At 53.1% G+C, this 142,340-nt stretch overlaps 2 protein-coding genes across 6 annotated transcripts; one reads left to right on the forward strand and one right to left on the reverse strand.

Annotated features, from left to right (window-relative positions):
* Positions 1-33,788: 33,788 nt before the first annotated feature.
* On the forward strand, positions 33,789-85,919 carry LOC140732884 (potassium-transporting ATPase alpha chain 1-like). Its single transcript, XM_073055545.1, is given in 24 exon segments — positions 33,789-33,920; positions 41,750-41,863; positions 42,652-42,711; positions 45,879-46,082; positions 49,371-49,484; positions 50,604-50,738; positions 51,569-51,686; positions 52,092-52,360; positions 60,922-61,120; positions 61,671-61,780; positions 62,812-62,946; positions 63,072-63,264; positions 64,154-64,194; positions 64,196-64,330; positions 64,897-65,033; positions 65,637-65,787; positions 66,652-66,820; positions 70,842-70,996; positions 71,704-71,827; positions 78,055-78,200; positions 80,255-80,388; positions 80,643-80,744; positions 84,319-84,410; positions 85,656-85,919. Coding segments are annotated over 24 exon segments (3,078 nt in total). The 5' UTR covers positions 33,789-33,908; the 3' UTR covers positions 85,685-85,919.
* A 739-nt stretch (positions 85,920-86,658) lies between these two features.
* On the reverse strand, positions 86,659-108,958 carry tmem147 (transmembrane protein 147). Of its 5 annotated transcripts, none has more exons than XM_073055566.1 (7): positions 108,692-108,890; positions 107,840-107,909; positions 106,190-106,255; positions 98,580-98,716; positions 95,973-96,057; positions 87,579-87,700; positions 86,659-87,469 (listed from the first exon to the last, which is right to left on the reverse strand). In XM_073055566.1, the coding sequence occupies exons 1-7, from the start codon at positions 108,766-108,768 to the stop codon at positions 87,349-87,351; spliced, it is 678 nt and encodes a 225-aa protein (XP_072911667.1). In that variant the 5' UTR covers positions 108,769-108,890; the 3' UTR covers positions 86,659-87,348. The 5 variants fall into 5 exon arrangements, with proteins under 5 accessions (XP_072911667.1, XP_072911692.1, XP_072911684.1 ...); XM_073055591.1 differs by having other exon boundaries at positions 108,688-108,730; XM_073055583.1 differs by lacking the exon at positions 108,692-108,890 and adding an exon at positions 108,333-108,541.
* Positions 108,959-142,340: the final 33,382 nt, after the last annotated feature.

The following is a 142,340-nucleotide window of genomic DNA, read 5'->3' on the forward strand; positions in this document are numbered from 1 at the left end:
ATCAGTACCTCAAAGTTGTTCCCAGGCATCAGTACCTCAAAGCTGTTCCCTGGCATCAGTACCTCAAAGTTGTTCCCAGGCATCAGTACTTCAAAGCTGTTCCCTGGCATCAGTACTTCAAAGCTGTTCCCTGACATCAGTACTTCAAAGCTGTTCCCTGGTATCAAAGCTGTTCCCTGGCATCAGTACTTCAAAGCTGTTCCCTGGCATCAGTACTTCAAAGCTGTTCCCTGGCATCAGTACTTCAAAGCTGTTCCCTGGTATCAAAGCTGTTCCCTGGCATCAGTACCTCAAAGTTGTTCCCAGGCATCAGTACCTCAAAGTTGTTCCCTGACATCAGTACCTCAAAGCTGTTCCCTGCCATCAGTACTTCAAAGCTGTTCCCTGGCATCAGTACCTCAAAGTTGTTCCCTTGCATCAGTACTTCAAAGCTGTTCCCTGGCATCAGTACCTCAAAGTTGTTCCCTGACATCAGTACTTCAAAGCTGTTCCCTGGCATCAAAGCTGTTCCCTGGCATCAGTACCTCAAAGCTGTTCCCTGGCATCAGTACTTCAAAGCTGTTCCCTGACATCAGAACCTCAAAGTTGTTCCCTGACATCAGTACTTCAAAGCTGTTCCCTGGCATCAGTATTTCAAAGCTGTTCCCTGGCATCAGTACCTCAAAGTTGTTCCCTGGCATCAGTACTTCAAAGCTGTTCCCTGGCATCAGTACCTCAAAGCTGTTCCCTGGCATCAGTACTTCAAAGCTGTTCCCTGGTATCAGTACCTCAAAGCTGTTCCCTGGTATCAAAGCTGTTCCCTGGCATCAGTACTTCAAAGCTGTTCCCTGGCATCAGTACCTCAAAGCTGTTCCCTGGCATCAGTACCTCAAAGTTGTTCCCTGACATCAGTACTTCAAAGCTGTTCCCTGGCATCAAAGCTGTTCCCTGGCATCAGTACCTCAAAGCTGTTCCCTGGCATCAGTACCTCAAAGCTGTTCCCTGCCATCAGTACTTCAAAGCTGTTCCCTGGCATCAGTACCTCAAAGTTGTTCCCAGGCATCAGTACCTCAAAGCTGTTCCCTGGCATCAGTACTTCAAAGCTGTTCCCTGGCATCAGTACCTCAAAGTTGTTCCCTGGCATCAGTACCTCAAAGTTGTTCCCTGGCATCAGTACCTCAAAGCTGTTCCCTGGCATCAGTACTTCAAAGCTGTTCCCTGGCATCAGTACCTCAAAGTTGTTCCCTGGCATCAGTACCTCAAAGTTGTTCCCTGGCATCAGTACCTCAAAGCTGTTCCCTGGCATCAGTACTTCAAAGCTGTTCCCTGGCATCAGTACCTCAAAGCTGTTCCCTGGCATCAGTACCTCAAAGTTGTTCCCTGACATCAGTACTTCAAAGCTGTTCCCTGGCATCAAAGCTGTTCCCTGGCATCAGTACCTCAAAGTTGTTCCCTGGCATCAGTACCTCAAAGCTGTTCCCTGGCATCAGTACCTCAAAGCAGTTCCCTGGCATCAGTACTTCAAAGCTGTTCCCTGGCATCAGTACCTCAAAGTTGTTCCCTGGCATCAGTACCTCAAAGCTGTTCCCTGGCATCAGTACCTCAAAGTTGTTCCCTGGCATCAGTACCTCAAAGCTGTTCCCTGGCATCAGTACCTCAAAGCTGTTCCCTGGCATCAGTACTTCAAAGCTGTTCCCTGGCATCAGTACCTCAAAGCTGTTCCCTGGCATCAGTACCTCAAAGCTGTTCCCTGGCATCAGTACTTCAAAGCTGTTCCCTGGCATCAGTACCTCAAAGCTGTTCCCTGGTATCAGTACCTCAAAGCTGTTCCCTGGCATCAGTACTTCAAAGCTGTTCCCTGGCATCAGTACCTCAAAGCTGTTCCCTGTTATCAGTACCTCAAAGCTGTTCCCTGGCATCAGTACCTCAAAGCTGTTCCCTGGCATCAGTACTTCAAAGCTGTTCCCTGGCATCAGTACCTCAAAGCTGTTCCCTGGCATCAGTACCTCAAAGCTGTTCCCTGGCATCAGTACCTCAAAGCTGTTCCCTGGTATCAGTACCTCAAAGCTGTTCCATGGCATCAGTACTTCAAAGCTGTTCCCTGGTATCAAAGCTGTTCCCTGGCATCAGTACCTCAAAGCTGTTCCCTGGCATCAGTACCTCAAAGCTGTTCCCTGGCATCAGTACTTCAAAGCTGTTCCCTGGTATCAAAGCTGTTCCCTGGCACCAGTACCTCAAAGCTGTTCCCTGGTATCAGTACTTCAAAGCTGTTCCCTGGTATCAAAGCTGTTCCCTGGCACCAGTACCTCAAAGCTGTTCCCTGGTATCAGTACCTCAAAGCTGTTCCCTGGCATCAGTACCTCAAAGCTGTTCCCTGGCATCAGTACTTCAAAGCTGTTCCCTGGTATCAAAGCTGTTCCCTGGCATCAGTACTTCAAAGCTGTTCCCTGGTATCAGTACCTCAAAGCTGTTCTCTGGCATCAGTACTTCAAAGCTGTTCCCTGGCATCAGTTCTTCAAAGCTGTTCCCTGGCATCAGTACTTCAAAGCTGTTCCCTGGCATCAGTACCTCAAAGCTGTTCCCTGACATCAGTACCTCAAAGCTGTTCCCTGGCATCAGTACCTCAAAGCTGTTCCCTGGTATCAGTACCTCAAAGCTGTTCCCTGGTATCAGTACCTCAAAGCTGTTCCCTGGCATCAGTACCTCAAAGCTGTTCCCTGGCATCAGTACTTCAAAGCTGTTCCCTGGTATCAAAGCTGTTCCCTGGCATCAGTACTTCAAAGCTGTTCCCTGGTATCAGTACTTCAAAGCTGTTCCCTGGCATCAGTACTTCAAAGCTGTTCCCTGGCATCAGTACTTCAAAGCTGTTCCCTGGCATCAGTACCTCAAAGCTGTTCCCTGGCATCAGTACTTCAAAGCTGTTCCCTGGCATCAAAGCAGTTCCCTGGCATCAGTACCTCAAAGCAGTTCCCTGGCATCAGTACCTCAAAGCTGTTCCCTGACATCAGTACCTCAAAGCTGTTCCCTGGCATCAGTACCTCAAAGCTGTTCCCTGGCATCAGTACCTCAAAGCTGTTCCCTGGCATCAGTACTTCAAAGCTGTTCCCTGGCATCAAAGCAGTTCCCTGGCATCAGTACCTCAAAGCTGTTCCCTGGCATCAGTACTTCAAAGCTGTTCCCTGGCATCAGTACTTCAAAGCTGTTCCCTGGCATCAGTACTTCAAAGCAGTTCCCTGGCATCAGTACCTCAAAGCAGTTCCCTGGCATCAGTACTTCAAAGCTGTTCCCTGGCATCAGTACTTCAAAGCGGTTCCCTGGCATCAAAGCAGTTCCCTGGCATCAGTACTTCAAAGCTGTTCCCTGGCATCAGTACTTCAAAGCTGTTCCCTGGCATCAGTACTTCAAAGCTGTTCCCTGGCATCAAAGCAGTTCCCTGGCATCAGTACTTCAAAGCTGTTCCCTGGCATCAAAGCAGTTCCCTGGCATCAGTACTTCAAAGCTGTTCCCTGGCATCAGTACTTCAAAGCTGTTCCCTGACATCAGTACTTCAAAGCTGTTCCCTGGCATCAGTACTTCAAAGCAGTTCCCTGGCATCAGTACCTCAAAGCAGTTCCCTGGCATCAGTACCTCAAAGCTATTCCCTGACATCAGTACCTCAAAGCTGTTCCCTGGCATCAAAGCAGTTCCCTGGCATCAGTACTTCAAAGCTGTTCCCTGGCATCAGTACCTCAAAGCTGTTCCCTGGCATCAGTACATCAAAGCTGTTCCCTGGCATCAGTACCTCAAAGCTGTTCCCTGGCATCAGTACATCAAAGCTGTTCCCTGGCATCAGTACCTCAAAACTGTTCCCTGGCATCAGTACCTCAAAGCTGTTCCCTGGCATCAAAGCAGTTCCCTGGCATCAGTACTTCAAAGCTGTTCCCTGGCATCAGTACATCAAAGCTGTTCCCTGGCATCAGTACCTCAAAGCTGTTCCCTGGCATCAGTACCTCAAAGCTGTTCCCTGGCATCAGTACTTCAAAGATGTTCCCTGGCATCAAAGCAGTTCCCTGGCATCAGTACCTCAAAGCAGTTCCCTGGCATCAGTACCTCAAAGCTGTTCCCTGGCATCAGTACATCAAAGCTGTTCCCTGGCATCAGTACCTCAAAGCTGTTCCCTGGCATCAGTACCTCATAGCAGTTCCCTGGCATCAGTACCTCAAAGCTGTTCCCTGGCATCAGTACATCAAAGCTGTTCCCTGGCATCAGTACCTCAAAGCTGTTCCCTGGCATCAGTACCTCAAAGCTGTTCCCTGGCATCAGTACTTCAAAGCTGTTCCCTGACATCAGTACCTCAAAGCTGTTCCCTGGCATCAGTACCTCAAAGCTGTTCCCTGGCATCAGTACTTCAAAGCTGTTCCCTGACATCAGTACTTCAAAGCTGTTCCCTGGCATCAGTACCTCAAAGTTGTTCCCTGACATCAGTACCTCAAAGCTGTACCCTGGCATCAGTACTTCAAAGAAGGTTCCCTGACATCAGTACCTCAAAGCTGTTCCCTGGCATCAGTACTTCAAAGAAGGTTCCCTGGCATCAGTACCTCAAAGCTGTTCCCTGGCATCAGTACTTCAAAGCTGTTCCCTGACATCAGTACCTCAAAGCTGTTCCCTGGCATCAGTACTTCAAAGCTGTTCCCTGGCATCAGTACTTCAAAGCTGTTCCCTGGCATCAGTACCTCAAAGCTGTTCCCTGGCATCAGTACTTCAAAGCTGTTCCCTGGCATCAGTACCTCAAAGCTGTTCCCTGGCATCAGTACCTCAAAGTTGTTCCCTGACATCAGTACTTCAAAGCTGTTCCCTGGCATCAAAGCTGTTCCCTGGCATCAGTACCTCAAAGTTGTTCCCTGGCATCAGTACCTCAAAGCTGTTCCCTGGCATCAGTACCTCAAAGCAGTTCCCTGGCATCAGTACTTCAAAGCTGTTCCCTGGCATCAGTACCTCAAAGTTGTTCCCTGGCATCAGTACCTCAAAGCTGTTCCCTGGCATCAGTACCTCAAAGTTATTCCCTGGCATCAGTACCTCAAAGCTGTTCCCTGGCATCAGTACCTCAAAGCTGTTCCCTGGCATCAGTACTTCAAAGCTGTTCCCTGGCATCAGTACCTCAAAGCTGTTCCCTGGCATCAGTACTTCAAAGCTGTTCCCTGGCATCAGTACCTCAAAGCTGTTCCCTGGTATCAGTACCTCAAAGCTGTTCCCTGGCATCAGTACTTCAAAGCTGTTCCCTGGCATCAGTACCTCAAAGCTGTTCCCTGTTATCAGTACCTCAAAGCTGTTCCCTGGCATCAGTACCTCAAAGCTGTTCCCTGGCATCAGTACTTCAAAGCTGTTCCCTGGCATCAGTACCTCAAAGCTGTTCCCTGGCATCAGTACCTCAAAGCTGTTCCCTGGCATCAGTACCTCAAAGCTGTTCCCTGGTATCAGTACCTCAAAGCTGTTCCCTGGCATCAGTACTTCAAAGCTGTTCCCTGGCATCAGTACCTCAAAGCTGTTCCCTGGCATCAGTACCTCAAAGCTGTTCCCTGGCATCAGTACTTCAAAGCTGTTCCCTGGTATCAAAGCTGTTCCCTGGCACCAGTACCTCAAAGCTGTTCCCTGGTATCAGTACTTCAAAGCTGTTCCCTGGTATCAAAGCTGTTCCCTGGCACCAGTACCTCAAAGCTGTTCCCTGGTATCAGTACCTCAAAGCTGTTCCCTGGCATCAGTACCTCAAAGCTGTTCCCTGGCATCAGTACTTCAAAGCTGTTCCCTGGTATCAAAGCTGTTCCCTGGCATCAGTACTTCAAAGCTGTTCCCTGGTATCAGTACTTCAAAGCTGTTCCCTGGCATCAGTACTTCAAAGCTGTTCCCTGGCATCAGTTCTTCAAAGCTGTTCCCTGGCATCAGTACTTCAAAGCTGTTCCCTGGCATCAGTACCTCAAAGCTGTTCCCTGACATCAGTACCTCAAAGCTGTTCCCTGGCATCAGTACCTCAAAGCTGTTCCCTGGTATCAGTACCTCAAAGCTGTTCCCTGGTATCAGTACCTCAAAGCTGTTCCCTGGCATCAGTACCTCAAAGCTGTTCCCTGGCATCAGTACTTCAAAGCTGTTCCCTGGTATCAAAGCTGTTCCCTGGCATCAGTACTTCAAAGCTGTTCCCTGGTATCAGTACTTCAAAGCTGTTCCCTGGCATCAGTACTTCAAAGCTGTTCCCTGGCATCAGTACTTCAAAGCTGTTCCCTGGCATCAGTACCTCAAAGCTGTTCCCTGGCATCAGTACTTCAAAGCTGTTCCCTGGCATCAAAGCAGTTCCCTGGCATCAGTACCTCAAAGCAGTTCCCTGGCATCAGTACCTCAAAGCTGTTCCCTGACATCAGTACCTCAAAGCTGTTCCCTGGCATCAGTACCTCAAAGCTGTTCCCTGGCATCAGTACCTCAAAGCTGTTCCCTGGCATCAGTACTTCAAAGCTGTTCCCTGGCATCAAAGCAGTTCCCTGGCATCAGTACCTCAAAGCTGTTCCCTGGCATCAGTACTTCAAAGCTGTTCCCTGGCATCAGTACTTCAAAGCTGTTCCCTGGCATCAGTACTTCAAAGCAGTTCCCTGGCATCAGTACCTCAAAGCAGTTCCCTGGCATCAGTACTTCAAAGCTGTTCCCTGGCATCAGTACTTCAAAGCTGTTCCCTGGCATCAAAGCAGTTCCCTGGCATCAGTACTTCAAAGCTGTTCCCTGGCATCAGTACTTCAAAGCTGTTCCCTGGCATCAGTACTTCAAAGCTGTTCCCTGGCATCAAAGCAGTTCCCTGGCATCAGTACTTCAAAGCTGTTCCCTGGCATCAAAGCAGTTCCCTGGCATCAGTACTTCAAAGCTGTTCCCTGGCATCAGTACTTCAAAGCTGTTCCCTGGCATCAGTACTTCAAAGCTGTTCCCTGGCATCAGTACTTCAAAGCAGTTCCCTGGCATCAGTACCTCAAAGCAGTTCCCTGGCATCAGTACCTCAAAGCTGTTCCCTGACATCTGTACCTCAAAGCTGTTCCCTGGCATCAAAGCAGTTCCCTGGCATCAGTACTTCAAAGCTGTTCCCTGGCATCAGTACCTCAAAGCTGTTCCCTGGCATCAGTACATCAAAGCTGTTCCCTGGCATCAGTACCTCAAAGCTGTTCCCTGGCATCAGTACATCAAAGCTGTTCCCTGGCATCAGTACCTCAAAGCTGTTCCCTGGCATCAGTACCTCAAAGCTGTTCCCTGGCATCAAAGCAGTTCCCTGGCATCAGTACTTCAAAGCTGTTCCCTGGCATCAGTACATCAAAGCTGTTCCCTGGCATCAGTACCTCAAAGCTGTTCCCTGGCATCAGTACCTCAAAGCTGTTCCCTGGCATCAGTACTTCAAAGCTGTTCCCTGGCATCAAAGCAGTTCCCTGGCATCAGTACCTCAAAGCAGTTCCCTGGCATCAGTACCTCAAAGCTGTTCCCTGGCATCAGTACATCAAAGCTGTTCCCTGGCATCAGTACCTCAAAGCTGTTCCCTGGCATCAGTACCTCAAAGCAGTTCCCTGGCATCAGTACCTCAAAGCTGTTCCCTGGCATCAGTACATCAAAGCTGTTCCCTGGCATCAGTACCTCAAAGCTGTTCCCTGGCATCAGTACTTCAAAGCTGTTCCCTGACATCAGTACCTCAAAGCTGTTCCCTGGCATCAGTACCTCAAAGCTGTTCCCTGGCATCAGTACTTCAAAGCTGTTCCCTGACATCAGTACTTCAAAGCTGTTCCCTGGCATCAGTACCTCAATGTTGTTCCCTGACATCAGTACCTCAAAGCTGTACCCTGGCATCAGTACTTCAAAGAAGGTTCCCTGACATCAGTACCTCAAAGCTGTTCCCTGGCATCAGTACTTCAAAGAAGGTTCCCTGGCATCAGTACCTCAAAGCTGTTCCCTGGCATCAGTACTTCAAAGCTGTTCCCTGACATCAGTACCTCAAAGCTGTTCCCTGGCATCAGTACTTCAAAGCTGTTCCCTGGCATCAGTACTTCAAAGCTGTTCCCTGGCATCAGTACCTCAAAGCTGTTCCCTGGCATCAGTACTTCAAAGCTGTTCCCTGACATCAGTACTTCAAAGCTGTTCCCTGGCATCAGTACCTCAAAGTTGTTCCCTGACATCAGTACCTCAAAGCTGTACCCTGGCATCAGTACTTCAAAGAAGGTTCCCTGACATCAGTACCTCAAAGCTGTTCCCTGGCATCAGTACTTCAAAGAAGGTTCCCTGGCATCAGTACCTCAAAGCTGTTCCCTGGCATCAGTACTTAAAGCTGTTCCCTGACATCAGTACTTCAAAGAAGGTTCCCTGGCATCAGTACCTCAAAGCTGTTCCCTGGCATCAGTACTTAAAGCTGTTCCCTGGCATCAGTACTTCAAAGAAGGTTCCCTGGCATCAGTACCTCAAAGCTGTTCCCTGGCATCAGTACTTCAAAGCTGTTCCCTGACATCAGTACCTCAAAGCAGTTTTCTGGCATCAGTACTTCAAAGCTGTTCCCTGGCATCAGTACCTCAAAGCTGTTCCCTGGCATCAGTACTTCAAAGCTGTTCCCTGACATCAGTACTTCAAAGCTGTTCCCTGACATCAGTACCTCAAAGCAGTTTTCTGGCATCAGTACTTCAAAGCTGTTCCCTGGCATCAGTACCTCAAAGCTGTTCCCTGGCATCAGTACTTCAAAGCTGTTCCCTGACATCAGTACTTCAAAGCTGTTCCCTGGCATCAGTACCTCAAAGTTGTTCCCTGACATCAGTACTTCAAAGCTGTTCCCTGGCATCAGTACTTCAAAGCTGTTCCCTGACATCAGTACTTCAAAGCTGTTCCCTGACATCAGTACCTCAAAGTTGTTCCCTGACATCAGTACCTCAAAGCTGTTCCCTGGCATCAGTACTTCAAAGCTGTTCCCTGGCATCAGTACTTCAAAGCTGTTCCCTGGCATCAGTACCTCAAAGCTGTTCCCTGGCATCAGTACCTCAAAGCTGTTCCCTGGCATCAGTACCTCAAAGCTGTTCCCTGGCATCAGTACTTCAAAGCTGTTCCCTGGTATCAGTACCTCAAAGCTGTTCCCTGGCATCAGTACCTCAAAGTTGTTCCCTGACATCAGTACCTCAAAGCTGTTCCCTGGCATCAGTACTTCAAAGCTGTTCCCTGGCATCAGTACCTCAAAGCTGTTCCCTGGCATCAGTACCTCAAAGCTGTTCCCTGGCATCAGTACTTCAAAGCTGTTCCCTGGCATCAGTACTTCAAAGCTGTTCCCTGGCATCAGTACTTCAAAGCTGTTCCCTGGCATCAGTACCTCAAAGCTGTTCCCTGGCATCAAAGCTGTTCCCTGGCATCAGTACCTCAAAGCTGTTCCCTGGCATCAGTACATCAAAGCTGTTCCCTGGCATCAGTACCTCAAAGCTGTTCCCTGGCATCAGTACCTCAAAGCAGTTCCCTGGCATCAGTACCTCAAAGCTGTTCCCTGGCATCAGTACCTCAAAGCTGTTCCCTGGCATCAGTACTTCAAAGCTGTTCCCTGACATCAGTACCTCAAAGCTGTTCCCTGGCATCAGTACCTCAAAGCTGTTCCCTGGCATCAGTACCTCAAAGCTGTTCCCTGGCATCAGTACCTCAAAGCTGTTCCCTGACATCAGTACTTCAAAGCTGTTCCCTGACATCAGTACCTCAAAGCTGTTCCCTGGCATCAGTACTTCAAAGCTGTTCCCTGACATCAGTACCTCAAAGCTGTTCCCTGGCATCAGTACCTCAAAGCTGTTCCCTGGCATCAGTACCTCAAAGCTGTTCCCTGGCATCAGTACCTCAAAGCTGTTCCCTGACATCAGTACTTCAAAGCTGTTCCCTGACATCAGTACTTCAAAGCTGTTCCCTGACATCAGTACTTCAAAGCTGTTCCCTGGCATCAGTACCTCAAAGTTGTTCCCTGACATCAGTACCTCAAAGCTGTACCCTGGCATCAGTACTTCAAAGAAGGTTCCCTGACATCAGTACCTCAAAGCTGTTCCCTGGCATCAGTACTTCAAAGAAGGTTCCCTGGCATCAGTACCTCAAAGCTGTTCCCTGGCATCAGTACTTCAAAGCTGTTCCCTGACATCAGTACCTCAAAGCTGTTCCCTGGCATCAGTACTTCAAAGCTGTTCCCTGGCATCAGTACCTCAAAGCTGTTCCCTGGCATCAGTACTTCAAAGCTGTTCCCTGACATCAGTACTTCAAAGCTGTTCCCTGGCATCAGTACCTCAAAGTTGTTCCCTGACATCAGTACCTCAAAGCTGTACCCTGGCATCAGTACTTCAAAGAAGGTTCCCTGACATCAGTACCTCAAAGCTGTTCCCTGGCATCAGTACTTCAAAGAAGGTTCCCTGGCATCAGTACCTCAAAGCTGTTCCCTGGCATCAGTACCTCAAAGCAGTTCCCTGGCATCAGTACCTCAAAGCTGTTCCCTGGCATCAGTACATCAAAGCTGTTCCCTGGCATCAGTACCTCAAAGCTGTTCCCTGGCATCAGTACCTCAAAGCAGTTCCCTGGCATCAGTACCTCAAAGCTGTTCCCTGGCATCAGTACATCAAAGCTGTTCCCTGGCATCAGTACCTCAAAGCTGTTCCCTGGCATCAGTACCTCAAAGCTGTTCCCTGGCATCAGTACTTCAAAGCTGTTCCCTGACATCAGTACCTCAAAGCTGTTCCCTGGCATCAGTACCTCAAAGCTGTTCCCTGGCATCAGTACTTCAAAGCTGTTCCCTGACATCAGTACTTCAAAGCTGTTCCCTGGCATCAGTACCTCAAAGTTGTTCCCTGACATCAGTACCTCAAAGCTGTACCCTGGCATCAGTACTTCCAAGAATGTTCCCTGACATCAGTACCTCAAAGCTGTTCCCTGGCATCAGTACTTCAAAGAAGGTTCCCTGGCATCAGTACCTCAAAGCTGTTCCCTGGCATCTGTACTTCAAAGCTGTTCCCTGACATCAGTACCTCAAAGCTGTTCCCTGGCATCAGTACTTCAAAGCTGTTCCCTGGCATCAGTACTTCAAAGCTGTTCCCTGGCATCAGTACCTCAAAGCTGTTCCCTGGCATCAGTACTTCAAAGCTGTTCCCTGACATCAGTACTTCAAAGCTGTTCCCTGGCATCAGTACCTCAAAGTTGTTCCCTGACATCAGTACCTCAAAGCTGTACCCTGGCATCAGTACTTCAAAGAAGGTTCCCTGACATCAGTACCTCAAAGCTGTTCCCTGGCATCAGTACTTCAAAGAAGGTTCCCTGGCATCAGTACCTCAAAGCTGTTCCCTGGCATCAGTACTTAAAGCTGTTCCCTGGCATCAGTACTTCAAAGAAGGTTCCCTGGCATCAGTACCTCAAAGCTGTTCCCTGGCATCAGTACTTAAAGCTGTTCCCTGGCATCAGTACTTCAAAGAAGGTTCCCTGGCATCAGTACCTCAAAGCTGTTCCCTGGCATCAGTACCTCAAAGCTGTTCCCTGGCATCAGTACTTCAAAGCTGTTCCCTGACATCAGTACTTCAAAGCTGTTCCCTGGCATCAGTACTTCAAAGCTGTTCCCTGACATCAGTACTTCAAAGCTGTACCCTGGCATCAGTACTTCAAAGAAGGTTCCCTGACATCAGTACCTCAAAGCTGTTCCCTGGCATCAGTACTTCAAAGAAGGTTCCCTGGCATCAGTACCTCAAAGCTGTTCCCTGGCATCAGTACTTAAAGCTGTTCCCTGGCATCAGTACTTCAAAGCTGTTCCCTGCCATCAGTACCTCAAAGCTGTTCCCTGGCATCAGTACCTCAAAGCTGTTCCCTGGCATCAGTACCTCAAAGCTGTTCCCTGGCATCAGTACTTCAAAGCTGTTCCCTGGCATCAGTACTTCAAAGCTGTTCCCTGGCATCAGTACTTCAAAGCTGTTCCCTGGCATCAGTACCTCAAAGTTGTTCCCTGACATCAGTACCTCAAAGCTGTTCCCTGGCATCAGTACCTCAAAGTTGTTCCCTGGCATCAGTACTTCAAAGCAGTTCCCTGGCATCAGTACTTCAAAGCTGTTCCCTGACATCAGTACCTCAAAGCTGTTCCCTGGCATCAGTACCTCAAAGTTGTTCCCTGGCATCAGTACCTCAAAGCTGTTCCCTGGCATCAGTACTTCAAAGCTGTTCCCTGGCATCAGTACCTCAAAGCTGTTCCCTGGCATCAGTACCTCAAAGCTGTTCCCTGGCATCAGTACTTCAAAGCTGTTCCCTGGCATCAGTACTTCAAAGCTGTTCCCTGGCATCAGTACTTCAAAGCTGTTCCCTGGCATCAGTACCTCAAAGCTGTTCCCTGGCATCAGTACTTCAAAGCTGTTCCCTGGCATCAGTACTTCAAAGCTGTTCCCTGGCATCAGTACCTCAAAGCTGTTCCCTGGCATCAGTACCTCAAAGTTGTTCCCTGACATCAGTACCTCAAAGCTGTTCCCTGGCATCAGTACTTCAAAGCTGTTCCCTGGCATCAGTACCTCAAAGCTGTTCCCTGGCATCAGTACTTCAAAGCTGTTCCCTGGTATCAGTACCTCAAAGCTGTTCCCTGGCATCAGTACCTCAAAGTTGTTCCCTGACATCAGTACCTCAAAGCTGTTCCCTGGCATCAGTACCTCAAAGCTGTTCCCTGGCATCAGTACCTCAAAGCTGTTCCCTGGCATCAGTACCTCAAAGCTGTTCCCTGGCATCAGTACCTCAAAGCTGTTCCCTGGCATCAGTACTTCAAAGCTGTTCCCTGGCATCAGTACTTCAAAGCTGTTCCCTGGCATCAGTACTTCAAAGCTGTTCCCTGGCATCAGTACCTCAAAGCTGTTCCCTGGCATCAAAGCTGTTCCCTGGCATCAGTACCTCAAAGCTGTTCCCTGGCATCAGTACATCAAAGCTGTTCCCTGGCATCAGTACCTCAAAGCTGTTCCCTGGCATCAGTACCTCAAAGCAGTTCCCTGGCATCAGTACCTCAAAGCTGTTCCCTGGCATCAGTACATCAAAGCTGTTCCCTGGCATCAGTACCTCAAAGCTGTTCCCTGGCATCAGTACCTCAAAGCTGTTCCCTGGCATCAGTACTTCAAAGCTGTTCCCTGGCATCAGTACCTCAAAGCTGTTCCCTGGCATCAGTACTTCAAAGCTGTTCCCTGACATCAGTACTTCAAAGCTGTTCCCTGGCATCAGTACCTCAAAGTTGTTCCCTGACATCAGTACCTCAAAGCTGTACCCTGGCATCAGTACTTCAAAGAAGGTTCCCTGACATCAGTACCTCAAAGCTGTTCCCTGGCATCAGTACTTCAAAGAAGGTTCCCTGGCATCAGTACCTCAAAGCTGTTCCCTGGCATCAGTACTTCAAAGCTGTTCCCTGACATCAGTACCTCAAAGCTGTTCCCTGGCATCAGTACTTCAAAGCTGTTCCCTGGCATCAGTACTTCAAAGCTGTTCCCTGGCATCAGTACCTCAAAGCTGTTCCCTGGCATCAGTACTTCAAAGCTGTTCCCTGGCATCAGTACCTCAAAGTTGTTCCCTGACATCAGTACCTCAAAGCTGTACCCTGGCATCAGTACTTCAAAGAAGGTTCCCTGACATCAGTACCTCAAAGCTGTTCCCTGGCATCAGTACTTCAAAGAAGGTTCCCTGGCATCAGTACCTCAAAGCTGTTCCCTGGCATCAGTACTTAAAGCTGTTCCCTGGCATCAGTACTTCAAAGAAGGTTCCCTGGCATCAGTACCTCAAAGCTGTTCCCTGGCATCAGTACTTAAAGCTGTTCCCTGGCATCAGTACTTCAAAGAAGGTTCCCTGGCATCAGTACCTCAAAGCTGTTCCCTGGCATCAGTACTTCAAAGCTGTTCCCTGACATCAGTACCTCAAAGCTGTTCCCTGGCATCAGTACTTCAAAGCTGTTCCCTGGCATCAGTACCTCAAAGCTGTTCCCTGGCATCAGTACTTCAAAGCTGTTCCCTGACATCAGTACTTCAAAGCTGTTCCCTGGCATCAGTACCTCAAAGTTGTTCCCTGACATCAGTACCTCAAAGCTGTACCCTGGCATCAGTACTTCAAAGAAGGTTCCCTGACATCAGTACCTCAAAGCTGTTCCCTGGCATCAGTACTTCAAAGAAGGTTCCCTGGCATCAGTACCTCAAAGCTGTTCCCTGGCATCAGTACTTAAAGCTGTTCCCTGGCATCAGTACTTCAAAGCTGTTCCCTGCCATCAGTACCTCAAAGCTGTTCCCTGACATCAGTACCTCAAAGCTGTTCCCTGGCATCAGTACTTCAAAGCTGTTCCCTGGCATCAGTACTTCAAAGCTGTTCCCTGGCATCAGTACTTCAAAGCTGTTCCCTGGCATCAGTACTTCAAAGCTGTTCCCTGGCATCAGTACCTCAAAGCTGTTCCCTGGCATCAGTACTTCAAAGCTGTTCCCTGACATCAGTACCTCAAAGCTGTTCCCTGGCATCAGTACTTCAAAGCTGTTCCCTGGCATCAGTACTTCAAAGCTGTTCCCTGGCATCAGTACTTCAAAGCTGTTCCCTGGCATCAGTACTTCAAAGCTGTTCCCTGGCATCAGTACCTCAAAGCTGTTCCCTGGCATCAGTACTTCAAAGCTGTTCCCTGACATCAGTACCTCAAAGCTGTTCCCTGGCATCAGTACTTCAAAGCTGTTCCCTGGCATCAGTACCTCAAAGTTGTTCCCTGGCATCAGTACCTCAAAGCTGTTCCCTGGCATCAGTACTTCAAAGCTGTTCCCTGGCATCAGTACCTCAAAGCTGTTCCCTGGCATCAGTACCTCAAAGCTGTTCCCTGGCATCAGTACTTCAAAGCTGTTCCCTGGTATCAGTACTTCAAAGCTGTTCCCTGGCATCAGTACTTAAAGCTGTTCCCTGGCATCAGTACCTCAAAGCTGTTCCCTGGCATCAGTACCTCAAAGTTGTTCCCTGACATCAGTACCTCAAAGTTGTTCCCTGACATCAGTACTTCAAAGCTGTTCCCTGGCATCAGTACTTCAAAGCTGTTCCCTGACATCAGTACTTCAAAGCTGTTCCCTGGCATCAGTACTTCAAAGCTGTTCCCTGGCATCAGTACTTCAAAGCTGTTCCCTGGCATCAGTACTTCAAAGCTGTTCCCTGGCATCAGTACCTCAAAGCTGTTCCCTGGCATCAGTACCTCAAAGCTGTTCCCTGGCATCAGTACTTCAAAGCTGTTCCCTGGTATCAGTACCTCAAAGCTGTTCCCTGGCATCAGTACCTCAAAGTTGTTCCCTGACATCAGTACCTCAAAGCTGTTCCCTGGCATCAGTACTTCAAAGCTGTTCCCTGGCATCAGTACCTCAAAGCTGTTCCCTGGCATCAGTACCTCAAAGCTGTTCCCTGGCATCAGTACTTCAAAGCTGTTCCCTGGCATCAGTACTTCAAAGCTGTTCCCTGGCATCAGTACTTCAAAGCTGTTCCCTGGCATCAGTACCTCAAAGCTGTTCCCTGGCATCAAAGCTGTTCCCTGGCATCAGTACCTCAAAGCTGTTCCCTGGCATCAGTACTTCAAAGCTGTTCCCTGACATCAGTACCTCAAAGCTGTTCCCTGGCACCAGTACCTCAAAGCTGTTCCCTGGCATCAAAGCTGTTCCCTGACATCAGTAACTCAAAGCTGTTCCCTGGCATCAGTACTTCAAAGCTGTTCCCTGACATCAGTACCTCAAAGCTGTTCCCTGGCATCAGTACTTCAAAGCTGTTCCCTGGCATCAGTACTTAAAGCTGTTCCCTGGCATCAGTACCTCAAAGCTGTTCCCTGGCATCAAAGCTGTTCCCTGGCATCAGTACTTCAAAGCTGTTCCCTGACATCAGTACCTCAAAGCTGTTCCCTGGCATCAGTACTTCAAAGCTGTTCCCTGGCATCAGTACTTAAAGCTGTTCCCTGGCATCAGTACCTCAAAGCTGTTCCCTGGCATCAGTACTTCAAAGCTGTTCCCTGGCATCAAAGCTGTTCCCTGGCATCAGTACCTCAAAGCTGTTCCCTGGCATCAGTACCTCAAAGCTGTTCCCTGGTATCAGTACTTCAAAGCTGTTCCCTGGCATCAGTACCTCAAAGCTGTTCCCTGGCATCAGTACCTCAAAGCTGTTCCCTGGCATCAAAGCTGTTCCCTGGCATCAGTACCTCAAAGCTGTTCCCTGGCATCAGTACCTCAAAGCTGTTCCCTGGCATCAGTACCTCAAAGCTGTTCCCTGGCATCAGTACTTCAAAGCTGTTCCCTGGCATCAGTACTTCAAAGCTGTTCCCTGGTATCAGTACTTCAAAGCTGTTCCCTGGCATCAGTACCTCAAAGCTGTTCCCTGGCATCAGTACCTCAAAGCTGTTCCCTGGCATCAAAGCTGTTCCCTGGCATCAGTACCTCAAAGCAGTTCCCTGGCATCAGTACTTCAAAGCTGTTCCCTGGCATCAGTACTTCAAAGCTGTTCCCTGGTATCAGTACCTCAAAGCTGTTCCCTGGCATCAGTACCTCAAAGCTGTTCCCTGGCATCAGTACCTCAAAGCTGTTCCCTGGTATCAGTACCTCAAAGCTGTTCCCTGGCATCAGTACCTCAAAGCTGTTCCCTGGCATCAAAGCTGTTCCCTGGCATCAGTACCTCAAAGCAGTTCCCTGGCATCAGTACTTCAAAGCTGTTCCCTGGCATCAGTACTTCAAAGCTGTTCCCTGGCATCAGTACCTCAAAGCTGTTCCCTGGCATCAGTACCTCAAAGCTGTTCCCTGGCATCAGTACTTCAAAGCTGTTCCCTGGCATCAGTACCTCAAAGCTGTTCCCTGGCATCAGTACCTCAAAGCTGTTCCCTGGCATCAGTACCTCAAAGCTGTTCCCTGGCATCAGTACCTCAAAGCTGTTCCCTGGCATCAGTACTTCAAAGCTGTTCCCTGGCATCAGTACCTCAAAGCTGTTCCCTGGCATCAGTACCTCAAAGCTGTTCCCTGGCATCAGTACCTCAAAGCTGTTCCCTCGCATCAGTACCTCAAAGCTGTTCCCTGGCATCAAAGCTGGTCCTGTTTCTGCCTCTCTCACCTCCTCTGGTCGGTCATTCCTCGCTCTGTGTTAAAAACACACTCCAGTTTGCGTCAGCATTGCTGAGGTCGAGAGGGTTGATAGCTTCAAGTTTCCAGGTGACCATCACCAGTCACCTGTCCTGGTCCAACCATACAGACGTTGCGGCAAAAAAACCTCACCAACACCTCCACCTTCTCAGGAGGCTGAAGCAACGTGGCACGTTGCCATCGACACTCACCCATCTTCACTGAAGCACCATCCTGTCCAGATGCATCACCGCCTGGCACGGCAACTGCTCTACCCACCACCGCAAGGAACTACAGAGAGCACGATACGGAAACCAGTCTCCCCTCCACGGACTCTTTCTACACTCCCCACTGCCTCAGCAACAGCACCTTTATTTCCCGAGGAGCATCAAGAAAGCTCACCTCTGTCCCAGGATACTGACGGACGTTTACCGCTGTACCATTGAGAGCATACTCACCAACTGCATCTCAGTGCGGTATGGCAATTGTCCCACATCGGACCGCAAAACACTCCAGCGTGTGGTGAAAACTGCCCAGCGGATTATCAGCACCCAATTACCCACCATTGAGAACATCTACCATAAACACTGCCTGGGCAGGGCGAAGGGCATTATCAAGGATGCATCTCACCCTAACCATGGACTTTTTACTCTCCTCCCATCCAGTAGGTGCTACAGGAGCCTCCGCTCCCACACCAGCAGGATCAGGAAGAGCATCTTCCCTGAGGCTGTGACCCTGCTGAACCTCACATCACAGCGCTAAGCAGTATTGCACCCATATTGTACTGTCTCAGTACTTTTATATTTGTGTGCTGTAGCACTTACTTTTTATTCACAGTTATTTTGTAAATAACTCTATTCATTGCATTTCTGGTTAAATGCTAACTGCATTTCATTTGGCTTTGTATCTGTACTCAGCACAATGACGACAAAGTTGAATCTAATCTGATTTAATCTAATACAACATAATCAAAGACCCCTCCCCCCCACTCACCTGGACATTCTCTCTTTACCCCCACCCTCCCATCGGGCAGAAGATACAAAACCCTGAAAGCACATAGCCCCGGGCTCAAGGAGAGCTTCCGTATGAATGGCCACCTAGTACAATAAGTTGGACTCTTCACCTCACAATCTACCTTACCGTGACCTCGCCTGCCCCTCCTCTGTAGCTGTTACACTTCGTCCTGCATTGTCGTTGTTCTACCTCTGATCTGATCTGAATGAACAGTGAGCAAGACAAACTTTTCACTGCACGTGACAATAATAAACCAGTTTACTGCTCGGGTCCTATTTAAGTCTCCTCGCTTGCACCTTCTGTTCTAAATCACCAGGAACTACACTCCATCTCCCGCATGTCTCCCATGATCTTATTAACCTCCATAAGGTCACCTCTCAGCCTCACGCATTCCTGGGAAAACATTCCCAGTCTATCCAGGCTCACTAACTTCTGGAAGGAGGCCAGCGCACATCCTCCTGTGTACACCGAAGGTGCTGAATCCAGGGAGGGCCCCTGTCCTGGTCCAACCATGGGTACGTCACAAGCAAGGACGCACACCGGTTCCTCTGCTTCCTCAGGAGGAGAAAGAAATTCGCCACAACCCCTTTACCGATGCACCGGGGATGCATATCGGCTTAAAATGGCAACCGCTCTGTCGGTGACCACAGGAGACTGCAGAGTAACGCACACCAAGTGCTGCAGGAGCTCAGCAGGTCAGGCAGCACCTACGGAAATGAATGAGCAGTTGACATTTCAAGCTGAGACTCTTCATCAGGATTGGAAAGGAAGGGAGAAGACAACAGGATTAAAAAGGGGAAAGAGGATAGCTGGAAGGTGATAGGTGAAGACGGGTGGGTGGGAAAGGTAAAGGGCTGGAGAAGAAGGAATCTGATAGGAGAGGAGGGTGGACTGTGGGAGAAAGAGAAGAAGGAAGGGCATCAGGCAGATGAGGAGGAGAGGTAAGAAATCAGAGTGAGGCATAGAAGAAGAGGGAAGGGAGAGCGAAGAGGAAAAACATGACCTGAAGGAGAAATTGGTGTTCATGATGTCAGGTTGGAAGCTTCCTAGAGATTGTGAGGTTGCTTCTCCACCCCGAAAACGGCTTCATCACGGCAAAAGAGGAAGCCATGGAATGACATGTTGGAAGGGGAATGACCACCAGGAAATTCTGCTTTTGGATCGTGGAGCGGAGGTGCTTAATAAATGGGTTCCCTTCGATTTGCCTCGAGCGTCAACGATGTAGAGGAGGTCGCATCTGGAGCACCGGATAACCCCAACAGATTTGTAGGCGAAGGGTTGCCTCACCTGGAAGGACTGAGTGGAGGTGAGTGGGCAGGGGTAGCATTTCTATCACTTGCGGGGATACGTGTCAGGAGGGAGATTAGTGAGGAGGGACGGGTAGACAAGTGAGTCACGGATGGAGCGAACCCTATGGAAAGTTGGAGTGTGGATGGCGGGGAGGAGGTAAAGATGTGTTTGGTGGTACTATCCCATTGAAGATGGCAGAAGTTGCGAAGAATGATGTTTTAGACGCAAAAGGGAGGACAAGAGGAACTCTATCCCCGTTAAGGCGGCGGGAAGAAGGTGTGAGCGTGGATGTCTGGGAAACAGAGGAATACAGGTGAGGGCACCATCACTGGTGGAGGAGGGGAAAAAACTTTGTGCTTTGAAGGATGATTCTTTGATGTCCTGAATAGGAAGGCCTCATCCTGGGATCTTAGCAGAGATGAAGGAACGATGAAAAGGGGGAAGTATTTTTACGGGAGACAGGGTGGCAAGAGGTAGAATCAAGATGGCCATGGGAATCAGTAGGTTTATAAAAGATGTAAGTAGACAGCTTGTCTCCAGAGACGGAGACAGAGAACCTACAGAAACTATAGAGAGCTGTCGACAGAGCTCAGCAAATCAGAATCATTATCACTGACGTAATCCTGAAATGTGCTCTTGTGTGGCAGCTGTAAGGTGCAAAAGACTAAAAAATAACTGCAAGTTATAACAAAATAAATTAGTGGTACAAAATGAGAGTGAGGTGGTGTTCATGGACCAATGAACCATTGGATAGTGGAGGGGAAGAGGCTGTTCCTAGTAGTGAGTGTGGGTTTGCAGGCTCCCCCTGGTGGTAGTAATGAGAAGAGGGCATGTTTCAGACGGTAAGAGTCCTGAGGGAGAGAAGCCACCTTCTTGAGGGAAAGCGTTTTGAAGATGTCTTCGGTGGTGGGAAGGGTCGTTCCATGATGAACTAGCTGAGTCTACTCTGCAGCCTCTATCAAGTTCGAGTTCGAGTTCGGTTTATTATCATTCAACCACACACACGCACACTGCCAAATGAAACAGTGTTCTTCCAGACAAAGCTGAACAACAGAGAACACACACGTCACGCGTAAAGTAAAGTTACCACAAGTAAATTAACAAATGATAAGCCACATTTACGACACAAGTTAAAAAGTAAACAGTATAACACTACTGGCATTCCATCTGTGATGAGAGCTGGGCGGCAGCAGGCAGTTCAGTAGTCTCCCAACCCGGGGGAAAGAGGCTGTTTTCCATCTGAAAAGGTCTTGTCCTGATGCGTGGGCCCACAGTCCCCTTGGTTAATGGTACGGCCCCATGGCATAACACAGGTTCAAAGGTTCAATAGGTACATTTAACGTCGGGAAATGTATACAATGTACATCCTGAAATTCCTTTTCTTCACAAACATCCACAAAAACAGAGGAGTTCCCCGAAGAATGGATGACAGTAAAATGTTGGAACCCCAAAGCCCCCTCCCCCAGCTCCCCCTCCCACACGTAAGCAGCAACAAAAAAATCATTGGCGCCACCCCCCCCCCCCCACTGAGCATTCAAGCGTGCAGCAAAACATCAATAAAAACACGGACTTGCAGTACCTCAAAGACTACTCGTTCATTCTCTCTCCCTAATAAGGGAAAAGAGGTGTCCCCATTTCACAGAGAGAGGGGAGACACAACAAAGATCTCGGTGATCTACGATGTTAAAAGTCTGTTGTGTCACTTTTCCGAGTTCTGTGCCCAAAGAACTCGGGTCTCTGCGCGCACAGCCAGCAGTCAGCTCGCCGCTTTCGATCTTCCATCTCCCACGATGCATCAGGCAGCGGCACTGGCCTCGAATCCGCCCGACTCCGGAGCAACGAAATCCCAGTCTTCTCAGCCGCCTCCTTGGCTTATCTAACAGCGGCCAGTGGTGAGACCCCGAGAGTGGGTCCTGTTTCCGCAAGTCAGTTTGTAACTCCAGGTCAGGAGCTTCAAAAGAACCCTGAAAGGGAAAGGTAGAGATATTCAAGATGGAAATAGAGCTGTTTCCGAAGATGTAAGCAAAGGAGGCACTGTCGTCTCCTAAGCTCCAGCCCTGGGAACCCCTGTCCTGATGATACGGTGCTTCCTGTCTGATGGTGTGAGGTCAGCCTTATGCATTGGAGCCTCAATACCGGGCAAAATGCTCCCCTCTGTGCACCTGTGTAAGTTTGCAAATCTCTAGAAACCCCTGGAGGAGTGTCACTGCTGGCGTGCCTCACGATGCACCAATATAGGTCCAGGATCGATCCTCTGAGACATTGAGACACAGGAACAAAGCAACTCCCCCTTTAGCCCTTCGATAAGAACTGGAGAGTGTTACCAGCGTACATCGGTGAGATTGGTCGCCGAGCGCCTGCCTCCAGTCTCCCTGAATCACCTGGTTGCCAGCCATTTTAATTCCCCCTCTCCATTCCCACACTGACCTGTCTGTCTTCAGCCCCCTCCACTGCCAACCTCATACTCTGCCTCTACAACTCACAGTGACTAGCACTGAAGGCGGATGGCACAGGTGGTTGAGTACAGAAGTCAGGAAGTCACCTTGCAGCTGAATAAAACTTTGGTTTGTCCACATTAGGAGTACAGTGTCCTATTCACTCGGAAGACCGTGTTTGGTCTGGTTGTCCACACTAGGAGTACAGTGTCCTATTCACTCAGAAGACCGTGTTTGGTCTGGTTGTCCACACTAGGAGTACAGTGCCCTATTCACTCGGAAGACGGTGTTTGGTCTGGTTGTCCACACTAGGAGTGCAGTGTCCTATTCACTCGGAAGACGGTGTTTGGTCTGGTTGTCCACACTGAGAGTACAGTGTCCTATTCACTCGGAAGACCGTGTTTGGTCTGGTTGTCCACACTAGGAGTACAATGTCCTATTCACTCGGAAGACCGTATTTAGTCTGGTTGTCCACACTAGGAGTACAGTGTCCTATTCATTCGGAAGACCGTGTTTAGTCTGGTTGTCCACACTAGGAGTACAGTGTCCTATTCATTCGGAAGACTGTGTTTGGTCTGGTTGTCCACACTAGGAGTACAGTGTCCTATTCACTCGGAAGACCGTGTTTGGTCTGGTTGTCCACACTAGGAGTACAGTATCCCATTCACTCGGAAGACCGTGTTTAGTCTGGTTGTCCCATCACAGGAAGAATGTGCCAGTTTTGGAGAGGGTACAGAAGAGGTTCACCAGGATGCTGCCCGGATTAGAGGGCATGAGCTGCAAGGAGAGGTTGGACAGACTTGGGGTGCATTCTCTGAGAGGGTATCTGATGGAAGTTTATAAAATTATGAGAAGCACGGACAGAGCAGACAGCCGGTATCTGGAATTGTCTAATACCTGTACGTGCATTCAACAGGAGAGGGAGGAAGGTTAAAGGAGATGTGCTGGGCAAGTCTTCTTTTCACACCGGTTCTGAACAGCGGCCAATCAGCGACTGGGATTGTGAGAAGATGTGGCTCACTCAGGCTCGCTGAATGAGTACATAAAGCATCGAATCATGGGGACTTGGCATTCGAACAGTGGCCAATCAGTGATCCGGATCGATTGGCAGGAACGAATTAAAATAAGGCAGGGCCAAGTGGAACGGTCATTGTTGGAGTGGACGGTGTTAGAGTGGTAATTCGAGGCTTGAGTGAGAGAAGGCATCAAATCTAGAGGTAGACTCCCCCCCCCCCCCCCACCCAGTTTATTTATTGTGTTTCCTTCTTTATATTTGCACAGTTAGAGCCGTAGGGAAGCCAGGCAGGATAGTTGAATGCCCCTCTTGTGGGATGTGGGAAGGCTGGGAGATCTCCAGTATTCCTGAAAACTACACCGGCAAGAAGTCCATCCCACTGCAGCTTCTGACGGGCTGTTACGGAGTTGGAGCTGGAAGACCATTCGGCAGGATGAGCCGGAGATGGATAGGACATAGAAAGAGGTCATTGCACCCGAGGTACAGGGCACAGATGACTGGAAGACAGTCAGGAAGGGGAAAGGGATCAAGGAGCCAGTGAAGAGCTCCCCTGTGGCCATCCCCCTCAACAACAGCTGTACTACGTTGGATGCTGTTGAGGAGGATGACCCAGCTTGACCAAGTCTCTGTGACTCAGGTGGGAAAGGCGGAGAAGAGATGAGCTATGGTGACAGAGGATTCATTAATCAGGGGGACAGAAAGGAACTTCTACGGATGAGAAGGAGGTTCCTGAGCGGTATGTTGTCTCCAGGGTGCCAGGGCCTGGGACATCTTGGATCAAGTCCTTAGCATTCTTAAGTGAGCAGCCAGAGGTCGTGGTCCAGATAGGTACCGGCGACATACTGTAGGTAGGAAGAGTGTTGGGGTTCTGCAAAGTGAGTTCGGGGAGTTAGGTGCCAAGTTAAAGGACAGGACCTCCAGGATTGTGATCTCAGGATTGCTACCCGTGCCATGCGCTAGTGAGGCCAGAAACAGGAAGATCATACAGTTTAACACGTGGTTAAGAATTCGGTGTTGAAGGGAGATCGTTGGGCTCTCTTCCAGGGAAGATGGGGCCTGTACAGAAGAGATGGTTTGCACCTGAACTGGAGGGGGAATAATATCCTAGTGGGAAGGTTTGCTAATACCGCACAGGGATGGGGGGTGTGCTAAACTAGTTTGCAGGGTGACGGGAACCGGAGTGTCCTAACGGATATTGGAGAGGTGGTGTTTTTAAGACCTCAAGGTCAGAGATCTCGACAAAATCAAAAAGCTGAGCATTGTGCGGCCAACGTTCTGAGCTGCTTATCTTTCCAGGCAAGAAGTATTGTAGGAAAGGCAGATGAACTCAGCACGTGAATCAACACATGGAACTACGGTAGTGAGACTCGGCTGCAAGGGGGGCAGGACGGGCAGCTCGGTGTTTCGCTGTTCTCCGCGACGAGCACTATCAGAGTTTGCAGCAGGTTCTGGACCGGCTGGAAAATGAGGACAAGTGCAAAGTTTTACACTTTGGTAGAACCATCCAGGGTAGTTCTTACACAGAGAATGTGCGACAACAAAGGGATCTGGGAATACAGGTTCATAATTCCTTGAAAGTGGCATCACACATCCTTCCCTCTAATGTTTTCACTTCTTGACCAGTTTAGCCAGATCTCTGGCTATAAACTTAATTTACATAAGAGTGAACTTTTCCCAATTAATAAAGAAGCACAAGAACTAACATTTCATGATCTCCCTTTTAAAGTAGTCCATAATCAATTTACTTATCTTGGAATTACAGTCACAAGGAAGTTTAAAGATCTCTTTCGTGAAAACTTTGCCAATCTTTCATATGCTACAAAACAGAATCTGGTACAATGGTCACCTCTATCTATGTCCTTGGTAGGTCGTATCAATGTTGTCAAAATGTATGTTCTCCCCAAATTCTTATACTTATTTCAATCTATCCCAATTTTTATTCCTAAATCTTTTTTTGATTCCTTAGACTCTATTATTTTGTCATATCCGTGGCAGAATAAGCACTCTAGAATTAATAAAATCCACCTCCAAAAATCTAAAAAAGAGGGTGGCATGGCTTTACCTAACTTTCACTTATATTATTGGGCAGCTAATATACATTGTGCTACCTTTTGATCTTTCTTCCACGGCCAACCCGAGTGCCCTAACTGGGTGGCAATGGAGTTGAGCTCCACTAAAGAATTATCTATCTCTGCACTTCTTGGCTCTGCACTCCCTAGTAGTCTGTCCAGATTAATAGCTAATCCTCTTGTTAGACACACTTTGCGTAGATGGGCTCAGTTTAGGAAATGCTATGGTTTCCATGGTTTTTCCGTTTCCAGCCCTGTCGCACATAATCACCTTTTTTTACCTACTACGTACGATTCAGCATTCCATGTTTGGTATAGGAAGGGCATTAGACATTTTGAAGATCTTTTTATTGATAATCGCTTCGCTTCTTTTCAACAGCTCTCTGTTAAATTCAATCTGCCCAATGCTCATTTTTTTAGATATCTTCAAATCAGACACTTTATTGCTCCTTTAATTCCTAACTTTCCTGAAATGCCTGCGAAAAATGCTATGGACTTATTTCTTTCCATTAATCCACTAGGTAAAGGTTTAATATCAATTATTCGAGATAAATTAGCAGCCTTACGACAGGCCCCTGTGGATAAAATTAAAATGGCCTGGGAGCAGGATTTAAATATCTCCTTATCCGAGGAGAGCTGGGACTCAGTTCTCAAATCGGTTAACTCAACCTCTCTTTGTGCTCGCCATTGCCTTTTACAGTTTAAGATTGTTCATAGAGCCCATATGTCTAAATCTAAACTATCTCGATTCTACCCTGGCATTAGTCCGCTCTGTGATAAATGCAAGAGGGGCGTGGCCTCTCTCATCCATATGTACTGGCTCTGTCCTAGCTTGGAGAAATTCTGGAAAGATGTCTTCACTACATTATCGGGTATTCTGAATCAGCACCTAGAACCAAACCCCTTAATTGCTTTGTTCGGTTTTTGGGGCGAGACAGATTTACGTCTGAGTCCGACCAAATGCCGAATACTATCCTTTGCCTCTCTCCTGGCTAGACGCTTGATCCTCCTTAGATGGAGAGATGTTGCCCCGCCCACTCATGCGCAATGGCTTAACGACATTATGGCCTGCTTGGACCTCGAAAAAATTCATTATTCAGTTCTTAAGTCGGATCTAAAGTTCCATAAGGTCTGGGGACCTTTTATCGAGTACTTTCATAACCTTCCTCTTGACTAGGGTTTTTTTTTCTTTTCGGTCCCTTGCTTTCAGCTCCCTTTTTTTTTCTTTTTTTTCTGGTAGTAGGCATTATTATCCTCTGTTGCTAAGTGTATTCACAGTCTGGGAGTTTGACTGTCCTGATTTATATTCTCTATATTGTGTTGTGGTCGGTCTGGAGTTGTTGTTGTTTTTTTCTTGTGTTGTGGGGCTTGGGGAGGATACTAAGTTTACTTGTCTTTAATTTAGGTGCTTTTTTGTTAAATTCTCTTCCTTTGTAGCATATTGTCATTGTATGCTTAATTTTGCACTGTATTAATGTTCCTTATTGTGATTTGGGGGTTTTTAATTTGTAAAATGTACAGAAAAAACTAATAAAAAAAAAGAAATAAAAGAAAGTGGCATCACAGGTGGATAGGGTCATGAAGAAAGATTTTGGCACGTTGGCCTTCAAAATCAATGTACTGAGTGCAGGAGATGGGATGTCATGTTGAAGTTGTACAAGACGTTGCTGAGGCCCAATATGGAGTGTTATACGTGTGGCGTTTTGGTCACCTACCTACAGGAAAGAGTTTGAATAAGTTTGAAATAAGTTTGAAGGAGGACAGAGAAAATTTACAAGGATGTTGCCGGGTCTGGAGGACCAGAGTTATGAGGAAAGATTGAATACGTTAGGTCCTTAATTCTTGGAAAGTAGAAGATTGAAGGGAGATTTGATAGAGGTATACAAAATTATGAGGGGTATAGATAGGGTAAATGCAAGCGGGCTTTTACTGCTGAGGTTGGGTGGGATTATAACCAGAGGTCATGGGTTAAGGGTGAAAGTTAAAGTGTTTAAGGGGAATGTGAGGGGGAACTTCTTCACCCTGAGGGTCAGAAGATGGGAATGAACTGTCAGTGCAAGAGGTGCATGTGAGCTGGATTTCAATGTTCAGGAGAAGCTCAGATGGGTAGATGGATAGTAGGGGTATGGTCTGGGTGTAAGTCAAAGGGACCAGGCAGTTTGGATGGTTCAGCAAGGACTAGATGGGCCAAAGGGCCTGTTTCTGTGCTGTACTCTCCTAAGACTGTACGACTCTGGAGAATGATGCATGTGTGTGGGACCTGTCCCACAGTGAGCGTCAGTCTTTGTGTGTGTGTGGCTGCTCTCCCTGCAGGCTTCAGGTGAGAGGGGGAATAGTTGGAAGGAGATGTGAGGGGCAAGTTCTTTTACACGGAGAGTGGGGGGCAGCCTGGAGTGTGCTGGCAGGGTTGCTGTTGGAGACAGATATAACAGAGTTCTTTAACAGGCTCTTTGTTACATGGACGTGCAGAGAAGGGAGGGACATGGACCATTCGCAGGGAGATGCGATCAGTGAGGTTGACATTGCGGTCAGCACAGACATGATAGGCTGAAGGGCCTGTCACTGGACTCGTGTTGTGATCATCCGACGAGTGAGAAACCAGCAATGTGTAAGTCACTGGGTCACCTTGGGCACCCTGCCGATTAGTGAATGAACGAGGGATTGGATCAGATAAGGTATCGGCCTGATATAGTTCGGGTTCCTGACTACTCGATTAAGGCAGAGAGCAAACAGAATCTGAGCAATACTTATCAGGAACATGCCAGCCGGAGATGCACGTGACGGGCCCAGGAGGTTGGTGCCAGAGGTAGTGACCTCCAGGAGGAGGCAGGGACACCAATTCCCTGGGACAGGGCCTTGTTTGTCAGCAAAGGAGGTCCCTAACTGTCAAACTCTAGACCATACACCCTCCCTGTCCCTGTGACCCCCTCTGGACCATACACCCTCCCCATCTCTGTGACCCCCTCTGGACCATACACCCTCCCTGTATCTGTGATCCCCTCTGGACCATACACCCTCCCTGTATCTGTGACCCCCTCTGGACCATACACCCTCCCTGTATCTGTGATCCCCTCTGGACCATACACCCTCCCCGTCTCTGAAACCCCCTCTGGACCATACACCCTCCCCATCTCTGAAACCCCCTCTGGACCATACACCCTCCCCGTCTCTGAAACCCTCTCTGGACCATACACCCTCCCCGTCTCTGAGACCCCCTCTGGACCATACACCCTCCCTGTATCTGTGATCCCCTCTGGACCATACACCCTCCCCGTCTCTGTGACCCCCTCTGGACCATACACCCTCCCCATCTCTGTGACCCCCTCTGGACCATACACCCCTCCCCGTCTCTGAAACCCCCTCTGAACCATACACCCTCCCCGTCTCTGAGACCCCCTCTGGACCATACACCCTCCCTGTATCTGTGACCCCCTCTGGACCATACACCCTCCCCATCTCTGTGACCCCCTCTGGACCATACACCCCTCCCCGTCTCTGAAACCCCCTCTGAACCATACACCCTCCCCGTCTCTGAGACCCCCTCTGGACCATACACCCTCCCTGTATCTGTGATTCCCTCTGGACCATACACCCTCCCTGTATCTGTGATCCCCTCTGGACCATACACCCTCCCCGTCTCTGAAACCCCCTCTGGACCATACACCCTCCCCATCTCTGAAACCCTCTCTGGACCATACACCCTCCCCGTCCCTGTGACCCCCTCTGGACGATACACCCTCCCCGTCTCTGAAACCCTCTCTGGACCATACACCCTCCCCGTCTCTGAGACCCCCTCTGGACCATACACCCTCCCTGTATCTGTGATCCCCTCTGGACCATACACCCTCCCCGTCTCTGTGACCCCCTCTGGACCATACACCCTCCCCGTCTCTGAAACCCCCTCTGGACCATACACCCTCCCCATCTCTGAAACCCTCTCTGGACCATACACCCTCCCCGTCCCTGTGACCCCCTCTGGACCATACACCCTCCCCGTCTCTGAAACCCTCTCTGGACCATACACCCTCCCCGTCTCTGAGACCCCCTCTGGACCATACACCCTCCCTGTATCTGTGATCCCCTCTGGACCATACACCCTCCCCGTCTCTGTGACCCCCTCTGGACCATACACCCCTCCCCGTCTCTGAGACCCCCTATGGACCATACACCCTCCCCGTCTCTGTGACCCCCTCTGGACCATACACCCTCCCCATCTCTGTGACCCCCTCTGGACCATACACCCCTCCCCGTCTCTGAGACCCCCTCTGAACCATACACCCTCCCCGTCTCTGAGACCCCCTCTGGACCATACACCCTCCCTGTATCTGTGATCCCCTCTGGACCATACACCCTCCCCGTCTCTGAAACCCCCTCTGGACCATACACCCTCCCCGTGTCTGTGACCCCCTCTGGACCATACACCCCTCCCCGTCTCTGAGACCCCCTCTGGACCATACACCCTCCCCGTCTCTGTGACCCCCTCTGGACCATACACCCCTCCCCGTCTCTGTGACCCCCTCTGGACCATACACCCTCCCAGTCTCTGTGACCCCCTCTGGACCATACACCCCTCCCAGTCTCTGTGACCCCCTCTGGAGCATACACCCCTCCCCGTCTCTGCGACCCCCTCTGGACCATACACCCTCCCAGTCTCTGTGACCCCCTCTGGACCATACACCCTCCCAGTCTCTGTGACCCCCTCTGGACCATACACCCTCCCAGTCTCTGTGACCCCCTCTGGACCATACACCCTCCCAGTCTCTGTGACCCCCTCTGGACCATACACCCTCCCAGTCTCTGTGACCCCCTCTGGACCATACACCCTCCCCGTCCTTGTGACCCCCTCTGGACCATACACCCTCTCTGTCTCTGTGACCCCCTCTGGACCATACACCCTCCCCGTCTCTGTGACCCCCTCTGGACCATACACCCTCCCTGTATCTGTGACCCCCTCTGGACCGTACACCCCTCCCCGTCTCTGTGACCCCCTCTGGACCATACACCCTCCCTGTATCTGTGACCCCCTCTGGACCATACACCCTCCCCGTCTCTGTGACCCCCTCTGGACCATACACCCTCCCAGTCTCTGTGACCCCCTCTGGACCATACACCCTCCCAGTCCCTGTGACCCCCTCTGGACCATACACCCTCCCAGTCTCTGTGATCCCCTCTGGACCATACACCCTCCTTGTATCGGTGATCCCCTCTGGACCATACACCCCTCCCTGTATCTGTGACCCCCTCTGGACCATACACCCTCCCCGTCTCTGTGACCCCCTCTGAACCATACACCCCTCTCTGTCTCTGTGACCCCCTCTGGACCATACATCCCTCTCTGTGACCCCCTCTGGACCATACACCCTCCCCATCTCTGTGACCCCCACTGGACCATACACCCCTCCCTGTATCAGTGACCCCCTCTGGACCATACACCCTCCCAGTCTCTGTGACCCCCTCTGGACCATACACCCTCCCAGTCTCTGTGACCCCCTCTGGACCATACACCCTCCCCGTCCTTGTGACCCCCTCTGGACCATACACCCTCTCTGTCTTTGTGACCCCCTCTGGACCATACACCCTCCCTGTCTCTGAGACCCCCTCTGGACCATACACCCTCCCCGTGTCTGTGACCCCCTCTGGACCATACACCCCTCCCCATCTCTGAGACCCCCTCTGGACCATACACCCTCCCTGTCCCTGTGACCCCCTCTGGACCATACACACTCCCCGTCTCTGCGACCTCCTCTGGACCATACACCCCTCCCCGTCTCTGTGACCCCCTCTGGACCATACACCCTCCCCGTCTCTGTGACCCCCTCTGGACCATACACCCCACTCTGTCTCTGTGAACCCCTCTGGACCATACACCCTCCCCGTCTCTGTGACCCCCGCTGGACCATACACCCTCCCCGTCTCTGCGACCCCCTCTGGACCATACACCCTCCCTGTCTCTGTGACCCCCTCTGGACCATACACCCTCCCCGTCTCTGTGACCCCCTCTGAACCATACACCCCTCTCTGTCTCTGTGACCCCCTCTGGACCATACACCCTCCCCGTCTCTGTGACCCCCTCTGGACCATACACCCTCCCTGTCTCTGTGACCCCCTCTGGACCATACACCCTCCCCGTCTCTGTGACCCCCTCTGAACCATACACCCCTCTCTGTCTCTGTGACCCCCTCTGGACCATACACCCTCCCCGTCTCTGTGACCCCCCTCTGGACCATACACCCTCCCCGTCTCTGTGACCCCTCTGGACCATACACCCTCCCCGTCTCTGTGACCCCCTCAGGACCATACACCCCTCTCTGTCTCTGTGACCCCCTCTGGACCATACACCCCTCCCTGTCTCTGTGACCCCCTCTGGACCATACACCCCTCTCTGTCTCTGTGACCCCCTCTGGACCATACACCCTTCTCTGTCTCTGTGACCTCCTCTGGACCATACACCCTTCCCTGTATCTGTGATCCCCTCTAGTCCCTACCCCACCCCGTCTCTCTGACACTGTCTGTCTCCTAGAACCCACCCCGTCTCCGTGACCCCCTCTGGACCATACTCCCCTCTCTGTCTCTGTGACCCCCTCTGGACCATACACCCCTCTCTGTCTCTGTGATCCCCTCTGGACCGTACACCCCTCCCCGTCTCTGTGACCCCCTCTGGACCATACACCCCTCTCTGTCTCTGTGATCCCCTCTAGTCCCTACCCCACCCCGTCTCTCTGACACTGTCTGTCCCCTAGAACCCACCCCATCTCTGTGACCCCCTCTGGACCATACACCCCTCTCTGTCTCTGTGACCCCCTCTGGACCATACACCCCTCTCTGTCTCTGTGATCCCCTCTGGACCATACACCCCTCTCTGTCTCTGTGACCCCCTCTGGACCATACACCCCTCTCTGTCTCTGTGACCCCGTCTAGTCCCTACCCCACCCCGTCTCTCTGACACTGTCTGTCCCCTAGAACCCTCCCCGTCTCTGTGACCCCCTCTGGACCATACACCCTTCTCTGTCTCTGTGACCCCCCTCTGGACCATACACCCTTCTCTGTCTCTGTGACCCCCTCTGGACCATACACCCTCTCTGTCTCTGTGACCCCCTCTGGACCGTACACGCTCCCCGTCTCTGTGACCCCCCTCTGGACCATACACCCCTCTCTGTCTCTGTGACCCCCTCTGGACCATACACCCTCCCCGTCTCTGTGACCCCTCTGGACCATACACCCCTCCCTGTATCTGTGATCCCCTCTAGTCCCTACCCCACCCCGTCTCTCTGACACCGTCTGTCCCCTAGAACCCTCCCCATCTCTGTGACCCCTCTGGAGCATACAGCCCTCCCTGAATCTGTGACGTATCTGTCTCCTAGAACCCTCTCCATCTCTGACCTTTGGCCTAAGCTCTACGGTCTGTGGTCTACAGTCTTTGCCCTATGCCCTACAGCCTGTGCTCCTGTCTGTGCTCTACACCCCTCTGGAGCGTACACCCCTGTCCCTCTCTGTGACCCCCTTCAGACGCTGAACCCCTCCCTGTGACACCGTCCTGCCCTGACACTTCTCTACAGCTTTATGATCCATCTGGCCCCCTCATCCCCTCCCTGTCTCTCTAAACCCCTCTGGCCCCTACGAACTCTCCCAGGGATGTTAGGCTACACTCACATATAGAATTAGATGTGTATTTGATAGAAGATTGTCTGACTGGCAAGAATCATTCATGTTGGGAATAAAGGGGGGCCTTTTCTGGTTTGCTTCCTGTTGGGGCCGCTTTGTTTTGTGTTACGATGATGGCTTTGCAGACGACGCAGTGATGGGCGGAGGGCTCGGTGGAAGCACGGAATCTACAGAAGGAGTTAGACAGATTAGGAGAACAGGCAAAGTAGCAAATGGAATACAGAGTTGGGAAGGGTGTGTGGTCACACACTTTGGAAGAAGGAATAAAGGCATAGACTGTTTCCTAGGGACTTGGGTGTCCACTAAAGGTTTATTTACCAGCTGAGTCAGTGGTTAAGAAGGCAAATGCAATGTTAGCACTCATTTTAAGATGATTCAAGTATAAAAGCCAGGATGTAAAGCTGAGGATCTAACAGCCACTGGTCAGACTGCACTTGGAACATTGCGACATTGTGAGTGTTGGACTCTTAAGCATTGGAGAGGGTCATGAGGATGATTCGGGAATGAAAGGGTTAACGCATGAGGAGCGTTTGATGGCTCTGGGCCTGTACTTGCTGGAGTTTAGAAGAATGAGGGGGATCTCACTGAAATGTGTTGAATATTGAAAGGCCTAGGTAGAGTGGATGTTTCACATAGTGGAAGAGTCTGGGACCAGGGGGCACAGACTCAGAATGGAGGGACGACCATTGAGGACAGAGACGAGGAGGAATTTCTTTAGCCAGAGGGTGGCGAATCTGTGGAATTCATTGCCACAGGTGGCTGTGGAGACCAAGTCATTTGATATATTTAAAGTGGGAGGTAATACGTTCTTAATTCGTAAGGCTTCAAGGTAGTGGGGAGAAGGCAGGAGAATGGGGCTGACTGGGATAATGTCAGGCCATGGAGAGGACTCGATGGGCTGAATGGCCTGATTCTGCTCCTATGTCTAATGTTTTCATATAAACCCCCAAACCCTTGGATTAGATCCCATACTGTAACCCATCTCTGGGGATCTGCTATTCTATATGTGAACCCCCGAACCCCTGGATTAAATCCCGGCCAGGAACCTACTCCTGGCGGTGAAGGGGTTAAGGCGCTGACCTTGTTCGGCGGCGGTGAAGGTGAGCTGCCCGGAGCCGTGCGTCCGTGGGGAGGCTCCGATAAGCCGCTATCAGACCTTCGTCACGGCCGGGTGACACTGGTTCCTGCACCGATCAACACACCCCTCCCCTCCGGCGAGCTCCCCTCGGGGGCAGGTAGAAAGGGAGGTGATAAAGGGAGCCGCCGGCGCCTCGGGTTTGCTCTTGGCTCAAGTCTCCCGCTACGGCTGGAAAGGGATTTACCTGGAAACCGAACACCACGACATCCCACCAGCGCAACCATGGTTAAATCGGTAAGTGTGGGGTTAACCAGCTCGGGACTCCGTCAAATCTTTCCGATTTAAAACTCGCCCTGGAGATTTCCATTCCGACCAAGAACTCACTGTCCTTCCCCCCACCCCCCGCCCCAAACTCCGTCCCTTTAGTCAAACAGCGAGGAATCCGATCCTTCGGCCCATTGGGTCTGTGCTAACCCTCTCCCTTTGAGGTAGAGCCACACCAGGGGTTGAGAGGTGAAAATGTTGGAGGCAGGATCCTCAGGAGCTCTGACCCCGGGGTCCAAGAGCACCGCTCCCTGAACGCGGTCACACAGGTAGTCGAGACGGTAAAGAGGGACGTTTGGATGTAAAAGTCAGCAGGTCCACGTTGCATCTGTGATAAACAGCGGCAATGTGGGGTCCTGTGGCCACCCCATTACAGGAAGGGTGTGGAGAGGGTACAGAAGGGTGTGGGGAGGGTGCAGAAGGGCGTGGAGAGGGTGCAGAAGGGTGTGGGGAGGGTGCAGAAGGGTGTGGGGAGGGTGCAGAAGGGCGTGGAGAGGGTGCAGAAGGGTGTGGGGAGGGTGCAGAAGGGTGTGGAGAGGGTGCAGAAGGGTGTGGGGAGGGTGCAGAAGGGCGTGGAGAGGGTGCAGAAGGGTGTGGAGAGGGTACAGAAGGGTGTGGGGAGGGTGCAGAAGGGCGTGGAGAGGGTGCAGAAGGGTGTGGAGAGGGTGCAGAAGGGTGTGGGGAGGGTGCAGAAGGGCGTGGAGAGGGTGCAGAAGGGTGTGGAGAGGGTACAGAAGGGTGTGGAGAGGGTACAGAAGGGTGTGGAGAGTGCGCAGAAGGGTGTGGGGAGGGTGCAGAAGGGTGTGGAGAGTGCGCAGAAGGGTGTGGGGAGGGTGCAGAAGGGCGTGGAGAGGGTGCAGAAGGGTGTGGAGAGGGTGCAGAAGGGTGTGGGGAGGGTGCAGAAGGGTGTGGAGAGTGCGCAGAAGGGTGTGGAGAGGGTGCAGAAGGGTGTGGAGAGGGTGCAGAAGGGTGTGGAGAGGGTGCAGAAGGGTGTGGAGAGGGTGCAGAAGGGCGTGGAGAGGGTGCAGAAGGGCGTGGAGAGGGTGCAGAAGGGTGTAGAGAGGGTACAGAAGGGCGTGGGGAGGGTGCAGAAGGGCGTGGAGAGGGTGCAGAAGGGCGTGGGGAGGGCGCAGAAGGGTGTGGAGAGGGCGCAGAAGGGTGTGGAGAGGGTGCAGAAGGGTGTGGGGAGGGCACAGAAGGGTGTGGAGAGGGCGCAGAAGGGTGTGGGGAGGGTGCAGAAGGGCGTGGAGAGGGTGCAGAAGGGTGTGGAGAGGGTGCAGAAGGGCGTGGAGAGGGTGCAGAAGGGCGTGGAGAGGGTGCAGGAAGGGTGTGGAGAGTGCGCAGAAGGGTGTGGAGAGGGTACAGAAGGGTGTGGAGAGGGCGCAGAAGGGTGTGGGGAGGGTGCAGAAGGGTGTGGAGAGGGTGCAGAAGGGCGTGGAGAGGGTGCAGAAGGGTGTGGAGAGGGTACAGAAGGGTGTGGGGAGGGTGCAGAAGGGCGTGGAGAGGGTGCAGAAGGGTGTGGGGAGGGTGCAGAAGGGTGTGGAGAGGGCACAGAAGGGTGTGGAGAGGGTACAGGAAGGGTGTGGAGAGGGCGCAGAAGGGTGTGGAGAGGGTACAGGAAGGGTGTGGAGAGGGCGCAGAAGGGCGTGGAGAGGGTACAGAAGGGCGTGGAGAGGGCGCAGAAGGGCGTGGAGAGGGTGCAGAAGGGTGTGGAGAGGGCGCAGAAGGGCTCTCCAGGATGCTGCCCGGATTAGAGGGTATGAGCTACAAGGAGAGGTTGGACAGACTTGGGTTGTTTTCTCTGGAGTGGCGGGGGCCGAGGGGAGGTTTATAGGGTTATGAGAGGCACAGGGAGGGTAGACAGGATCGGAATGTCTAAGACCAGAGGGCGTGCTGGCTGAGAGGGACGGAGATGGGCAGGACAAGTTCTTTTTACGCAGAGGGTGGTGGGCGCCAGCGGTGGCGGTGGAGGCAGATACGCTCGAGGTGTTTATGGGAATACGCAGCGAGTGGAGGATGTGGGCACTGTGTCGGCTGAAGGGACCGGTTTTATTTGGCATTGAACTTGGCACCGACGGTGTTCTTGGGAGACGTGGAGGAGGGAGAGGCTGGGATGGGGAGGGGGGCGGGGGAGGGAGAGTTTGGGGCGGGGAGGGAGTGGGGAACGAGAGGCTGGGTCGGGGAGAGGGTGGTGGGGAGAGAGAGGCTGGGTCGGGGAGGGGGTGGAGAAGGGTGTGGAGAGGGTGCAGAAGGGTGTGGAGAGTGCGCAGAAGGGTGTGGGGAGGGTACAGAAGGGTGTGGGGAGGGTGCAGAAGGGCGTGGAGAGGGTGCAGAAGGGTGTGGGGAGGGTGCAGAAGGGTGTGGGGAGGGTACAGAAGGGTGTGGAGAGGGCGCAGAAGGGTGTGGGGAGGGTGCAGAAGGGCGTGGAGAGGGTGCAGAAGGGTGTGGGGAGGGTGCAGAAGGGTGTGGGGAGGGTACAGAAGGGTGTGGAGAGGGCGCAGAAGGGTGTGGGGAGGGTGCAGAAGGGCGTGGAGAGGGTGCAGGAAGGGTGTGGAGAGTGCGCAGAAGGGTGTGGAGAGGGTGCAGGAAGGGTGTGGAGAGTGCGCAGAAGGGTGTGGAGAGGGTACAGAAGGGTGTGGAGAGGGTACAGAAGGGTGTGGGGAGGGTGCAGAAGGGTGTGGAGAGGGTGCAGAAGGGCGTGGAGAGGGTGCAGAAGGGTGTGGAGAGGGTACAGAAGGGTGTGGGGAGGGTGCAGAAGGGCGTGGAGAGGGTGCAGAAGGGTGTGGGGAGGGTGCAGAAGGGTGTGGAGAGGGCACAGAAGGGTGTGGAGAGGGTACAGAAGGGTGTGGAGAGGGCGCAGAAGGGTGTGGGGAGGGTGCAGAAGGGTGTGGAGAGGGTGCAGAAGGGCGTGGAGAGGGTGCAGAAGGGTGTGGAGAGGGTACAGAAGGGTGTGGGGAGGGTGCAGAAGGGCGTGGAGAGGGTGCAGAAGGGTGTGGGGAGGGTGCAGAAGGGTGTGGAGAGGGCACAGAAGGGTGTGGAGAGGGTACAGGAAGGGTGTGGAGAGGGCGCAGAAGGGTGTGGAGAGGGTACAGGAAGGGTGTGGAGAGGGCGCAGAAGGGCGTGGAGAGGGTACAGAAGGGCGTGGAGAGGGCGCAGAAGGGTGTGGAGAGGGCGCAGAAGGGCTCTCCAGGATGCTGCCCGGATTAGAGGGTATGAGCTACAAGGAGAGGTTGGACAGACTTGGGTTGTTTTCTCTGGAGTGGCGGGGGCCGAGGGGAGGTTTATAGGGTTATGAGAGGCACAGGGAGGGTAGACAGGATCGGAATGTCTAAGACCAGAGGGCGTGCTGGCTGAGAGGGACGGAGATGGGCAGGACAAGTTCTTTTTACGCAGAGGGTGGTGGGCGCCAGCGGTGGCGGTGGAGGCAGATACGCTCGAGGTGTTTATGGGAATACGCAGCGAGTGGAGGATGTGGGCACTGTGTCGGCTGAAGGGACCGGTTTTATTTGGCATTGAACTTGGCACCGACGGTGTTCTTGGGAGACGTGGAGGAGGGAGAGGCTGGGATGGGGAGGGGGCGGGGGAGGGAGAGTTTGGGGCGGGGAGGGAGTGGGGAACGAGAGGCTGGGTCGGGGAGAGGGTGGTGGGGAGAGAGAGGCTGGGTCGGGGAGGGGGTGGAGAGAGAACGTAGAAAAAGGAGAGGAAGAGAGACTGTGGGGGAAAGAGACCGTGTTAGAGAGGGGACTGACGGAGGTTGGAGACAGACTGTGTTGGAGAGGGGGAGAGAGGCACTGCGTTAGAGGAGGAGGGAAGAAGAGGGTGATTGCGTTAGAGAGTGTAACCCACGGACATCATCAGCCGAAAGCCCTGATTCTGTCCTGTACTGTTCCATCTACTGTGATCAGAACCAGGCTTCTGATAGGCTGCGTTGGAGTCAGGAGCGTCCAATGGGCGGAACCGTTGATTTGCAACTCTTTTCTGAAGACTGGGGTTCGATCCCGGCCTCGGGCGTCTGCGGGAGGGATCCATCCTCAGTCTCAGGATGCTGTGCGGATCACACCCCACCTTCTACAACCGGGAAGGAATAATTCAAATGTTAGTCAGTGGCAGGCCACAGTCACTTCGGCCCGACTTGCTTGTGCTATCAATCCCAGCAATAGCCACAGTCATGGAGTTTGTTTGCGATGCGCTCAGCGGGACTGTGGTCGGGGCACACACCTCTCTCTCTGGGTGAAAAAAAAAACCTCTCCAGTCGAGCCCCTCTTTGCCCTCTTGGTGGCACAGTAGCTCGCCTAATTCTTTACTGTGCCAGCAATTAGGGTTCAATACCACCCGCTGCCTGTACGTTCTCCCCGTGACCGTGTGGGTTTCCTTCGGGTGCTTCAGTGTCCTTCCAAAGTCCACCCTTCGGCCCAGGGAAACAGCCCCAGCCTGTCCAGTCTCTCCTTATACTCAAGCCCCTCACCCCCTAGTCCCGGTGACATCCTTCATTGGAGACCATTAACTGCATACAGTACCTCCAAGTACGGTCTCGCTAATGTCTTGTACAGTTGTAACATAACGTCCCAACCCCTGTATTCAGTGTCCTGACTTGGGATGGCCAGGCCAGGGAGTCGCCTGTATCACCACGTTCAGTGAATTACTCTTCTCTGCCGCTAGGCGTCTCTGTTCCACAACTATCCATAAAGTCCCGATCTGGTTTGTGGGACTTTAAACTTTATTCTTAGTAAAATACGTATGTGTAAAGATAAACACAGTGCTAAGTTTTTGCATCCTTCATGTCATTTGAGCAATCCAGTAGTTTGAACCATACATTGCCACTAACGTAGCTGCCGGGATGATAAACCCTTTCATCGCTGGAGGGGATTGTTGGTGGTGAGATCTGGCGATCTGACCGTTTGCTCAGGGAACCAACCCACGGTCTCCCGCCGGGTCTACAAAACTTCCGCGCTGATCACTGCCTGATGGGCTCGTCTTCGGAGATGTTTGCTTGGATGATGCAGGCCAGTGTGACAGCGGACTCTTTGATACGCTTTACACCGCCAGTGGTCGGGGTTTCAGACCATTAGTACAGCGCGACAGTGCAACGCGTTTCACCGACAGTGTGCAGCTATCACCCACCGCCAGTGGTCGGGGTTTAATAGGTGCCATGGATTGTACATCCTCCCCTGTCACTGTTTGGGTTTCCCCGGGTGCTCCAGTTTCCTCCGAGAGTGCAAAGGCGTAGGGCTAGGGTTAGTAAGTTGTGGGGCGTGCAATGCTGACACCGTAAATCTGGTGGCATTTGTGGGCTGCCCCACGACACATCCTCCGACTGTGTTGGTCGTTCATGCAAACACCGTCTTTCCCTGAATGGGGGGGGGGGGGGTGAGGGAGCGCTGTGGGAGAGGGTGATGAGGAGGGAGCGCTGTGGGACGGGGGGTGTGAGGAGGGAGCGCTGTGGGACGGGGGGGTGAGGAGGGAGCGCTGTGGGAGGGGGGGGGGTGAGGAGGGAGCCCTGTGGGAGAGGGTGATGAGGAGGGAGCGCTGTGGGAGGGGAGGTGAGGAGGGAGCACTGTGGGAGGGGGTGGTGAGGAAGGAGCACTGTGGGAGGGATGAGGAGGGAGCGCTGTGGGAGGGGGTGGTGAGGAGGGAGCGCTGTGGGAGGGGGTGGTGAGGAGGGAGCGCTGTGGGAGGGGGTGAGGAGGGAGCGCTGTGGGAGGTGGTGAGGAGGGAGCGCTGTGGGAGGGGTGGTGAGGAGGGATCGCTGTGGGAGGGGGGTGGTGAGGAAGGATCGCTGTGGGAGGGATGAGGAGGGAGCGCTGTGGGAGGGGGTGGTGAGGAGGGAGCGCTGTGGGAGGGGGTGGTGAGGAGGGAGCGCTGTGGGAGGGGGGTGAGGAGGGAGCGCTGTGGGAGGTGGGTGAGGAGGGAGCACTGTGGGAGGTGGTGAGGAGGGAGCACTGTGGGAGCTGTAGGAGGGGGGTGAGGAGGGAGCACTGTGGGTGAGGGTGTTGAGGAGGGAGCACTGTGGGAGGGGCTGGTGAGGAGGGAGCGCTGTGGGAGGGGATGGGAGGAGGGAGCGCTGTGGGAGGGGGTGAGGAGGGAGCGCTGTGGGAGGGGAGGTGAGGAGGGAGCGCTGTGGGAGGGGGTGAGGAGGGAGCGCTGTGGGAGTAGGTGAGGAGGGAGTGCTGTGGGGGGTGGTGAGGAGGGAGCGCTGTGGGAGGGGGTGAGGAGGGAGCGCTGTGGGAGGAGGTGAGGAGGGAGTGCTGTGGGGGGTGGTGAGGAGGGAGCACTGTGGGAGGGGGTGAGGAGGGAGCGCTGTGGGAGGAGGTGAGGAGGGAGTGCTGTGGGGGGTGGTGAGGAGGGAGCGCTGTGGGAGGGGGTGAGGAGGGAGTGCTGTGGGGGGTGGTGAGGAGGGAGCGCTGTGGGGGGGTGAGGAGGGAGCGCTGTGGGAGGGGGAGAGGAGGGAGCGCTGTGGGAGGGGGGTGGTGAGGAGGGAGCGCTGTGGGAGAGGGTGGTGAGGAGGGAGCGCTGTGGGAGAGGGGGGTGAGGAGGGAGCGCTGTGGGAGAGGGGGTGAGGAGAGAGCGCTGTGGGACGGGGTGAGGAGGGAGCGCTGTGGGGGGGTGAGGAGGAGCGCTGTGGGAGGGGGAGAGGAGGGAGCGCTGTGGGAGGGGGTGGTGAGGAGGGAGTGCTGTGGGAGAGGGGTGGAGGAGGGAGCGCTGTGGGAGAGGGTGGTGAGGAGGGAGCGCTGTGGGAGAGGGGGGTGAGGAGGGAGCGCTGTGTGAGAGGGGGTGAGGAGAGAGCGCTGTGGGACGGGGTGAGGAGGGAGCGCTGTGGGAGAGAGGGTGGTGAGGAGGGAGCGCTGTGGGAGGGGGTGGTGAGGAGGGAGCACTGTGGGAGAGGGTGGTGAGGAGGGAGCGCTGTGGGAGAGGGTGGTGAGGAGGGAGCACTGTGGGAGAGGGGGGGGTGAGGAGGGAGCGCTGTGGGAGAGGGTGATGAGGAGGGAGCGCTGTGGGAGAGGAGGTGAGGAGGGAGCGCTGTGGGACGGGGGGTGAGGAGGGATCGCTGTGGGAGAGGGTGATGAGGAGGGAGCTCTGTGGGAGGGGTGGTGAGGAGGGAGCACTGTGGGAGAGGGTGGTGAGGAGGGAGCGCTGTGGGAGAGGGTGGTGAGGAGGGAGCGCTGTGGGACAGGGGGGGGTGAGGAGGGAGCGCTGTGGGAGAGGGTGATGAGGAGGGAGCGCTGTGGGAGAGGAGGTGAGGAGGGAGCGCTGTGGGACGGGGGTGAGGAGGGAGCGCTGTGGGAGCTGTAGGAGGGGGTGAGGAGGGAGGACTGTGGGTGAGGGAGCACTGTAGGAGGGGGTGGTGAGGAGGGAGCACTGTGGGAGAGGGTGGCGAGGAGGGAGCGCTGTGGGACGGGGGGTGAGGAGGGAGCGCTGTGGGAGCTGTAGGAGGGGGTGAGGAGGGAGGACTGTGGGTGAGGGGGGGTGAGGGAGCACTGTAGGAGGGGGTGGTGAGGAGGTAGCACTGTGGGAGAGGGTGGCGAGGAGGGAGCACTGTGGGAGCTGTAGGAGGGGGGTGAGGAGGGAGCACTGTGGGTGAGGGGGTTGAGGAGGGAGCACTGTGGGAGGGGAGGTGAGGAGGGAGCGCTGTGGGAGGGGAGGTGAGGAGGGAGCGCTGTGGGAGGGGATGGTGAGGAGGGAGCACTGTGGGAGGTGGGTGAGGAGGGAGCACTGTGGGAGGGGGTGAGGAGGGAGCGCACTGTGTGCTGGTAGAGGCATTGGATGGGTGTTGGCCTGTGTATTCTCCCGTGTTCCTGCAGGAGAAGATGGAGATGTACCAGGTGCAGGGGAAGGAGGGCCCCGGAGGCAATGGGAAGAAGAAGAAGATGAAGAAAAAGGAACGGTTGGAAAGCATGAAGAAGGAGATGGACATCGTGAGTCTGACCCTCTGATCCCACTGTCACCTCACCATGACCTCTCGCCCCTGACGTCAGCTGAGTCCCAGCCACCTCATGACCTCTGACCTCCCCCATAAGCCCCTGATAGTTGGTGGGTATGCTATGTTTCACCCTGACATTTGACCTCAGGCATCACCACTGAGCTTGCCGCCCTGACCCCTGAACCTAAGATTGTCCTGGTCTTCTCCAGTGAGGACTGACCTCATGGAAGCCTCTGACCTCAACGTGAAGATTCACCACCTCACGTCTCCTGACATCATGATGGACCTGAACTCCTCCATTATACCTGATCCTCTCGTGACTCCTGGACTCTTCACACTGGTCAACTCCAGTCCCATTACCACCCTTGATCTTGTCATAGTCTCTGACCCCATGGTGATATCCCAATAATTCCTAACTTCATGACTTCTCTATCCCACACAGCACCACCTCTGCCATGAAAACCCTCACTTATGTTCCTCCAACTTGAGACCTGACCCTCATCTCATCATCTACCTCATATCTTCCCTCACACCTTCCTGCCTTCTCTTATTCACTCCTTCCCTCCTCCTCCATCCCTTACTCACTCCGTTCTCTCTTACCCTTCCCCTTCTGAAACTTTTAGCTGGTTGTTCATTCCCTCCTTTCCTCATTCCTTCTCTCAATCCCCCAGCACTGCCCTTGTATCCTTCCTCCCCTCATTCCTCCCCGCTCGCTACCTCCCTCCTCCACTCTCCCTCATGCCCGTTTCCCTTTCCTCACTCACGATTGCCTCCTCCCTCCAGGATGACCACGAGATCAGTATCGAGGAGCTGGAAGAGAAGTACGACACCAGCATCGAGCGGGTGAGTCAGCTCCTGCCGAGGGCGAGGGTCCAACTCCCTGTCATACAGGGGTGGGTGTGGGGGTGGGGGGGTGTCTCGGCTCTGCAGGAGGTGGAAGAGGGTGGGAGTCTCTCTCACCTTCTCTCTGTCTCTGACCCTCAATGGGGGACAAGTCTCCCACTCACCCATTCTCTTTGAGCTTTATCCCTCTCTTCTCAAATGCTCCCCTTCTTAAGATTGGGCATTTCCGCTCCGGGGGGAAATGACCCCCAATCTTACAGACCTCCATCAGATCTCCCCTCAGTCTCCGTCGCACTCCAGAGGGGAAAAAAGCAAGTGAGACCAGCCTCTCCTTACAGCTCATGCCCTCTAATCCAGGCAACACCCTGGTGAACCTCCTCTACACTCCCCTCCAAAGCCTCCACGTCCTTCCTGTATTGGGGCTATCAGAACTGTGTTCAATACTCCAGCTGCAGCCCAACTAGAGTTTTATAAAGTTACAATTTGTTAGCCCGACTCTTGAACCCGATGCCTCAACGAATTGACAAAGCAGCCAAACGTCTTCACCGCCCTGTCAATCCTGTGTTCTGACTAAAACTGAGTCACACTGCAACCGGAAAATATAAATCTTTATTCACACAGTTAACCTCCAGGAGAGAGCGAATCCAGGAGAATCTCACCCTCCTGACACGATGGTTTATACTTGTTCAACAGAAAGATAACAGTGAACAATGAACCTCCGGTTCAATTGCTATCATCACCTCCTTAACTTGAACATTTGTAATGTAGCCACGTACGTGTACTGAATTGCTTACGTACAATGGTAGCACATCCCAACTGGCAGAACCCCTTCGGATATCCAATACCGGTTCTGTTCCGAAAGTCACGAGACCCAGAGTACTCCCCTGTTGTTACAGAGTTGGAGGGTGGTTCCTCGAGTGAACCACTCACCAGAAGGCTAATTGGCCACACGGATCTGCCCTGCACCGCGCATTTCTGGCTGAGACCCTTCATCAAAGGGAGAGGAAGTCAGAATGAGAAGGTGGGGAGAGGGAAAAGAGGACAAGCTGGGCGGGTGATAGGAGAGACCAGGTCTTCCTCCCCACTGGCCAACTCTCCCCATTCCATAAGGATTGTTCTCTGTGCAGCTGCCTTATTGTTCCCCACCCTCACTGATTGGGACAAGTGCCCTTTCACCTCCTCCCTCACCACCATTCAGGGCTCCTAACAGTCCTTCCAGGTGAGGCGACACTTCACCTGCTGGTTTGTCAGGATCATCTGCAGCATCGGTGAGCCCCGACGTAGATTGCGGATCCGCTCCGTCCACCACAACAGGCAGAATCACCCGGTGGCTACCCAACTTCCCATTCCCGTTCCGAAATATCTGCCCACGGTCACCCCTACTGCCACAACCAGGCCAAACTCAGTTTGGAGGAGCAACACCTCATATTCCATCCGGGTAGGCTCCACTGTTCCCTGTGAGCTGTGCGAGTGCGGGGCCGCGCAGTGACAGGAACGCTCCCGCGGTGCGGGGCCGCGCAGTGACAGGAACGCTCCCGCGGTGCGGGGCCGCGCGGTGACAGAAACGCTCCCGCGGTGCGTGGCCGCGCGGTGACAGAAACGCTCCCGCGGTGCGTGGGCCGCGCGGTGACAGAAACGCTCCCGCGGTGCGTGGCCGCGCGGTGACAGAAACGCTCCCGCGGTGCGGGGCCGCGCAGTGACTGAAACGCTCCCGCGGTGACAGAAACGCTCCCGCGGTGCGTGGCCGCGCGGTGACAGAAACGCTCCCGCGGTGCGGGGCCGCGCGGTGACAGAAACGCTCCCGCGGTGCGGGGCCGCGCGGTGACAGAAACGCTCCCGCGGTGCGTGGCCGCGCGGTGACAGAAACGCTCCCGCGGTGCGGGGCCGCGCGGTGACAGAAACGCTCCCGCGGTGCGGGGCCGCGCAGTGACTGAAACGCTCCCGCGGTGACAGAAACGCTCCCGCGGTGCGGGGCCGCGCGGTGACAGAAACGCTCCCGCGGTGGACAGAAACGCTCCCGCGGTGCGGGGCCGCGCGGTGACAGAAACGCTCCCGCGGTGCGTGGCCGCGCGGTGACAGAAACGCTCCCGCGGTGCGGGGCCGCGCAGTGACTGAAACGCTCCCGCGGTGACAGAAACGCTCCCGCGGTGACAGAAACGCTCCCGCGGTGCGGGGCCGCGCGGTGACAGAAACGCTCCCGCGGTGCGGGGCCGCGCGGTGACAGAAACGCTCCCGCGGTGCGGGGGCCGCGCGGTGACAGAAACGCTCCCGCGGTGCGGGGCCGCGCGGTGACTGAAACGCTCCCGTGCACGTAGCCTTTATTGTCACGCAGCTGGGATTGGATGCAGCTAGATAAAGTTTATGAAACATGAAAGATATTCTTCGTTGTACTGTATTTCATTATATCCTTCAATTAAATAAATATAATGAAAGGTATGTGATTTTTCAATTTTCATTCTGAATATTCATACTATGCATATGATTTTAAAAAAAGCCGTTTAAAGTGCCGCTCAGTTTTCAGGCCGTGTTAAATAACGAGATAGATTATTTCCTGCTCAGACCAGTGGTCGGGCTGCAGGACTGTAAAAGCCTTCAACATGAGTGCATGAGCTTTGATTTCTCTAACCTCTGGTTAATGTCTTCCACTCCCCATTCCGGTTCCCCTCTCCTCCCTCTAACTCCCCTTCTCCCTCCCTCCCGTGGTCCGCTGTCCTCTCTGTCAGGTTCCTTGACTTCTCCCACCTCTCACCTCCCAGCTTCTTTACTTCACTCCCCCTCTCCCTCGCCTATAACTGCCAGCTCGTGCTCTTTCCCCTCTACCCACCTTCTCAGTCTGGCTTCTTCCCTCTCTCTTGCCGGTCCTGGCCTGGACCGTCCACTCTTTATTCCCCTCCGTAGATCTGCCTGACCTTCAGCATTCTGCGTCTGCTGCTCAACATCTCAGCTGCTGCCGTGTTCCTCAGCTGGAAGTTAACTTTTATTCCATTTTTATTCCATTAAGACTGGATCTTATTTAGTTAATCCGTAACTTTCCTACCCGTAGTGTCATAACTCCGGAATGATCCCTTTCAGAGTGCAGAGGGGCAGTAGCTGGCGGTGAGGGGATGTGGGGCAGATCATCTGCTGGGAGACAGGACGAGCGCCTGACCGGTCTGTTCCTCCCCCAGGGGCTGAGCAACGCCAAGGCGGAGGAGGTGCTGTTGCGTGACGGGCTGAACGAGTTGAAGCCGCCCAAGGGCACCCCGGAGTACGTGAAGTTCGCCCGGCAGCTGGCCGGCGGGCTCCAGTGCCTGATGTGGGTCGCCTCCGTCATCTGCTTCATCGCCTTCGGCATCGAGACGGGCAGGGGCAACCTCTCCGGATACGACGACGTGAGTGGGAGGGAGAGGGGCAGTGAGGGAATGATCAGGGACGGAGGGAGGAAGTGAAGGTGGTGGGGAAAGAGAGAGGAGAGAGGGAGAGGAGGAAGTAAGCAAGGGAGGTAGGGAGCAAGGTGAGAGGGAAAGAATGTTGAAGGGAGAGCAAGAGAGAGGGAAGGGAGGTATGAAGGTGGACAGAGGGAGGGAGGGGTGAGGGAAGGGTTGATAGAGGGTGAAGGAGGTAGAAGGGGAGTGAGGGTGGCTGAGGGAGGAGGGACTGAGGGATGGAAATGTGCAGGAAGGAGGCAGAGGAAAAGTGAGGGTTGGGCACTGCGAGAAAGGGTGAGGCTCAACCACAAAGTGCAAGTGGAGTTTATTGTCAGACGCACAAGTCCGTGCGTGCGCTGGTGGAGTGAAAAACTTGCAGCGGCATCACAGGCGCAGGGCATCAGATACCCAGCATCCACGAGATAGGTCAAATCGATTTGTGGTGGATTGGTTTCTTGACAGAGACAGTGAACATCTTGTGTTTGCGCGCTGTCCATACAGATCAGACCGTTACACAGCGCATTGGGGCAGAACAAGGGAAAACAATAACAGAATGCAGAATAAAGTGTAGCAGCTACAGAGAAAGTGCAGTGCAGGCAGACAACAAGGTGAATGGTCACAACGAGGCAGATCAACTTCTCGTACCAGCAGGCCATTCAACAGTCCGATAACAGCGGGGTAGAAGCTGTCCTTGAGCCTGAATTTTCTGCCCGATGGGGGAGAGACTGCCCAGGCTGGGTGGAGATTCTGATTGTGCTGGCTGCTTCACCGAGACAGGAGGAAGTGTAGACAGAGTCTGTGGGGACGGGCTGGTTTCTGTAATGTGCTGAGCTGTGACCACAACTCTACAATCTCTTGGTGTCAGATGAATTAAACATTAATCATGCCCCAATTTTACAAGAAAGGACACAATTAGAACCAAAGTCGAAGTCCATTCCAGTGCAAAGTGGTCTCGTGCTGTTTACTGAGGAAGCGATTCGGGCTGTGCCGGGTGGTTCAGGAACCACACAGATGAAGGGAGGTAGCTGTTCCTGAACCTGGAGGTGTTGGACTTCAGGCTTCTGTACCTCCTGCCTGATGGGGGCTGTCAGAAGATGGCGTGGTTTTTGATGATGAATGTTCCCCCCTTGAACCGTGTCTCCTGCAGGTGCTACCGATGGTGGGGAGGGATGTACCCGTGGTGTTGGGCTGAGTGCGAGGGGAGGGATGTACCCGTGGTGATGGGCTGAGTGCGAGGGGAGGGATGTACCCGTGGTGATGGGCTGAGTGCGAGGGGAGGGATGTACCCGTGGTGTTGGGCTGAGTGCGAGGGGAGGGATGTACCCGTGGTGATGGGCTGAGTGCGAGGGGAGGGATGTACCCGTGGTGTTGGGCTGAGTGCGAGGGGAGGGATGTACCCGTGGTGTTGGGCTGAGTGCGAGGGGAGGGATGTACCCGTGGTGATGGGCTGAGTGCGAGGGGAGGGATGTACCCGTGGTGTTGGGCTGAGTGCGAGGGGAGGGATGTACCCGTGGTGTTGGGCTGAGTGCGAGGGGAGGGATGTACCCGTGGTGTTGGGCTGAGTGCGAGGGGAGGGATGTACCCGTGGTGTTGGGCTGAGTGCGAGGGGAGGGATGTACCCGTGGTGTTGGGCTGAGTGCACAGTGCGAGGGGAGGGATGTACCCGTGGTGATGGGCTGAGTGCGAGGGGAGGGATGTACCCGTGGTGTTGGGCTGAGTGCGAGGGGAGGGATGTACCCGTGGTGATGGGCTGAGTGCGAGGGGAGGGATGTACCCGTGGTGATGGGCTGAGTGCGAGGGGAGGGATGTACCCGTGGTGTTGGGCTGAGTGCGAGGGGAGGGATGTACCCGTGGTGTTGGGCTGAGTGCGAGGGGAGGGATGTACCCGTGGTGATGGGCTGAGTGCGAGGGGAGGGATGTACCCGTGGTGTTGGGCTGAGTGCGAGGGGAGGGATGTACCCGTGGTGTTGGGCTGAGTGCGAGGGGAGGGATGTACCCGTGGTGTTGGGCTGAGTGCGAGGGGAGGGATGTACCCGTGGTGATGGGCTGAGTGCGAGGGGAGGGATGTACCCGTGGTGATGGGCTGAGTGCACAGTGCGAGGGGAGGGATGTACCCGTGGTGTTGGGCTGATTGCGAGGGGAGGGATGTACCCGTGGTGTTGGGCTGAGTGCGAGAGGAGGGATGTACCCGTGGTGTTGGGCTGAGTGCGAGGGGATGGATGTACCCGTGGTGTTGGGCTGAGTGCACAGTGCGAGGGGAGGGATGTACCCGTGGTGTTGGGCTGAGTGCGAGGGGAGGGATGTACCCGTGGTGATGGGCTGAGTGCGAGGGGAGGGATGTACCCGTGGTGTTGGGCTGATTGCGAGGGGAGGGATGTACCCGTGGTGATGGGCTGAGTGCGAGAGGAGGGATGTACCCGTGGTGTTGGGCTGAGTGCACAGTGCGAGGGGAGGGATGTACCCGTGGTGTTGGGCTGAGTGCGAGGGGAGGGATGTACCCGTGGTGTTGGGCTGAGTGCGAGGGGAGGGATGTACCCGTGGTGTTGGGCTGAGTGCGAGGGGAGGGATGTACCCGTGGTGTTGGGCTGAGTGCGAGGGGAGGGATGTACCCGTGGTGTTGGGCTGAGTGCACAGTGCGAGGGGAGGGATGTACCCGTGGTGATGGGCTGAGTGCACAGTGCGAGAGGAGGGATGCACCCGTGGTGTTGGGCTGAGTGCACAGTGCGAGGGGAGGGATGTACCCGTGGTGTTGGGCTGAGTGCGAGAGGAGGGATGTACCCGTGGTGATGGGCTGAGTGCGAGGGGAGGGATGTACCCGTGGTGTTGGGCTGAGTGCGAGGGGAGGGATGTACCCGTGGTGATGGGCTGAGTGCGAGGGGAGGGATGTACCCGTGGTGTTGGGCTGAGTGCGAGAGGAGGGATGTACCCGTGGTGATGGGCTGAGTGCGAGGGGAGGGATGTACCCGTGGTGTTGGGCTGAGTGCACCGCTCTCTGCAGCTTCTCGCATTCCTGTACACTTGAATTGTCACATCAGACTGAGATGTAACCAGTCCGGACACTTTCGACAGCACGCCTGTACAGTCATTAAGTGTTGGGTGACAAGCTGAACTTCCTGAACCAATAATGGGCTTGGGGAGAAGTGAGGGAGGCCCAAGCCAGTCAGCGTGGGATGAGTGAGGAAGGAGAGAGGGCTGGTGTTGGGTAGGAGGGAGAGCAGCCATGCTGACGGAATCTGCCCTCCTCTGTGACAGCTGTACCTGGCCGTGACCCTCATCGCCGTGGTGGTGGTGACGGGCTGCTTCGGTTATTACCAGGAGTTCAAGAGCACCAACATCATCGCCAGCTTCAAGAACCTCGTGCCCCAGGTATGGGAAGAGCAGAGATCACCGGATGAGGAGACAGTTGCCCGTCGCTCCCCCTGTCCCTCTCCGTTCCTCTGTGACCTCTTTCCCCTCTCTCCTCTCTCCATCTCCTTCTTCTGCAGGGCCTCAAACATTTCTCCTCTGCACCAATAATGTCAGAGACACACTGACCCTCGTTGAGGGACACACACACACATACCTTCTTGTGTTGTCCATTGAAATGATGGCGACGTCCACTCCTTTAATGGTGCATCTACAAAGCAAACAGCATTACGAAGGACCCCACGCACCCCTCATACAAACTCTTCTCCCTCCTGCCGTCTGTGAAAAGGCTCCGAAGCATTCGGGCTCTCACGACCAGACTATGTAACAGTTTCTTCCCCCAAGCTATCAGACCCCTCAATACCCAGAGCCTGGACTGACACCTTACTGCCCTATTGTCCTGTTTATTATTTATTGTAATGCCTGCACTGTTTTGTGCACTTTATGCAGTCCTGGGTAGCTCTGTAGTTTTTCTGTGTTGTTTTTTACGTAGTTCAGTCTAGTTTTTGTACTGTGTCATGCAACACCATGGTCCTGAAAAACGTTGTCTCATTTTTACTATGCACTGTACCAGCAGTTATGGTCGAAATGACAATAAAAGTTGACTTGAGATCTTTGACTATACAGTCCTATCTTGGACCCACAAGCTCTATTTCGGGTGGGACGTGTATATGTGGTAGTGATGGCAACCATGGCGGCATTTCTCCCGGCTCTCTTCCGCTGTCTTCTGGTTGGTCCTTCCATCCCCAGAGTACGAACCCCGTCCCTACACAACTGTCGCCAAGTGTCACGGTCAGCAGCAACATCCTCCAGGTCCTCGGGTCTGATCTTGCACTTCCTTATAGCTCCCTCTTCCTCTCCCTCGTGGGAGGACCCAGACACACACACTCACTCCCTCCCTCACTGGGGGACAGGTCTCTGACTTTGCCCATTCCTGTCGGTTGAGCCCCCGCCACCCCTCCCCTCTCTGCTGCAGGTGAGCTGGACCCCTGTTCCACGGTTACCGCTCCCGGGGCTGGGGGAGGGACATAAGCCGGCCAGGGTGAACCGAACCTCCGCTGTGTCTTCTCCCCTGCTCAGCAAGCGACAGTGATTCGGAACGGGGAGAAGTTCCAGATGAACGCCAACCTGCTCGTGGTGGGAGACCTCGTGGAGATCAAGGGGGGCGACCGAGTTCCCGCCGACATCAGGGTCATAACCGCCATGGGCTGCAAGGTGGGTGGGGCGATGAGAGGTGGCGGGCCGGGCTGGCAGTGGTCGGCGAGGGCCGAGATGGGGGTGGAGAACGAGGGTTTGGTGTCAGTCAAGGACCCAGGGGTTGTGGTTTGGAGATCAGGGCTTGTTTGAGGGTCAGAGGTCAGGGTTGTGGGGGTGTGGTCAGTGATCAGGCGTGGTAGGTCAACGCCTGGGGAAAGGCCCAAGGGATGGGAGTTCAGCACCATGGTTTAATTGGGGTGAGGTCAGATTGTGAGGGAAATTTGGGATCAGTGTTTGTAAATGGGAGGTTAGTATTTGGGCCTGGGTTGGGGGAAGGGTCAGAGATCCACAGGCAGTGGTTTAAATAGCGCTCAAAGTTTGGGGCTTGGAGGTTGGGGGTCAGAGTTCATGCTTAGTAGGTCACAGTTCAGAGGTCAGGGCTCGGGAAAGAGTTTGGGACTAACACTTGGACGGCAGGGGCAGGAGATTAGGCCTCGGGGAAGTGGTGTCAGAATACGTAGGCTGGCTATCAAAGGTCAGGGGTTGGGGAATCAGGGTTCAGAGTTCAGGCTTTGGTTGGGTTAGAGCCCAGTGGATGGGCGTTGGAGATTGGAGGTCAGGATTTGGAAGTTGGGGAGATATTGAGAGAGTAAGGGTCAGAGATCTGGGACTGGGGACCAGGGGTCAGGGTGGAGTAAGGTCCCAAAGGTTGGGAGCTTGGGGACCAGAGTTTGGAGATTGGGTGTCAAAGGTCAGTGTCCAGATTGGGGTCAGGGTTCAGGGGTTGGAAGGGATTTGGAAGTTCGGGAACAAAAGTAGCATCTCTCTGCAACCCCTTCCGTCCACAGGTGGACAACTCCTCGCTGACCGGGGAGTCGGAGCCGGTGACCAAGGGACCAGAATGCACCCATAGTAACCCGCTGGAGACCAAAAACATCGCCTTCTTCTCCACCACCTGTCTGGAAGGTAGAGCCACCCCAACCCTACCCCTCCCTCCTCCACCCTGCCATCTCCCTCCCCAAGAGATCTACGGCCCTTTTTCTCTCCATACCACTGCACTCAGTCTGTCCCACTCTCCTTCATCAATCTCTCCATCACTCCTTCTCCCTCTATACCCTCCGTCCTTCCCTCACCACCTCGCCCTCCCCGTCCGCACATGTTTCCTCATCTCCATCCTCCTACCCCTTCATCATCCCCATACCTTCACAAAATCCCCTCCTTCTGCTTATCACTTGCCCCTGCTTCTCCCGCCCTCATGCTTTTGCACTCTCACCCTCACCCTCCCCTATATCTCTCCATCCCTCCCTGCCTCTCCCCTTCTGTTCCAACTCTTCCCCTCCCCCCTCTAACCTCTCCTCCGTGCTCCCTCAGGAGTCGGCACGGGCATCGTCATTAACACAGGGGACCGCACCATCATCGGCCGCATCGCCAGCCTGGCCTCGGGCGTTGGGAACGAGAAGACCCCCATCGCCATCGAGATCGAGCACTTTGTCGACATCATCGCCGGCCTGGCCATTTTCTTCGGCGCCACGTTCTTCTGTGTTGCCATGGTCATCGGCTACCAGTTCCTGGAGGCCATGATCTTCTTCATGGCCATTGTGGTGGCCTACGTCCCCGAGGGGCTCCTGGCAACCGTCACGGTGAGGCCTGACCAGGTCCCGGAAGTGTGTGATGGGACGGTGTGGAGGGAGCTTCACTCTGTGTCTGACCCCGGGAGTGTGTGATGGGACGGTGTGGAGGGAGTTTCACTCTGTGCCTGACCCCGGGACTGTGTGACGGGACGGTGTGGAGGGAGGTTCACTCTGTGTCTGACCCCGGGAGTGTGTGATGGGACGGTGTGGAGGGAGCTTCACTCTGTGTCTGACCCCGGGAGTGTGTGATGGGACGGTGTGCAGGGAGTTTCACTCTGTGTCTGACCCCGGGAGTGTGTGATGGGACGGTGTGGAGGGAGCTTCACTCTGTGTCTGACCCCGGGAGTGTGTGATGGGACGGTGTGGAGGGAGTTTCACTCTGTGTCTGACCCCGGGAGTGTGTGATGGGATGGTGTGGAGGGAGTTTCACTCTGTGTCTGACCCCGGGAGTGTGTGATGGGACGGTGTGGAGGGAGATTCACTCTGTGTCTGACCCCGGGAGTGTGTGATGGGACGGTGTGGAGGGAGCTTCACTCTGTGTCTGACCCCGGGAGTGTGTGATGGGACGGTGTGGAGGGAGTTTCACTCTGTGACTGACCCTGGGAGTGTGTGATGGGACGGTGTGGAGGGAGCTTCACTCTGTGTCTGACCCCGGGAGTGTGTGATGGGACGGAGTGGAGGGAGCTTCACTCTGTGCCTGACCCCGGGAGTGTGTGATGGGACGGAGTGGAGGGAGCTTCACTCTGTGCCTGACCCCGGGAGTGTGTGATGGGACGGAGTGGAGGGAGCTTCACTCTGTGTCTGACCCCGGGAGTGTGTGATGGGACGGAGTGGAGGGAGCTTCACTCTGTGCCTGACCCCGGGAGTGTGTGATGGGACGGTGTGGAGGGAGCTTCACTCTGTGTCTGACCCCGGGAGTGTGTGATGGGACGGTGTGGAGGGAGATTCACTCTGTGTCTGACCCCGGGAGTGTGTGATGGGACGGTGTGGAGGGAGCTTCACTCTGTGCCTGACCCCGGGAGTGTGTGATGGGACGGTGTGGAGGGAGCTTCACTCTGTGTCTGACCCCGGGAGTGTGTGATGGGACGGTGTGGAGGGAGATTCACTCTGTGTCTGACCCCGGGAGTGTGTGATGGGACGGTGTGGAGGGAGCTTCACTCTGTGTCTGACCCCGGGAGTGTGTGATGGGACGGTGTGGAGGGAGCTTCACTCTGTGTCTGACCCCGGGAGTGTGTGATGGGACAGTGTGGAGGGAGCTTCACTCTGTGTCTGACCCCGGGAGTGTGTGATGGGACGGTGTGGAGGGAGCTTCACTCTGTGTCTGACCCCGGGAGTGTGTGATGGGACGGAGTGGAGGGAGCTTCACTCTGTGCCTGACCCCGGGAGTGTGTGATGGGACGGTGTGGAGGGAGCTTCACTCTGTGTCTGACCCCGGGAGTGTGTGATGGGACGGTGTGGAGGGAGCTTCACTCTGTGTCTGACCCCTTTTTCTTTTAATTTACAAAATCCTTTATTACAAATATCGGTGCTATACAAAATATACAAAACAGTGGCAAACACAATTACTTCACTACAACTAGACAACAGACATTAAACCAAAATGTTGCCATCTCTATCCACGATGGCATTTACACCCCGCGGAGCCCAACGGTCTCGAAACTCCTCTAAGGTCGCCGTGGACTGCGCGTGTTCCTTTTCAATATTTACCCGGGCACGAACATTGCCAGCGTGTCTGCCCGGGGAGATCCTCCCGCCACCCGTTTCCAAGACCCTCGGATGGCGGATTTCGCCAGCCCCAGGAGCAAGTTGACTAGGACATCCTCATCCCTCCATGCCCCCTTCCTTACTGGATGACCATATATAAACAGGGTGGGGCTAAAATGCAGCCAGAAGGCGAGAAGCAGCCCACGCAAATACGCAAAAAGAGGCTGCAGCCTCACACACTCCATGTACATGTGGTACACGGTCTCCTCCAGCCCGCAGAAGTGGCATGCGGGTGGGAGATCCATGTACAAACTAAAAAACTTATTGCAGGGCACCGCTCTATGCAGCACCCTCCAGCCGAGATCCCCAGGTGCATGGGAAGAACCCCCTCCTAAAGGGACTTCCAGTGGGGACCCGCCTCACCTCCGGGTGGAAAGACCGACCGCCATGGCGTGTCGGGACGGTGGACAAGGGCAAGGAAGTGGAGGGTGTGGAGCAGCAGCCCATACAAATACCTCCTACTTGCATCCCTGAATGGGACTGTGGGTATCGATGAGAGACGGCTCAAGTTGTGTGGACACGGCTCCCGGAGAAGATTGCGGGGTCTGGGCCCGACAAGCAGCTCGGCCTGAGTCGGTCCACACAACTGAGCCGTACTGACATCCACTGAGGTAGGGCAAGGGTCGGCCAGGACCCCGCCCTCCGCCTGAGGAGGGGATTCCCGGCCTGAGGCGACCATGTTCCAGACTCTCAGTAGGTCCTGATAGAAGCCGGGCAGACTCCGCAAAGCAGTACGGCTGACGCCCGCCGGTGGTAGCCGCATGTCTTCGTGAAGACAGCAGCCCCTCCGGAGGAAGAAAGTCGCCAACACGTGCCACCTGGGAGGGTGCTCGGCGTCCAGGAATCTCTGCAGAGTCCTGAGGCGGAGAGCCGCCAGTCGCGTTCGAACGCACACAAGCGACTGTCCGCCCTCTCCCACTGGGAGACTCAAGACCGCTGCAGAGACCCAGTGTTTCCTGTTGCCCCAGAAGAAGTCCACTAACTTCCTCTGCATTCTCGCAACAAACGGGGCAGGAGGGGCCAAGGTGACCATCCGATACCACAACATGGAGGCCACCAGCTGGTTTATGACCACCACCCTGCCTCGATAGGAAAGTACCCTGAGAAGGCCTGACCAGCGCCCCAGCCGGGCCATGACTTTCGTCTCCAGGTCCTGCCAGTTCGCCAGCCAGGTCTCCCCAGAAGGACTCAGGTAGACTCCCAGATAGAGGAGACGTCTAGTGCTCCACTCAAAAGCTCTCATCTCCTCCGGCAGGGAGTCCACCTGCCACTGACCCACTAGGAGTCCGGAACATTTCGCCCAGTTTATCCTAGCGGAGGATGCTGCCGAGAAAACTTCTTGGCACTCGCGCATCCTCCGCAGGTCATTGGGATCTGTCATCATGAGGAGTACATCATCGGCGTAGGCCGACAGGACGACCTCCATGTCCGGTTCACGCAGAACCAAACCTGTCAGCCTTCGCCGTAGGAGGCTCAGGAATGGCTCGACACAGATCGCGTACAATTGACCGGACATGGGGCATCCCTGACGTACTCCTCTCCTGAAGGGAATGGGCGCTGCCAGTGATCCATTGACCTTAACAAGGCACTCCACGGCAGAGTATAGGAGCCGAACTCGGGCCACAAAATGTGGTCCGAGCCCAAAGGCCTGCAGAGCGCCCACCAGGAAACTGTGGTCTACCCGGTCAAACGCCTTCTCCTGGTCAAGAGAAAGAAACGCTGCCCAGGACCCAGTCTCCTGCTGCAGGTGGATCAGGTCCCGTACTAGGTGGACATTGTCCTGGATGGAGCGGCCCGGGACCGTGTAAGATTGGTCAGGGTGAGTCACCTGTCTCAGTACTGAACCAAGACGGTTGGCCATTGCCCGGGCGAAGATCTTGTAGTCCGCGCACAAGAGGGAGACCGGACGCCAGTTCTTTAGCAGGCGGAGATCTCCCTTCTTGGGCAGCAGGACCACAACAGCTCTCCGCCATGAGAGGGGCATTTCCCCGGTGGCTAGGCTCTCCCCTAGAACAAGGCTGTAATCGACCCCCAGGACATCCCAAAAAGCCTGATAAAACTCTACACTCAGACCATCTAAGCCAGGGGATTTACCCCTCCGGAGTTGCCGAAGGGCAGTAGACAGCTCCTCCCGAGTCAGGGGAGCGTCCAGACGCGCTGCGTCTTCTGGGCTGACCTTTGCTAAATCCTCCCAGACCTCACTGCACGCCCCTGCATTTGACGGATCTGGTGAGAATAAGGACCGATAGAAAGTGCGGACTTCTTTGATAATTTCGTCAGGATCCGTGATGGAGGAGCCATCAGCAGCCAGTAGCTCCACCAGCTGCTTCTGAACTTCCCGCCACTTCTCCAACGAGTAGAAGAAGGGTGAGCCGCGGTCCAAATCTTGCAGCATTTGGATCCGCGACCTCACATATGCACCTCGGGACTGCTGAAGCTGCAGATGCCTGAGTGCGTCCTTCTTCTCCTGGTATTCCTGCCACATTTGATGGTCTCCACCGGTCGGACCAAGACGGAACTCAAGGTCAAGCAACGCTCTCTCAAGCCGCTCAATCTCAGAGCCCCGCCTCTTTGTCGACCCCCTAGTGTACTCCCGACATAAAAACCGGATCTGGGCCTTGCCCACATCCCACCACAGCCGTAGGGAGCTGAACTCTCTCCGTCTCTCTCTCCAGGTGGCCCAGAACGCTCGGAATGAATCCCAGAATCGGCTCTCCTCCAGCAGCCGGTTGTTAAAGTGCCAATACCCGGATCCCACCCGAGGGTGCAGAGGAGTAAATTCCATCCACACAAGGTGATGATCCGAGCACGACACCGGCCGCATGGAGGACGCCGACACGCGGGAGACATAAGCCCGAGAGATATACAGGCGGTCTATCCGGGAACCCCCCTCTCTAGATCTTCTGGAGAAGGCGCTAGAGTCGGGGTGAAGATTCCGCCAGCTGTCCACCAAGTCAAAGGAGCCGACTAGCTCCTTTAACCTTTTCGCCGATGCTGGGTCGCGTTGGAGGCCCGAGCGGTCCTCCACCTCGAGGGTACAGTTGAAGTCTCCCCCGAGGATGACGCAGTCCCCAGGATCGATGGAACTCAGCAAGGTGGACAGCTGACAGAATAGGCGCGTCTGCATCACCCCGCGCCTCGGAGCATGCACGTTGATAAAATGCAGCGGTACTCCATCGAGGCGCACAGCCAGGTGGAGCAGACGGCCGGGCACAACATCTTGGACTCCTACGATTTCTGGCCGGAAGGTTGGGGCCAACAGGATCGCCACCCCGCTAGAGTTGGAGCTGAGGTGACTCATGTAGACCCCGCCCTGCCACTCCAGGAGCCAAGCGGACTCGTCCCCCGGGGTGGTATGGGTTTCCTGCAGGAAACTCACCGCGTATCTCCCATCCCTGAGGACTGAGAGATTGTTATATCTGCGGAGAGAGCCCCTGCTACCGTTTACATTTAGACTAGCTATGGTAAGTTTTATGTCGGGAGCACACTAGGCCTCAGCACCGGTCCCCTTCCCACTGAGAGCGGTGGCGCCCTCAGCCGCACTATCCCGAAGAAAACCAAGAGCATTCTTTGCCTTCCGGGCCCGACTGCTACCATCGCTACCCTGTGATCCACCATCTCCCGAAGGAGCGAGGCTGCTTTTCACCCTGATGTCCATCACCAGGTCATCCAGGAAGGATTTCAGCTGCCGTCTGTCATTCCCTGACACAGCATTCTTCCTCCCCTTCCCTTTCCCCTTCCCCTTCCGTCCGAGGATGACTCGCAGGGACTTCACCAGCCTCGGCACACTAGGCCAGCGAAGCGAGGCGAGTTTAGGCCGATGCTTTGCACCCACAGAGGAGTGAATAAACTCTCTGATCTCCTCCACAGATATCAATGGGGTTTTTTCCGGAGGGGTGAGGATGTCCATTGTCTCACTATCAATAGAATCTCCCTCCAACCCCTCACTGCAGACAGATTCCCCATCTTCCTCCTCATGTGGTGTATAAGGTGGCTGCCCCTGTAACCCACACTGCACAGCGGGTACCTCCCTCAAACCTTCCCGCTCCACCGTCGCATCAGTCTTACCCACAGTTGCGACGATGGAGGGAAAGTCCCCAGGGACTCCCTGCAGGCCATTAGTTGATGGGGTCGGCATGCAGGTTATATCACCCTCCCCAGGAGACAGGCATGAAGGGGACCCCAGCAGCTCTGGTCCAATGGATTCACCGGCAGCCTGATGCTGACAGTGAGAGAGCTTGGTCTCCTCTCCGCTCATACTGTTTAATACACTTGCCTCCAGGGAGGCGCTTACTGCTAAGTCCTGGGTGGAGGGCTCCAGGTCTGTTTTAGTTGTGCAAACAGGCCCAGCACTAGCTTCCTGCACAACCACACCACCTACCACAGGACTGGTGGCTACATCTGGGGATTCAGGGTTAGACACAACTTCCACCCGGATTCCCACCCCTTTCTGGGATTTCCCCGCATCTACATTCCCTGCCCTCTTGGGGGAACAATCCCTTCTCCTCTTCAAGCCGGAGGAGCACACAGGTGCGGGATTCACCGATGGAGCGTTACTCTCCGCTTCCATCACCCCGTCCGACTGTGCACTTCCCCGAGCCTCCCGCTCCACTTCAGGGCAAATGGGCGTGAGCTCTGCGGTCTCGGGGGCCGACTTCTTCATGTGTTTGGATTTCTTCCTCCCTTTCCTTCCCCGCACAGACTCCACCCCGTCCCTTGCCTGAACCTCCCTGCACGTAGCCTCAGGACCAGTCCCCTGAACCACAGGGGTAGGAGCAGTGACTGGAACAGACGTAGGAACAGGGACAGGGTTAGAGACAGGGTCAGGGGCAGGAGCAGGGGCTGGCACAGGTGTAGGAGCAGGAATGGGATCAGGGGCAGAGGTAGCTGGGGCACTAGTTCCTGAAGTGGACTCCCTGGGTTTTCGGGTGTTCGGACAATCCCTCCGAAAGTGCCCCACCTCCCCGCACGCATGGCACCGTGGGCGCTCAGAGCTCCAATACACCTGATAATCTACCCCCTCGTGCCGGACAGTAAACCGTCCCTCAACTTCGTCCTCCTTTTCCAGCTGCATGAATACCTGTCGCCGGAAAGAGATTACGGTACGGAGGGTGCGCCTCCTGAACTTGTGCCTGATGGCAGTTATTTCTGACCGTACTTGCCCCAAACGGGCTAGTGCGGGAAGCAGGTCCTCGTTGGGGATGAAAGGCTTTACGTGGCCGAGGACGATGCGTTGTGTGGGAGCTGTCACTAGCTCCATCTGTAAAAAGATGTTCTCCACCGTGATCCCTCTACTGAGGGCCCGATGCACCAACTCATCATTCCTCAGGTAAAACACTGCCTTCCCGAACTCTTTCTCGGTGGCCAAAACACCATCTTTCCCCAACAAGTCCTCCATAGCCTCCGCGCACTTTTCCAGGGTAGTTCCAGTTCGCAAAATACATTGCACCCCGCGTTCAACTTTCACCGTCCGAAACAGGGCTTTGTCCGAGGCTGGAGAGGCAGCCGCCTTGGCATAACTCCCCGCAGGCCTGCGACTCCCTGTAGACTGGTCCGGCAAGTTACTTCTGTGTCCGAATCGAGAATGATACGGTGGTGCTGGTTATAAAGTCTTGGAGCGAGTTGAGTAACTGGCTGGAAAAGTTTGTACTCGACAGTACCTTGCTGGCTCAGTGCCAGAAATTCCAACGCCGGGAAAGGCTCCGTTAGTCCTGCAGAACTTCCAGGCCGTGAGAGGTCGAGACGGCTCAAACGATGTTTCGGCTCCTACACCGAACGAGAATCCCGACGATAAAGATGGAAGGAGGTTGTCCCGATGTCAGTGGGGGAACAACGGCGTTTGTCTCCGGTTTTTAGAGCGACCCGGATTCCCGGCGAGTTGCCAGCGGCCACAGCTGGGAGCTACGCAGTTCGCAGCCGTCAACGAACCCCGTCCAAACTGGCAGAAAAACTCCAAACGAAGCTTCCACACTAAACCAGCCGCTCACTTAGATGTTCAAGAGACGCTTCAAACCAATTTCCAAGTAAATCACGACCTTCATAAAGCAGTTTTTCCTCGATTTCTCCCAGCGCAATCAGAACAGCTCCTCTCTGTGTCTGACCCTGGGAGTGTGTGATGGGACGGTGTGGAGTGAGCTTCACTCTGTGTCTGACCCCGGGAGTGTGTGATGGGACGGTGAGAAGGGAGTTTCACTCTGTGTCTGACCCCGGGAGTGTGTGATGGGACGGTGTGGAGGGAGCTTCACTCTGTGTCTGACCCCGGGAGTGTGTGATGGGACGGTGTGAAGGGAGCTTCACTCTGTGTCTGACCCCGGGACTGTGTGATGGGACGGTGTGAAGGGAGTTTCACTCTGTGTCTGACCCCGGGAGTGTGTAATGGGACGGTGTGGAGGGAGCTTCACTCTGTGTCTGACCCCGGGAGTGTGTGATGGGACGGTGTGAAGGGAGTTTCACTCTGTGTCTGACCCCGGGAGTGTGTGATGGGACAGTGTGAAGGGAGTTTCACTCTGTGTCTGACCCCGGGAGTGTGTGATGGGACAGTGTGGAGGGAGCCTCACTCTGTGTCTGACCCCGGGAGTGTGTGGTGGGACGGTGTGGAGGGAGCCTCACTCCGTGTCTGACCCCGGGAGTGTGTGATGGAAAGGTGTGGAGGGAGCTTCACTCTGTGTCTGACCCCGGGAGTGTGTGATGGGACGGTGTGGAGGGAGATTCACTCTGTGTCTGACCCCGGGAGTGTGTGATGGGACGGTGTGGAGGGAGCTTCACTCTGTGTCTGACCCCGGATTCTGCAATTGGCCTTTCCGCAGGTGTGCCTTTCGCTGACCGCCAAGCGATTAGCCCGTAAGAACTGTGTGGTGAAGAACCTGGAGGCAGTGGAGACACTGGGATCGACCTCTGTAATCTGCTCAGACAAAACAGGGACGCTGACACAGAACCGGATGACAGTTTCTCACCTGTGGTTTGACAATCACATCCACTCTGCTGACACCACAGAGGATCAGTCAGGTGAGGAGGGAGGGAGAGCTGTGGGGAGGGATCACTGTGGGAGGGGCGGTGAGGAGGGAGCGCTGTAGGAGGGCGGTGAGGAGGGAGCGCTGTGGGAGGGGCGGTTAGGAGGGAGCGCTGTGGGAGGGGCGGTGAGGAGGGAGCGCTGTGGGAGGGGCGGTTAGGAGGGATCGCTGTGGGAGGGGCGGTGAGGAGGGAGCGCTGTGGGGAGGGCGGTGAGGAGGGAGCGCTGTGGGAGGGGTGGTGAGGAGGGAGCGCTGTGGGAGGGGCGGTGAGGAGGGAGCGCTGTAGGAGGGGTGGTGAGGAGGGAGCGCTGTAGGAGGGGTGGTGAGGAGGGAGCGCTGTGGGAGGGGCGGTGAGGAGGGAGCGCTGTTGGAGGAACGTTGAGGAGGGAGAGCTGTGGGCGGGGTGGTGAGGAGGGAGCTCTGTGGGAGAGACGGTGAGGAGGGAGCGCTGTGGGAGGGGCGGTGAGGAGGGAGCGCTGTGGGAGGAAGCATTGGAGAGGGTCCCTGGGGTCGGTGTACTCTCTTTTACAGTTGTTATCCCGCAGGTCAGAGCTTTGACCAGACTTCGGAAACGTGGAGATCCCTGTCACGCGTGGCCACTCTCTGCAACCGCGCCATCTTCCGCCCCAACCAAGAAGGCATCCCCATCCCCAAGGTGAGGGGGTGTGTGTGGGAGGGAGACAGACACATGCATCTGATCTTCGGGCATTCGCCCACTCACACTCTCTGCTCATTCACAAAATTACTATCACTGGGGGCAATTCCACGCACACACCGAAAATGTCCCACGCACTCATTATCTCGAACTCTCTTAACTTGCACCTTGGTCACTCCCTCTCTGCCCACTCCGACCACTGATCCACGACCCTCCTCTTACCCTGTTCTCCCCCTTTCACACTCTCTAGTTCTTGCTCTCCCTCTGCTAACTTCCTCCCTCCCCCCCCGCGCTCTCTGCCCCGCATCCCCCCCCCCGCGCTCTCTGCCCCGCGCCCCCTCGCGCTCTCTGCCCCGCGCCCCCCCCGCACTCTCTGCCCCGCGCCCCCCCCGCACTCTCTGCCCCGCGCCCCCCCCCGCACTCTCTGCCCCGTGCCCCCCCGCACTCTCTGCCCCGCGCCCCCCCCGCACTCTCTGCCCCGTGCCCCCCCGCACTCTCTGCCCCGCGCCCCCCCCGCACTCTCTGCCCCGCGCCCCCCCCCGCACTCTCTGCCCCGTGCCCCCCCCGCACTCTCTGCCCCGCGCCCCCCCCGCACTCTCTGCCCCGTGCCCCCCCCCGCACTCTCTGCCCTGCGCCCCCCCGCACTCTCTGCCCCGTGCCCCCCCCCCGCACTCTCTGCCCCGTGCCTCCCCGCACTCTCTGCCCCGCGCCCCCCCCGCGCTCTCTGCCCCGCGCCCCCCCCGTGCCCCCCCGCACTCTCTGCCCCGCGCCCCCCCCGCGCTCTCTGCCCCGCGCCCCCCCCGTGCCCCCCCGCACTCTCTGCCCCGTGCCCCCCCCGCGCTCTCTGCCCCGTGCCCCCCCCCCCCGCACTCTCTGCGGAGACCTTTGGTCACTCTCCTTCACACCCGTTTGCGACCCTCTGTCACGCTGGTGTTTGCCGCCTGTCCCGTTAATGCTGACAGTCGCAATCAGACACCCCCACACGGACCTTTGGACTGACCCCCCCTCTCTCGCCACCTCCCCCGGTGCAGAGGGTCGTGATCGGTGACGCCTCGGAGACGGCGCTGCTCAAGTTTACCGAGCTCACCATCGGCAACGTGAGCGACTACCGCAACCGGTTCCGCAAGGTCAACGAGATCCCCTTCAACTCCACCAACAAGTTCCAGGTGAGTTCACAGCGGGGGTGGAGGGCAGGTCAGAGGTCGTGCGCGAGTCCACTGGGTGCTCTGTCAGCACACTTCCCCCTTGGGGCAGCGGCAGGGGCTGTAACGAGCTGCCTTTGCCTCCCCAGCTGTCGATCCACGAGATGGAGGACCCGCTGGACTTGCGCTACCTGCTGGTGATGAAGGGGGCACCGGAGCGGATCCTGGAGCGCTGCAGCACCATCATGATCAAAGGGCAAGAGCTGCCCCTCGATGGGCAATGGAGGGAGGCCTTCCAGACCGCCTACCTCGACCTGGGGGGGCTGGGCGAGCGGGTGCTCGGTAATCACACTGGAGGGGTGGAAGAGTGTGTATGTGGGGGGGGGGGGGGGGGGAGTTAGGCATCACCCATTGCGTGAGGGGTGCTGTGGAGAGAGGGTGCTAGGTGACCACCCCAGGGTGGGGGCAAGTGGGAAAGGTAGGGGGTGGTGTCATGGGAAGAGGGTGGGGGGGGGGGAGAGAGAAAGAGGCAGAAAGTGTGTGGGGGGTGTGAAAGAGAGGGCAGCGGGGCGATCTGATAATATTCCTGTAATATAGGAATGGCGAAGGGAGGTGTGTGAGTGTGTGAGAGAGAGAGTGTGAAGGAGATGGGGGGAGAGAGAAGGAAAGAAAAAGGGAGCGAGAGCAAGAGAATATGTGTGTGTGTGGGGGGGGGGGTAAATGTGACCAATGATTCACTGTGTCAATTTTCCTGTAATATAGTACTTCTGCTTGCACCCCCTCTATGAAAGGGGAAGGGGGGAGAGAGAGAATGAATGAGAGGGCTAAACAGTGAAGCAGGAGGAGGGAAAGACAAAAACACGGGTTAAATAAGAGAGAGGTGGTAAGATAGGTAATCAGAGAGAAAGGGAGATAGTGAGAGAGGGATAGGAGAGAAGGGGATGAGGCAGGAATAGAGAGAATGAGGCAGGGAGCGAGAAAAAGAGGGAGAATATGGCAGAGAAACTCGGTGAGAGGGAAATAAGCAGAGAAAAGAGAGTGGGAGTGGAGGGGAGAGGGAGAGGGAGTGGGAGGAGGGAGAGGGACCATGTTAACTTTCCTGTCATACTTTGAGAGGGGGAATGGAAGAGGAGCAGAATGAGGCGGGAAGCCTTCGGGGTGAAACCCCAGGGGCAGGGAGGCCCGTGTTCTCACCCATGTGCGCCGTGTTCCTGCCCCCCCCCCCCCCCAGGGTTCTGCCATATTTACCTGCCGGAGAAGGAGTACCCCCCGTGACTACACCTTCGACACGGACGAGATGAACTTCCCCACCAGCGGGCTCTGCTTCGACGGCCTGATATCGATGATTGACCCCCCCAGAGCCACCGTCCCAGATGCCGTGATGAAATGCCGTACCGCGGGGATCCGAGTGAGTGGGGAGGAAAGCCCGGGGGGGGGGGGGTCGGGGGCTGTCAGGGGAGGTGGTTATATATCGAGTAGCAGACAACCAGCAGTTGGTTGCAAGCTAGGGTCTAATCCAGGGGTTTATATTGTAGAATAACAGAGCTCTGGAAGTGGGTTACAGGCTGGGGCCTAATCCAGGGGTTTATATATAGAATAACATATCCCCAGATGTGGGTTACAGGCTGGGATCTAATCCAGGGGGTTTATATATAGAATAACAGATCCCTGGAGTGGGTTATGGACTGGGATCTAATCCAGAGGGGTTTATATATAGAACAACATATCCCCAGATGTGGGTTACAGGCTGGGATCTAATCCAGGGGTTCAGGGGGTTTATTTAAAGAACAATATTTCTCCAGGTGTGTGTACAGACTGGGATCTAATCCAGGAGTTCAGGGGGTTTATATATAAAATAACAGATCCCCGGATGTGGGTTACAGGCTGGGATCTAATCCAGGGGCTCAGACTTTGCTGACAGTGGGTGGGAGTGAAGAGCCTGTGAGAAGGTTTCCATCGCTCTGTCCTGTGCAGGTGATCATGGTGACCGGTGACCACCCCATCACCGCCAAGGCCATCGCCTGCAGTGTGGGCATCATCTCCGAAGGCAGTGAGACCGTGGAGGACATCGCAGCTCGCAGACGGATCCCTGTGGAGCAGGTCGACCAGAGGTAACCCCGCCCCCCCATCTGTGACCCCAAAATCCATTAAGTGAAACGTATACGTCTATTGTAGTGCAAAGTGGTCTCGTTATTTTTATACTGAGGTGGAGATCAGGGTTGTGCCGGGAGGTTCAGGAACCGAACGGTTGAAGGGAAGTAACTTCCTGAACCTGGTGGTGTGGGACTTCAGGCGTCTGTACCTCCTGCCCGATGGGATCTGTGAGAAGATGGCGTGGCCCAGATGGTGGGGTCGTTGATGCCTTCTCGAGGCAGCGCCTCCTGTAGATAATACCGATGGTGGGGAGGGATGTGTCTGGGATGTATGGGGCCGAGCCCACCGCTCTCTGCACCTTATGTCCTTGTGTGTTTGAATTGCCGCACCAGACCGTCTGTGACCAGTCAGGACACTTTCAGCAGGACATCTGCTGGAGCTGGTGTTCGGTAACAAGCTGAACCTCCTTAACCTTTTTACTGAAATAGAGCTGTTGTGTTGCGTATTCCAAAGGTGGTCTGAGTGCGAAATTATCCCGTACGGTAACAGAAATAGGTGGAGATGGGCAGAACGGCCATATTGTCAGCGTGAGGTAAGAGTGTCTGTCTCTGTGGCTGCAGGGAGGCACGAGCGGCGGTAATCAATGGCGGTCAGCTGAAAGACATGACCTCGGACGAATTGGTGGACATCCTGCGGACTCACCCTGAGATGGTGTTCGCTCGAACCTCACCCCAGCAGAAACTGATTATCGTGGAGAGCTGTCAGAAACTGGTCAGTGACCCCTCCCCCGCCCCGCCCCCCCAGGACCCTACAGCCCTCCCTGTCTCTGTGACCCTCCCCTCCTTCGGTCCCTACATCCCTCCTTGTATCTGTGAGCCCCCATCCCCCCTCTGGTCCCTACACTCCTCCCTGTCTTGTAACCCCACCCCCGACTCCTACACGGCTCCCCGTCTCTATGACCCCCTCTGGTCCCTACACCCCTCCCTGTACCTGTGACCAGCTTCGATCCCTACACCCATCCCTGTCTATGTGACAACCCCCCATTCCAATTCCTCTTCCTCACATCCTCCTTCCCTCTCGTACCTCTTTAACTCCTTCCCCCCGTCTCTGCCCCACCCCCTCCTCTCCCCACTCGTTACTCCCCCTCATCCCCATCTCCCCCCACTCACTCAAACCCCCCAACAATGTTCCCTCTAATTTGAAATGACCAGAGTGCACAAACATCTTGTGCTGTGCAATCTTTTTGCCCAGTGACAACAATTTGTGCGCACTGAATAATTTCTTCAATAAAAACAGTATAAATAGGCCAGGTCTAAAATCTGCAGAAAAATAATTGTCAACACCATCTGCGTCAGAAACAGGAAAAGGAAATGTGATTGCGTACGATCGTGAAATATACTTTACATGCCAACGATGTAGAGGGTGCGCAGTTTAAATTCCTTGGTGCGCTAGCAGCAAAAGATGTGTGCGCATGCACAATTCGGGGAACCATGGCCCACCCTCTCCCTCTGTTTCCCCCTTCACGTTTGCCCGTATTTGGCTCTCTGTCTCTCCCCCCCCCCCAGGGGGTGGGGGAACCAACTGGGCTGAGCCTCCCCTCGCAACTCAAACCCTTTTGGTCCATCTGGTACGCAGGGATTCATCGTGGCCGTCACCGGGGACGGGGTGAACGACTCTCCTGCGCTGAAGAAAGCAGATATCGGGATTGCAATGGGAATCGCCGGCTCGGACGCAGCCAAAAATGCTGCTGACATGATCCTCCTGGATGACAACTTCGCCTCCATCGTCACGGGTGTGGAGCAAGGTGGGAGAGCAAACTCTGTCCCATCACACACTCCCGGGGTCAGGCACAGAGTGAAGCTCCCTCCACACCGTCCCATCACACACTCCCGGGGTCAGACACAGAGTGAAGCTCCCTCCACACCGTCCCATCACACACTCCCAGGGTCAGACACAGAGTGAAGCTCCCTCCACACCGTCCCATCACACACTCCCGGGGTCAGACACAGAGTGAAGCTCCCTCCACACCGTCCCCTCACACACTCCCGGGGTCAGACACAGAGTGAAGCTCCCTCCACACCGTCCCCTCACACACTCCCGGGGTCAGACACAGAGTGAAGCTCCCTCCACACCGTCCCATCACACACTCCCGGGATCAGACACAGAGTGAAGCTCCCTCCACACCGTCCCATCACACACTCCCGGGGTCAGACACAGAGTGAAGCTCCCTCCACACCGTCCCCTCACACACTCCCGGGGTCAGACACAGAGTGAAGCTCCCTCCACACCGTCCCATCACACACTCCCGGGGTCAGACACAGAGTGAAGCTCCCTCCACACCGTCCCATCACACACTCCCGGGGTCAGACACAGAGTGAAGCTCCCTCCACACCGTCCCCTCACACACTCCCAGGGTCAGACACAGAGTGAAGCTCCCTCCACACCATCACATCACACACTCCCGGGGTCAGACACAGAGTGAAGCTCCCTCCACACCGTCACATCACACACTCCCGGGGTCAGACACAGAGTGAATCTCCCTCCACACCGTCCCATCACACTCTCCCGGGGTCAGACACAGAGTGAATCTCCCTCCACACCGTCCCATCACACACTCCCGGGGTCAGACACAGAGTGAAGCTCCCTCCACACCGTCCCCTCACACACTCCCGGGGTCAGACACAGAGTGAAGCTCCCTCCACACCGTCCCATCACACACTCCCGGGATCAGACACAGAGTGAAGCTCCCTCCACACCGTCCCATCACACACTCCCGGGGTCAGACACAGAGTGAAGCTCCCTCCACACCGTCCCCTCACACACTCCCGGGGTCAGACACAGAGTGAAGCTCCCTCCACACCGTCCCATCACACACTCCCGGGGTCAGACACAGAGTGAAGCTCCCTCCACACCGTCCCATCACACACTCCCGGGGTCAGACACAGAGTGAAGCTCCCTCCACACCGTCCCCTCACACACTCCCAGGGTCAGACACAGAGTGAAGCTCCCTCCACACCATCACATCACACACTCCCGGGGTCAGACACAGAGTGAAGCTCCCTCCACACCATCACATCACACACTCCCGGGGTCAGACACAGAGTGAATCTCCCTCCACACCGTCCCATTACACTCTCCCGGGGTCAGACACAGAGTGAATCTCCCTCCACACCGTCCCATCACACACTCCCGGGGTCAGACACAGAGTGAAGCTCCCTCCACACCGTCCCCTCACACACTCCCGGGGTCAGACACAGAGTGAAGCTCCCTCCACACCGTCCCATCACACACTCCCGGGATCAGACACAGAGTGAAGCTCCCTCCACACCGTCCCATCACACACTCCCGGGGTCAGACACAGAGTGAAGCTCCCTCCACACCGTCCCCTCACACACTCCCGGGGTCAGACACAGAGTGAAGCTCCCTCCACACTGTCCCCTCACACACTCCCGGGGTCAGACACAGAGTGAAGCTCCCTCCACACCGTCCCATCACACACTCCCGGGGTCAGACACAGAGTGAAGCTCCCTCCACACCGTCCCCTCACACACTCCCGGGGTCAGACACAGAGTGAAGCTCCCTCCACACCATCACATCACACACTCCCGGGGTCAGACACAGAGTGAAGCTCCCTCCACACCATCACATCACACACTCCCGGGGTCAGACACAGAGTGAATCTCCCTCCACACCGTCCCATCACACTCTCCCGGGGTCAGACACAGAGTGAATCTCCCTCCACACCGTCCCATCACACACTCCCGGGGTCAGACACAGAGTGAATCTCCCTCCACACCGTCCCATCACACTCTCCCGGGGTCAGACACAGAGTGAATCTCCCTCCACACCGTCCCATCACACACTCCCGGGGTCAGACACAGAGTGAGGCTCCCTCTACACCGTCCCATCACACACTCCCTGGGTCAGACACAGAGTGAATCTCCCTCCACACCGTCCCATCACACACTCCCGGGGTCAGACACAGAGTGAAGCTCCCTCCACACCGTCCCATCACACTCTCCCGGGGTCAGACACAGAGTGAATCTCCCTCCACACCGTCCCATCACACACTCCCGGGGTCAGACACAGAGTGAATCTCCCTCCACACCGTCCCATCACACTCTCCCGGGGTCAGACACAGAGTGAATCTCCCTCCACACCGTCCCATCACACACTCCCGGGGTCAGACACAGAGTGAGGCTCCCTCTACACCGTCCCATCACACACTCCCTGGGTCAGACACAGAGTGAATCTCCCTCCACACCGTCCCATCACACACTCCCGGGGTCAGACACAGAGTGAAGCTCCCTCCACACCGTCCCATCACACACTCCCGGGGTCAGACACAGAGTGAAGCTCCCTCCACACCGTCCCATCACACACTCCCGGGGTCAGACACAGAGTGAGGCTCCCTCCACACCGTCCCATCACACACTCCCGGGGTCAGACACAGAGTGAATCTCCCTCCACACCGTCCCATCACACACTCCCGGGGTCAGACACAGAGTGAATCTCCCTCCACACCGTCCCATCACACACTCCCGGGGTCAGACACAGAGTGAATCTCCCTCCACACCGTCCCATCACACACTCCCGGGGTCAGACACAGAGTGAATCTCCCTCCACACCGTCCCATCACACACTCCCGGGGTCAGACACAGAGTGAGGCTCCCTCCACACCGTCCCATCACACACTCCCGGGGTCAGACACAGAGTGAAGCTCCCTCCACACCGTCCCATCACACACTCCCGGGATCAGACACAGAGTGAAGTTCCCTCCACACCGTCCCATCACACACTCCCGGGGTCAGACACAGAGTGAAGCTCCCTCCACACCGTCCCCTCACACACTCCCGGGGTCAGACACAGAGTGAAGCTCCCTCCACACCGTCCCATCACACACTCCCGGGGTCAGACACAGAGTGAAGCTCCCTCCACACCGTCCCCTCACACACTCCCGGGGTCAGACACAGAGTGAAGCTCCCTCCACACCATCACATCACACACTCCCTGGGTCAGACACAGAGTGAAGCTCCCTCCACACCATCACATCACACACTCCCGGGGTCAGACACAGAGTGAAGCTCCCTCCACACCATCACATCACACACTCCCGGGGTCAGACACAGAGTGAATCTCCCTCCACACTGTCCCATCACACTCTCCCGGGGTCAGACACAGAGTGAATCTCCCTCCACACCGTCCCATCACACACTCCCGGGGTCAGACACAGAGTGAGGCTCCCTCTACACCGTCCCATCACACACACCCTGGGTCAGACACAGAGTGAATCTCCCTCCACACCGTCCCATCACACACTCCCGGGGTCAGACACAGAGTGAAGCTCCCTCCACACCGTCCCATCACACACTCCCGGGGTCAGACACAGAGTGAAGCTCCCTCCACACCGTCCCATCACACACTCCCGGGGTCAGACACAGAGTGAGGCTCCCTCCACACCGTCCCATCACACACTCCCGGGGTCAGACACAGAGTGAATCTCCCTCCACACCGTCCCATCACACACTCCCGGGGTCAGACACAGAGTGAATCTCCCTCCACACCGTCCCATCACACACTCCCGGGGTCAGACACAGAGTGAATCTCCCTCCACACCGTCCCATCACACACTCCCGGGGTCAGACACAGAGTGAAGCTCCCTCCACACCGTCCCATCACACACTCCCGGGGTCAGACACAGAGTGAGGCTCCCTCCACACCGTCCCATCACACACTCCCGGGGTCAGACACAGAGTGAAGCTCCCTCCACACCGTCCCATCACACAACAGACTAAATCTCTCTGTCTTTCCTCCCCAATGCTCAGGTCGACTCATCTTCGACAATCTGAAGAAGTCCATTGCATACACGCTGACGAAGAACATTCCGGAACTGGCGCCGTACCTGATCTACATCACGATGAGTGTTCCCCTTCCTCTGGGGTGCATCACCATCCTCTTCATTGAGCTGGCCACCGATATCGTGAGTGTGTGAGCAGCCGTGTGGGTGGGGTCCTCCCGATACCCACTGTCCCAGAAGAACCCAGCGCACTCCCGCTCTGACCCAGTACGCACCCGCTCTGTACCAGCAGAGGCTAGTAAACCCCTCCTCCGATCCCAGCACAATCCCGCACATCTCAGCAAAGACAGCACGCTCCCACCCCATCCCATCCCATCCCATCCCAGCACACTCTTCCATCCCAGCACACTTCCGCAATGTACCAGCAGAGACTTGTCACCCCCATCCAAGCACAACCTCACACATCCCAGCAGAGACCAACTCACTGCTGCTCCATCCCGACACTCTCCCACTCTGTCCAAGCCAAGACCAGCACACTCCTTTCCTAACCCAATACACTCTGGATCCATCCCAGCAGAGACCAGCACCTTTCCAGTTCACCCCATTGCACATTATCCATCCCAGTGGACTTTTTTCCAAGCTGCATACTCCCAGCAGGCTCTCCAGCACACACCCCAGTACCGAACTACTCCAACCCAACAGACACGCATCGTGTCTCAACAAACACGCGATCTGTCCCAGCACAAGCCCACACCGTCCCGTGGCAGACCAGCACACACCCATTCGTTCCCGGTGCAGTCCCTAGGACCGTTCTCTCCCCACCCCTCACACCCGGCTCCCTCTGCTCCCGCTCCTGGGCTGATATCTCCCTTCTTCTCTCCCCGGAACAGTACCCGTCTGTCTCCCTGGCTTACGAGAAGGCGGAGAGTGACATCATGCACCTGAGGCCGCGGAACCCTCGCAAGGACCGGCTGGTCAACGAGCAGCTCGCTGTCTACTCCTATTTCCAAATCGGTAGGTGCACCCCCCCCCCGTCCCCTGTCCCGTCCTCCCTCCCTCCCTCCCCGAGGTGTCAGGGCTCTGGGACGCTGAGTCATAAAGCACTTTGGCACTGAAGGATCCCCTGTACCATTTGTGTTTGAGACTCGCTGGACAATAATTTCCTGTCCTGAACAAGACCGACTACTCTCCACTCATCCTAGACCTTGTCTGTGGCCAGAGAGGACACTAAGATCTCCGTCAAAAGCCCCAGCGATTTCCTCTGTGTCCTCTCACAGTAAGATCCCATCAGATCCTGGGGATCCATCCACCTCAACGTTCTTTGAGGGATCTACCACCTCCTCCTCCCTGATCACAGCCCACACAGACCTCTCTATCCTTACCCTGGACGTCACAAACTCGGAGACCCAATGGTATGTGGGATCTCCAACGTGGAGCATTACGGTATTGAAACGGGCCCTTTGTTCTGTCTTGTCCGTGTTGGCCTGCCCTTCTGTCTAATCTCACCTGTCTGCTCAGTTGAGTCTCTGCCAGCTCACCACCCTCTGAGGGAAGAAGATCCCCTTAAATATCTTACCTTTGACCTCAACATGAGGGGATAACTTTTACACCAATGTCAAATCCCTCATTCTCCTACGCTCCAGGGAATGGAGTCCGAACCTATTTAAACTCTCCCTGAAACTCAAGTCCTGGCAACATCCTTGTAAATTTTCTCTGCACTCTTTCAATCTTACTGATAACTTTCCTGCTCACCATGCTGCAAATTAGACTTCACCAACTTCTTGTACAACTTGAACATAACATCCCAACTCCTGTACTCAGTATTTTGACTTCTGAGTCTCTCTTTATGACCTGACGATAGAACGATATGAGACAGGGATAAGGTGAAGGGTCAGCCTATTCCCCAGGGAAGGGGAGTCCAAATCTAGGGCCATAGGCTCAGGGTGAGAGGAGACAGATTTAAAAAATACCTAATGGAGAACATTCTGACCCATCGGGTGGTGAGTGTATGGAACAAGCTGCCAGAGGAAGTGGGTTTGCCAGCTACAATAGTATCACTGAAGGAGTCGGACGGGCACCAGGATCAGCTTGGGCCAAAGGGCCCGTATCTGTGCCGTGTCACTCTGACTCAGCAGCAGAGATTCGCATCCCACTCGGAATATCGGCCTCCCACCTCACCGGCTCTCCTGCAGCTACATTGCAACTTCAGTGAGGCCACGTCTGTGGTACTGTTTACATCTCTGGTCACCCCGTTACTGGAAGAGTGGAACGGGCCCTGGAAGGCTTGTGAAGGCAGAGGGTCAAATGAATGCAGGGAAATCTGGAGGAAAACCTGGTGTAGTCTGCAAGAGAACTGTGACTTAGGAGATTTGTTTTCCACCAAGACAATGACTCAAAGCATAAAGACAAAGCTACATAGGAATAGTTAAAAACAACAAAGTTAATATCCTGGAGCGGCCAAGTCAGAGTCCAGACCTCAATCCCATTGGGAATTTATGGCTGGACTTGAAAAAGGCTGTTAACTCACGAAACCAAATTAAATCTACTGTGATTCAATGTAAAACATAAAACATGAAAACTCCCAAGGAGGGGGAATATTTTTTTAAGGCACTGTTTCAGAGTGTTGAGTACAGTAGATGGGATGTAATTTGGAGTATTGTGTGGGATTCTGATCACCTACCTACAACCTCAGTTTACAAGGGTTCTGCCGGGACTGGAGGAGCTGAGATAGAGGGAAAGGTTGAATAGGTTATTCCCTGGAGCAGAGGAGACTGACAAGCGATTTGACAGAGGTACACAAGATGCAGTGCTTTTCCACTGATGTTGGGTGAGACTAGAACTAGAGGTCATAGGTTTAGGATGAAAGGTGAAATAGTTAAGGGGAACTTGACGGAGAATTTCTTTCACTCAAAGGGTGGAACAAACTGCCAACACAATTGTCAGCATTTCTGAAAAGTTTGGATAAGTACATAGATTCGAGAGGTGTGGAGGGGATGGTTCAGATGCAGATCGATGGGAGGTATGGGGGGTCTCTGGTTCAGATGCAGGTCGATGGGAGGTATGGGGGGGGTCTCTGGTTCAGATGCAGGTCGATGGGGGAGGTATGGGGGGGGTCTCTGGTTCAGATGCAGGTCGATGGGGGAGGTATGGGGGGTCTCTGGTTCAGATGCAGGTCGATGGGAGGTATGGGGGGGGTCTCTGGTTCAGATGCAGATCGATGGGAGGTATGGGGGGGGTCTCTGGTTCAGATGCAGGTCGATGGGGGAGGTATAGGGGGGTCTCCGGTTCAGATGCAGGTCGATGGGAGGTATGGGGGGTCTCCGGTTCAGATGCAGGTCGATGGGGGAGGTATGGGGGGTCTCCGGTTCAGATGCAGGTCGATGGGAGGTATGGGGGGTCTCTGGTTCAGATGCAGGTCGATGGGAGAGGTATGGGGGGGTCTCTGGTTCAGATGCAGGTCGATGGGAGAGGTATGGGGGGTCTCTGGTTCAGATGCAGGTCGATGGGGGAGGTATGGGGGGTCTCTGGTTCAGATGCAGGTCGATGGGGGAGGTATGGGGGGTCTCTGGTTCAGATGCAGGTCGATGGGGGAGGTATGGGGGGTCTCTGGTTCAGATGCAGGTCGATGGGGGAGGTATGGGGGGTCTCTGGTTCAGATGCAGGTCGATGGGGGAGGTATGGGGGGTCTCTGGTTCAGATGCAGGTCGATGGGGGAGGTATGGGGGGGTCTCTGGTTCAGATACAGGTCGATGGGACGTATGGGGGGTCTCTGGTTCAGATGCAGGTCAATGGGGGAGGTATGGGGGGTCTCTGGTTCAGATGCAGATCGATGGGAGGTATGGGGGGTCTCTGGTTCAGATGCAGGTCGATGGGAGAGGTTTGGGGGGGTCTCTGGTTCAGATGCAGGTTGATGGGGGAGGTATGGGGGGTCTCTGGTTCAGATGCAGGTCGATGGGAGGTATGGGGGGTCTCTGGTTCAGATGCAGGTCGATGGGGGAGGTATGGGGGGGTCTCTGGTTCAGATGCAGGTCGATGGGGGAGGTATGGGGGGGTCTCTGGTTCAGATACAGGTCGATGGGACGTATGGGGGGTCTCTGGTTCAGATGCAGGTCGATGGGGGAGGTATGGGGGGTCTCTGGTTCAGATGCAGATCGATGGGAGGTATGGGGGGTCTCTGGTTCAGATGCAGGTCGATGGGAGAGGTTTGGGGGGGGTCTCTGGTTCAGATGCAGGTCGATGGGGGAGGTATGGGGGGTCTCTGGTTCAGATGCAGGTCGATGGGGGAGGTATAGGGGGGGTCTCTGGTTCAGATGCAGGTCGATGGGGGAGGTATGGGGGGGTCTCCGGTTCAGATGCAGATCGATGGGAGGTATGGGGGGTCTCCGATTCAGAGGCAGGTCGATGGGAGGTATGGGGGGTCTCCGGTTCAGATGCAGGTCGATGGGGGAGGTATGGGGTGGTCTCCGGTTCAGATGCAGATCGATGGGAGGTATGGGGGGGTCTCCGGTTCAGATGCAGATCGATGGGAGGTATGGGGGGTCTCTGGTTCAGATGCAGGTCGATGGGAGGTATGGGGGGGTCTCCGGTTCAGATGCAGATCGATGGGAGGTATGGGGGGTCTCTGGTTCAGATGCAGGTCGATGGGAGGTATGGGGGGGTCTCTGGTTCAGATGCAGATCGATGGGAGGTATGGGGGGTCTCTGGTTCAGATGCAGGTCGATGGGAGTTATGGGGGGTCTCCGATTCAGAGGCAGGTCGATGGGAGGTATGGGGGGTCTCCGGTTCAGATGCAGGTCGATGGGGGAGGTATGGGGGGTGTCTCCGGTTCAGATGCAGGTCGATGGGAGGTATGGGGGGTCTCCAGTTCAGATGCAGGTCGATGGGGGAGGTATGGGGGGGTCTCCGGTTCAGATGCAGGTCGATGGGGGAGGTATGGGGGGTGTCTCCGGTTCAGATGCAGGTCGATGGGGGAGGTATGTGGGGTGTCTCCGGTTCAGATGCAGGTCGATGGGGGAACGTTACCGTTTGGCTTGGAATAGCTGGTTCGAGGGGCCTATTTCTATGCTGTACAGCTGTTTAACTCCACCCACCCCAGACTCTTCTTCCACCCCCATCGCACAAAATCACGTAGCACCAGGCTGAAGGAGAGATTCGACCCCACTGTTACACGACTATTAAATGGATTCTGGTACGATCAGATGGACCTTTGACCTCACAGTCCACCGTGCTGTGATCTTGTTGCTAGCATCACCTCTATTATCCCTGACATGTATCATGAAGTTTGTTGTTTTGTGGCAGTGCAGTGCAGAACATAAAAACAAAATTACTTTGAGCTCTAGAAGTAAGTACATTATGTAAAAGAGGGATAGTGAGACAGTGTTCATCGACTGTTCAGAGATCTAATAGTGGAGGGGAAATAGCTGTTTCTAAAACGTTGAGCCGGTATCTTCAGGCTCCTGTACCTCTTCCCTGGTGCTAGCTATAAGAAGAGTCCTTGTCCCAGGCAGTATATCTAGGTCACCTTTCTAATTGGCCATTTTGCTGCTGACTCTTCGAGCAGGAATGAAAATCCTCCTCCTTCATTGCTTTTTCCGTAACAATTTTTTACTTTGACCGGTCAGGGTTGTTAGCCCTAGCTGAAGCCCCAAACCTGGTGGGCCGATGGACTGCTCTTAGTCTGGCCTCTACCCTTTGACCTGTTTGGCATAGGTCACAAGGCCTCGACTCCAGCCGATGTAACTCTCCGGGCCATTTGAGGCACGCAAGTCTCCAAAGCCAACGACAAGGTTGTGTCCTTTTGGAGGATGGTGTATCAAGGATCAACTTCATTCACCATGTGTATTTTAGGAATTGGCTGTGGTGTGTTGAAGCACACAGCAACATCTAATGATCATAAAGAATTATATAAAAATAATTTGAGATTAAGGTATTGATAATGAATAAAATGTCATAAATACACAAATACCGGCATGTATTAAGAATGTAAACAGCATTATACAATAAGGTTTAAAGTGCTTACAGTGCAGAGACTGAGGTAATACACAGACAGGGTGGGGACGGTTGAACAGATTAACTGGCAGGGCCAAGAAACTTTTTAGATGGGACAGTTATTGCTTTAATAGCCCGGTAACATCTGTAATGAACACAGACAAAATGCTGGAGGAACTCAGCAGGCCAGCCAGTAGCTGTGGAAAAAAGTACAGTCGATGTTTCAGGCTGTGACCCAAGTCCTACGGAAGCATCTTTTCCATGGATGCTGTCTGGTCTGCTGAGTCCCAACAGCACTTTGTATGTGTGTTGCTCTGGATTTCCAGCATCTGCAGATTTTCTCGTGTTTGACACTTGTAATGAAATAACCTGCATGTCTGGCATGCAGAACAGAGCTTTTCACCGTCAGAGACGAGAGATTTTGCAGATGCTGGAAACCTTGAGCAGCTCACACAAAATGCTGGAGGAACTCTGCAGGCCAGGCAGCACCTATGGAGAGGAATAAATGGTCGATGATCTGGGCTGAGGCCCTTCATCAGGACTGGAAAGGGAGGGGCAGAAGCCAGAATAAGGTGGGGGAGGAGCAGGTAACCGGTGAGGGGAAAGGTGGGTGAGGTAGGAGGGAGGGGGTTGGGAGGGGAGAGGGAAGGAATCTAATAGGAAAGGAGAGAGAACCATGGGAGAAAGGGAAGGAGGTGATGAGCAGTTTATGAGGGTGAGGAGGGGTGGGAGAAACACCAGAATGGGGGGGGGGGGAGGTTGTGGGGAAAACAGAAGAGAATGATTATGGAAAATTAGAGAACTTGGTGTTCATGCCGTCAGGTTGGAGGCTACCCAGATGGAACGTGAGGGATTAATTTTATTATTTAGCGATGCAGTGTCAAACAGGCCCTTCCCACCCAGCAACCTGCTGATTTAACCCTAGCCTAATCAGAGGACAATTTACAGTGACCGATTAACCTACTAACCGGTTCGTCTTTGGACTGTGGGAGGAAACCCACGCGTACACGGGAAGAAGGTGCCAACTTTCTTCCAGACAATGCAGGAATTGAACTCTGAACTCTGAAGCCTCGAGCTGTAATAATGCCAGGCTTTGCTCCTCCAGCCTGAGGGTGGCCTCATGGTGGCAGCAGAGGGGGCCAAGGACAGACGTGACGTGTCAGAATGGGGAATTTAATCGAAGCGGGGTTTTTTCCACTTCGGGACGTTCGAGGACAAGAGCCAATTCACCGATAAGTGTTCTGTCTTGTCAGGTGTGATCCAATCCTTCGCTGGCTTCACTGACTACTTCACGGCGATGGCCCAGGAAGGCTGGTACCCGCTGCTGTGCATCGGACTGCGTTCCCGCTGGGAAGACCAGAGCTTGAATTCCCTGGAGGACAGCTACGGACAGGAGTGGGTAGGTCTTCCGAATCCAAGAACAAGCCGCGTACAACTGCGGTCACCTGACGCATTTATCCACTTACCTAGGGATTCAGCACAGTGACGGGCTCTTCCAGCCCAACTAGCAATTCACCTGCTGACCTGCACATCCGTGGGATGTGGGAAGCGGAGCACCTGAAGGAAGCTCGCGTAGTAATGTCGAGAACATGACAACTCCGTTCAGACAGCGCCGGAATTGAGTCCAGGTCACTGGCATCTCGTGTGTTACGCTCACCGTCATGCCGCTGAGCCCCCCCCCCCCCCCACACCACGCGTTGATTGACGAGGGTGCTGCTGGGACTCGAAGCACTGAGTTATAGAGAGAGGTTGAGCAGGCTGGGACTTTAATCCTTGGAGTGCAGGAGACTGAGGGCGGCCTTACAGATGTGAGGGGCAGAGATAGGGCGAATACACACAGACCCCCGTCAACCTTCACTAATATTTTCCGATACACCACTGACGGTATCCTATCCGGATGCATCACAGTTTGGTAGGACAACCGCTCTGTTCATGACCACAAGAAACTGCGGAGAGTTGTGGACACAGCTCGGCACATCACAGAAACCAGCCCCCCTCCTCTGTCTGCACTTCTCACTGGCTCAGTAAAGCAGGCAGTATAATCAAAGACCCCACCTCCAATCAGGCAGACGATACAAAAGCCTGGAAGCTCGTAACATCGGGCTCAAGGACTGTTTCTATCCTGCTGTTATAAGACTATTGAACGGACCCCTAGATGGACTCTCGACCTCACAATATAAATGACCTTGCACCATATTGTCTACCTGCACTGCACTCTCTCTCTAGCTGTTACATTTTATTCTGCACTCTGTTATTATTTTACCTTGTTCTACCTCAGTGCACTGTGTAACGATTGATCTGTATGAACAGTGTATAAGACAAGCCTTGCACTGCACCACGTGGCAATAACAAACCAATTCCAGTAGTTTCCCAAGAACGAGGGCACAGGTTTAAGGTGAAAGGGGGAGATTTAATAGAATCAGAATACAGTTCATTATCACTGACATATGTCATAAATTTTGTGGTAGCAGGACTGTGCAAGACATAAAAATGGCTATAAGTTACAAAAATAAATAAATCGTGCGGCTGAGGAATCTGAGGGCAACGTTTTCACCTGGAGGGTGGTCCGTATGTGGAACGAGCTGCCGGAGGAAGTGGTTGAGGCCGGTACATCAACAACATTTCGAAGACACTTGGACGGGTACAATGACGGGAGGGATACAGGCCGATGGATCGGAAAGTGCAATACACGCGCACACAAAATGCTGGATGAACTCAGCAAGACAGGCAGCATCAATGGAGGGAAACGGACAGTCAGCTTAGAGGAATATGGGAGAAACGCAGGCTGATGGGACTGGCTTGGATGAGAATGGTGGTCAGTGTGAACCAGTTGGCCCAAAGGCCCATTTGTCCATGTTCTGTGGAACTGGTTTATTATGGTCACATGTACAACGACAGAGAAAGTGCAGTGCAAGGTGCCAAATCATAGTGAGGTCAAGAGTCCATCTTATACTAGCGAACTATTCTATAGTCTGATAACAGCAGGGTAGGAGCTGTCCTTGAGGCTGGTGGGATGAGTTTTCAAGCTTTTGTATTTTCTTTCTGATGGAAGAGAAGGAGAACAGAGAATGTCCAGGGTGGGTGGGGTCTTCAGTTGTGCTGGCTGCAGAGTCCACGAAGGGGAGGTTAGTTTCTGTGACGTGCTGGGGTGTCCGCAACTCTCTGCAGTTTTTTTATTTACAGTCACAGGCCGAGCAGTTGATGGGATGGGATGCTTTGATAAAAATCAACGAGGGTCGATAGGGACGTGCAGGATTTCTTTAGCATCCTGAAGTGTTGGTGAGCTTTCGTGGCTGAGTCACTACGGTTGGTTATTGGTGATGTTCGGTCCTGGGAGCCCCAGTGGCAGGAGTGGGCCTGGAGCTCCCCCCTGTGGTGGGAGTGGACTGGTGCTGCTCTCTCTCTCTCTCTCCCCCCTGGCTCAGCCCACCTGATTTGTGTGTCCCCCTCCAGACCTACTGGCAGCGGAGATACCAGCAGTACACCTGCTACACCGTCTTCTTCATCAGCATCGAGATGTGCCAGATAGCTGACTGCCTCATCAGGAAGACACGTCGCCTCTCCATGTTCCAGCAGGGGGTCTTCAGGTGAGGTTGTCCACTTTGTCAGATGCCCACGTCCATGGGCACCATGTAAAACTTAATTGCAGTAACATTACAGGCACATAGCATCAGACACAACAAAAAGATAACTTGTACGAGAAAGAACATGACTAGTATTGAAGGGAGCTGTGTAGGGGGTGGTGAGGGGTGTGGGAGGGTGGAGTGGCTCTCAGAAATGGGGAGTGGGGTGTTGCACTGTGTGAACTGACTGGGTTGTCTTGTACTTTGTGTCTCTGCAGAAACAAGGTGCTGCTGTCTGCCATCGTTTTCCAAGTGCTGCTGGGTAACTTCCTGTGTTACTGTCCCGGGATGCCCAACATCTTCAACTTCATGCCCATACGGTGCGTACACCTCACGTAGGGCTGGGTTCGAGTACAGCCGATAACCGCTACGCCTCTCCCTGCCCGAGATCCCTTCTGGTCCCTACACCCTCCCCTGTCTCTGAGAGACGACGGTAGTGTAGTGGCTAGCACAACACCAACAGTGCAGTGACCCGGGTTCAGTTCCCGCTGCTGTAAGGAGCTTGTACTTTCTCCCCGTGACCGCGTGGGTTTCCTCTGGGTGCTCCGGGTTCCTCCAACAGCCCAGAGGTGTACAGTTGGTAGGCTAATTGGTCTTTGTAAATTGCCCTGTGATTAGGGTGGGGTTAAACCCGGGGCTGTTGCGTGGCTCAGCTCGAAGGGCGAATTCTGCACAGTACTTCAATAAATAAAAAGACCTTAAGACATAGGAGCAGAACTGGGCCATTCAGCTTCTTCACTCTGCTCTGCCATTCCATCATAGTTATACATTTTTTCCAGTCCTCTGGAACCATTCCAGAATCTATTGATTATTGAAAGATCACTACTAATGCCTCCACAATCTCTTCAGCTACCACTTTCTGGGGTGTACACCATCAAGCACCTTCTCCTTAGTAATAGCAACTACTTCTGCTCCCCGACACTCTCAAATTTCTGCTATGCTGCTGGTGTCTTTCACAGTGAAGAATAATGCAAAATAATTGTTGTCCGTTTCTTTATGCCCACTTGCTACCTCTCCAGTGTCATTTTCCAATGGTTCATTATCCACTCTTGCCTCTCTTTTATGCTTTATATATTTAGAAGAAAAAACAACTTTTGGTGTCCTCTTTTATATTATTGGCTAACTTGCCTTCGTATTTCATCTTCTCTCCTGGCATTTTAGTTGCCTTCTGTTGGTAATTTTAAAGCTCCCCACTAATTTTTGCTACATTATATGCCCCCTCTTCTGCTTTTATACTGTTCACTTCCCTTGTCAGCAATGGTTACATCATTCTCCCTTTAGAATACTACTTCTTTGGGATGAATCTATCCTGTGCCTTACAAACTGCTTCCAGAAACTCAAGGCATTGCTGTTCTACCGTCATCCCTACCAGTGACTCCTTCCAATCAACAGCTCCCCTCTCATGCCCCTGTAACTTCCTTTATGCCACTGCGATACTAATAAATCAGATTTTAGCTTCTCTCTGGGAGAGTTCTATCATTGTTTCCTAAGGGTTCCTTTACCTTAAGCTCCCGAATCAAGTCTGGTTCATTACACGGCACCCAATCCAGAATTGCTGATCCCCTAATGGGCTTGACTACCATCTGCCTTAAAAAGTCATCTCGTAGGCATTCTACAAATTCCTTCTCCTGGGATCCAGCACCAACCTGATTTCCTAATCTACCTGCATATTAAAATACTCCTATCATAACATTGCCCTTTTGACACGCCTTTTTTTAAATCTCCCATTGAAATTGGTCACCCACATCCCGGCTACTGTTTGGTGGTCTGTATATAACTCCCATCAGGGTCTTTTTAAGCTTTCAGTTTCTTAACTCTACCCACAAGGATTCTACATTTTCCAGTGCTATGTCACCTCTTTCTAAGGATCTGACTTAATTTTTTTTTTAACCAAGAGAGCCACCCCATCCCCTCTGCCTGTCCTTTTAATACAATGTGTGTCCTCGGAGGTTAGGCTACCAGCTGCAATCTTCTGTCAGCCATCACTGTGATGCCCACATCATACCTGAATCTCTAGATGCGCTACAAAACAATTTACCCTGTTCTGTATACTGTGTGCATTTAAATATAACACTTTCAGTTCTGTGTTTGTCGCTCTTTTCAATTTTGCCTTCACATTTCTGGAAGTTAAATTCTTATCTCTTGTTAAACTTCTTCTCCTTTAATTTATTCTGGACACTTTCATAATCTCTCTAGCACTTTCCTTCATTTTACTTGATCCTCACTTTTTTCCCCCCAAAACTTTTGAACCAACTCTCCCGGACACTGGAGTAGTCTGACCCTGACACTATCTGGGGGAACCTCCCCTGCACCCTCTCCAGTGCAGTCACCTCCTTCCTACAGTGCGGTGACCAGACCTGTACACAGTACCCCAGCTGTGAGCGCAGGAGCTGGCAAACACTGCAATCGAGAGCAACGTACGGTCTGCTGGAGGGACTGTGGGCCAAGTAACATCGGTGGGGGATTGGATGGTTGATGTTTCAGGCCGAGACCCTGTATTGATGCTTTGTATGGTTGCACCCTCCCCTCTCTCCAAACAATGAAGGCAAGTATTCTGAATATCTTCACCTCCTCGTCCCCCTGTACCTTTACAGATCCCTTTTTACACACGCACCACGGTACGGCAACTGCTCTGCCCATGACTGCAAGAAACTGCGGAGAGTTGTGGACGCAACTCAGCACATCATAGAGACCAGCCTCCCCACCGATGCTGCTTGACCCAGAGTCCCTCCAGCAGATCGTACGTTGCTCTCGATTGCAGTGTTTGCCAGCTCCTGTGCTCCCCTCCACGGACTCTGTCTACACTTCTCGCTGCCTCAGTAAAGCAGCCAGCGTAATCAAAGACCCCACCCACCCCCAGACATTCTTCACCCCTCCAATTGAGCAGCAGATACAAAAGCCAGATAGCACATACCTCCAGGCTCGAGGGCAACTCCTACCCCGTGGCTATGCTCTGGCACTCTTCTGCATTCTGTTACACAGCTGACCGTGCCAGCCCCGGGAGTTCAGGTCCGGAGTGTGGATAACAGCGTGGTCCCTCTGAAGATTCAGGTCCGCTCCGCTAATTGGCGGCCTTGTTTTGGACGTTTAAAGAGCACCTGAACTCTGGTTCGATACTCAACCTTGGCTCATTCTGTGATTGCATTAAGGATTTCTGTCTCATTTGGATTCTCATCTGTCTCATCAGGTTCTGGTCTAGCATCTGAGACCTGTTCTTGTCTCAGTCTCAAAATCACGTCTGAATTCTAGTCTCGGATACCCGAGTACCTGGGTCCTTACCACCCTCGCCTGGGCCTCGTCTCGGTTACCGTCTCGCCTTGTTCTCAGTGCTCTGTAACGATCTCATCTGCATGAGCAAAGATGAAAGATGAGCTTACAGGTGGAAACAGTGAAATGTTTCATTTGCGTCAGCACCCAACGAGAATGTGCTGGGGGCAGCCTGCAAGCGTGGCAGTGCTTCTGGTGCCAGCATAACATGCCCACAGATCACTAACCCTAACCCGCACATCTTTAGAAAGTGGCGCAGTCACGGGGTGAAGCTACAAGCAGCTTACAGACAGCAGGGGCAGTTGGACCTATGTTACTGGTGCTGCAAAGCTCTATACTAACCACTGTGTGGTGCTCTGCTAACAGCCCCAGAATACAGGACAAGCTTTCCACTGAATCTCAGTATGCGTGACAATAATAATCCAGTCTCGATCCTCGGACTCGTACACCAGGCTTCCTAGGTCCTTCCACACTGCCAACAGCCCCACCAATTACTGCGGGACACCCCTATCCCACTTCTTAACTTCCTGAATAATGCTTATTGTGGTATTGACCTGCGATGTTGGTGAGTATGAGGGGTGGGGGAATAGTTGGCACAGTAACGTAATGGCTGTGGTTCTTCTGCAGAGGGCAGTGGTGGTTCGTACCGATGCCTTTTGGCATGTTGATATTCGTATACGACGAGATTCGGAAGCTGGGAGTTCGGCGACATCCTGGGAGTGAGTATTGAAGGAACTGTTCCATCTCACATACATTTACTCATGTCCTCTGCACCATCCCGTCACACTCTCCCGGGGTCAGACACACCATCCCGTCACACTCTCCCGGGGTCAGACACACCGTCCCGTCACACTCTCCTGGGGTCAGACACACCGTCCCGTCACACTCTCCCGGGGTCAGACACACCTTCCCGTCACACTCTCCCGGGGTCAGACACACCGTCCCGTCACACTCTCCTGGGGTCAGACACACCGTCCCGTCACACTCTCCCGGGGTCAGACACACCTTCCCGTCACACTCTCCCGGGGTCAGACACACTGTCCCGTCACACTCTCCCAGGGTCAGACACAGAGTGAAGCTCCCTCCACACCGTCCCATCACACTCTCCCGGGGTCAGACACACCGTCCCGTCACACTCTCCCGGGGTCAGACACACCGTCCCGTCACACTCTCCCAGGGTCAGACATACTGTCCTGTCACACTCTCCCGGGGTCAGACACACCGTCCCATCACACTCTCCCAGGGTCAGACATACTGTCCCGTCACACTCTCCCGGGGTCAGACATACTGTTCCGTCACACACTCCTGGGGTCGAACACACCGTCCCATCACACTCTCCCGGGGTCAGACACACCATCCCATCACACTCTCCCGGGGTCAGACATACTGTCCTGTCACACACTCCCGGGGTCAGACATACTGTCCTGTCACACACTCCCAGGGTCAGACATACCATCCCATCACACTCTCCCGGGGTCAGACACACCATCCCATCACACTCTCCCGGGGTCAGACATACTGTTCCGTCACACACTCCTGGGGTCAGACATACTGTCCTGTCACCCACTCCCGGGGTCAGACACAGAGTGAAGCTCCCTCCACACCATTCCATCACACACTCCTGGGGTCAGACACAGAGTGAAGCTCCCTCCACACCGTCCCATCACACACTCCCGGGGTCAGACACAGAGTGAAGCTCCCTCCACACCATCCCATCACACACTCCCGGGGTCAGACACAGAGTGAAACTCCCTCCACACCGTCCCATCACACACTCCCGGGGTCAGACACAGAGTGAAGCTCCCTCCACACCATCCCATCACACATTCCCGGGGTCAGACACAGAGTGAAACTCCCTCCACACCGTCCCATCACAGACCCCGATCCAGGTCACCCTGGTAACTACCCCTGCTGTTGCTTCCGGTTTCCTTTTGAACTGAGATTCTCTCTCTTTCTCTCTATAGGTTGGTGGGACAAGGAACTTTATTACTAAAATGCCTACAACTCACCCACAAGCCTCGAAGCCAACCCCTGAATTTATTTGCCAGATTTTCCTTCTACTCTGGTTTAAACTAGTGAATGCAGCCAACTTATTTATGAAGTGAGTGTTAATCATTCTTGTCTCCATGTGCAGCGTCGGGAGATTTGGTGCGTGTGATTGAGAAGACAGCTTAATGCAGTGTTTTGGAAGCTAATCATTGTAGAATAAATCTCATTTTAACAAAAAATTCAGGACAGATCTTTGTCATTGTGTCATGTAACATAACACACTTCAGCTGGGAGATGGGTCCAGAACTTCCAGAGCTGGTGACAGGTCTCATGCACAGCTGATGGAGTGAGACCAATGGGGTGCAGGAACATGGGGACCAGAAATGTGCACAGTGCTCCGGGCCTGGGACTGACTTAGGGTCCGGAACTGTGCACGATGCTCCTGGTGTGGGTCTGACCCAGGGATACGGAGACTGGGACTGTGCACGGTGCTCCCGGTGTGGGTCTGACCCAGGGACGCGGAGACTGGAACTGTGCACGGTGCTCCCGGTGTGGGTCTGACCCAGGGACGCGGAGACTGGAACTGTGCACGGTGCTCCCGGTGTGGGTCTGACCCAGGGACGCGGAGACTGGAACTGTGCACGGTGCTCCCGGTGTGGGTCTGACCCAGGGACGCGGAGACTGGAACTGTGCACGGTGCTCCCGGTGTGGGTCTGACCCAGGGACGCGGAGACTGGAACTGTGCACGGTGCTCCCGGTGTGGGTCTGACCCAGGGATACAGAGACTGGAACTGTGCACGGTGCTCCCGGTGTGGGTCTGATCCAGGGACACGGAGACTGGAACTGTGCACGGTGCTCCCGGTGTGGGTTTGATCCAGGGATACGGAGACTGGAATCGTGCATTCTAAGCCAACTAATAGTTGCCATTTCACACACTCATCATTTCAAGTCTACCTAATGAAAAATAAATACTAAAGCTTGGATCAAGATTGATGTTTAATCACTGTATTAACAATGGTGGCTACATCCAGTAAGTTGTGTATCCACAATCTGCCAGCTCCTCCTCCTCAGACCAGTTTAGCACCTTATGTGCTTGGAGCAGATCAACCTCCGCTTCGGAAAGACCCTCGGGCATGGCGTGGTGGGAAGCCCCACCAGTCCTGTACAACACCCACTGCACAAGGTGGAAAGATCCTCGGGCATGGCGTGGTGGAAAGCCCCACCAGTCCTGTGCAACACCCACTGCACAAGGTGGAATACAGTCAGGCTTCTAAAGCAATGAATGATTGGCGGTGTGGGGAAAGAGTCCAAATCTGCTCCCTCACCCTTCCACCATACTGGGAAGGTTCACACAACCTTGGAGGTGGGTTCTCCCGGGAGCTGTGTCTGTCCTCCTCAGAGCAGAGTGAAGGGGGATGCAGTGAGGGGGTAACTGAAGGGTGGTGGGCTGGGACAGGGGGTTGGAAGCCTTCCCCGGGGTTGGGAAGATGGGAGAACGGGGGGGACGGGGACGGAGACTCAATGATTGGTTAGGTGGGTGGTAGATCTAGAATCCGAGAGGGAGGGAGGGGGAGATCAGGAATGGGGAGAGACATTCAGAGAATGGGAGGGAGCGAGAGAACACGGGGACGGGGGACCGTGGCCCTGCCCTGCCCCCACCCATCAAGGTCAGTTGCCATGTACGAGGCTGACGTAGAGCAGAAGTGCGCTGAGGGAGACGGCGCCAGTGACGGCCGCTTTCACCAGCAGCGCCATCCAGCTGCCCAGCACAAAGATGTGAATGACGGACCTGTAGGGGGGTGGGAGAATGGTCAGAGTGAGTTACAGAAAGTCTCAGGACACTGTTCCCCGCCCACACCAGCCCCCCTCCCCCCACCCCTCCCGGTTGGCACACTCACTCCATGAGGAAGAGTTTGTAGACACTGAGCCCCAGAAGAATGGCGATGGGCAGGCGGTAGTGCTTCGGTAGGTCATATCTGGAGAACATCCACACCAGGCCCGCCATAGCCACATAGTGAACCTGCGGCAGAAAGGAGCAGAGACGTGGTCAGCGGCTGCCCGACACTTTCTTCTCAGGATGGTCTCCCACCATACACAGCACAGCCGTGTTACCCCGAACAGGCTCACAGAAATGCACCCCTCTGGCAGCACATTCCCGACACCCACCACTATGCATAAAAAACCCTTTGAATACCCACCTATGGATTTCAGTATTTGAAAACACAACTCTACCCCTCTCTTCATTTTATAAAGACTGTATGTTTATTAACACAGAAATAAATGCTGCTGTCTCATAGCCAGAGATATGGGGTCAATCCCAAAATAGAAATGGGAAGACAGAGAGGGGATCAGAGAACATGCAAACACACCATATCAGTAGGAGCTCAAACACACACAAATGAACTGTCCCACACCGGGATTTAGGACACACACAAACACACTGTGGGATGGGAGAGACAGACAGACAGACACACACACACACAGACCCTGACTGGGGGATGGGATGGGACACAGACACACTCACTCAAAGATACTGTTGCTCACGGAGGGAATCTCTCACACACACACACACACAGTCCCTCACCAGGGGATCTTACACACACACTCATTCAAAAGTACTGTCCCTCATGGGGGGAATCACACACACTCACTCAGACACTGTCCCTCATGAGGATGGGACAGGGACACGCGCGTGCACACACACACACTCACTCACTCTCTCTCTCACTCAAAGACACTGTCCCTCACTGGGGGATGGGATACACACACACACAGTCCCTCACCAGGGGATCTCACACACTCTCACTCAGACACTGTCCCTCATGGGGATGGGACAGGGACGGATGCACGCACGCTCACACACACTGTCCCACCCACACTGGGGGATTTGAAACAGGAGCTATAGGTAGGTAGTCACTCCGGGGCCTGGGAATACAGATAAGTGGGTAACAAGTCAGGAGAAGGAAGGGCAAGAAGCAGATGCTAGAGAGTAACCCAGTGGCTGTCCCCCTGAACAATAAGTACTCCTGTTTGAGTACTGCTGGGGGGACGACCTACCTGGGGGAAGCAACAGTGGTCGCGCCTCTGGCACAGAGTCTGCCCCTCTGGCTCAGAAGGGTAGGGAGAGGAAGAGGATGGCAGCAGTGGCAGGGGACTCTATAGTTAGGGGGTCAGACAGGTGATTCTGTGGACGCAGGAAAGAACGTGGATGGTAGTTTGCCTCCCAGGTGCCAGGGTCCGGGATGTTTCTGATCGCGTCCACGATATCCTGAAGTGAGAAGGAGAACAGCCAGAGGTCGTGGCACATATTGATACCAACGACATAGGTAAAAAAAAAAGGGAGGAGGACCTGAAAACAGACTACAGGGAGTTGAAGGAAGTTGAGAAGCAGGACCACAGAGGTAGTAGTCTTGGGATTACTGCCTATGCCATGTGACAGTGAGTATAGGAATAGAATGAGGTGGAGGATAAATGTGTGGCTGAAGGATTGGAGCAGGGGACAGGGATTCGGATTTTTGGATCATTGGGACCTCTTCAGGGGCAGGCGTGACCTGTACAAAAAGGACAGGTTGGGAGAGTTTAAACTAGAATTGCAGAAAGGTGGGAACCAAACTGAAGTGACGGAGGAAAGAGAGATTGACTCACAAATAGAGAAAGCTTGGAGACAGTGCAAAAAGGAGGACAGGCAGGTGATAGAAAAGGGATGCGCTCAGACTGATGGTTTGAGATGTGTCTATTTTAATGCGAGGAGGATTATGAATAAAGCGGATGAGTTTAGAGCATGGATCAGCACTTGGAGCTATGACGTTGTGGCCATTAGAGACTTGGATGGTGCAGGGGCAGGAATGGTGACTTTACCCGCCAGGCTTTAGATGTTTTAGAAAGGACAGGAAGGGAGGCAAAAGAGGTGAGGCGTGGCACTGTTAATCAGAGATAATGTCACAGCTGCAGAAAAGGAGGAAGTCATGGAAGTTAGGAATAGGAAGGGGTCAATAACTCTATTGGGTAGTTTTTTGTTGTTTTTTTTTTTTTACAGACCACCCAATAGTAACAGGGACATCGAGGAGCAGATAGGGAGACAGATTCTGGAAAGGAGTAATAATAACAAGGTTGTGGGAGATTTTAATTTCCCAAATATTGATTGGCATCTCCCTAGAGGGGTTTAGATGGGGTGGAGTTTGTTAGGTGTGTTCAGGAAGGTTTCTTCACACAATATGTAGATAAGTCTACAAGAGGAGAGGCTGTGGTTGACCTAGTATTGGGAAATGAACCTGGTCAGGTGTCAGGTCTCTCAGTGGGAGAGCACTTTGGAGATAGTGATCATAATTCTATCTCCTTTAGCATAGCATTGGATTGGGATAGGAACAGCCAAGTTAGGGAAATGTTTAATTGGAGTAAGAGGAAATATGAGGCTATCAGGCAGGAACTTGGAAGCACAGATTGAAAACAGATGTTCTCAGGGAAATGTACAGAAGAAACGTGGTAAATGTTCAGGGGATATTTGTGTGGGGATCTGCATAGGTACGTTCCAATGAGACAGGGAATGGATGGTAGGCAACAGGAACCATGATATACAAAGGCTGTTGTAAATGTAGTCAAGAAGAAAAGAGCTTATGAAAAGTTCAAAAAACTAGGTAATGATAGAGATCTAGAAGATCAAGTGTGACAGTGGAAAAGTGTGTATGGAATCAGTGGAGATGGCAGAGGTACTTAATGAATACTTTGCTTTAGTATTCACTACAGAAAAGGGTCTTGGTGATTGTAGGGATGACTTGCAGCAGACTGAAAAGCTTGTGCATGTAGATATTAAGAAAGAGGATGTGCTGGAGCTTTTGGAAAGCATCAAGTTGGATAAGTCACTGGGACCGGATGGGATGAACCCTAGGCTACTGTGGGAAGCAAGGAATGAGATTGCTGAGCCTCCGGCAATGACCTTTGCATCATCAATGAGGACGGGAGAAGTTCCGGAGGATTGGAGGGTTGCGGATGGTGTTCCCTTATTCAAGGAAGGGAGTAGGGATAGTCCAGGAAATTATAGACCTGTGAGTCTTACTTCAGTGGTTGGTAAGTTGATGGAGAAGATCCTGAGAGGCAGGATTTATGAACATTTGAAGAGGCATAATATGATTAGGAATAGTCAGCATGGCTTTGTCAAAGGCAGGTCATGTCTTACGAGCCTGATTGAATTTTTTGAGGATGTGACTAAACACATTGATGAAGGTAGAGCTGTAGATGTAATGTATATGGTTTTTAGCAAGGCATTTGATGAGGTACGCATGCAAGGCTTATTGAGAAAGTAAGGAGGCATGGGATCCAAGGGGACATTGCTTTGTGGATCCAGAACTGGCTTGCCCACAGAAGGCAAAGAGTGGTTGTAGACGGGTCATATTATGCATGGAGGCTGGTGACCAGTGGTGTGTCTTTGGGATCCCCACTCTTTGTGATTTTTATAAATGACCTGGATGAAGAAGTGGAGGGATGGGTTAGTAAATTTGCTGAAGACACAAAGGTTGGGGGTGTTGTGGATAGTGTGGAGGGCTGTCAGAGGTTACAGCGGGACATTGATAGGACGTAAAACTGGGCTGAGAAGTGGCAGATGGAGTTCAACCCAGATAAGTGTGAGGTGGTTCATTTTAGTAGGTCAAATATGATGGCAGAATATAGCATTAATGGGAAGACTCTTGGCAGTGTGGGAGGATCAAAGAGATTCTGGCGTCCGAGTCCATAGGATACTCAAAGCTGCTATGCAGGTAGATTCTGTGGTTAAGAAGGCATAAGGTGCATTGGCCTTCATCAGTTCTGGGATTGAGTTTAAGGGCTGAGAGGTAATGTTGTAGCTACATAGGACCCTGGAGTACTGTGCTCAATTCTGGTTGCCTCACTACAGGAAGGACATGGAAACCATAGAAATGGTGCAGAGGAAATTTACAAGGATGTTGCCTGGATTGGGGAGCAGGTCTTATGAGAATAGGTCGAGTGAACTTGGCCTTTTCTCCTTGGAGCAAAGGAGGATGAGAGGTGACCTGATAGAGGTATACAAGATAATGAAAGGCATTGATCGTGTGGATAGTCAGAGGCTTTTTCCCAGGGCCAAAATGGCTAGCATGCGAGGGCAGAGTTTTAAGGTGCTTGGAAGTAGGTATAGAAGAGATATCAGGGGTAAGTTTTTTTATGCAGAGAGTGCTGAGTGTGAGGAATGGGCTGCCGGCGGCCGTGGAAACAATACGGTCTTTTACGAGACTCCTGGATGGATACATGGAGCTTAGAAAAATAGAGGGCTATGGGTAAAGCCTAGGTAGTTCTAAAGTAAGAACATGTTCAGCACAGCTTTGTGGGCTGAAGGGCCTGTGTTGTGCCATAGGTTTTTCCATGTTTTACATGCAATAATAGGTATTTCGACCCTGGAGGATCGGACACAGACAGACACAAACACACAGTACCTCACTGGGGGAATGAGTCTCTCGCTCACTCTCTCTGTCACACACAGTACCTCACTGGGGGAATGAGTCTCTCGCTCACTCTCTCTGTCACACACAGTACCTCACTGGGGGAATGAGTCTCTCGCTCACTCTCTCTGTCACACACAGTACCTCACTGGGGGAATGAGTCTCTCGCTCACTCTCTCTGTCACACACATTCTCACTGGGGGAATGAGTCTCTCGCTCACTCTCTCTGTCACACACAGTACCTCACTGGGGGAATGAGTCTCTCGCTCACTCTCTCTGTCACACACATTCTCACTGGGGGAATGAGTCTCTCGCTCACTCTCTGTCACACACATTCTCACTGGGGGAATGAGTCTCTCGCTCACTCTCTGTCACACACATTCTCACTGGGGGAATGAGTCTCTCGCTCACTCTCTCTGTCACACACATTCTCACTGGGGGAATGAGTCTCTCGCTCACTCTCTCTGTCACACACAGTACCTCACTGGGGGAATGAGTCTCTCGCTCACTCTCTCTGTCACACACAGTACCTCACTGGGGGAATGAGTCTCTCGCTCACTCTCTCTGTCACACACAGTACCTCACTGGGGGAATGAGTATCTCGCTCACTCTCTGTCACACACATTCTCACTGGGGGAATGAGTCTCTCGCTCACTCTCTCTGTCACACACTGTACCTCACTGGGGGAATGAGTCTCTCGCTCACTCTCTCTGTCACACACAGTACCTCACTGGGGGAATGAGTCTCTCGCTCACTCTCTCTGTCACACACAGTACCTCACTGGGGGAATGAGTCTCTCGCTCACTCTCTCTGTCACACACAGTACCTCACTGGGGGAATGAGTATCTCGCTCACTCTCTGTCACACACATTCTCACTGGGGGAATGAGTCTCTCGCTCACTCTCTCTGTCACACACTGTACCTCACTGGGGGAATGAGTCTCTCGCTCACTCTCTCTGTCACACACAGTACCTCACTGGGGGAATGAGTCTCTCGCTCACTCTCTGTCACACACAGTACCTCACTGGGGGAATGAGTCTCTCGCTCACTCTCTCTGTCACACACATTCTCACTGGGGGAATGAGTCTCTCGCTCACTCTCTCTGTCACACACAGTACCTCACTGGGGGAATGAGTCTCTCGCTCACTCTCTCTGTCACACACATTCTCACTGGGGGAATGAGTCTCTCGCTCACTCTCTCTGTCACACACATTCTCACTGGGGGAATGAGTCTCTCGCTCACTCTCTGTCACACACAGTACCTCACTGGGGGAATGAGTCTCTCGCTCACTCTCTCTGTCACACACATTCTCACTGGGGGAATGAGTCTCTCGCTCACTCTCTCTGTCACACACAGTACCTCACTGGGGGAATGAGTCTCTCGCTCACTCTCTGTCACACACATTCTCACTGGGGGAATGAGTTTCTCGCTCACTCTCTCTGTCACACACAGTACCTCACTGGGGGAATGAGTCTCTCGCTCACTCTCTCTGTCACACACAGTACCTCACTGGGGGAATGAGATGGGTAAAGGAAAACCCCAAGGCATTCTTCAATTATGTGAAGAACAAAAGGATGACAGGAGTGAAGGTAGGACCGATTAGAGATAAAAGTGGGAAGATGTGCCTGGAGGCTGTGGAAGTGAGCGAGGTCCTCAATGAATACTTCTCTTCGGATTTAACCAATGAGAGGGAACTTGATGACGGTGAGGACAATATGAGTGAGGTTGATGTTCTGGAACATGTTGATATTAAGGGAGAGGAGGTGTTGGAGTTGTTAAAATACATTAGGATGGGTAAGTCCCCGGGGCCTGATGGAATATTCCCCAGGCTGCTCCACGAAGCGAGGGAAGAGATTGCTGAGCCTCTAGCTAGGATCTTTATATCCTCGTTGTCCACAGGAATGGTACCGGTGGATTGGAGGGAGGCGAATGTTGTCCCCTTGTTCAAAAAAGGTAGTAGGGATAGTCCGGGTAATTATAGACCAGTGAGCTACGTCTGTGGTGGGAAAGCTGTTGGAAAAGATTCTTAGAGATAGGATCTATGGGCATTTAGAGAATCATGGTCTGATCAGGGACAGTCAGCATGGCTTTGTGAAGGGCAGATTGTGTCTAACAAGCCTGTTAAGAGTTCTTTGAGGAGGTGACCAGGTATATAGATGAGGGTAGTGCAGTGGATGTGATCTAAATGGATGTTAGTAAGGCATTTGATAAGGTCCACATGATAGGTTTATTCAGAAAGTCAGAAGGCATGGGATCCAGGGAAGTTTGGCCAGGTGGATTCAGAATTGGTTTGCCTGCAGAAAGCAGAGGGTTGTGTGGAGGGAGTACATTCAGATTGGAGGGTTGTGACTAGTGGTGTTCCACAAGGATTGGTTCTGGGACCCCTACTTTTCGTGATTTTTATTAACAACCTGGATGTGGGGGTAGAAGGGTAGGTTGGCAAGTTTGCAGACGACACAAAGGTTGGTGGTGTTGTGGATAGTGTTAAGGATTGTCAAAGATTACAGACAGGCATTGATAGGATGCAGAAGTGGGCTGAGAAGTGGCAGACGGAGTTCAACCCGGAGAAGTGTGAGGTGGTACACTTTGGAAGGTCAAACTCCAAGGCAGAGTACAAAGTAAATGGGAGGATACTTGGTAGTGTGGAGGAGCAGAGGGATCTGGGGGTACATGTCCACAGATCCCTGAAAGTTGCCTCACAGGTAGATAGGGTAGTTAAGAAAGCTTATGGGGTGTTAGCTTTCATAAGTCAAGGGATAGAGTTTAGTTGTGAGGTAATGATGCAGCTCTATAAAACTCTGGTTAGGCCACACTTGGAGTACTGTGTCCAGTTCTGGTCGCCTCACTATGAGAAGGACATGGAAACATTGGAAAGGAGATTTACCAGGATCTTGCCTGGTTTAGAGAGTATGCATTATGATCAGAGATTAAGGGAGCTAGGGCTTTACTCTCTGGAGAGAAGGAGAATGAGAGGAGACATGATAGAGGTGTACAAGATATTAAGAGGAATAGACAGAGTAGACAGCCAGCACTTCTTCCCCAGGGCACCACTGCTCAGTACAAGAGGACATGGCTTTAAGGTAAGGGGAGGGAAGTTCAAGGGGGATATTAGAGGAAGGTTTTTTACTCAGAGAGTAGTTGGTGCGTGGAATGCACTGCCTGAGTCAGTGGTGGAGGCAGATACACTAGTGAAATTTAAGAGACTACTAGTCAGGTATATGGAGGAATTTAAGGTGGGGGGATATATGGGAGGCTGGGTTTAAGGGTCGGCACAACATTGTGGGCTGAAGGGCCTGTATGCTGTACTATTCTATGTTCTATGAGATCCGTTCTCCTCCATTCTCTGCACATTCATAGATGTTAATCCTCTTAAACACCTCTGCTGTACCTGGCTCCACCACCACCCACCACTCTATGTGTAAAAACGCCCCCCCCCCCCCCACACGTTAATAGGTATTTCGACCCTGGGAACAAGATACTAGCTGTCTACTCTATTTCTGCCTCTCACAACATTTTTAAACTTCAAATAGATCTCTCCTCAGCCTTGCCACTCCAGAGAAAACTACCCAAGTCTGTCCAACCTCTCATTACAGCTCATGCCCTCTAATTCTGGTGAACCTCTTCTACACCCTCTCGAAATCCTCCACATCTTTCCAGATTCAGCCTAACCAGAGATTTAAAAAGCTGCAGCATAACTTCCTGATTCTTGAACCGTACCGTTGTGCAGTAATTAAATTCTGGCACGATGACTAATGAAGGACAATGACTCAGTTTTACTTTGTTATCACGGCGTTTCTCAGACAGCAGACAACACACAGGGAAAGAGACAATGAGGCATTGTTTACCAAGCTGATGTTGGAGTCCAAACTCATCTGAATGTATCTCCAGTCAAACTCAATGCCTCTGGCTCCGACCCAGAGAGGGATGCACCTGGAGAGAAAACAGGAAGAGAGAAGGCTCTGGAATACCGACCAGCAGACAGACAGACTACTACATCTACACGCACATGGTGAAGACACTCTTTTCCTGGCCACCGTACGTGAGAGTGGAGGCTCCCGGCAGGCGGCAGCCAGCTCAGCTTTGATCCAGCTGCCGTGTGGCCAAATGCTGGGGAACCTGCCAGAACTTAGCAGTCCAGGAACATAGAACAGCACCCAGTCCCTTCAGCCTATCCACCTTTTAGTAACGTCTTGACTCACACTGTTATAGAACACTAGACACAGAGACAGGCCGCTTGGACCACCCAGTCCGTGCTGAACTATTAATCTGCCCAGTCCCACTGACCCTGTATCTAGACCACAACCATCCCATCCATGTACCTAACCAAACTTCTCTTAAACATTGAAATCGAACCTGCATCCACCAATTCCACCGGCAGCTCGTTCCAATCTCTCACCACCGTGAAGAAGCCCCCCCTCAGGTTCCCCTTAAACATTTCACCATTCACCCTTAACCCATGACCTCTAGTTCTAGTTTCACCCAACCTTAGTGGAAAAAGCCTCCTTGCATTTCCCCTATCTATATTCATAATTTTGTACAGCTATCCTATATGCCTTAGGATACAGCCCAGGAACAGGCCCTTCGGCCCTTGGCTTCTGTGCTAACCAGGACGTCAATTCAAACTGTGCATCTGCCTGTACGTGGTCTGTGTCCTTCCATTCTCTACACATTCATCTGCCTGTCTATCGAACCCAAATAGCATCCTGGTGAACCTATTCTGCACCCTCTCCAAAGCCTGCACACCCTTCCCTGGTTGACCAGAACTGCACACAATACTCCAAGCGTGGCCCGACCCAAGTTTTATAATAGCTGCAATGTGACTTTCTAACTGTTACACTCAACTGAGGAAGGCAGGAGTGCTGTACGTCTTCTTTACCAGCCTATCCACTTGCGTGGCCACTCCCAAGGAGCTGTGGACTTGGATGCCAAAATCCCTCTGTACGTCAATGCACCTGCCAGTTACCATCTACTTTCCCCTTGCATTTGACCTCCCGAAGTGCAACACCTCACATAACTCTGGATTCAACTCCCATCTGCCACTTATAACTAATCTACATCCCGGTGTACCCTTGGTGGCAGGGTGGAGAAATATCTCTACCAAAGGAGGTGTAAGGTGTGCTCCTTCCCTCTGCTAGCCCACAGGTCCCATCGAACCCACCCCCCACCCAGATCATGAAGCCATGGGAGCAGGTGGTGCATAGTCACATGAGCAGATGGTGCATATTACAAGTCCTAGTTATGCAACCACTGACACCAGGCAATCTCTGAAGAGTACTGATAATGGCTGGGGTTGCCCGTCTTGTAAAGACACTGAACAGAAGAGGGCAATGGCAAACCACTTCTGCAGGAAACTTTGCCAAGAACAATGATGGTCAAAGACCATGATCACCCATATCACATGACATGACACATGAAGATTATTAACCTTTATACCCTTCCTCACTATCCACAACTCCACCAATCTGTGTCATCTGTTAACCTATCAGTAAGCCCACACACCCTTTCAGCTAGATTATTTATACAAGGTCCCAGAACAGATCCCTGGTCATAAACTTCCCAGTCAGAGTAACACCCCTCCACAACCTGCTGTCTTCTACGGCCAAGCCAGTTTTGAATCCAATCTACAAAGTATCCCTGTGTCTTAATCTTCTGGATCAACCCAACATGAGTGACCATATCAAACACTGTATTGGAGTGCAGGCAGCCAGCATCCAGTACCCCACCCTCATCAATCATCTTCATCACCTCGATGACTTCAATATTGGAAATGGAATTGGTTTATTATTGCCACATGTACCGAGATACATGAAAAGCTGTTCATACAGACTGCATTGAGATAGAACAAGCTGAAACAATAACAATGAAGTATAAGGCGTAACAGTTGCAGAGGAAGTGCAGTGCAGGTAAGGGCACAGTGCAAAATCATAACGAGGTAGATTGTGCAGTCAAACATCTACCTTGTCACACTAGGGAACCACTTAAGAGTTTTTATGACAGTGGGATACAAGCTGTTCGTCAGCTGGTCAGATGGTACATGCTTTCAGACTTTTGTATCCTCTGCCCAAGGAGAGGGGGAGAAGAGAGAACGCCTGGGGCGGGTGCGGGCTTTCATTATGCCAGCTACTTCCCTGATAAAGACAAGAGTCCATAGAGGGGAGGCTGTTTTCCAGGATGTGCTAGGCTGTGCCCACCAACTCTCTGCAGACATACCAAGCTGTGATGAATCTGTACAGGATACATTCTTTGCAGCTTCAATTAAAAAATTGGCAAGGGCCGATGGGAACATGCCAAATCTCCTTCGCCTCCTGAGGAGGTAAAGGCATTGGTGAGCTCTCTGGTTCATGGTTGTACCAGGACAAGCTATCAGCGATACTGATCCGCACTCCTTTTCTGAGGGAAGGGACTGAGGAGGTTGGAAGGTCAGGTGAGGGAGAGAGGAAGGGCCACATTACCTGGACATAACCAGCTCGGCGGTAGACCAGCCCATCGCAGCCACCATGATCTTGTACTCGCCCTTGCCCGCGTTCTTGGACATCACCAGGTGCAGGCCCACCAGGTCGGCCAGGTCCACCGTTGCCTTCATGAACTCCTGAGGCAAACGGAGCGGCAGCTCAGCCCCTGAATCCATCCCAGCACCGTCACTCCCTCAGGGAGCAGCGTTCCCACAGCATATCACCCCAGGGCCAGACAGAGGGAGCCTCCCTCCACACCGTCCCATCACACACCCCAGGGCCAGACAGAGGGAACCTCCTTCCACACCGTCCCATCACAACTCCCCAGGGTCAGACAGAGGGAGCCTCCTTCCACACCGTCCCATCACACACCCCAGGGTGAGACAGAGGGAGCCTCCCTCCACACCGTCCCATCACACACCCCAGGGCCAGACAGAGGGAGCCTCCTTCCACACCGTCCCATCACACACCCCAGGGTGAGACAGAGGGAACGTCCCTCCACACCGTCCCATCACAACTCCCCAGGGTGAGACAGAGGGAACCTCCTTCCACACCGTCCCATCACAACTCCCCAGGGACAGACAGAGGGAGCCTCCTTCCACACTGTCCCATCACAACTCCCCAGGGCTAGACAGAGGGAGTCTCCCTCCACACCGTCCCATCACAACTCCCCCGGGCCAGACAGAGGGAACCTCCTTCCACACCGTCCCATCACAACTCCCCAGGGTGAGATAGAAGGAGCCTCCTTCCACACCGTCCCATCACAACTCCCGGGGTCAGACACAGAGTGAAGCTCCCTCCACACCGTCCCATTACACACTCCCAGGGCCAGACAGAGGGAGCCTCCTTCCACACCGTCCCATCACACACATCCAGGGTGAGACAGAGGGAGCCTCCTTCCACACCGTCCCATCACACACTCCCGGGGTCAGACACAGAGTGAAGCTCCGTCCACACCGTCCCATCACACACTCCCGGGGTCAGACACAGAGTGAAGCTCCCTCTACACCATCCCATCACACACTCCTGGGGTCAGACACAGAGTGAAGCTCCCTCCACACCGTCCCATCACACACTCCCGGGGTCAGACACAGAGTGAAACTCCCTCCACACCGTCCCATCACACACTCCCGGGGTCAGACACAGAGTGAAACTCCCTCCACACCGTCCCATCACACACTCCCGGGGTCAGACACAGAGTGAAGCTCCCTCTACACCATCCCATCACACACTCCTGGGGTCAGACACAGAGTGAAACTCCCTCCACACCGTCCCATCACACACTCCTGGGGTCAGACACAGAGTGAAGCTCCCTCTACACCATCCTATCACACAGTCTAATACTCAGCTGGTAAGAGCTGTTGGTATTCCGAGTATATTTTTACAGATACTGCACCATATCTGCTTCTAGACTTTCACTGTCTCTGTCATTCGTTCCAGTCTCTGTGACACCGACTGGCCGCTACAGCCCTCCCAGTCTCTAGTCCCAGCACCCCTCACTGTATGTGAACCCCTTCTAGACTCTTCTCCCCTCCCTGTCTCTGTGACCCAGTCAGTCTCTTCACTCCTCCCTGTCTCTGTGATCCTCTCCAGCCCCTACACCCTAACTCTTTGTGATCCTCTCCGACCCCTACACCCTAACCTCTTCGTGATCCTCTCCAACACCTACACCCTAACTCCTCTTTCTGATCCTCTCCGACCCCTACACCCTAACTCCTCTTCATGATCCTCTCCGGCCCCTACACCCTAACTCCTCTTCATGATCCTCTCCGGCCCCTACACCCTAACTCCTCTTTGTGATCCTCTCCGGCCCCTACACCCTAACTCCTCTTCGTGATCCTCTCCGACCCCTACACCCTAACTCCTCTTCGTGATCCTCTCCGACCCCTACACCCTAACTCCTCTTCGTGATCCTCTCCGGCCCCTACACCCTAACTCCTCTTCGTGATCCTCTCCGGCCCCTACACCCTAACCTCTTCGTGATCCTCTCCGGCCCCTACACCCTAACTCCTCTTCGTGATCCTCTCCGGCCCCTACACCCTAACTCCTCTTTGTGATCCTCTCCGGCCCCTACACCCCAACTCCTCTTCGTGATCCTCTCCGGCCCCTACACCCTAACCTCTTCGTGATCCTCTCCGGCCCCTACACCCTAACTCCTCTTCGTGATCCTCTCCGGCCCCTACACCCTAACTCCTCTTTGTGATCCTCTCCGGCCCCTACACCCCAACTCTTTGTGATCCTCTCCTGCCCCTACACCTTAACTCCTCTTCGTGATCCTCTCCGGCCCCTACACCCTAACTCCTCTTCGTGATCCTCTCCGACCCCTACACCCTAACTCCTCTTTGTGATCCTCTCCGACCCCTACACCTTAACTCCTCTTCGTGATCCTCTCCGGCCCCTACACCCTAACTCCTCTTCGTGATCCTCTCCGGCCCCTACACCCTAACTCCTCTTCGTGATCCTCTCCGACCCCTACACCCTAACTCCTCTTCGTGATCCTCTCCGACCCCTACACCCTAACTCCTCTTCGTGATCCTGTCCGGCCCCTACACCCCAACTCCTCTTTGTGATCCTCTCCTGCCCCTACACCCCAACTCCTCTTTGTGATCCTCTCCGGCCCCTACACCCTAACTCCTCTTCGTGATCCTCTCCGACCCCTACACCCTAACTCCTCTTCGTGATCCTCTCCGGCCCCTACACCCTAACTCCTCTTCGTGATCCTCTCCGGCCCCTACACCCTAACTCCTCTTCGTGATCCTCTCCGGCCCCTACACCCTAATTCCTCTTCGTGATCCTCTCCGACCCCTACACCCTAACTCCTCTTCGTGATCCTCTCCGACCCCTACACCCTAACTCCTCTTTGTGATCCTCTCCGGCCCCTACACCCTAACTCCTCTTCGTGATCCTCTCCGGCCCCTACACCCTAACTCCTCTTCGTGATCCTCTCCGGCCCCTACACCCTAACCTCTTCGTGATCCTCTCCGGCCCCTACACCCTAACTCCTCTTCGTGATCCTCTCCGGCCCCTACACCCTAACTCCTCTTTGTGATCCTCTCCTGCCCCTACACCCTAACTCCTCTTGGTGATCCTCTCTTGCCCCTACACCCTAACTCCTCTTTGTGATCCTCTCCTGCCCCTACACCCTAACTCCTCTTTGTGATCCTCTCCTGCCCCTACACCCTAACTCCTCTTTGTGATCCTCTCCGCCCCTACACCCTAACTCCTCTTCGTGATCCTTTCCGGCCCCTACACCCTAACTCCTCTTCGTGATCCTCTCCGACCCCTACACCCTAACTCCTCTTCGTGATCCTCTCCGACCCCTACACCCTAACTCCTCTTCGTGATCCTCTCCGACCCCTACACCCTAACTCCTCTTTGTGATCCTCTCCGACCCCTACACCTTAACTCCTCTTCGTGATCCTCTCCGGCCCCTACACCCTAACTCCTCTTCGTGATCCTCTCCGGCCCCTACACCCTAACTCCTCTTCGTGATCCTCTCCGACCCCTACACCCTAACTCCTCTTCGTGATCCTCTCCGACCCCTACACCTTAACTCCTCTTCGTGATCCTCTCCGGCCCCTACACCCTAACTCCTCTTTGTGATCCTCTCCGGCCCCTACACCTTAACTCCTCTTCGTGATCCTTTCCGGCCCCTACACCCTAACTCCTCTTTGTGATCCTCTCCGACCCCTACACCTTAACTCCTCTTCGTGATCCTCTCCGGCCCCTACACCCTAACACCTCTTTGTGATCCTCTCTGACCCCTACACCCTAACTCCTCTTTGTGATCCTCTCCGACCCCTACACCCCAACTCCTCTTCGTGATCCTCTCCGGCCCCTACACCCTAACTCCTCTTCGTGATCCTCTCCGGCCCCTACACCCCAACTCCTCTTTGTGATCCTCTCCTGCCCCTACACCCCAACTCCTCTTTGTGATCCTCTCCGGCCCCTACACCCTAACTCCTCTTCGTGATCCTCTCCGACCCCTACACCCTAACTCCTCTTTGTGATCCTCTGCGGCCCCTACACCCTAACTCCTCTTCGTGATCCTCTCCGGCCCCTACACCCCAACTCCTCTTCGTGATCCTCTCCGGCCCCTACACCCTAACTCCTCTTCGTGATCCTCTCCGACCCCTACACCCTAACTCCTCTTCGTGATCCTCTCCGACCCCTACACCCTAACTCCTCTTCGTGATCCTCTCCGGCCCCTACACCCTAACTCCTCTTTGTGATCCTCTCCGACCCCTACACCCTAACTCCTCTTCGTGATCCTCTCCGGCCCCTACACCCTAACCTCTTCGTGATCCTCTCCGGCCCCTACACCCTAACTCCTCTTCGTGATCCTCTCCGGCCCCTACACCCTAACTCCTCTTTGTGATCCTCTCCTGCCCCTACACCTTAACTCCTCTTCGTGATCCTCTCTTGCCCCTACACCCTAACTCCTCTTTGTGATCCTCTCCTGCCCCTACACCCTAACTCCTCTTCGTGATCCTCTCCTGCCCCTACACCCTAACTCCTCTTCGTGATCCTTTCCTGCCCCTACACCCTAACTCCTCTTCGAGATCCTTTCCGGCCCCTACACCCTAACTCCTCTTTGTGATCCTCTCCGGCCCCTACACCCTAACTCCTCTTCGTGATCCTCTCCGGCCCCTACACCCTAACCTCTTCGTGATCCTCTCCGGCCCTAACTCCTCTTCGTGATCCTCTCCGGCCCCTACACCCTAACTCCTCTTTGTGATCCTCTCCGACCCCTACACCCTAACTCCTCTTCGTGATCCTCTCCGGCCCCTACACCCTAACTCCTCTTCGTGATCCTCTCCGGCCCCTATACCGTAACTCCTCTTCGTGATCCTCTCCGGCCCCTACACCCTAACTCCTCTTCGTGATCCTCTCCGGCCCCTACACCCTAACTCCTCTTCGTGATCCTCTCCGGCCCCTACACCCTAACTCCTCTTCGTGATCCTCTCCGGCCCCTACACCCTAACTCCTCTTTGTGATCCTCTCCGACCCCTACACCCTAACTCCTCTTCGTGATCCTCTCCGGCCCCTACACCCTAACTCCTCTTCGTGATACTCTCCAGCCCCTACACCTTAACTCCTCTTCGTGATCCTCTCCAGCCCCTACACCCTAACCTCTTCGTGATCCTCTCTGGCCCCTGCACCCTAACCTCTTCATGATCCTATCCCACCCCTACACCCTAACTCCTCTTCATGATCCTCTCCGGCCCCTACACCCTACCTCCTCTTTGTGATCCTCTCCGGCCCCTACACCCTAACTCCTCATTGTGATCCTCTCCGACCCCTACACCATAACTCCTCTTCGTGATCCTCTCCGACCTCTACACCCTACCTCGTCTTTGTTATCCCCTCCGGCCCCTACACCCTAATGCCTCTTTGTGATTTTCCCCGACTCCTACACCCTACCTCGTCTTTGTTATCTCCTCCGGCCTCTAGACCCCTCATGTCGATGATCCCCTTTTGGCCCTTGCACCCCTCCCCATTTCTACCTTAGCTCCCTGCTCTTCAGCTCCTTCCCCCGCACTTCTCCGTCTTCCTGTCGCCTCCCAAGATGCTCCTTAAGCCCCCGTGTTTAACGAAGCATGCGACTCTCTGTCTCAACGTCAGTTTCTACGAGGCCTGGTGCCAAATGGATGACTGATTTACTCCCTTTTCTATTGTTAGTCGAGCTATATAAAGAAACAACAGTTTTGGAAAGTACCTTACTGTGCCAGAACTGAACAAGGACGGTCTGACCTGTGAATGTGAAACAGTAGACAGACAAGCCATTCGGCCCACGACATCTGTGCTGACACATCCTATTTCAACCTAAACCTATGCCCTCTGGTATTTGATATTTCTACCCTGGCAAAAAGACTGTCAACTCTATTTTATAAATTTGTATCAGGTCTCCCCTCAATTGATTGAAAGTCAGGAGGACACACAGCAGTCCTTAGTGAGGAATCAGCAGTGGAAAAGGTGAGCAGCTTCACGTTCCTGGTGTCAGCCTCTCAGAGGATCTATCCTGGGCCCAACACATTGATGCAATCACAAAGGCAGCACACCAGCTGCTCTACTTCAACAGGGAGTTTGAGGAGATTTGGTATGTCACCAAAGACTCGAGCAAATTTCTAGATACCCCGTGGAGAGCATTCCAGCGGGTCGCATCGCCATCTGGGTATGGAGGCTCTAATGCAGAGGATCGTAGACTCAGCCAAACCATCACGACACAAGCCCGCTGACCACTGAGTACATCTTAAAAAGGCAGTGTCTCGAGAAGGCAGCATCTACCTCCAATGACCCCCGTCACTCTGGACATGCCCCCTCCCATTACTACTAACAGACAGGAGGTACAGGAACCTGAAGATCCACAACTCAACATTTTAGGAACAGCTTCTTCCCCCCCCCGCCATCAGATTTCTGAACGGTCCAAGAACCCACAAACTCTACCTCACTACGTTGCTCTCTTTTTGCACTGTATATTTCTTTTTATATATTTCTTATTGCGACTTATCCTAATGTTTTTACGTATTGCACTGTACTGCTGTCACAAAATAAATTTCAGGACGTACAATGTCAGGGATTATCAACCCGATTCTGAACACGATGCCAAATTAAACTAAATCCGTTCCGCCTGCACAATGCCCATATCCCTCCATTTCTTGCACGTTCATGTGTTTAAGAGCCTTCTTACACACCTCTATCACCCCGGCATCACATTCCAGGCACCCGCCACTCTGTGTAAAAAGAATCTTGCACATCTGCTTTGAACTTACTCCCTCTCACTATAACCCATGCCCTCAAGTATTTGACACTTCTACCCTGGAGAAAGACTCTGATGGTCTACTCTATGCCTCTTAAAATTCGACAAACTTCTTTCAAATCTCCTCTCAGCCTCCGCTCCAGAGAGAACAACCCAAGTTTGTCCAGCCTCTCCTTATAGCTCATACAGGCAGCATCCTGGTGAACCACTTTTACACCTTTCCAAAACCTTCACACCCTTCCTGTGACACAATGAACAGAACTGCACACAATACTCCAGATGTGACCTGACCAATACAGCTGCAACAGGACTGATTCCTGTACCCAACGCCCCATCTGATGAAGGCAAGCATTCTGCACACTACTTTTACCATCCACTCTGTTAGCATTGCCACTTTCAGGGAACTACGGATCCCTCTGTACATCAATAGTGTTAAAGGTCCTGTCATTAACTGTGTACTGTCCCTTTACATTCGATATCCAGGATTAAGCTCCATCTTCCATTCCTCTGCCCAAATATGTAAGTGATCTTATCCCACCACATCCTTTGACTGTCCTCTGCCGTCCACACTGCCCACAACTCCACCAATTTTTGCTCTACTTGTATTTCTTACTATATTTGTTAGAATAATTTGTATATCGCTCTGTACTGATGCCACAAAACAAACTTCATGACACGTCAGTGGTAATAGCTGACTCCGGAGTTCAACTTGTGTCATCTGCAAGCTCACTAACCCACCCCTTTACATTGTCACCGAGAGCGTAAAGCACTGTAATTATCCAGCCCAGACACAAGATGGTAGCTGCACGAGCAGACCTCTCTCCCCGTCCACCAACAAGCTTCTACTTACCCCCACGAAGTCATAGACACCGACTGAGGCATCCCAGGTGGGGAAGAACGTGGCGAGGAACAACATCTGGTAAGGGAGAGAGAAATAAAAAGAAAGGCCAGTTCACGCACCTCACCAAGTAAAGAGAAAATTGAAATAGTAATAAATTGCAGGAGGCGTCGATGGATGGCATTGTGGTGTAAAGGGCATTGTGCCTCACGTCTCCAGAGAACGTGGTTCGATCCCACCCTCTGGCACTATGTGTGACCACAAGCATCTCTCTCTCTCTGTCGATGTTCTTCACTTTCCATGGTGAATGGCATTGTGTAACTTTAAGGACAGCTTCCACCCCCCCAACCCCAGTTATCAGACTCCTGAACAGATCTCTTGTACCCACAATCTCTGAACCTCTCAACTTACCTCGTTACGATCGTACCTTCTTGTCCACCTGCACTGCACCTTCCCTGTTACTGTAACACTTCACTCTGCATTCTGTTATTATATCTTGTACTACCTCGATGTACTGATATGATGAAATGATCTGTACGGATCGTATGCAAAACAAATTTTTTCACAGTAGCCCAGTACATGTGACAACATTAAATCAATATACCATTTCTTGTAACATTGGTATTGGTCACATGTCCCAAGATATCCTGAAAATCTTGTCTTGTGTACTATTCATACAGATCAGATCGTTACACAGTGCACTGAGGTACAGTGCTACACCTGCCCATAAATTCCATTCCAGGACATTAGAGATGTCCTCCTCCTTTAAAGAACTGGGCTCCCCCCCTCCACTATTGATTCTGCCCTCTCCTGCATCCCCTCCATTTCCCATACATCTGCGCTCACCCCATCTTCCCGCCACCCTGGCAGTGAGAGAGTCCTTGCTGTCCTCACCTACCAGCCCATCAGCCTCCGCATCCAACACATTATCCTCCGCAACTTCCACCATTTCCAAAGGGACTCTACCACTGAACGTATTTTCACCTCCCACCCCCCTTTCCACAGGGCTCGCTTCCTCCGCGATTCCCTTGACCATTCGTCCCTCCCCACTAATCTCCCTCCAGGCACTTTTACCTGGAAGCTGCCTAAGTGCTACACCTGCCCAGACGCCTCCTCCCTCACCTCCTTTCAGGGCCCAAATAGTCCTTCCGGGTGTGAGGCAACTCTTCACCTGCCAATCTGCCAGGGTCGTCTAGTGTGTCCGGTGCTCCCAGCGTGGCTTTCTCTGAATTGGTATTGGTGAGACCCGTCGAGCACCTCTGTACCATCTGCCATAAGCAGGACTTCCCGTTGGCCAAACATTTTAACCCCAATCCCCATTCCGGCGTGTCAATTCATGGCCTCCTCTTACGCCAAGATGAGGCTAGCCTCAGGGTGGAGGAGAAACACCCGATATTCCATCTGGTTAACCTCCAACCCGATGGACTTTGATTAAAGTTTCCACTGTTAAAGTAATTCCCTTCCCACCCCTGAAGCATCTGAAACCCTGAAATGCCTGTTATGTATACAGTAGGGACAATAAGAGGGGTACATTTTAAAGTACATTAAAGTCTCATTGCCCATAACACAGTAGCAGTAGCACGAGGTGATCTAGGGGTCCCTGGGTTGGGTGTTACAGCGGTTCTGACATGAGACAGATGGTAGACAGGTGAAAGATTTTACCTTACACAGCTGGACAAACAGGTAGGTGGCGCCGGCTTGGACACACCTCCAAAAGGCATTGTACTCCGACCTGAAACAAAAAAAAGCAAGAGTGTCAAGAAACAGTCCAAGCAGCCACTCAGCCTCCAGCCGGCCTGAATCATGGGGATAGGTGGTAAATCAGTAACTTCCTAAAGATGTACCACGGACAGCTTTCTGTCTGGGATGGAGGTGCCAGCTCACGGGATCGAAAGAAGGCTGTAGACTCATCAACTGCTCCAACCCTCCCCACCATCAAGGTCATCTGCAAGAAGCAGTGCCTCAAGAAGAGGCATCCCTCACTAAGGACTCTCACCATTCGGCACATGGAGTATTCCCATTACTACCATCGGGAAGGAGGTACAGGGGCCTGAAGACCCACATTCAACGAGCCAGAAACAGCATCTTCACCCCTGCCATCAGATTTCTGAATTATTCCTCGTATGCACGTTTAAAATTTTTTATTGTAACTTACAGTAATCGGTGTACGACTGTCACAAAACAATATTTCAGGACTTGTCAGTTTTGATTTCGATAGGGGTAAGGACTAAGGCATTCAGAGGGTATTTGAGCCAGTGGGAACGAGTTGGCCATTGGGGTGGACAGAGAGTCAGGTATGCAGCTGGGGAGGGGGACAGATCCCTGACAAAGTGGGGCCGAGGGGTGGGGGGAGAACTTCCCACCAGTGCGCACGCCTACTACCGTGACCGGCAAACAGCCCCCGGGGCAGCCGGCCCCACTGCCCATGCGCCGTGCGCGCAGTAAAACCCACGAGCATGCGCAGAGAGCTCGGCGCGGGCGGGAACCGGTCGTTCGCCGCCCTCACTCACTCACAAGCCGGTGCACTTGTAGGCGATGAAGTATGGCGAGTAGGCCAGGGCGAAGCAGTTGCCGAAGTGGAAGAGCGTCATGACTCGCAGTGCCGAGAACCACTAGGCGTCCCGGAAGGCGGACGGGAGAAACGACGGGTACACCGACCGAATAGCTGCCACACTCGAAGTAGGTCCGTCCCGAAAAGACCGTCCCTCCGCCGCCGAGGAACCTGGATAAAGGTTCCGGCGGCGAAAACTGCCCCCTTCTGGCCATCACGGGGAAAGGAGATATTTGGAGGGGAGCACACGGGGCGGGGGCGAGAACTGAGACAGGATTGCTGGGGTCAAGAAAGTGGACAAGGTAAAAAGAGTGAAACACTAGGGTCAATGGGAGTTAATGGTTCAGACAATGTGTAACAATCCGGGTCCTTAGGTGCTAAGGTTTATGGGGTCAATGGGGGGTTAAGGTGGGTGGGGTCAAGGGGCAAGGGCAAGAGTGCAGTCAATGGTGTCGCATTTGCTGGAGTCAGTGAGGGTTAAAATGCAGTGGTCAACCTTGTGTCAAGATTTCTAGTCAATGAGGTCAACAATGCTGGGGCAAGGATTAAACCATGGGGTCACTGGGGTTAGGGGTGTAATGAGGCTGGGGTCAATAAAGGTCAAGCTCATTGGGGTCAACTTTATTGAAGATTGGTAAATGAAGGGGCAACAACAAGGGTATGATATGGGTTGGTGTGGTAATGACAATGGGCTGTTGAGGGATAAAATCAGGGTATAACTATATGGTCAAAGGAAGAAAATTAAGAAAAATGCAGATAAAGTGTAGCAGCTACAGAGAAAGTGCTGTGCAGGTAAATGATAAAGTGCAAGATTAATACAGTCTGGTTGTGAGGTAAAAACACATCTTATTGTACAAGAGATCTGTTCAATATATTCAGCGGGGCAGGAGCTCTCCTTGATCCTGCTGGTACGTGCTTCCAGGCTTTTGTACCTTCGGCCGGATGGGAGAAGGGAGAAGAGAGAATGTCCGGGGTGGGTAAGGGTCTTTGATTATGCTGGCTGCTTTACTGAGGCAGCGGGAAGTGTAAATGGAGTCCATCCGGCAGAAAGCTGGGAGCATGACGTCCCGGGTAGTAATTTCTGGATTGCCACCTGCGCCATGAGCCAGTGAGGGTAGAAACAGGACAAGTTAGTAGATAAATGTGTGGTTGAGAGGCTGGTGTGGGAGGCAGGGCTTCAGGTTCTTGGATCATTGGGATCTCTTCTAGAGGAGGTGTGACCTGTACAAAAGTGACAGGTTGCACCTGAACCCGATGGGAACCAATATTCTTGTGGGCAGGTTTGTTAGAGCTGCTCGGGAGGGTTTAAACCAATTTGGTGGGGAAGGAGGGGTTAAACCAAAGTGAAGGGACTCCAGGTATGACGAATGGTTAAAAAAAAACAAAGATCACATGCAGTCATGGGATTGTAATAGTAATGGGAGATTTTAACATGCAGGTTGATTGGGAAAATCAGGTTGGTAGTGGATCTCAAGAGAGTGAGTTTGTTGAATGCCTACAAGACAGCTTTTTAGAACAATTTGTCGTTGAGCATACTAGGGCAGGGGTGTCAAACTCATTTTAGGTCACGGGCCGGATTGAGCAAAATGCAGCTTCATGCGGGCCGGATCAGTCGGACGCGGGCGAACGCAGTTTTCGTTGCCTCCGTTTTTTCAGCCTGCTCTCATGTGCCTCAGTCTCTGCTATAACTACAAAGTGTTTCACTTTACAAATTCCGTTTCTTATGAAGAAGACTGCCGAATAAACACTAAAAACCCTGAAAACCTGGTACCTGAATAAACTCAGCATTAGCCATATCATACGCCATAGGCGATTCGATTACTGGGGCCAGCTTTAATAGTAATTAGATATTATCTCGCGGGCCAAAGATAATTCCACGGCCCGCGGGCCTTGAGTTTGACATATATGTGCTAGGGGATCAGCTATACTGGATTGGGTGTTACGTAATGGACCTGAGGCGATTAGGGAGTTTAAGGTAAAAGAACCCCTAGGAGGCAATGTGATTGAATTCAACTTGAAAATTGACAGGGAGAAAGTAAAGTCTAACATAGCAGTATTTCAGTGGAGTAAATGAAATTGGTATGAGAGTGGAGATGGCCAAAGTAAACTGGAAGGAGCTGCTGTCAGGAATGACAGCAGACCAGCAATGGCGTGAGTTTCTGGGAAAAATGAGGAAGGTGCAGGATAGATGTATTCCAAAAGTGGAGAAATACTGAAATGGTAAAATAGTACAACCGTGACTGACAAGGGAAGTCAAAACTGTGGTAAAAGCAAAAGGGAGGGCAACAAAGCAGAAAATAGTGGGAAGATGGAGGATTGGAAAGTTTTTAAAATCCTACAGAGAGCAACTAAAAGAATCGTTAGGAGGGAAAAGATGAAATATGAAAGCAAGCTAGCAAACAATATCAAAGTGGATAGTGAAAGCTTTTTCAAGTGTGTAAAAAAAAAAAAAAAAAAGAAATTAGAGCGGATATAGGACCACAAGAAAGTGGAGCCAGAGAAATAATAACAGGACAAGGAGATGGCAAATGTACGAAATGAGTATTTTGCATCAGTCTTCAATGTGGAAGACACTAGCAGTATGCCAGATGTTGAAAGGTGTGAGGGAAGAGAAGTGGGTGCAGTTACTATTACAAGGGAGAAGGTGCTCAAAAAGCTGAAAGACCTAAAAGTACATATATCACCTGGACCAGAGGTACTGTACCCTAGAGTTCTGAAAGAGGTAGCATTAGAGGTTGTGATGGCATTAGAAATGATCTTTCAAAAATCATTGGTCTCTGGCATAGTGCCAGAGGACTGGAAAATTGCAAACGTCACTACACTCTTTAAGAAAGGAGGAACGCAGCAGAAAGGGAAATTATAGACCAGTTAACCTAATCTCAGTGGCTGGGAAGATGTTGGAGTGAATTGTTAAGGATGAGGTTATGGAATACTTTGTTACATAGGACAAAATCAGCATGGTTTCCTTAAGAGAAAATCTTGCCTGATGAACCTTTTGGAATTCTTTGAGGAGATTACAGGTAGGATAGATAAGGGGGATGTAGTGAATATTGTATATTTGGACCTTCAAAAGGCCTTTGACACATGAGGCTGCTTACTAAGTTAAGAGCCCATGGTATTACAGACAAGTTACTAACATGATTAGGGTATTGGCTGATTGGTAGGAGGTAGAGAGTGCAAATAAAAGGATCCTTTTCTGGTTGGCTAACAGTGACTAGTGGTGTTCCGCAGGGGTCGGAGTTGGGATCGCTTCTTTTTATGTTGTATATACTGTAAATGATTTCAATGATGGAATTGATTACTTTGTTGTCAAGTTTGCAGATGACACGAAGATGACTCCAGAAGTGGAGAGGCAGGTAGTGTTGAGGAAAGAGGTAGGATGCAAAAGGACTTAGATTAGGAGAATGGGCAAGAAAGTGGCACATGAAATACAATGCTGGAAAATGCATGGTCATGCACTTTGATAGTAGAATTCAAAGGGACTTGGGCAGAACACCCTAAAGGTTAACTTGCAGGTTGAGTGGGTGGTGAGGAAGGCAAATGCAATGTTAGCATTTAGTTCAAGAGGTCTAGAATACAAGAGCAGGGATGTGATGCTGAGGTTTTATAAGGCACTGGTGAGGACTAACCTTGAATATTGTGAACAGTTTTGGGCTCCTCATCTAAGAAGATATGTGCTGGCATTAGAAAAAGTTCAGAGGAGGTCCATCAGGATGATACTGGGAATGAAAGAGTTATCACACAAGGAATGTTTGATGGCTGTGGGTCTGTACTCACTGGAATTCAGAAGGATGAGGGGGATCTCATTCAAATATTTCGAATGCTGAAAGGCCTAGACAGGGTAGATGATGAAAGGATGTTTCCCATGGTGGGAGAGCCTAGGACATGAGGGGACAGCCTCAGGATGGAGGGGCGTCCATTTAAAACCAAGATGTGGGGAAATTTCTTTAGCCAGAGGGTGGTGAATTTGTGGTATTTGTTACCACAGGCAGCTGTGGAGACCACGTCATTGGGTGTATTGAAGGCAGAGATTGATAGGTTCTTGATTGGACATGGCATCAAAGGTTACAGGAAGAAGACTGTGGAGTGGGGCTGAGGAGGGAATAAAGGATCAGCCATGACTGAATGTGAAGCAGACTCGATGGGCTGAATGGCCTAATTCTGCTCCTATGTCCTATGGTCTTATGGGAGGCAAGTTTCCGTTATGTGTCCACAACTCTCCGTAATTTCTTGTGGGCAAGGGCAGAGCAGTTGACACAGGTGTAACACTGGGGTCAGGGCTGTAGTGATGCTGGGATCACTGGGGACACAACTGCTCAAAATTCAAAGAAAATTTATTATCAAGTTATGTACAGGTATATGTCACCATACACAACCCAGAGATTCATTTTCTTGTGGGCATTCACAGTAAATACAAAGAAACGTAATAGAATCAGTGAAAAACTACGCACAAAGATGGAGAAACAACCAACGTGAAGAAGGATACAACTGTGGAAGTACAAAAATAATAATACTGGGAACATGCAGAGTCCTTGACATTGAGTCCATACGTTGTGGAGTCTGTTTAGAGTTGAGGTAAACGAAGTTATCCACGCTGGTTCAGGAGCCTGATGGCTGTAGGATAATAGCTGTTCCTGAACCTGGTGATGTAGGACCTCTGGCTCCTGTACCTTCTTCCCAATGACAGGAGCATGGCCTGGAAGATGGACGTCCTTGATGGTGGAAACTGCTTTCTTGTGGCCGTGCTCTTTGTAGATGTGCTCAAGGGTGAGGACTGGGCTGTATCCACTACTTTCTGTAAGCTTTTCTGTTCTTGGGCACTGGCAGGTCATGATGCGACCAGTCAGGATATGCGCTGCTGTGCCATATTAGAGGTGCTGCCATTTGACTTCTTTGTAATAGTACTTGTGTTCTGGATCCATGATTGATCCTCTGAAATGATAAAATCAAAGTATTTAAAGTTACTGACCTTCCCCTTTTCCAATCCCCTGGTGAGGACTGGCTCTTGGACTGACTTTTTGTAGACTTTTTTGATCCTGGGCACTGGCATTTCCACACCAGGCTATAATGCAGCCAGTCAGGATACTCTCTACTGTGCATCTAAAGCAGTCCTGCTAAGTTATAGAGGGGCAAGCATAATACTGGGGAAAGAGAGGTAACTATGCTGGGGTCAGAGCAGGTCAATGCTGGGGGCAAGATAGTGAGGACAAAGGAGGTTGGTGGGGTGAGGATGCTGAGGTCAAAAATCCCATTGATCACAGGTCAGTGGCAAGGTCAGAATCAGGTTTATTATCACCGGCATATGACATGAAATTTGTTAATTCAGCAGCAGTTCAATGCAATATATAATCTAGCAGAGAAAAATATAATAAATAAAAATTTTAAAATACCAATAAACAAACAAGTAAATCAATTACATATATTGAATAGATTTTAAAAATGCAAAAACAAAAATACTGTATATTTTTTTTAAAAAGTCAGGTAGTGTCCAAAGATTCAATGTCCATTTAGGAATCAGATGACAGAGGGAAAGAAGCTGTTCCTGAATCGCTGAGTGTGTGGCTTCAGGCTTCTGTACCTTCTACCTGATGGTAACAGTGAGAAAAGGGCATGCCCTGGGTGCTGGAGGTCCTTAATAATGGACACTGCCTTTCTGAGACACCACTTCCTAAAGATGTCCTGGGTACTTTGTAGGCTAGTGCCCAAGATGGAGCTGACTAGATTTACAACCTTTCTGCAGCTTGTTTCAGTCCTGTGCAGTAGCCCCTCCATACCAGACAGTGATGCAGCCTGTCAGAATGCTCTCCACAGTACAACTATAGAAGTTTTCATTGACATGCCAAATGTCTTCAAACTCCTAATAAAGTGTAGCCGTAGTTGGCATATCTCACTCCTGTACGCCCTCTCGTCACCACCTGAGATTCTACCAATAATGGTTGTGTCGTCAGCAAATTTGCAGATGGTATTTGAGCTATGCCTAGGCACACAATCATGTGTATAGAGAGTGGAGCAGTGGGCAGAGCACACACCCCTGAGGTGTGTCAGCAGAGTCTGTATGGATATTGGGGATCAAGAATGGTTCCAGAGGATAAATCACAGGGAATAGGATTAACCTCCACCACGTGGGGGTAGAGAATTCCAGGGATTCACTGCTCTCTGAACTTTCTGCACAGTTCAAGGTCAGTTTTATTGCTATTCAACTGCACACATTCAGTGCCTAAAAAAAGTATTCATTCCCCCACCTTTGAAATTCGCATGTTTTATTGTTTTACAACACAATGGATTCAATTTAGCTTTTTTTTTACCCGAATCAACAAAAAATAACTCTTTTGTGTCAAAGTGAACACAGATTTATATAAATTGGTCTAAATTTATTAAAATTATTAAACAGAAAATAATTGAGTGCATAATAATTCACTCCCTTCAAGTCAGTATCTAGAAGTGTTACATGGAACCAGCAATAATAGATGTGGAATGGGGTCAGGGAATTATTGCAAAACAACTAAGTTTATTAACACTCAAGCAGGAACATAGAAAACTAAACAAGCGACTAACTTAAAACGAAGTTAACAGCGCTATGCGTCTATAGCTCCCAAACGGTTAAACTTAGAAACAGAGTCTTACTGGAGCACAGTCTCAGAAAGTCAGTTCAGAAAGTTTCAAGGATTAACGGGGTAACTGAGAGGAGAGGCTCAGAGCCGGAAGGTTTTGTTAAATTCTACCAAGAACCATTTGGACTACACCTGGAATAATGTGTTTTGATTCCAGAAGTAGTGCACAGAAAGAAGCCCTTCAGCCCATCAGGTCTGTGCTTCCCTTCATCCACACATTACCTGAGGAGGGATAAAGTAGAACTGAGGGCAGTCAAGAGGAGGTTCACTGGACTAAATGCTTGAGAGAGAGGCTTATGGGGAGTTTGTGTCTTGAGTTCTTTGCAGTGGAATGAGAGGTGATCTTAAGGTCCAGACAGGGTTAATGCTGAAATGTTTTCATTGACGGGAGAGTCATAGACAAGGACTGAGCTAATGAGAGTCAAACATTTAAACTGAGTTCCATCTGAGATAATTATCAGGAGCACTCTGTACGCAGGCCTTAAGCATTGTCAATGATCTCTGCCATCCGTCCTATAATCTCTTTGACCTCGCTGCTGTCAGGCAGGAGGTACCATATCATTAGGACAAGGACTTTTAGGATGGGAAACAACTTCTCCCCAAGGCTGTGAGACAACTGAACTCCCTCTCTCTACCTTGGTAAAGCAGCCAACATAATCAAAAGACCTCCCCCCCACCAAACATCCTCCCTGCTCCCCCCCCCCCCCCGCTCCACCGGGCAGGTGATACAAAAGATTGAAAGCACGTACCACTAAGCTCAAGGAGAGCTTCACCCAGTTGTTAAAAGAAAACATATTTCTATAAATTGGACTAAAGTTATTAAAATTATTGTACAGAAAATAATCGAGTGCACAATAATTCACTCGCTACAAGTCAGTATTTAGTAGTGTTACATGGAACCAGCAATAATTGATGTGGAACGGAATCGGGGAATTATTGCAAAACAACTAAGTTTATTAACAATCAAGCAGGAAGATAGAAAACTAAACAAGCGACTAACTTAAAATGAAGGTAACAGCGCTATGCGTCTATAGCTCCCAAACGTCAAACTTAGAAACAGAGTCTTACTGGAGCACAGTCTCAGAAAGTCAGTTCAGAAAGTTTCAAGGATTCACGGGGTAATTGAGAGGAGAGACTTTTAGATTTGAAGTGTTGCGGAGAGACGATCTTGAAGACGGATATTCAAAATACAGCAAAGAAGTGAGTCTCGCAGAGATACGCCAAAACGGCCAGCGTACCTTTCCAATGGCGATTTGGCAGACACACAGTACCTCTTGAATGCTGATCTCACAAAGCAGCCACCATACCTTTACAGTGGAAGTGAGTTCACGATGCGATCTGTTTCGAAGAGTCCACAAAAAGTGAGAATTTCACCACGTAACTGACATGAGAAGTCCCTTTTCTAGGACTGGTCACCACACACCCGAGACTTTGCAGGGGTTTACCAAAGCAGGTGCCAGAAATCCACATATGGATTACGGAATGTCAGTCACCTCAGAAATGCACAGCGTTATTTACATACTGTCCCAAGAATTGATACTGGGGTTCATAACACACAGATTCCCAGTACATTACGTACTGTCCCAAGAATTGATACTGGGGTTCATAACACACAGATTCCCAGTACATTACGTACTGTCCCAAGAATTGATACTGGGGTTCATAACACACAGATTCCCAGTACATTACGTACTGTCCCAAGAATTGATACTGGGGTTCATAACACACAGATCCCAGTACATCATGTACCATCCTAAGAATTGATACTGGGGTTCATAACACACAGATTCCCAGTACATTACGTACTGTCCCAAGAATTGATACTGGGGTTCATAACACACAGATTCCCAGTACATTACGTACTGTCCCAAGAATTGATACTGGGGTTCATAACACACAGATTCCCAGTACATTACGTACTGTCCCAAGAATTGATACTGGGGTTCATAACACACAGATTCCCAGTACATTACGTACTGTCCCAAGAATTGATACTGGGGTTCATAACACACAGATCCCAGTACATCATGTACCATCCTAAGAATTGATACTGGGGTTCATAACACACAGATTCCCAGTACATCATGTACCATCCCAAGAATTGATACTGGGGTTCATAACACACAGATTCCCAGTACATTACGTACTGTCCCAAGAATTGATACTGGGGTTCATAACACACAGATTCCCAGTACATTACGTACTGTCCCAAGAATTGATACTGGGGTTCATAACACACAGATTCCCAGTACATTACGTACTGTCCCAAGAATTGATACTGGGGTTCATAACACACAGATCCCAGTACATCATGTACCATCCTAAGAATTGATACTGGGGTTCATAACACACAGATACCCAGTACATTACGTACTGTCCCAGGTGTTGAAACTGGGGTTCATAACACACAGATTCCCAGTACATTACGTACTGTCCCAGGTGTTGAAACTGGGGTTCATAACAGTAGATGCACCTTTGGCAGCAATGAGTCTATCAGCTTTGTACTTCTAGACACTAATTTTTCCCATTGTCCTTTACAAAACTTCTCCAAGCTCTGTCAGATTGCATGGGGATTGTGTGCGAACAGCCCTTTTCAAGGCCAGTCACAAATTTTCAATTGGTTTAAGGTCTGGACTCAGACTTGGCCACTCCAGGACATTAACTTTGTTGTTTCTAGGGTATTCCTGTGTAGCTTTGGCTTTATGCTCGCAGTCATTGTCTTGCTGGAAAACAAATCTTCTCCCAAGTCACAGTTCTTTTGCTGACTGCCTCAGAGTTTCCTCCAGGATTTCCCTGTATTTTGCTGCATTTATTTTACCCAATACTTTCACAAGCCTTCCAGGGCCTGTTGTAGTGAAGCCTCCCCACAGCATGATGCAGCCACCACTATGCTTCACGGTAGGGATGGTGTGCTTTTGATGAGGTGTGGTATTTGACTAATGCCAAAGGTAGCGTTTAGTCTGATGGCCAAACAAAACGACGTCCTCCAGACCAAAGTGCATAACACAGTACATATAACCCACACACACAGCACATTTACTACAAACAATTTTTAAAATAATAAGGTGCATTTATGACACAAGTTAAAAAATAAACAGTGTAACTCTACTGGTGCTTCTTGTTAGATGAGACCTGGGTGGTGGCAGGAAGTTCAGTTGTCTCACAGCCTTGGGGAGAAGTTGTTTCCCATCCTAAAAGTCCTTGTCCTAATGATATGGTACCTCCTGCCTGACAGCAGCGAGGTCAAAGAGATTATAGGACGGATGGGAGAGATCATTGACAACGCTGAAGGCCTGCGTAGAATGCTCCTGATAATTATCTCAGATGGAACTCAGTTTAAATGTTTGACTCTCATTAGCTCAGTCTTTGTCGATGACTCTCCCGTCAGTGAAAACATTTCAGCATTAACCCTGTCTGGACCTTAGGATCACCTCTCATTCCACTGCAAAGAACAAGATGGAGAAGGAGGGCCAAGATGGAGCTTGCAAGGTGGATCCATTTGTGGGTGGGGCAATGAACAGATAGAAGAGGAGTTAGCTGGTACAGAGAGGTGGCGGGGAGTGATTGTAGCCACTACAGCGTCCTCTGGCAGCTCGTTCCATGTACCCACCACGCTCTGTATGGAAAATAAATTGTCGCTCAGGTCCCCATTAAATTTTCCCCCTCTTACCGGAAACATGTGCCCTTTAATTTAACACTCCCCTGCCCTGAGCAAAATACGTCACCCGTCACCTGCAGCCTTTGGTGATTCTCCAGCTCTCTGCTTTCCCCTCCTCCATCTGCCTACCCCCGCCCTCACCTGGATCCACTTGCCCACTCTTGGTCCACCCTTTCCCCCTCACCGTTCATCTCCCCTCTATTATTTCAGTTCTGATGAAATATCTTAACCTGAAACGTCAGCTCTCCATTCACAAGAAACTGCAGAGTTGTGGGCACAGATTAGCACATAGAGGCACCAGCCTCCCTTTCATGGACTCTGTCTATACCTCCCTCGACCTTGGTAAAGCAGCCAACATAATCAAAAGACCTCCCCCCCACCAAACATTCTCCCTGCTCCTCCCCCCCCCCCCCCGCTCCACCGGGCAGGTGATACAAAAGATTGAAAGCACGTACCACTAGGCTCAAGAAGAGCTTCCACCCATTTGTTAAAAGATTATTGAACGGTCCCCTAGTACGGTAAGATGGACTCTCAACCTCACAATCTACCTTGTTATGACCTTGCTCCTTGTTGTCTGCCTGCACTATAATTTCTCTGAGCTCTAACACTTTGTTCTGCATTCTGTTATTGTTTGGAGATAAATAAACAGACTACATTTCGGGTCATCTATGGAAATGAATAAACAGTCGATGTTTCGGGTCATTTGGACTGACCTGAAGAAGGATGTCGACTGTTTATTCATTTCCATAGATGCTGTCTGTCCTGCTGAGTTTCTCCAGCGTTTTGTGTGTATGTAGCTTTGGATTTCCAGCATCTGCAGAATTTCTTGTGTTTATGACTGCTTATTCCCCTGACTGACCCATTGAGTCCTTCCAGCAGTCTCTGTGTGTGTGTTGATCAAGATTTCCAGCATCTGCAGAAATGATTGTGACTCTTTTACTGTTTTACCTTGCATAACCTCAGTGCAATGCTGTAAGAATAGATTTGTACAGAGGGAATGCAAGGCAAGGTTTTCACTGTTCCTTAGTACATGAGAATAATAACTGATTTACCGATCTCCACAGACACTCTGACCACCCCCCCCCCCCCCCCGCCCCAACCCAGCATCTTACTTGTTCTAAAGACAAATGTTCGAGGAGGGGAAAATAGTAGGAAGTCTAGATATTCTTAAATGGTCACGGGTAAAGCTAGGTTGCTGGAACCGCAAGTCAGATCCGCCCATCTCCCTTGACATTCCTGTCCCTGGGAATCTGGTATCTGTGGAATTTTGGATGGGCAGGGAATATTACTACACGAACCCCCATTACACTATGACATATTGGCAAAATTACACAGAAGGTGCCCTGACTCATTGCATCACAGTCTGGTACGGCAATTCAAGAAGCTGCCAGAAGTAGCAGACTCAGTCCAATACATCATGGCACACCTCTACCTACCACTGGTAGTACCTAAGGAGGTGCTGCCTCTGGGAGGCAATGTCCGTCATCAGAGATCCCACCATCCAGGCCATCCCATCTTCTCACAGCTGCCATCGGGCAGGAGGTACAGAAGCCTGAAGTCCCACACCACCAGGTTCAGGAACAGCTACCTCCCTTCAACCATTCGGTTCCTGAACCTCCCGGCACTAATCACTGCCTCAGTATAACAACACTAGAACCACTTTGCACTACAATGATTTTTTTTTGTTTTAGTTTTTGTTCTTTCTTGTATAATTGTGTATAAGTCATGCTTACTTTGTTTTCCTTGTGAATGTTGTGTCTCTGATGCTCTGTGCCCATGGTGCTGCTGCCGGTATATTTGTCAGTGCACCTCTGCACACATGGGCTTGAACTGGGGGTCAGGAAAGTGGGAAGGTTTGCAGATAGGGTTGAGAGAATCTGCAGGTCTCCCTCCCCTTCCCTCCCTCCCTTACCCCTGCCTCGCCACCCTCTCTCCATATCTCTCCCCCTTCCCCTAATGTCCCACTCCTCCCTCGCTCTCCCTCTCTACCCCATCTGCCATCTCTACTAACCCACTCTCACTTCTCCTCACTCTCTACCCATATAACCATATAACAATTACAGCATGGAAACAGGCCCTTCTAGTCCGTGCCGAACGCTTACTCTCACCTACCCCTTCCTCCTCTTCTGTAACCTACCTCATCTTACTCCCTCTTCCTCTCCTATACTGCTTTCCAACATTCCTACCTCCAACCTTTCCCTCTCCCCTCATTTCCCTTCTCCCCTACCCTTTCCTCTTGCCTTCTTCTCTTCCTAATCCCTTCTTCCTCTCTCTCTTCCCTGTCTCCCATTCTGGTCTCCACCCCTCCACCATCTTTCACCTCTCTTCTCATTCTCTCCTTCCCCTCTCCCTCCTACCTGTCCCTCCTCCTCTCTCCTTTCACCCTCCTCTCCTCCTCACCCTTCCCTTCTCTCCAATTCTTACTCAGTCTCCACCGCCCATTTCCTTTCTCTCCATGTGACTCACTCACTCTCTCTTTCCACATTCTCACTCTCTCTGTCTCCCTCCACCCAACTCATTCCTCCTTCCTGGTTGCCCTCCCTGCTCCATCCACTCTTCTCCCTCATTCGCCCTCACTCCCCCATTTCCTTACACTGTCTTCTCTTCCTCCTTCCCCTCAATCTTTCTTTCACCTTCTCTTTGCCTCCCCTCTCCCTCTCTCTTTCCTCTCTCCCCTTCCTCTCCTGTTCTCTGCCTCTTTCCTTTCTCACTCTCTTGCTCCCCCTTCCCCAACACTCTCTCCCCCTTCCTACTCCCCCTCTTTCCCCGTTCTCCACTCACTCTTTCTATCCACTCCTCTTACACTTTTTCTTTCTCTTCCCCCTCCTACTTTACCTCTCCCCTACCCCTCATTCTCCCTCCCCCTCCTCCGTCCCACTCTCTCTCATTCACTCTTGCACTCTCCCTGTCTGACAAAATTCAGGGTCTCATCTTCAAATTTGAATGAATAGCCACACTTGTCACTGACTGCACATCAAAACCTGTGTGGGTGAGTGTGTGACTTCGAGAACTTAACGGACATTTCCAAATCAAATGCTGTGGATGAACCAGGAGGTTCGTAGTCTGCTGAGGGTTAGATTTGTGGCATTCAGTCGCAGCGGACCAGAACTATACAAGCAATCCAGGTACAACCTAAAGAAAGTGACCTTAAGAGCGAAAAAAACAATTCCACTTGGATGTACATCAGCTCTGGCAGGACTTGCAGGCCATCACTTCCTACAAAGTGAAACCTAACATGATGGCAGCGATGGCTCACTCACAGATGACATCAATGCCTTTAATGCACACTTTGAAAGGGAGAATAAAACTACAGCTATGATGATCCTTGCAGCACCCAGTGACCCTGTAATCTCTGTCAGATCATCTTTCAAGAGGGCGAACCTTCGCAAGGTGTCAGGCCCTGATGGTGTACCTGGTTGGGCTGGGAATCTTCAATCTCTCACTGCTCGTCATAGGTTCCCACCTGCTTCAAAAGGGCAAAACTGTACCAATGCCTAAGAAGAGTACAGTGAGCTGCCTCAATGACTATCACTCCCATCTACTGTGCTGCCGTGCTTTGAGAGGTTGGTCATGGCTAAAATCACCTCATGCCTACGCAAGGGCCTGGACCCACTGCGACTTGCCTATGATCACAATACGTCAACAGCGGATGCAGTCTCCCTTGCTCTCTGCTCAGCCTTGTTATGACCTGGACAATAGTAATACTCATGTTAGGTAACTCACACAAAATGCTGGAGGAACTCAGCAGGCCAGGCAGCATCTGTGGAAAAGACAATTTAGGCCAAGACCTTTCATCAGGACTGGAGAAAAAAGATGAGAAGTCAGAGTCAGGTGGAGGGGAGGAAGAAATACCAGGCAGGTGATAGGTGAAACCGGGAGAGGGGGAGGGGTGAAGTAAAGAGCTGGGAAGTCGATTGGTGAAAGAGATAGAGGGCTGGGGAAGAGAGAATCTGATACGAGGACAAAAGACCATGGAAGAAAGGGAATGGGAGGGCCATCAGAGAGAGGTGATGGGCAGGTAAGGAGAGAAGATGAAAGAGGGAAAAGGGATTGGGGAATGGTGAAAGGGGGACATTACCGGCAGTTCGGCTAACTTGTGTTAGGCTGCTGTTTATTAACTACAGCTCTGTTTTCAACACAGTCATCTCCCTGTTCAAATCAAAAAGCTCCAAAACCTGGCCCTCTGCAACTGGATCATTGACTTCCACATTGGGAGATGACAGTCAGTGTAGATCAGAAATAACATCTCCTCACTGACGCACCTCAAGGATGTGTGCTTAGTCCACTGCTCTACTTTCTCCACACCCATTACTGTGTGGCCAGGCACAACTCAAACACCATCTATAAATTTACCAACAACACAGCTGTCGTTGGCAGAATTTCAGTTGGTGACCAGGAGCCGTATAGGTGGTTGAGTGGTATCACAGCAAAAACCCTGCACTCAATGTCAGTAAGACCAAGGCATTGATTGTGGACTTAAGGAAGGGTACATCGAGGGAACGTACACCTAATCGAAGGATCAGAAATGGAGAGGGTGTCTCTGAGGATCTGTACTGGGCCCAGCATATTGATGCAATTACAAAGAAGGTACAGCAGTGGCTATATTTCATTAGGAGTTTGAGGAGACGTTACGTCACCAAAGACCCTCACAAATTACAGAGGTACCTTTGAGAGCATTGCCACCTGGAATGCAGCGGCCACTGCACAGGATCCAGAACAACTGCAGAGTGTTGTAAGTTCAGCCGCTCCAGCATGGGCACTTGTCTTCCCAGCAGTGAAGATAAGCTCAAATGGTGAAGCCTCAGAAAGGAGTCATCCATCTCCCACAACATTCCCACTTCTCATGGCTGCCATCAAGGAGAAGCTACAGGAGCCTGAAGACACACACTCAACATTTCAAAATCAGCTTCTTGCACTTTACCTTCGGATCAGTGAATAGAAAATGAACCCCACCTCACTGATTCCCCTCTCATTTTGCACTAACTATTAAATTTACTTTTGTATACACTTATTATAATTTATTGTTTTATTTATATGTATTGCAATGTAGTGCTGCCACATAACAGCAAATTTCATGACACATACTTCATGTGATATTAAATCAGATTCTGATTCTCTCTCCTTCCCACCTATAAATTTACCAACCCTCTCCTCCCTCCACCCTCTCCTTCCCTCTCCCTCTCCCTCTCTCCTCACTCTCCCCCTCTCCTTCCATCCCTCTCTCTCTCTCCTTCCCTCTCCCTCTCCTTGCCTCTCCCTTTCTCCTCCCTCCCTCTCTCCTTCCCTCTCTCCTCCCTCCATCAATCCTCCCCTCTCCCTCTCTATCCTTCCCTCCCTCTGCTCCCTCTCCCTTTGTCCCTTTCCCACACCTTCCCTCTCACTCTCTCCTTCCCTCTCCCCTCCTCCCTCTCCCCTTCTTCTTTCTTCTCTCCCACTCCTTCCCCCTCCCTCTTTCCTCCCCTCTCCCTCTCTCCTCACTCTCCCCCTCTCCTTCCATCCCTCTCTCTCTCCTTCCCTCTCCCTCTCCTTGCCTCACTCTCTCTTCTTCCCTTTCCCTCACTCCATCCTCCCTCTCTCCCTCTCCTTCCCTCCCTCCCTCTTCCCTCTCCCTGTCCTCACTCTCCCTCTCCTTTCCCTCTCTCCTTCCCTCTCCTTGCCTCTCCCTCTCTCCTTCCCTCTCCCTCACTCCTTCCATCTCCCTCTCTTCCCCCTCTCTCTCCCCCTCCCTCTCTCCTTCTCTCTCTCCCTCACACCGTCCTTCTCCCTCACTCCTTCCCTCACCCTCTCTCCTCCCTCTCCCTCTCCCACACTCCTTCCCTCTCACTCTCTCCCTCACTCCTTCCCCCTCTCTCCTACCCTCCCTCACTCCTTCCCTCTCCCTCTTCCTTCCCTCTCTCCCCTCTGCCTCTCCTTCCCCCTCCCTCTCTCCTCTCTCTCCCTCACACCGTCTTTCTCCCTCACTCCCCTCACCCTCTCTCCTCTCCCTTTCCCCTCTCCCTTTCCCACACTCCTTCCTTCTCCCTCACTCCTTCCCTCTCTTTCCCACTCCCTCTCTCTTCCCTCTGCCTCTCTCCCTCTCCCACACTCCTTCCCTCTCACTCTCTCCCTCACTCCTTCCCCCTCTCTCTCCTACCCTCTCCCTCTCCTCCCCTCTCCCTCTTCCTTCCCTCTCTCCCCTCTGCCTCTCTCCTTCCCTCTCACTCTCTCTGCCACTCTCTCCCCCTCCCTCTCTCTCCCTCTCCTTCCCTCTCCATCTTTCCTCCCCTCTCCCTCTGCATCTCTCCTCACTCTCGCCTCTCCCTCTCTCTCCTTCCCTTTCCCTCACTCCGTCTTCCCTCATTCCTTCCCTCTCCCTCTCTCCTCCCTCTCCCTCTCTCCTTCCCTCTCTCCTCCCTCTCCCTCTCTCCTCTCTCCCTCCCTCCTTCCCTTTCCCTCTCTCCTCCCTCTCCCTCAATCCACCCCTCTCCCACTCCTTCCCTCTCCCTCCTTCCATCTCCCTCTCTTCCCCTCTCTCCTTCCCTCTCTCCCTCACCCCTCCTTCCCTCTCTCCCTCTCTCTCCTTCCTTCTCCCTTATACCATCCTTCTCCCTCACTCCTTCCCTCACCCTCTCTCCTCCCTCTCCCTCTTTCCCACATTCCTTCCATCTCCCTCACTCCTCACTCTCCCTTTCTCTCTCTCCCACACTCCTCCCCTCTCCCTCTTCCCTCCCTCTCTACTTCCCTTTGCCTCTCTCCTTCCCTCTCCCTCGCTCCTTCACTCTTCCTCTCTCCTTCCTTCCCTCTCCCTCTCTCCCTTTCCCTCTCTCTCCTTCCCTCTCCCTCTCTCCACTCTCTCTATTCCTCCCTCTCACTCTCTCCCTCTCCCTCACTCCTTCCCTCTCACTCTCTCCCCCTTTCCCACACTCCTTTCTCTCCATCTCTCCTTTCCTCCCTCTCTTTCCTTCCCCTTCCCTCTCTCCCTCTCCTTCCCTCTCCCTCTCTCCTTCTGTCTCTCCCTCTCTCTGTCCTTCCCTCTCTCCTTCACTCTCCCTTACCTCTTCCCTCTCCCTCACTCTGCTGTCCCTCTTTCCTTCCCTCTCCCTCATTCCTTCCTTCTGCCTCTCTCCTCTCTCCCTCACTCCATCCCTCTCCGTTTCCCTCTCCCTCTCTCCTCCCCCTCCCTCTCACTGTCCTTCCCTTTCCCTCACTCCCCTCTGCCTCTCTCCTTCCCTCTCCCCTCTCCTTCATTCCTTCCTTCTCCCTCACTCCTCTCTCCCTCGGTCCTTCCCTCTCCCTCTCTCCTTCCCTCTCCCGCTGTCCTTCCCTCTCCCCCTCTCCCTCCTTCCCTCTGCCTCTCTCCTTCCCTCTCCCTCACTCCTTCCCTCTCCCTCATTCCTTCACTCTCTCTGTTCCTCCCTCTCACTCTCTCCCTCTCCCTCACTCCTTCCCTCTCACTCCCTCCCTTTCCCTCTCTCCCTTTCCCTCTCTCTCCCTCTCTCCTTCACTCTCTCTGTTCCTCCCTCTCACTCTCTCCCTCTCCCTCACTCCTTCCCTCTCACTCTCTCCCCCTTTCCCACACTCCTTTCCATCTCTCCTTCCCTCTCCCTCTCTCTCCTTCCTCTTCCCTCTCTCCCTCTCCTTCCCTTACTCTCTCCCCTCTCTGCGTTTCTCCTTCTCCCTCTCTCACACTCCTTCTCCTCTCTCTCTCCCTCCTTCCCTCTCCCTCATTCCTTCCCTCTCTCCTTCTCTACACTCCTTCACTCTATCACTCTCCTCCCTCTCTCCATCTCCTTCCTTCCCTCTCCTTCACTTACTCTCTCCCCTCTCTGCGTTTCTCCTTCTCCCTCTCTCACACTCCTTCCCCTCTCTCTCTCCTTCCCTCTCCCCTCTCCCTCCTTCCCTCTCCCTCATTCCTTCCCTCTCTCCTTCTCCACACTCCTTCACTCTATCACTCTCCTCCCTCTCTCCATCTCCTTCCTTCTCCCTCTCCTTCTCTCTTCCTCTCTCCTTCCCTCTCCCTCTCTCTCCTTCCACTTCCCTCTCTCCCTCTCCTTCCCTCTCTGCTTCCCTCCTTCACTCTTTCTCCCCTCTCTGCGTTTCTCCTTCTCTCTCCCTCTCTCACACTCCTTCCCTCTCTCTCCTTCCCTCTCCCTCTTTCCTTCCCTCTCCTCCCTCGTTCCTTCCTTCTCCCTCTCTCCCTCACTCCTTCCCTCTTTCTCTCCCTGTCCCTCCCTCTCCCTCTCCCCCCTCCTTCCCTCTCCCTTCCACCCTCTCCCTCTCCCACACTCCTTCACTCTCTCTCTCCTTCCCTCTCCCACATCTTCACTCTCTCTCTCCTTCCCCTTCCCTCTACCTCACCCCCTCTCCTACTCTCTGCCTCCGTTTTTCTCAGCATGTGCGCGGACTGCCGTTTCGAGAGCGGCCTCACGCCGAGCCTTGCTGTCCCCGCTCAGTTCAAAGGCTACCGCTGTCCTTTGTAGTTTCCCAGCTCGCTGCTCCGGGGGGATCCGTCATCCTGAACTAATTTCAGCAAATAACAGGAAGCAAATTAGATTATCAGAGCGCGTCAACCTGCGCCAGAGTAGAGCGTGACTTTCGCAGAGTCACGTAGACATCTCTCTCGGCGGCGCAGGTTGGCAGGAAGCGGCGGGAGATCGTGAGGGATGTGAGCAAGAGGCATTCCTGGCAGCCAGAGAGAGGGTGCAAGGATGGCGTGTCCGACGGTGTGGGAGGAAAGCGTCCCAGACACAGAGTCGTAGAGAGAAAGAGAGAGATGCAGAGTCCCTGACAGAGAGGCACGGGGTCCCAGAGAGAGAGAGAGAGAGATGCAGAGACCCTGATAAAGAGGCACGGGGTCCCAGAGAGAGAGAGAGAGAGAGATGCAGAGTCCCTAATAGAGAGGCACGGGGTCCCAGAGAGAGAGAGAGATGCAGAGTCCCTAATAGAGAGGCACGGGGTCCCAGAGAGAGAGAGAGAAAGATACAGAGTCCCTGATAGAGAGGCACGGGGTCCCAGAGAGAGAGAGAGAGAGAGAGAGATGCAGAGTCCCTGATAGAGAGGCACAGGGTCCCAGAGAGAGAGATGCAGAGTCCCTGATATAGAGGCACGGGGTCCGAGAGAGAGAGAGAGAGATGCAGAGTCCCTGATAGAGAGGCACGGGGTCCCAGAGAGAGAGAGATGCAGAGTCCCTGATAGAGAGGCACGGGGTCCGAGAGAGAGAGAGAGAGAGAGAGAGATGCAGAGTCCCTGATAGAGAGGCACGGGGTCCGAGAGAGAGATGCAGAGTCCCTGATAGTGAGGCACGGGGTCCGAGAGAGAGAGAGAGAGATGCAGAGTCCCTGATAGAGAGGCACGGGGTCGCAGAGAGAGAGAGAGAGAGAGAGAGATGCAGTCCCTGATAGAGAGGCATGGGGTCCGAGAGAGAGAGAGAGAGAGAGAGATGCAGAGTCCCTGATAGAGAGGCACAGGGTCCGAGAGAGAGATGCAGAGTCCCTGATAGAGAGGCACGGGGTCCCAGAGAGAGAGAGAGAGAGAGAGATGCAGAGTCCCTGATAGAGAGGCATGGGGTCCCAGAGAGAGAGAGAGAGATGTAGAGTCCCTGATAGAGAGGCACGGGGTCCCAGAGAGAGAGAGAGAGATGTAGAGTCCCTGATAGAGAGGCACGGGGTCCCAGAGAGAGAGAGAGAGGGAGAGAGAGATGCAGAGTCCCTGATAGAGAGGCACGGGGTCCGAGAGAGAGATGCAGAGTCCCTGATAGAGAGGCACGGGGTCCCAGAGAGAGAGAGAGATGTAGAGTCCCTGATAGAGAGGCACGGGGTCCCAGAGAGAGAGAGAGAGAGATGCAGAGTCCCTGATAGAGAGGCACGGGGTCCCAGAGAGAGAGAGAGATGTAGAGTCCCTGATAGAGAGGCACGGGGTCCCAGAGAGAGAGAGAGAGAGATGCAGAGTCCCTGATAGAGAGGCACGGGGTCCCAGAGAGAGAGAGAGAGAGAGACAGATGCAGACCCTGATAAAGAGGCACGGGGTCCCAGAGAGAGAGAGAGAGAGAGACAGATGCAGACCCTGAAAAAGAGGCATGGGGTCCCAGAGAGAGAGAGAATGTAGAGTCCTTGATAGAGAGGCACGGGGTCCCAGAGAGAGAGAGAGAGAGAGAGAGAGATGCAGACCCTGATAGAGAGGCACGGGGTCCCAGAGAGAGAGAGAGATGGAGAGTCCCTGATAGAGAGGCATGGGGTCCCAGAGAGAGAGAGAGAGACAGATGCAGACCCTGATAGAGAGGCATGGGGTCCCAGAGAGAGAGAGAGATGGAGAGTCCCTGATAGAGAGTCACGGGGTCCCAGAGAGAGAGAGAGAGAGAGAGAGAGATGCGGAGTCCCTGATAGAGAGGCACAGGGTCCCAGAGAGAGAGAGAGAGAGATGCAGAGTCCCTGATAGAGAGGCACGGGGTCCAAAGAGAGAGAGAGAGAGATGCAGAGTCCCTGATAGAGAGACACGGGGTCCCAGAGAGAGAGAGAGAGAGATGCAGAGTCACTGATAGAGAGGCACGGGGTCCCAGAGAGAGAAAGAGAGAGATGCAGAGTCCCTGATAGAGAGGCACGGGGTCCCAGAGAGAGAGAGAGAGATGCAGAGACCATGATAGAGAGGCACGGGGTCCCAGAGAGACAGAGAGAGATATGCAGAGTCCCTGATAGAGAGGTACGGGGTCCCAGAGAGAGAGAGAGAGGGAGATGCAGAGTCCCTGATAGAGAGGCACGGAGCCCAGAGAGAGAGAGAGAGAGAGATATGCAGTCCCTGAGAGAGAGGCACGGGGTCCCAGAGAGAGAGAGAGGGATGCAGAGTCCCTGATAGAGAGGCATGGGGTCCCAGAGAGAGAGAGAGAGAGAGATGGAATCCCTGATAGAGAGGCACAGGGTCCCAGAGAGAGAGAGAGATGCAGAGTCCCTGATAGAGAGGCACGGGGTCACAGAGAGAGAGAGAGAGAGATACAGAGTCCCTGATAGAGAGGCACGGGGTCCCGGAGAGAGAGAGAGAGATACAGAGTCCCTGATAGAGAGGCACGGGGTCCCAGAGAGAGAGAGATGCAGAGTCCCTGATAGAGAGGCATGGGGTCCCAGAGAGAGAGAGAGATGTAGAGTCCCTGATAGAGAGGCATGGGGTCCCAGAGAGAGAGAGAGAGAGATGCAGAGTCCCTGATAGAGAGGCACGGGGTCCAAAGAGAGAGAGAGAGAGATGCAGAGTCCCTGATACATAGACACGGGGTCCCAGAGAGAGAGAGAGAGAGAGATGCAGAGTCCCTGATAGAGAGGCATGGGGTCCCAGAGAGAGAGAGAGATGTAGAGTCCCTGATAGAGAGGCATGGGGTCCCAGAGAGAGAGAGAGAGAGACAGATGCAGACCCATATAGAGAGGCACAGGGTCCCAGAGAGAGAGAGAGAGATGGAAAGTCCTTGATAGAGAGGCATGGGGTCCCAGAGAGAGAGAGAGATGTAGAGTCCCTGATAGAGAGGCATGGGGTCCCAGTGAGAGAGAGAGATGTAGAGTCCCTGATAGAGAGGCAAGGGGTCCCAGAGAGAGAGAGAGAGAGAGAGAGAGAGAGAGAGAGAGATGCAGAGTCCCTGATAGAGAGGCATGGGGTCCCAGAGAGAGAGAGAGATGTAGAGTGCCTGATAGAGAGGCACGAGGTCCCAGAGAGAGAGAGATGCAGAGTCCCTGATAGAGAGGCACGGGGTCCCAGAGAGAGAGAGAGAGATAGAGAGATAGAGATGCAGTCCCTGATAGTGAGGCACGGGGTCCCAGATAAAGAGAGAGAGAGATGCAGAGTCTCTGATACAGAGGCACGGGGTCCCAGAGAGAGAGAGATTGTGATGCAGAATCCCTGATAGAGAGGCACGGGGTCCCAGAGAGAGAGAGATGCTGAGTCCCTGATAGAGAGGCACGGGGTCCCAGAGAGAGAGAGAGAGATGCAGAGTCCCTGATAGGAAGGGACGAGGTCCCAGAGAGAGAGAGATGCTGAGTCCCTGATAGAGAGGCACGGGGTCCCAGAGAGAGAGAGAGATGCAGAGTCCCTGATAGGAAGGGACGAGGTCCCAGAGAGAGAGAGATGCAGAGTCCCTGATAGAGAGGCACGGGGTCCCAGAGAGAGATAGAGATGCAGAGTCCCTGATAGAGAGCCACGGGGTCCCAGAGAGAGATGGAGAGAGAGAGATGCAGAGTCCCTGATAGGAAGGCACGAGGTCCCAGAGAGATAGGGAGCGAGAGACAGATGCAGACCCTGATAGAGAGAGGCACGCGGTCCAAGAGAGAGAGAGATGCAGAGTCCCTGATAGAGAGGCAAGGGGTCCCAGAGAGAGAGATAGAGAGAGAAAGATGCAGTCCCTGATAGTGAGGCACGGGGTCCCAGAAAGAGAGAGAGAGAGAGAGAGAGAGAGAGATATGCAGAGTCCCTGGTAGAGAGGCATGGGGTCCCAGAGAGCGAGAGATGCAGAGTCCCTGATAGAGAGGCACGGGGGTCCCAGAGAGAGAGAGAGAGAGATACAGAGTCCCTGATAGAGAGGCACGGGGTCCCAGAGAGAGAGGGAGAGATACAGAGTCCCTGATAGAGAGGCACGGGGTCCCAGAGAGAGAGAGAGAGAGAGAGAGACAGATGCAGACCCTGATAGAGAGTCACGGGGTCCCAGAGAGAGAGAGAGAGATTCACAGTCCCTGATAGAGAGGCACTGGGTCCCAGAGAGAGAGAGAGAGAGAGATGCAGAGTCCCTGATAGAGAGGCATGGTGTCCCAGAGAGAGAGAGAGATGTAGAGTCCCTGATAGAGAGGCACGGGGTCCCAGAGAGAGAGACAGATGGAGAGTCCCTGATAGAGAGGCATGGGGTCCCAGTTAGAGAGAGAGATGTAGAGTCGCTGATAGAGAGGCACGGGGTCCCAGAGAAAAGAGAGAGATGCAGAGTCCCTGAAGGAGAGGCCCCGGGTCCCGAAGAGAGAGAGAGAGAGAGAGAGACAGATGCAGAGTCCCTGATAGGAAGACACGGGGTGCCAGAGAGATAGAGAGCGAGAGACAGATGCAGACCCTGATAGAGAGGCACGCGGTCCAAGAGAGAGAGAGATGCAGAGTCCCTGATAGAGAGGCACGGGGTCCCAGAGAGAGAGATAGAGAGAGAGAGATGCAGTCCCTGATTGTGAGGCACGGGGTCCCAGAGAAAGAGAGAGAGAGATGCAGAGTCTCTGATACAGAGGCATGGGGTCCCAGAGAGAGAGAGAGCGCGATGCAGAATCCCTGATAGAGAGGGTCGGGGTCCCAGAGAGAGAGAGAGAGAGATGTGAGTCCCTGATAGAGAGGCACGGGGGTCCCAGAGAGAGAGAGAGATGCAGAGTCCCTGATAGGAAGGGACGAGGTCCCAGAGAGTGAGAGATGCTGAGTCCCTGATAGAGAGGCACGGGGTCCCAGAGAGAGAGAGAGAGATGCAGAGTCCCTGATAGAGAGGCACGGGGTCCCAGAGAGAGATGGAGAGAGAGAGATGCAGAGTCACTGATAGGAAGGCACGGGGTCCCAGAGAGATTGAGAGCGAGAGACAGATGCAGACCCTGATAGAGAGAGGCACGCGTTCCAAGAGAGAGAGAGATGCAGAGTCCCTGATAGAGAGGCACGGGGTCCCAGAGAGAGAGATAGAGAGAGAAAGATGCAGTCCCTGATAGTGAGGCACGGGGTCCCAGAGAGAGAGAGAGAGAGAGAGATGCAGACTCTCTGATACAGAGGCACGGGGTCCCAGAGAGAGAGAGAGAGAGATGCAGAGTCTCTGATACAGAGGCACGGGGTCCCAGAGAGAGAGAGAGAGAGAGAGAGAGATGCAGAGTCCCTGATAGAGAGGCATGGGGTCCCATAGAGAGAGAGATGCAGAGTCCCTGATAGAGAGGCACGGAGTCCCAGAGAGAGAGAGAGAGAGATATAGAGTCCCTGATAGAGAGGCACGGGGTCCCAGAGAGAGATAGAGAGAGAGAGATGCAGAGTCACTGATAGGAAGGCACGGGGTCCCAGAGAGATTGAGAGCGAGAGACAGATGCAGACCCTGATAGAGAGAGGCACGCGTTCCAAGAGAGAGAGTAATGCAGAGTCCCTGATAGAGAGGCACGGGGTCCCAGAGAGAGAGATAGAGAGAGAAAGATGCAGTCCCTGATAGTGAGGCACGTGGTCCCAGAGAGAGAGAGAGATGCAGAGTCCCTGATAGGAAGGGACGAGGGTCCCAGAGAGTGAGAGATGCTGAGTCCCTGATAGAGAGGCACGGGGTCCCAGAGAGAGAGAGAGATGCAGAGTCCCTGATAGAGAGGCACGGGGGTCCCAGAGAGAGATGGAGAGAGAGAGATGCAGAGTCACTGATAGGAAGGCACGGGGTCCCAGAGAGATTGAGAGCGAGAGACAGATGCAGACCCTGATAGAGAGAGGCACGCGTTCCAAGAGAGAGAGAGATGCAGAGTCCCTGATAGAGAGGCACGGGGTCCCAGAGAGAGAGATAGAGAGAGAAAGATGCAGTCCCTGATAGTGAGGCACGGGGGTCCCAGAGAGAGAGAGAGAGAGAGAGAGATGCAGACTCTCTGATACAGAGGCACGGGGTCCCAGAGAGAGAGAGAGAGAGATGCAGAGTCTCTGATACAGAGGCACGGGGTCCCAGAGAGAGAGAGAGAGAGAGAGAGAGATGCAGAGTCCCTGATAGAGAGGCATGGGGTCCCATAGAGAGAGAGATGCAGAGTCCCTGATAGAGAGGCACGGAGTCCCAGAGAGAGAGAGAGAGAGATACAGAGTCCCTGATAGAGAGGCACGGGGGTCCCAGAGAGAGATAGAGAGAGAGAGATACAGAGTCCCTGATAGAGAGGGACGGGGTCCCAGAGAGAGAGAGAGAGAGAGAGAGAGACAGATGCAGACCCTGATAGAGAGTCACGGGGTCCCAGAGAGAGAGAGAGAGATTCAAAGTCCCTGATCGAGAGGCACGGGGTCCCAGAGAGAGAGAGAAAGAGAGATGCAGAGTCCCTGATAGAGAGGCATGGTGTCCCAGAGAGAGATAGAGATGTAGAGTCCCTGATAGAGAGGCACGGGGTCCCTGAGAGAGGGAGACAGATGGAGAGTCCCTGATCGAGAGGCACGGGGTCCCAGAGAGAGAGACAGATGGAGAGTCCCTGATAGAGAGGCATGGGGTCCCAGTGAGAGAGAGAGATGTAGAGTCCCTGATAGAGAGGCACGGGGGTCCCAGAGAGAGTGAGATGCAGAGTCCCTGATAGAGAGGCACGGGGTCCCAGAGAGAGAGACATGCAGAGTCCCTGATAGAGAGGCATGGGGTCCCAGTGAGAGAGAGAGATGTAGAGTCCCTGATAGAGAGGCATGGGGTCCCAGAGAGAGAGAGAGATGCAGAGTCCCTGATAGGAAGGGACGAGGTCCCAGAGAGAGAGAGATGCAGAGTCCCTGATAGAGAGGCACGGGGGTCCCAGAGAGAGATAGAGATGCAGAGTCCCTGATAGAGAGCCACGGGGTCCCAGAGAGAGATGGAGAGAGAGAGATGCAGAGTCCCTGACAGGAAGGCACGGGGTCCCAGAGAGATAGGGAGCGAGAGACAGATGCAGACCCTGATAGAGAGAGGCACGCGGTCCAAGAGAGGGAGAGATGCAGAGTCCCTGATAGAGAGGCAAGGGGTCCCAGAGAGAGAGATAGAGAGAGAAAGATGCAGTCCCTGATAGTGAGGCACGGGGTCCCAGAAAGAGAGAGAGAGAGAGAGAGAGAGAGAGATATGCAGAGTCCCTGGTAGAGAGGCATGGGGGTCCCAGAGAGCGAGAGATGCAGAGTCCCTGATAAAGAGGCACGGGGTCCCAGAGAGAGAGAGAGAGAGATACAGAGTCCCTGATAGAGTGGCACGGGGTCCCAGAGAGAGAGGGTGAGATACAGAGTCCCTGATAGAGAGGCACGGGGTCCCAGAGAGAGAGAGAGAGAGAGAGAGAGAGAGACAGATGCAGACCCTGATAGAGAGTCACGGGGTCCCAGAGAGAGAGAGAGAGAGATTCACAGTCCCTGATAGAGAGGCACTGGGTCCCAGAGAGAGAGAGAGAGAGAGGATGCAGAGTCCCTGATAGAGAGGCATGGTGTCCCAGAGAGAGAGAGAGATGTAGAGTCCCTGATAGAGAGGCACGGGGTCCCAGAGAGAGAGACAGATGGAGAGTCCCTGATAGAGAGGCATGGGGTCCCAGTTAGAGAGAGAGATGTAGAGTCCCTGATAGAGAGGCACGGGGGTCCCAGAGAGAGAGACAGATGGAGAGTCCCTGATAGAGAGGCATGGGGTCCCAGAGAGAGAGAGAGAGAGATGCAGTCCCTGATAGAGAGGCATGGTGTCCCAGAGAGAGAGTGAGAGATGTAGAGTCCCTGACAGAGAGGCACGGGGTCCCAGAGAGAGAGAGAGATAGATGCAGACCCTGATAGAGAGGCACGGGGTCCCAGAGAGAGAGAGAGAGATACAGAGTCCCTGATAGAGAGGCACGGGGACCCAGAGAGAGAGAGAGAGAGAGATGCAGAGTCCCTGATAGAGAGGCATGGTGTCCCAGAGAGAGAGAGAGATGTAGAGTCCCTGATAGAGAGGCACGGGGGTCCCAGAGAGAGAGACAGATGGAGAGTCCCTGATAGAGAGGCATGGGGGTCCCAGTGAGAGAGAGAGATGTAGAGTCCCTGATAGAGAGGCACGGGGTCCCAGAGAGAGAGACAGATGGAGAGTCCCTGATAGAGAGGCATGGGGTCCCAGAGAGAGAGAGAGATGCAGAGTCCCTGATGGAGAGGCATGGGGTCCCAGTGAGAGAGAGAGATGTAGAGTCCCTGATAGAGAGGCATGGGGTCCCAGAGAGAGAGAGAGATGCAGAGTCCCTGATAGAGAGGCACGGGGTCCCAGAGAAAAGAGAGAGATGCAGAGTCCCTGAAGGAGAGGCCCCGGGTCCCGAAGAGAGAGAGAGAGAGAGAGAGACAGATGCAGAGTCCCTGATAGGAAGACACGGGGTGCCAGAGAGATAGAGAGCGAGAGACAGATGCAGACCCTGATAGAGAGGCACGCGGTCCAAGAGAGAGAGAGATGCAGAGTCCCTGATAGAGAGGCACGGGGTCCCAGAGAGAGAGATAGAGAGAGAGAGATGCAGTCCCTGATTGTGAGGCACGGGGTCCCAGAGAAAGAGAGAGAGAGATGCAGAGTCTCTGATACAGAGGCATGGGGTCCCAGAGAGAGAGAGAGCGCGATGCAGAATCCCTGATAGAGAGGGTCGGGGTCCCAGAGAGAGAGAGAGAGAGATGTGAGTCCCTGATAGAGAGGCACGGGGTCCCAGAGAGAGAGAGAGATGCTGAGTCCCTGATAGAGAGGCACGGGGTCCCAGAGAGAGAGAGAGATGCAGAGTCCCTGATAGGAAGGGACGAGGTCCCAGAGAGTGAGAGATGCTGAGTCCATGATAGAGAGGCACGGGGTCCCAGAGAGAGAGAGAGATGCAGAGTCCCTGATAGAGAGGCACGGGGGTCCCAGAGAGAGATGGAGAGAGAGAGATGCAGAGTCACTGATAGGAAGGCACGGGGTCCCAGAGAGATTGAGAGCGAGAGACAGATGCAGACCCTGATAGAGAGGCATGGGGTCCCATAGAGAGAGAGATGCAGAGTCCCTGATAGGAAGGGACGAGGTCCCAGAGAGTGAGAGATGCTGAGTCCCTGATAGAGAGGCACGGGGTCCCAGAGAGAGAGAGAGATGCAGAGTCCCTGATAGAGAGGCACGGGGTCCCAGAGAGAGAGAGAGAGAGAGAGATGCAGACTCTCTGATACAGAGGCACGGGGGTCCCAGAGAGAGGGAGAGAGAGATCAGAGTCTCTGATACAGAGGCACGGGGTCCCCAGAGAGAGAGAGAGAGAGAGAGAGATGCAGAGTCCCTGATAGAGAGGCATGGGGTCCCATAGAGAGAGAGATGCAGAGTCCCTGATAGAGAGGCACGGAGTCCCAGAGAGAGAGAGAGAGAGATACAGAGTCCCTGATAGAGAGGCACGGGGGTCCCAGAGAGAGATAGAGAGAGAGGGAGATACAGAGTCCCTGATAGAGAGGGACGGGGTCCCAGAGAGAGAGAGAGAGAGAGAGAGAGACAGATGCAGACCCTGATAGAGAGTCACGGGGTCCCCAGAGAGAGAGAGAGAGATTCAAAGTCCCTGATCGAGAGGCACGGGGTCCCAGAGAGAGAGAGAAAGAGAGATGCAGAGTCCCTGATAGAGAGGCATGGTGTCCCAGAGAGAGATAGAGATGTAGAGTCCCTGATAGAGAGGCACGGGGTCCCAGAGAGAGAGCAGATGGAGAGTCCCCTGATCGAGAGGCACGGGGTCCCAGAGAGAGAGACAGATGGAGAGTCCCTGATAGAGAGGCATGGGGGTCCCAGTGAGAGAGAGAGATGTAGAGTCCCTGATAGAGAGGCACGGGGGGTCCCAGAGAGAGTGAGATGCAGAGTCCCTGATAGAGAGGCACGGGGGTCCCAGAGAGAGAGACATGCAGAGTCCCTGATAGAGAGGCATGGGGGTCCCCAGTGAGAGAGAGAGATGTAGAGTCCCTGATAGAGAGGCATGGGATCCCAGAGAGAGAGAGATGCAGAGTCCCTGATAGAGAGGCACGGGGGTCCCAGAGAGGAGAGAGAGAGAGAGAGAGAGAGAGAGGAGAGAGATGCGAGTCCCTGTGATAGAGAGGCACGGGGTCCCAGAGAGAGAGAGAGAGAGAGATGAGAGAGAGAGAGAGATGCAGAGTCCCTGATAGAGAGGCACGGGGTCCCAGAGAGAGATGGAGAGAGAGAGATGCAGAGTCACTGATAGGAAGGGCACGGGGTCCCAGAGAGATTGAGAGCGAGAGACAGATGCAGACCCTGATAGAGAGAGGCACGCGTTCCAAGAGAGAGAGAGATGCAGAGTCCCTGATAGAGAGGCACGGGGTCCCAGAGAGAGAGATAGAGAGAGAAAGATGCAGTCCCTGATAGTGAGGCACGGGGTCCCAGAGAGAGAGAGAGAGAGAGAGATGCAGACTCTCTGATACAGAGGCACGGGGTCCCAGAGAGAGAGAGAGAGAGATGCAGAGTCTCTGATACAGAGGCACGGGGGTCCCAGAGAGAGAGAGAGAGAGAGAGAGATGCAGAGTCCCTGATAGAGAGGCATGGGGTCCCATAGAGAGAGAGATGCAGAGTCCCTGATAGAGAGGCGCGGAGTCCCAGAGAGAGAGAGAGAGAGAGATACAGAGTCCCTGATAGAGAGGCACGGGGTCCCAGAGAGAGATAGAGAGAGAGAGATACAGAGTCCCTGATAGAGAGGGACGGGGTCCCAGAGAGAGAGAGAGAGAGAGAGAGAGAGACAGATGCAGACCCTGATAGAGAGTCACGGGGTCCCAGAGAGAGAGAGAGAGATTCAAAGTCCCTGATCGAGAGGCACGGGGTCCCAGAGAGAGAGAGAAAGAGAGATGCAGAGTCCCTGATAGAGAGGCATGGTGTCCCAGAGAGAGATAGAGATGTAGAGTCCCTGATAGAGAGGCACGGGGGTCCCAGAGAGAGAGACAGATGGAGAGTCCCTGATCGAGAGGCACGGGGGTCCCAGAGAGAGAGACAGATGGAGAGTCCCTGATAGAGAGGCATGGGGTCCCAGTGAGAGAGAGAGATGTAGAGTCCCTGATAGAGAGGCACGGGGTCCCAGAGAGAGAGACAGATGGAGAGTCCCTGATAGAGAGGCATGGGGTCCCAGTGAGAGAGAGAGATGTAGAGTCCCTGATAGAGAGGCACGGGGGTCCCAGAGAGAGAGACAGATGGAGAGTCCCTGATAGAGAGGCATGGGGTCCCAGAGAGAGAGAGAGATGCAGAGTCCCTGATGGAGAGGCATGGGGTCCCAGTGAGAGAGAGAGATGTAGAGTCCCTGATAGAGAGGCATGGGGTCCCAGAGAGAGAGAGAGATGCAGAGTCCCTGATAGAGAGGCACGGGGTCCCAGAGAAAAGAGAGAGATGCAGAGTCCCTGAAGGAGAGGCCCCGGGTCCCGAAGAGAGAGTGAGAGAGAGAGAGACAGATGCAGAGTCCCTGATAGGAAGACACGGGGTGCCAGAGAGATAGAGAGCGAGAGACAGATGCAGACCTTGATAGAGAGGCACGCGGTCCAAGAGAGAGAGAGATGCAGAGTCCCTGATAGAGAGGCACGGGGTCCCAGAGAGAGAGATAGAGAGAGAGAGATGCAGTCCCTGATTGTGAGGCACGGGGGTCCCAGAGAAAGAGAGAGAGAGATGCAGAGTCTCTGATACAGAGGCATGGGGTCCCAGAGAGAGAGAGAGCGCGATGCAGAATCCCTGATAGAGAGGGTCGGGGTCCCAGAGAGAGAGAGAGAGAGATGTGAGTCCCTGATAGAGAGGCACGGGGTCCCAGAGAGAGAGAGAGATGCTGAGTCCCTGATAGAGAGGCACGGTGGTCCCAGAGAGAGAGAGAGATGCAGAGTCCCTGATAGGAAGGGACGAGGTCCCAGAGAGTGAGAGATGCTGAGTCCCTGATAGAGAGGCACGGGGGTCCCAGAGAGAGAGAGAGATGCAGAGTCCCTGATAGAGAGGCACGGGGTCCCAGAGAGAGATGGAGAGAGAGAGATGCAGAGTCACTGATAGGAAGGCACGGGGTCCCAGAGAGATTGAGAGCGAGAGACAGATGCAGACCCTGATAGAGAGGCATGGGGTCCCATAGAGAGAGAGATGCAGAGTCCCTGATAGGAAGGGACGAGGTCCCAGAGAGTGAGAGATGCTGAGTCCCTGATAGAGAGGCACGGGGTCCCAGAGAGAGAGAGAGATGCAGAGTCCCTGATAGAGAGGCACGGGGTCCCAGAGAGAGAGAGAGAGAGAGAGATGCAGACTCTCTGATACAGAGGCACGGGGGTCCCAGAGAGAGGGAGAGAGAGATGCAGAGTCTCTGATACAGAGGCACGGGGTCCCAGAGAGAGAGAGAGAGAGAGAGAGATGCAGAGTCCCTGATAGAGAGGCATGGGGTCCCATAGAGAGAGAGATGCAGAGTCCCTGATAGAGAGGCACGGAGTCCCAGAGAGAGAGAGAGAGAGATACAGAGTCCCTGATAGAGAGGCACGGGGTCCCAGAGAGAGATAGAGAGAGAGAGATACAGAGTCCCTGATAGAGAGGGACGGGGTCCCAGAGAGAGAGAGAGAGAGAGAGAGAGACAGATGCAGACCCTGATAGAGAGTCACGGGGTCCCAGAGAGAGAGAGAGAGATTCAAAGTCCCTGATCGAGAGGCACGGGGTCCCAGAGAGAGAGAGAAAGAGAGATGCAGAGTCCCTGATAGAGAGGCATGGTGTCCCAGAGAGAGATAGAGATGTAGAGTCCCTGATAGAGAGGCACGGGGTCCCAGAGAGAGAGACAGATGGAGAGTCCCTGATCGAGAGGCACGGGGTCCCAGAGAGAGAGACAGATGGAGAGTCCCTGATAGAGAGGCATGGGGTCCCAGTGAGAGAGAGAGATGTAGAGTCCCTGATAGAGAGGCACGGGGGTCCCAGAGAGAGTGAGATGCAGAGTCCCTGATAGAGAGGCACGGGGTCCCAGAGAGAGAGACATGCAGAGTCCCTGATAGAGAGGCATGGGGGTCCCAGTGAGAGAGAGAGATGTAGAGTCCCTGATAGAGAGGCATGGGATCCCAGAGAGAGAGAGATGCAGAGTCCCTGATAGAGAGGCACGGGGGTCCCAGAGAGAGAGAGAGAGAGAGAGAGAGAGAGAGAGAGAGAGAGATGCAGAGTCCCTGATAGAGAGGCACGGGGTCCCAGAGAGAGAGAGAGAGAGAGAGAGAGAGAGAGAGAGAGAGATGCAGAGTCCCTGATAGAGAGGCACGGGGTCCCAGAGAGAGATGGAGAGAGAGAGATGCAGAGTCACTGATAGGAAGGCACGGGGGTCCCAGAGAGATTGAGAGCGAGAGACAGATGCAGACCCTGATAGAGAGAGGCACGCGTTCCAAGAGAGAGAGAGATGCAGAGTCCCTGATAGAGAGGCACGGGGTCCCAGAGAGAGAGATAGAGAGAGAAAGATGCAGTCCCTGATAGTGAGGCACGGGGTCCCAGAGAGAGAGAGAGAGAGAGAGATGCAGACTCTCTGATACAGAGGCACGGGGTCCCAGAGAGAGAGAGAGAGAGATGCAGAGTCTCTGATACAGAGGCACGGGGTCCCAGAGAGAGAGAGAGAGAGAGAGAGATGCAGAGTCCCTGATAGAGAGGCATGGGGTCCCATAGAGAGAGAGATGCAGAGTCCCTGATAGAGAGGCGCGGAGTCCCAGAGAGAGAGAGAGAGAGATACAGAGTCCCTGATAGAGAGGCACGGGGTCCCAGAGAGAGATAGAGAGAGAGAGATACAGAGTCCCTGATAGAGAGGGACGGGGTCCCAGAGAGAGAGAGAGAGAGAGAGAGAGAGACAGATGCAGACCCTGATAGAGAGTCACGGGGTCCCAGAGAGAGAGAGAGAGATTCAAAGTCCCTGATCGAGAGGCACGGGGTCCCAGAGAGAGAGAGAAAGAGAGATGCAGAGTCCCTGATAGAGAGGCATGGTGTCCCAGAGAGAGATAGAGATGTAGAGTCCCTGATAGAGAGGCACGGGGTCCCAGAGAGAGAGACAGATGGAGAGTCCCTGATCGAGAGGCACGGGGGTCCCAGAGAGAGAGACAGATGGAGAGTCCCTGATAGAGAGGCATGGGGGTCCCAGTGAGAGAGAGAGATGTAGAGTCCCTGATAGAGAGGCACGGGGGTCCCAGAGAGAGAGACAGATGGAGAGTCCCTGATAGAGAGGCATGGGGGTCCCAGTGAGAGAGAGAGATGTAGAGTCCCTGATAGAGAGGCACGGGGTCCCAGAGAGAGAGACAGATGGAGAGTCCCTGATAGAGAGGCATGGGGTCCCAGAGAGAGAGAGAGATGCAGAGTCCCTGATGGAGAGGCATGGGGTCCCAGTGAGAGAGAGAGATGTAGAGTCCCTGATAGAGAGGCATGGGGTCCCAGAGAGAGAGAGAGATGCAGAGTCCCTGATAGAGAGGCACGGGGGTCCCAGAGAAAAGAGAGAGATGCAGAGTCCCTGAAGGAGAGGCCCCGGGTCCCGAAGAGAGAGAGAGAGAGAGAGAGACAGATGCAGAGTCCCTGATAGGAAGACACGGGGTGCCAGAGAGATAGAGAGCGAGAGACAGATGCAGACCTTGATAGAGAGGCACGCGGTCCAAGAGAGAGAGAGATGCAGAGTCCCTGATAGAGAGGCACGGGGGTCCCAGAGAGAGAGATAGAGAGAGAGAGATGCAGTCCCTGATTGTGAGGCACGGGGTCCCAGAGAAAGAGAGAGAGAGATGCAGAGT

This window comes from Hemitrygon akajei, chromosome 1 (genome assembly GCF_048418815.1).
Source record: "Hemitrygon akajei chromosome 1, sHemAka1.3, whole genome shotgun sequence".
Lineage (NCBI taxonomy): Eukaryota > Metazoa > Chordata > Chondrichthyes > Myliobatiformes > Dasyatidae > Hemitrygon > Hemitrygon akajei.

Bases quoted from the DNA above. Each gene is read 5' to 3' on its own strand.
- tmem147 (XM_073055557.1), bottom strand. From the start codon at position 108,943: ATGGCCAGAAGGGGGCAGTTTTCGCCGCCGGAACCTTTATCCAGGTTC. The intron at 107,910-108,687 runs GTGAGTGAGGGC...TTTTTGTTTCAG, and splicing joins ACAAGTGCACCGGCTTGTGA to GTCGGAGTACAATGCCTTTT. The intron at 106,256-107,839 runs GTAAAATCTTTC...CTCCCTTACCAG, and splicing joins TGTTTGTCCAGCTGTGTAAG to ATGTTGTTCCTCGCCACGTT.